General features: G+C 36.4%; 2 protein-coding genes across 5 annotated transcripts; one reads left to right on the forward strand and one right to left on the reverse strand.

Annotated features, from left to right (window-relative positions):
* Window positions 1-1,253: 1,253 nt before the first annotated feature.
* Window positions 1,254-99,881, forward strand: LOC135073176 (LIM domain only protein 3). 4 transcript variants are annotated; one of them, XM_063967247.1, is made up of 8 exons: window positions 1,254-1,470; window positions 43,458-43,514; window positions 65,825-65,875; window positions 84,621-84,779; window positions 86,153-86,325; window positions 87,027-87,152; window positions 95,848-95,998; window positions 97,968-99,881. In XM_063967247.1, exons 3-8 carry the CDS (start codon window positions 65,852-65,854, stop codon window positions 98,103-98,105), a joined length of 771 nt encoding a protein of 256 aa, XP_063823317.1. In that variant the 5' UTR covers window positions 1,254-1,470; window positions 43,458-43,514; window positions 65,825-65,851; the 3' UTR covers window positions 98,106-99,881. The 4 variants fall into 4 exon arrangements, with proteins under 4 accessions (XP_063823317.1, XP_063823316.1, XP_063823318.1 ...); XM_063967246.1 differs by lacking the exon at window positions 43,458-43,514; XM_063967248.1 differs by lacking the exons at window positions 43,458-43,514; window positions 65,825-65,875.
* A 9,046-nt stretch (window positions 99,882-108,927) lies between these two features.
* LOC135073573 (uncharacterized) lies at window positions 108,928-111,228 on the reverse strand. Its single transcript, XM_063967742.1, has 6 exons — window positions 111,126-111,228; window positions 110,980-111,050; window positions 110,362-110,592; window positions 110,015-110,185; window positions 109,737-109,904; window positions 108,928-109,631 (listed from the first exon to the last, which is right to left on the reverse strand). The coding sequence occupies exons 1-6, from the start codon at window positions 111,157-111,159 to the stop codon at window positions 108,963-108,965; spliced, it is 1,344 nt and encodes a 447-aa protein (XP_063823812.1). The 5' UTR covers window positions 111,160-111,228; the 3' UTR covers window positions 108,928-108,962.
* Window positions 111,229-144,179: the final 32,951 nt, after the last annotated feature.

A 144,179-nucleotide genomic window follows, 5' to 3' on the forward strand; every position in this document is an offset into this window, starting at 1 on the left:
TTTATGTATAATATTTGGGCAATAATTATTTATGGTGGATATTTTTTGCTAAGACCTACATTCTTTTTTTATTTTATTTAGCAATTATGCAATTATACAAAAAATTGCCGTTACAAACAAGACAATTTTTACTACACTTGCTCCAGTCAATAAGTTATTAAAATTAAAAAATAACTAGAGAAAGTAATTAAAAATCGGATCAAATGACCGGGGAGCACAAAAAGTGCAGGTATTATTCGCTATGACAATGGGCCTCCTTTATATTGCCTTCCAGTTATCCATCTTTTCTTATGCAGTGCTCTATTGAATCAATTACGAGCATGAAAGGGTTTCCATAAAGCAAGATTCATTGCCGCCGCCATAATAGTTTTTAATTAATTTTAAAGGGTTGTCTGCTAGGGTACTTGATGAGAGGATATTATATTACGAAAATATTTTTTGAGATACACATTTTTCATACGAAATAATTTTTTGAGATACATATTTTTAATAGGAATAATTGGAGTATTACAGTTGATTACAATGATACGTCCTCGTGGGAGAGTCTTTATGTTTTATAAGTAACGCACATCTTACTGTTGAATCACCGAAGAAAAACCGAATGAGTACCTAATTGATATTAGTGATCTTATTTTTGCATTGGTTTGTCTTTTTGATAAGCAACAAATTGTGATGAGGAGCTCGATATCATAAAATAAATTATGCCACTTATAATAAATCTTTATATACAGTCTTTTTAAAACCTGTGTAACTCTTGAATTAATTCCCCGTCGCATTTCTATAGTAACCATTGTATTTCTTTTAGCCCTCACGTGAGCGTCGGCAATGCGATGAATGAATCGCTAACTGGTTTATCAATGATGGATGGCCCATTGTCCACGATGCATTTTTAATTGCACAATATGGAGTAAAAGCATGAAATTTTATTTGAAATTAAATCACAAACGCTCAAATAAAACACTGAAAAAATACCAACCAATCGCTAAAACTAATACGAACAAAAAACATTAATAGTCGAAAATCACCCGTCCGATCGTAATTTGATTCAGTATCGTTTTTATTTAGGCCTAAATGCAATAGCGCACAGAATCTGCCCACTTACAGAGTTAAGCGTCGGTCCAGCCGCCAAAGGGCGTAAGTTGGGCGCCGATTTGTGCGAAAAGCTCCGCAATGGGCGAGCTTTCGTACAGGAAAAGGAGAGCGCACTCCGCCTCGCCGTAGCGGCGTCTCGCTCGCCACTCGCTTCAGAGCGCTCGCAGCGGACGCACGTCGCCGTGTCGCTGGCCGCCGCTCCCGCACGCGTTCGCGAAAAACTTTTCAGTGTTGTGAATACAGACGGACGATATAAAATGAACATTTTAATTTCCGTGTGCTGTGAATTTTCGGTGTAACAGACTGATCGGGCATAAGTGTGCTGAAGAGGCTAATTACCAGTTGCTAAGCTAATTGGCGAGCCGGCGTTTCATGAAGGTGAGCCGACTTTTATTTCCGTTCGGCAATCCCTCTAATTGCGTCAATTAGTGTAATGCGGCGACAGCTTTGAAGAGTCCGCTTAATGATCTCCGCAGCGACTCTTCGCAAACTATTGAAACTCCGCGCGGGTTTAGTTTTTAAAATAATTGGTTCGTTAGTTTTTTTCAATACATGCATGTCCCTTTCATATCGGAACCAATATTTTAGAATAAAAGTGTCGCGTTTAATGAACTGTTATTTCAGAGGAGAGCTGAATATTTTTCGCAGCCTGAAAAAGTTTTTCCGAACATTTGTATGTCACTGAATGGGCCTTGAAATAAATAATGGCCAAACATTCTTAAACAAAAGTGTTTTATGTGTTGTTACTAATAAAATACGATCAAATAATTTTAATTCGAGATAGAAAAGATTTAAAAAAGTTTTGAAAAGCTGCAACAAAAAATACGCACTCTGGAAAGTTCAAACTCTATACTCATTCGAAACTAACTGCCACTTTAAATGGAACAAATATTTTATTTTGTTAACAAGAACGGGTATTTTATTTACATCATCACTTAATTAAATCGCACTTTTATAAAGCAAGTGAATTTAACTGTAAAAATATTAATTAATTACAAATATAATAATTAAATTGCCTGTAAATGTTATTTAAACTAATATTAAAGACATTGTTTTATTGTGGCAATAGTACATTTTCAGTAATATTAATATGTATATTCAGTAATATTAATATTATAATAATATTTTCAGTCTAGCGAAGTAAAATGACTACATCTGAACTAAAAATATATCTGGTGGTTTTCCCTAATAATCTTATACCTCTTATCAATACTGTAAAATTAGTATAACGTCTATAAAAGATAACCCTGCAACTGCTGTCACAATAAAACATAAGTTGGCCAGCATCGGATTTGTATCTTTCTCAAGAAGGATTATAAGCTTACTTATTATTTTACTGACAATAGTCATCGATGACGTTGATAACCCTGCCACTGCTGTTGACACAGCTGTGCGGCTAAAAAACCGTAACTATAGTTAGCCGGCGACATAGTTTGTCCCAAAAGCCAATTAGAATCCCGTATCCGGCTTGTTTATTCTCTAATTAGCGAGTGGCTCATTAGACCCCACTACACGGGAGCTGCAGCAATGCTTCATTCGCTTTAATTATAAACACAGTTTCTTCTGTACTTATAATTACTGGGCACAATTAATGGACAACATTTTATTGTTTATCTCAAGGCGTAATGAGTGTTTATGCGGATTAACGCTCATGGTCCAATTATACTCGTTTTGGGCGATAACATTATTGATGGCTTCGTTATAATTGATGTTTACCTTGATTTTATACGTTGATTGATTTTATGTTATTTATTACAGTTTTTCAACTAGTCAGATTTTTTTGATGGAGATATTTTTGTGATTTATACTAAAAATTGTGCTGAATAAAAATAAAATAAACGTTTTCAATAATTAATGCGCCGAAGCTTAACAAAGATAATTAATTGAATGGGAAACTTATTGATTAATCTCACACATTGGTCAAAGGGCATGAGTGGCATAATAATATACTAACTGAGTCATGCTACCGGTAATTATGTCCTTATATTGCCTACAATCCGCACGCCATTGTGGATAAGAAATATTCAATTCGCTGCAAAATAGTTTTTACGTAACATTATTTAAGTAACAATTTACTTGAAAAAAGCTTGAAACTATATCTGGAATGTACTATAATACCTTTTATTCGGTTTTAATCCGAAATTCATTGTTCGATCTGGCATTGCGCTCAAATTCCATTTGGGTGTGTGTGTAACACGTATTTTGGTATAAGCCCATACAAAGCCGGTGCATTTCCATTAGGTAATTAACTTCGCTTAATTAATAAACAGGCTATAATAATGAGAATGTTATGATAAATTAATCAGGGCTGATTGCCCACCGGCGACGCACTTCTAAATATGTGTGTATAACGGATGTGATTCAACTTACAATCAAGCAGATGCATTAGCTACAAATATTATTATTGTATGTGAAATATGACTAAGCAGTCTAGTTATATTAGTATGTCTTTAATTTCCTCTCGTGTTTTGTTATACACATTTTTTGTCAAACTTTACCTACTTAGGCGTAAGTGACAGTGTAACATTAAAAATATATAGGAGTACATCTTTAAAAATATTTGTGCTACAATTTTAATTAATTAACCTCTAATCTGATAACATAAAACGATTATTTCAGTTCATTAAGTAAACTAAATGATTATGTTTGCTGATATCTACCTGTAGGGTAAAATCCCTTTGGGGCTAAAATCATTTATTAGACAGCAAAGAAACAAAAAATAAACTTTGTTTTAATAACTGTGACATGATATTAATAACTACGTCTAATGGACATTTTTAAAAACTAACTAAATTAAAAAAAGTATTTTGAACAACCTGATTATTTAGACACTTAAATTTTTGTAGTAAAGACCCCAGTGCATGGGTAACAAAAAAAAAACAGTTAAAACACCATAATAATTGATGACGCCTTGTATTCATCATTGGTAAAAATTATGTCAGTAGTAAATGACAAATAATGTGTTGCGTGTAGCAAGAAGTAGCGAAGGGTTGGGGCTTTACCCCAATTAGAGATTAAAAGACAGGTGCAATTGCGACTTCAAAAAACTTCTCCAAAAAATTAAATATATTACTTATTTTATTTTATTTTTTATATATTATATATTTTATATACAGTGTGTCCGGGCTTGTAGTGATCAAACTTTAATGGCGTAATCTATAGACAATTTTATCGATGAAAATACTTCAAATTTGGGGCTTGACCCATTTGTCGCAAAATTACGAGGATTTAAGTTTTTAATTTTTAGTTTTCACCTCTTCCTTCAAAAACAAGTGAAAACGTGGGTAACTTAACATTAATAAGCGAATATTTGATATCATGCGATAGTCAATAAAATTATCTATTAGTAGAAGTAGAAAACGGACACAAGTTTCATACATTTTATGGAAGTAAGAATGGATTGAATTAGAAAAAGACATGATTTTTTTCACTTCTTTTTCAGTTATTTTCCAACACAAGAAAAACCAGCTCGTTAAGGTATGTTTTATTTGCATTTTATTATTAGTATTTGAGCTATTCTACAAAACGAATGTAAATTTATTAGTCTACGTCTATTAGTTTTGACGTAATTGTTGAACAAAGATACCCCTTCCCAGCCGGTTCCATAGCGCGTCGGAATAGGTTGTGTGATTCTTTCAGGCAGTGCATTTTCGCATGTTAGCAGCGCTATGGAACCGGCTGGGAAGGGGTATCTTTGTTCAACAATTACATCGAAACTAATAGACGTAGACTAATAAATTTACATTCGTTTTGTAGAATAGCTCAAATACTAATAATACAATGCAAATAAAACATACTTTAACGACCTGGTTTTTCTTGGGTTGGAAAATAACTGAAAAAGAAGTGAAAAAAATCATGTCTTTTTCTAATTCAATCCATTCTTACTTCCATAAAATGTATGAAACTTGTGTCCGTTTTCTACTTCTACTTATAGACAATTTTATTGACTATCGCATGATATCAAATATTCGCTTATTAATGTTAAGTTACCCACGTTTTCACTTGTTTTTGAAGGAAGAGGTGAAAACTAAAAATTAAAAACTTAAATCCTCGTAATTTTGCGACAAATGGGTCAAGCCCCAAATTTGAAGTATTTTCATCGATAAAATTGTCCATAGATTACGCCATTAAAGTTTGATCACTACAAGCCCGGACACACTGTATATAGATTATGTTTTGACTTTTATTAAGACACAAGCTATCAGCAATCATCATTTCAGCCACACAGGACGTCCACTCCTGAACATAGGCCTCTCCCAATGATTTCCATATCGCCCGGTTGGTAGCGGCCTATATCCAACGCCTTCCTGCTACTTTTATGAGGTCGTCGGTCCACGTTATGGGTGGACGTCCCACGCTGCGTTTTCCGGCACTTGGCCTCCACTCCAGAACCTTGCTGCCCCATCGGCCGTCACTTCTGCGTACTATGTGCCCTATTCATTGGGCTATGTCAGCGACTTTAGTTCGTTTACGGATCTCCTCGTTTCTATTTGCTGTCAGCAAACGTTACTTTAATCAAAATTACCCGTTAATTAGTACCTATACGCAGTCATAATTGTTCTATCTGACCCCTTGAGCAGTTGCGGGTTCTATAAAGGTTCAAGACACGCGGGTCACACTAACGCTAATTGGCGAAGTACAAGTTGCTCAACGCAATCGATTCGATTTAGGGTTATCTGTGAGTCATCGCACATGCCTAATAAGATTTAAAAATAATTTATCTGATAGAAAATCGTCTTGTCATGTGAAATTTATATTTAAATTATACTACCAAGTTATTATCAAGTTGAAGGAAAATCCTTGCTGTTATACTTTGAGATAGAAAGTGTTAAGAGCAACTCAACTCTAAAAACTTAATCTCATCGTAACTCAAACGCTTAACTCTAAACTCAATTTTAATAAAATAAGAATCATTTGATTGGGATTGGGGATTTATATACATACAGGGTGGAATTTTGTAATGCCACCTGGAGGGAAAGTACTCTTAATATTGTAGATAGAAAATTTTTCTCAAAGAAAACATTCCTTTATTTTTGAAAAGAAAAAGAAATGCATTCAAAGATTTCCAAAAATTTGCTTGCTACACCCGGGAATTGAACCAACTAAAATCTGTTAAAAATTACACCCTATATTTTTATTGCATCGATCGTTAGGGTTAAGTATAAGGATGAAATCTCTCTAACAAACTTGATAAATCAAATGAAAGGAAAACCATGAAATCTTAAATTATTTTAACTATGTTACAGAAAATTGTATGGTATGGTAGTGAATTTTCGAAAAATGTTCGAAAATCTTTGAATGCAGTTCTCTTTCTTTTGAAAATTAAGGAATGTTTACTTTGAGTAAAATTTTCTATCTACAGTATTAAGAGTACTTTCCCTCCAGGTGGCATTACAAAATTCCACCCTGTATAAATATAATATTTGCTTAATTTTTTTCAGAGGCCCATAAAAATATAAGTACCCAGATTGAAATAGAAACTACAAACTAAAGACACATTTTAAGAGCGAATTGAAAATAGTGACACGGATATGCACCATTTTTTGTAATCGACAATTTAATTTTAGCACAGTTTATTACAGGGCTATAACTCCAAAATCGCCACTCCGATACAACTTGTATGGAACCTTTAGCAGTATTTAGCACTTAACAGCAATTACACAGCTAGGCCCTCGTGACTCTTTTACGACCCCGTGGCTTGTCGGGTTGTCATTACGTACGTCGTGGCTACGGGTCGGGCGTACAAATTACGGGTCAATTAGGCAAGCCTACTTTCGTGAGGCACTCTTAGTCTAGACTTGGTAAGGGTTAGATGCAGCTTTGTTTCGTTACAACGTGCATTCGGCCTTTCTGGCGTGTACTAAAGTCCTAAGGTCGGTTATTTGAAATAAATTGTATTACTGAAAGAAACCAAAATAATGTTAAAGCTTTGAATTAATTACAAATTCGGGTCGAACTAAATTCAAACAAAAACAATTGAGAATCGAAATTAGATAATGAAGATTCTTAGCGGCCAGATACATACAGACACAGATGCCTGTAGGTAAAAAAAAATCAATAGATACAAATAGGAGAAGCCATAATAGGAATGAAAAAAGATTTACGATTTACAAAAATAAATGAATATTTTATCAGTAAAGGGTTTGTTAGCAAAGAATTAACTTACATCAAAATGTATTAATTAATCTGAAAGAGCAAGCAGCAATTGAAACTCTACTTAAACCTAAATAGGAAAAACAAAAACTTACATTATTTATACGAAAATATACTTTTAAAAAGTAGCTGTAGTAAAAATGCGTAGTGCAGTGGCAGTGATAAATTAAAATGTGCCGAAAAAACAATTAAAATGACATGTGAACTGCAGGTTGTTAGAGCTCGCTAATTGGCCGCCTGCAGTCTTCGGCCGTAGACAAATTAGAGGCAGGGTGCGTCAAACTGTGCTGACTATTTTGTATAATATTCTTAGTTATTCTAGTTTTTCAGCAAATACATAGACTTTTAAAAAGTGCTTTACACGTCCCAGTAATACTTTAACCCTATCACTTACCACTGCTGAGAAGTAGTGCAAGAAACTCAGTATAAACTACTGGTTAATATTTTGCGTCTTTCTTTTCTACTACGCTCAAGTAGGTGAAGTAGTATCGATTTTATTATGATCTCAAATATAAATTTCACAAAAAATCTGTCTAAAAGACTTGTCGACGAAGAAATATTTTTATTGATAAAAATATTGCGCCGAAACTCAATCATATAAGACGAAAATCAATCAATGTAGAGCGGAACCTTAAAAACACGGATTTCAGTTATTGAAACGGCTTAATTTGCAAATTCAATTTGGTTCCAATATCGTTCCTGTCAGTGGAATTTGTTAAATATCGCCGAATGTAGGGAATATCGTCGCGGTTTGATTTCTATTCATTGGCCCGCGGCTCTATCTGTTGCATTGTTAAAAATGCATTTGATGAATATTCGAAACGTGTTGATACGAACCGTTTTTGTCCCTCGACTCTTTGGTTAACAATCCAAAAGTGGAGACTTCATTTGATTGCTATAAACTGCTTTAAACTGAACAGCAAAAGCGCTCTTGCGGTAATTCCAAAATTTTGAGTGAAACTTATATAAAAACTAGATATCTAATTATTTTTAACAAGATCTTCAGTTTCAATTTATTAAATCAAAAAATTTTTTTTGGATTCCTGCTGCGGCTATTTCATTAATCAAACGTGTTTGGAAAAACACACGATTGTAATTACAATTTTAATGAATTAGGCAAAATATGTGGCAACCCTGTAGGCCTGCTGTAATTAGGTTGTTGTGGGGCTTGCGTTTTTAGCGCGGACGCTTCCTCTCGCCGTTTTTTTAAATAGGGCTGTGTCTTTCGTCTGTTTTTATATGAACTAAATAAGTCGCCTTCCTTATTAAGATTCTTTGCGCATTTTTTAAAAATACTTAATATAATGGGGTAATGTGATGTCCTAAATATTACGTTACACCATTGTCACTATTTACTTCGTTAAAATGTTAAAAACAGATGTTGAGCGAATCGAATAGGTACTCTTTTTTCAGCCATAGTCGCATCAGTTTACACCATAATGGAGGACCGCTAATCGTATTTTATTACAGTCCGTAACAGATAAAGTTAATGACTTTAAAATTAATGGGTTTTGTTTAATTTTTTTTTCTTTTTTTCTATATTAAAAGAAGGTTCGGAAGTACGAGAGGTAACTCTTTATGTTCTTCTCGATTGACTAAAATTATGCAACTTTGTCGGCTAAAAGTATGCTCGTATGTATCTCACTATATGTATATCGAAATTACTAAATCTAATCAATAACGAATGTCACACCGTCTAGAGACAGTAGCTGTTTAGGAACAGTCGACACCACACAATACAAAGTATATTTATTGCAAAACAGCACCTATTTTAATCCCATAAGATTCTACAATCCTAACTAGATGTACCGAAGTCCGTACAATGCGCTTATTCGTGTGATTTCGTTCAATGAAACTGCAACAAATCGGACCCCCGACGACAGGATATGGGCTTTGATTGCTCTATTATACATTCATTGACGCTTCTGAAGTCCAATTCCTTTGTACTTCAATTCACTTCTATTTTACTTCTGCTCAATTGATCTCGTTAAGTTTTATTGTGCATTATTGAGTGTCAGCGAAAAAACTAACCATTTATATTTACACATCGACTAATTTTGATGATTTTTCGGTTAGTAATGGACAAGAGAAAGGGATATTAATTTTTTGTTTTGATTGTGTCTAAAATTAAAGTAAATTAGGTACATTTTGTGTTCAGTATCATCAGTGCTAAGAATTTATGAAACTTCATGTGCGCTTTTCAAGAAATAATCGCAGAACGCTTGAAAAACTTTTAGACCGACTAAGATAAACTGGGTGAAGTAATGGGAATAAGCTAGTCCTAAATTAAACTGGATTTTTATACAAGCTATAAAATTACATACGTAATGTTTACCTAATTTTTAAGGTAAGATTGTTCATTAACTGGTAAATTAATCTCGATAAGATGGACAAGTAGAGATACAATTTTTATTAGTTTTCTATAAAGAAAGTTAACAAGACTCACATATAATTGAAATTACGGTAAAAACGATTTATTTTCGGAAAATTGCGTTTTTTTTTTGTAATCATATAAATAACACAGCATTATTTCATCAAAACAACTAATTTCTTGAACTTGAATGCAGGTAGCATTAGGCCTGGTCCAACAGTGGGTGGTTGATTGTTTTTGCTTGGGGATTCTACCATCAATCATCATTAAGCTCTGCAGTTCCGAAACATTTTTTAGATATCAAGTAAATTTATGAGTTTATTGTATCGTTATAATAACTATTTCTTTACTGTACTTTCTCCAATTAGTAAATAAATGAAATATGGATTTCACCTCACAAAGGTTCGCTAATAGTGGGTGGTTGTTAAGACAATTGACTTTATAAGTATTTGAGGCTAATTAGCATTTCTAATTAGCGTTATCGTTGACAAGGAGAGTATGTCAATAGTAATTAGAAAGCCACATTGACCTTATTGTCCTTAGGGCGCGTGAGATAACCCCGCGTGGCGCGATGTGACGCGCGTTGACGCAGTGCGCGTACGCAACGCTTTGTGGGGGACCTATTGATACTGAAGAATAACTGATAGACTCGATTCATTATTAGCTTGTTTGTTGTACATATATGTGGACTTGCTTTTGTGGCTTAACCGAAATTCAGTTTGTCATAAAAATACTGATTTAGTTAATTAAAATTCGTTCAGTAGTTTTGCGTGTAAGCTGTTATTTTTTGTAGGCTCATGGATTTTTTTTTTATAATTAGAGAAAATTTTCTTCGTTAATTGTGTAGGCGAGGTACGAAAAGCGAATTCAGTCGTAAAGTACCTACGTGATGTCAACAATTAATAATGCCTAACCCACTTTACAGTATTTCCATAATTAAACTATTTGAATTCTTTAAGACCTAAGCAACAAGCAAAACTAAATAAAATTACCTAGTAAATGCCCCGCAAAACTGTAACTGAACAATATTCTGTATCGATCTCGCCTAATTGGAGCCGTACATTGGCGCTTGATGCAAATACCCTGTTATTAGGCAGGTTAATCAAAGAGTTATCGTTCTAATTATCCCCGTTTCGGTACAGTACGTGTGCCTATGGCTCGAACACCACTAATTAAGAAATTCCTCCTTCATTTGCTCAATTAGATTTATACACGTCAAGTACCTAAATTCATGTTTGTACAATTAGCTGCTTTTCGGTGTCATGTTCGTAATTCGTAATTATGGTCGGATGTAATGAACGGTTTAAAATAACTCGAGCAGTTCGCATGAAATAGAGTGATCTAATTACTTCGGAGAAGAATTTCATCCTATACATAGAGCCGGTTATTGCAAAGACAAAACTGCTAAGCCTTACTAAGTCAGCGACACGATTCTTTGGTTCAGATTGCCTACATGTCATCTTTGCTTAATTGGCTTTGAACCAAGGTTAGGTTGCTAATAAGACTAAAAACTCACATGAATGGCATAGTAGGTATAATAATGAGTATTTAACGGCGAAAGACTGCTGTCTGTTCGTTCGTAGTCACACAGAAACACATCTAGCCCCCTCAAGTCTATGGTACGCGTACCTACCAGACTACAACTCTACATTTGCTGATTCCTATCCCATTGGAAAAATTGAAGCGTGATAAGCACGAAAAAATATATTGATATCACGAAGGTTCATATTATAAAAAAAAAAAATTATTTAAAAACTATTGACGCACATGCTAATTAAAAAAAAAGTTAAATAAGGCTTTGTTTGTCCCAAACAGTTTCTTAAACGATCCAGTACAAACAAGATCTCAGTACAACAATAGCTTCGAGTTCGGTTGGCCAGATAGGAAGTGGCGACCCTGCCCGGGTTATCAGTTCTCAAGAACCAGCCAATTGACGTCAAGTGTGAGACGCGTTGTTGTGGGAGAGGCCACGTGCTCTTTCATCAGATGTGCCAAAATATTGTCAAAACACCGCTGGATACGCCCACGGGTCAAAAGTTCTCAGATAAAAATATTTTTGACAAGTTATTACTGATCTGTAATTTATTGGATTTGATGTTTGATCCCATACGTCTTATAGTTTCAGGACAATCAGGACAATTAAGTATTTTTTTAAAATTTTGGTTGGGTTGGTGGTAATTGGGTTAGGTACGAGTACCTCATGATTACTACCATGATTGGTAGATGCGATCTATGATGCCATCTATGATAGCAAACAAAGTCTATTTAGTGCCTTGTGATTGTATGAATTCAGGAATACCTACTGACAGGCAGGAGATTTATTCCATATGGCTGTGTGCATTATAGAACGAAGCAAAACTACATACAATGGCGAATTAGAGTATGATGTTAATTAAGTTTATTCAAATACAATTTTTATTTTGGATTCGATAGAATACGAAAATAAAGTTCAATAAGTGGAACGAATACCATGTCACATTGTTCAGCAGACAAAAGTATTCCACTGAAAAATTCCATCGATATATTCGTTGTGTAACTGGATTCCACAGTCTTTTGATATTTCGATGGTGGAAATATAAATTACTGTAAGGGACAAAACACGACTTTTCAGGAGAGCCAAAAAACGATTTTTTTTTTCTTTATACCTCAATATCTTTTTATGTGATGTTACGATTTAAATAGTTTCTATGGCAAAGTTTCTTAGAATTTTCTGTTCTTTCATAATATAAACGCCAAATTTTCGAAAAATGGGTAGTTTAATAGATAGCATGTCCCTTACATTAAAAAAACGAGCTTGACTGTACCTTACAATGTTGAAATTTCACAGTATGGAATGTCATGTATGTTGTAAGGTACATTTAAGAATAAACACGACAGTAATATTATTGTAACTTGACAATTTTTACATTGAAACCTGATGTAATTAGAGGTTGCATTCGAGTATTCATTAACAAAACGAAGAGAAGAGATAGAAACAAGACAACTTAGTGTTCACAAATGCAGTTGGAGGCATCAAATACACATCACCAACAAAACATTTAGTCACTGATGATGCCTACGTCTGCATTTGTGAACAAGTTGTCTTGTTTCTATCTTTTTCTGTTCATTTTAACGCAGTTAGGTTTTTTTTTTCAATCATCGTTCGTTCGTTAGCCCAATGACGTCCACTGCTGGACAAAGGTCTTCCCCCAAGGATTTCCACAACAACCGGTCCTGCGCCGCCCGCATCCAGGCACCTCCTACAACCTTCACCAGATCGTCGGTCGACCTAGTGGGGGTCTGCAGCACATTACGTCTTCCAGCTCGTGGTCGCCACTCAAGAATTTTTCTGCCCCAGCGGCAATCAGCTTTGCAAGCTACGAGCTCCATCCACTGACACTTGATTTTAGCGATTCTGCGGACTATGTCAGTCACTTTGGTTCTCCTGCGGATCACGTCATTTCTGGTTCAATCACTACGAGCATAGCACGCTCCATCGCCTTTGACCTTGAGTCTTCTTATGAGGCCCACAGTAAGCGACCACGTCTCAGATCCATAAGTTATCAAAGACTTTTGTCTTGAGACAGTGCGATATTTCAGACGTGAGAATATCGCGAAGCTTCCTGAACGTTGCCAGCCGAGTTGGATTCGACGATTGACCTCTTCCTCGAAGTTAGACCTACCTAAGGCTGGTTTTAGTGTCACGCAGACCGTCAGTGCGGATCGCTCCGCACAGCCAATCTGTATGAACTGATAGGGAGCGAGCGATTCCTGCGGACCGCATTACTCTAAAACGCTTCCTCGAAGTTTACAGATCGGCTGTGTGAAGTGGATCCGCACTGGACGGTCCGCGTGACACTATAACCAGCCTAACTGGACTGTTTGTACTAGGTATATATGAGTGTCAACAACTGCCGAGTGTAGAGTATCCAACCTTTAGAGGAGTGGGTGCAACACGGACATTTGACATGATTTTGTCTTGTCCATGTTTCATTTTAAGACCCCCTTGTTGAGAGGCTCGACTGAGGCCATTGTGCATTGTGCCTAGATCTTCCACGGTCTCAGCTATGGCTATGATATCGTTTGCGAATCGAAGGTGGGTTATTTACTCACCGTTGATATTTATGCCGAATCCGTTCCAGTCCAGAAACAGTTTCGGAGTTTTCAGTTCCCCCTGTCTGCTGCTGCAACTGGTTTAGAGTCTTGATCCTGGAGACGGAACGACATTGTGGCGTTTTCGTACAAGCCTTTCAACATTTCGATGTATCGATATAGGTAGTCAATTTGACACCGTTGGAGAAACTGTAGTAGGTACTGCCCAGGTCTCGATCGAAGCTTTCTCATAGTCCACAAACGCCAGGCAAAGTGACTGACTATACTCCTCGGTCTTCTGTATAATCTGCCGTGGCGTATGTATGTGGTGTACTAAAGCGATTGAGAGATTGAGAGACTGGAAGTCATCGAGCTTACGAGCGAGACGATTCGTAATGACTCTCGAAAACAGCTTGTAGACATGGCTCAGAAGTGAGATGGGTCTATAATTCTTCAACAAGGTTTTGTCGCCTTTTTTGAAGAAGAGTGTCACCACACTTCTGTGCCATACCGTAGGCGTTTTTCCTTCGAGGATGACGGAATTGAACAGCTTCTGAAGAGCCTTCAGCCCCTCGGTCAAAAACCCAACTGCGTAAAAATGAACAGAAAAAAGATAGAAACAAGACAACTTAGTGTTCATAAGTGTAGTAGGAGTGGGAGGCATTAAATGCATATCACCACCAAAAAAAGTACTTGATATCCTATATGCATATTAACGTAAGGGCCTAATTATGATAAATCAAAAAGTTTAAAATGAAGTAAGGTTCAATGAGTTCAAAAGTTAAAACCAACAGTTTAGGGTAAGGGCTGAATTGTATTATTAAAAGGAATTTACGTCCTTTAAATCATTTGTTTCCCCAAAAGTCGTATTCAGACGACTAAAAATGTTTAAGGTAAGGGACATTTTTTTAAAGATATCAACATTTCAAGTATACCAATCGATAGAGCCGAAAATTCTGAATGCGTTGGTATATATAACTCATTTTGGCCAAAATGTCCCTTACATTAATTGATACTTCCACCATCGATTTATTTGATATTATTTTTATTAAAAAATACAGTGTAAGTTTATTTTGGATAATTATCGAGACAAAAGTCTGTTATTCACTCAAACACATAATACATTTCGAAAATTTTCCACGTCTATAAAATATAATCAATAGTGTTAAAATAATACGTCTCGCATAGGCACTTAAAGGCGCAAAAGTCCCTCTATCTTATTAAGACAATTAAAGCATTTAGTATGAACTCATTAGTAGAAGTACACTTCAGCCCACAGTCAGGTTATGACCTTAATACTTAAGAAAATATCTTCTGAAAATATTTAAAATTATACATAGTAAAAGCAGCATTTTGGCGCTCCTTGAGAGGCTTATATCCAGAACTTGGTTGTTATGTGATGATAATGTAAAAAAATAGCAAAAGTAAACATTATTAGGGCGTATGACAGCGATGAAGCAAACATGATTTCTATTCTTTCATTCCTAGATCTGATATCACTTACTTAGTAGGTAATTGTACTATTTACAAAATTGTGTACATGATCTAAGTCTACGTGCATTAATTAAGCACTCCGATAGGCGCTAATTAGTGACACAAATTATCACCAATTTATACTTAACGAACTTGATAAACTTTTGAGCCCATAAAAGTTTGATACAATATTAAGCATCTACGTAAATATTATTATTATAACATCTTATTATAATTGTTATTTGTTTTGATATATTATCATCGGCTCGTTAATTATTACGATAATCGTTTAACAGAAGGTACCTATTTGCGTAACTTTGACGTCATAATGAAACAGAGACCAACGCGTCCTCATAAGGAACTTATGAGCAAGACAAAGTGTCACCTAAGTTTTTGATAAATATCCACCCATGTAAGTATCTGATGATAGCCTGAAATAGGTAAGTAGATAATTATGTCAAAATACTAAACCTATAAAAAATGCAAAAAAGAAAACGATAAACACACAAAAGCATCGTACAACGCGTGTATGCAACATTAACATTGTAAACGATGGTTTTTAGGTCACCGTTAATTATCTAGTTAATTACAAATTAATTGCTTCACTAATTCATTAATTATTAATCGTAATCGTCGGTGCATTAGCGGGCATTACGCGAATGAACATAATTAATTTTTGCATCCTCATATTAACATTTTAATAACACCGGAATCATTGTTTCATGAAAAATCACAAAGTCCATTTGCCAATCAATATTATACTTCAACTTTCAAGTGCTCGCTTTCCCGTTTGATTTAATTTTGAAGAGGATAAATGAAAAAAGTTGGGGTTTATTGGGTCATTTTAAAGGATCATGTCGACTTCAGGTATTATTGATGGCGCAATGACAAACATGGTGATATTTTCTTAAAATCTACAATAGGCACCAGCTCTCACAATGCAATCTATAGTTTAACAGATATATTTTATTATAAGAAATGTTTTTCATAATTTATGTTGTGAGAGAAATAAATTGTATTATTTATGTATTATTTATTTATAACCGTACGCCGAAATAAAAAGTTAATGCGCGGACTAATACAGAAAACGATAACATAAAACAAGACATTTGGTAATTTAACGACAATTTATAAATAAGCGAGGAATTTGTGTAACCAAAAGTACGGGCGGGTCGCTCATTTATAGCCCATTCCGATTTTTAGTACTTATAAAGTATAGTCCAAAAGTTTGTTACGGTGCGGTGCGTCGGCAGATTTTATGCAAATTATGCCAAGTTAACATTAAGTGAGGGACAAACTGTTCATGTTTTACTATTTTACTTTCGGGCCCCTTCGAATAGGCTTTGATGAAAAAATTTATAGGATCGATTTTTAAACTTTTTAGCGGCTTTTGTTTTTTGAAGCTTCGCTTATGAAAATTTCGCGCTTGTTCACTCAAAATCACTTTATTTGTTACCAAAAGCACAAAAAGTGTATATATAATGTCAAAACATATACATAGACAAGAATAATTTGTATTCATTCGCTATATTAATATAAGTACCTACCTAGGCTAGGCATGAATTGATGAACTAGGTACAGTCGCGGAATGAAAAGGTTCGTCACCTTAGTGTCGGTTTTCGCTTGCACTAGATATTGTAAGAGTCAAACTTGCCAACATAACCGTGCAAGAAACAGTGCTGCTAACATTTAAATAAATATGACGTTTGCTAACGAATAAGGTTTTGCTTGTTTATTTTTCTATCCCATCAGTGCAATGTTACAAAATGTAGTTTTTTTTTAATAGAAATAATAATGGCAGTTTCAACCAACAAGAAGGTTTAAGTTTATCAATCATAATAATCTCCTTGACAAGATAAATCGTCAAACAACTTTGATCTGAATAATTTTGAACTTTACTGACGAACAGCTAAAGATTATTTTCTCTAACTCGAGATTATTCAGTAACATAGTTTCAAAAGGTAATATGTGCTCGCGATTCGTTGAAGGAATCAATTTGAAAACTGACGAACCTTTTCATTCCGCGACTGTACAAAATAAAAATCTTTCAGTCACTTTGTCTCTACGTCTAATCTATGGCACTATGTTCGCAGAATTGACATCCATTATGGCTTTACAGTCCTCTGGATATACGGAGCGGTTTCAAAGGTATTTTAACTGGCCAGTTACCGTGACCTGCTATGTTAAGACGAATTAGTCCTATTTGGCCAGTTATCGTATGGGCGGAGAGGGACAGGAGAGGCCAGGGTACGCTGGCGGCAATCGTAGTGAAGACATAAGTGGGCAATTAGGCCGTTTTGTTTGACGGCCCAGAGCGGGACAGTTTAGCCTTTTTCAAATAAATGACGGTGTGCCGTATTGGCTAATTGACTGTGTGTATAACGTGCTGTACAAACAAATATATTACTTTTTGTAGTAAAGTGCATTTTTATATGATCGCAGTTGTACTGCTGGAAATGGGGTTGGTAAAATAAATGGTTTGGTAGAGTCGACATCTTTCCCGTTAAGGTTCTCAAAATCGCTTAATTTAATTAATAGATAATAAACTTTAATTGTAATTTTCAATGCCTTAGGCCTGCTTCCATACATTAAAAAATATTAAAGCAATAATTAGTCAAATTATTTTTATACCATTAAAATGACCTTTTAACACATTATTTCAGTACTTTAAAACCAATTTACAATAATATATTAATTTAAATCAAATATACAAATCAACATAAGAAGCAAATTAGTGCACTCAATCAACAATGCAACATGATTGGAATCGGAGTCAACAATCGGAATAGCTGAATGGCCGTCAAAAGGGGGCGAATCAATAAGGAAATTAACAATGAGTTCGTTGCACCTAGGGTTACCATCTGGAAATTTGAAACGTCCCGAGCGAAGGTCAGATGTTTCAGAGAAAGTCCCGACATAATAGCAAAAACAATTAACGAGCATTCGATTTTCAAAGATAGGTTTGCGTTGTCTTTTGTTTTCTTAAGGCGAAGAGATTGTTCAGACGACGCGTTTTTCTATCCACATGTAGGTAGTCGTGCGTTTTCAAAACGCTCGAACGGCTAAATGCGCGATTGCATGTGGCAAAAATGTATTAACCGTAGTATCTCACAATCACGCGAATGGAAACGCGGGAGTAAAAATGCGTTATTTGAACACGGTCAAAATGCAAGCCCGATGTTCAAACTCCAGATTGACCGTCACAATCCGGCATATTTCCGGAACCCGCCCGGATGGTAGCCCTAGCCTCACCGGCTCATAGAAATCCCTCATTTCCTCCGGTCCGGAGTACCTCGGGCTGCAAACACACGTAATGAGAGTGACCAGCCACGGCAATTTGCGCGGGCAGTGGGCCGCAATGCTTCGAACAACTTGCCTGTATTAGCTGCCATTTTCAGTTCCAGATTAGGCCTTTATTTAGTCACTTGGATGAATGCAGCTGTGCATTGAACGTTTAAATTTTCCTCACTTCTTTTCACCTGGACTACCTCACCTATTGACTTGTGTAAAACATTTGCATGCTGGTTCATATCTGGCGAATGTGTCCTGCTCCATTTCATTATGTAACATCTAATGTACCACATTCTGCAAATAAATAATTTGAATTTGAATTTGGAACATTTGGGTCTCTGTTTGACCTCAATCTTGTCGGAAGGTAGCGATGGTGAGAAAGATGGAGCAGGGCAAGTTATCCTAAGTGCAGGACGACAGACGTTGGGTGTGACAGAATAATTTCCTTGGCTGATCTTTTAGGTAGGGTTTCAGTTATGAAGAACAGCCAACATTGTAGAATTGAAACTCTCACACGCTTAGTATAGTTCCCATACCAAATTAATTGAGATCTCAGAATTAATTATTGCAGTGCATTTTACCGGACAAATATTTACCAGGAACGCCTACAGTTTCATAAATGCCAATAATTTCGTGAGCAATAAACGAAATGAGTTTCAGTGAAACGTATGCCGTTATTAGGTTCTCTTGTATCGCAAACACGATAGGTACTAACAAAGTGCTGAGCGTTTATTAGTGCTTATTTGTGTGGTCAGCAGGAATCGGATTTGAGGCATTATCGATTCCGCTAAATTGAAAGCCGATACGAGTCGACGGCTGTTGATGACGCGATCTGTTAGTGTTGTGCCTCTACATACTCGTAGCGTCTTTGGCGTATTGCTTGTCAGTAGGGTAAATGCTTAGAAGACATGTATTCCTTCTAATCAGTTCGACATCTACAATAATCGATTTCTTGGTGATCGATTTAAAAATACTAGTACAATTTATATATTGCCAGTTACCTCACTGTTAACGCCATCTATCGGCGCATCAGCGCACATAATACGTCTGAAGTTGTATACGAGCAAGGAGCCTGGAGGGGAGCGCGGGGGCGGCCCGCGTCAACTTCACTCGATTACCAGCAAGAAAACACGTACGAACAACGGTTGTAAATTAATCTGAAAAGTAATCAAAATACACGAATTATTTCTTCAATCAGCGTTATTCATTCAATTAAACGTCGAAACATTGGTCCTACGAGTCGGACGGAGCCTTGGACTCAAGATATTGCACGGAAGTCGTTGCCCGGCGCGTATCCTGAAACTGAAGCCAAAGACGAGGAACCAGGCCAAGACACATCAATCGGATCAACGGTCAGGTGTTATCCTTCCTTTTCACGTCCCATCCTAATCGATTAGTGCTGAAACAGTGTTATTTTTCAAAATTCCAGCCGTTTGTGGTGTTCGTGACAACTGCAACGTCACAGCCTACTGTGCGCCGTAAGCGAGGTGATCCTGCAAAAAACCGTACGTACTCTTTGCTTTCTAATTTCTTCCCATAATGAGCGATGAGGAATATATTTCTGCAAATTCTAAGCTTAGAATTCCTAAAACATCTTCTAGGGAGGGTAGTCGGTCAGCCTCCAAAGAACGTTCTACTTCTTTAAAAACATCCGTTACAGACCTAAAAAGGCAAAGAGGAGTACTCAAAGCTCGATTAACGTCATTCGATAAATATACTTCAAAATTACAAAATATCGATTTGACAAAGCCTCAATTAATTGAATTAAAATTAAGAATTTCTCAATTGGAGTCTGTATTTGATGAATTTAATGCATTACAAAGTAAAATAGAGGAAATCTCTGATGAAAATGATCTTGTAAGTCTTATTGAATATCGAGAAAGTTTTGAGGAACAGTATTACGGATGTATTTCTCTTGCTAAATCGATTTTGGAAGACAATAGTGATGATATTGTTACGAATAGCGGTAATTTATGCAAAAAAGGTCAGTCGATGCAAATTAAATTACCTGATATTAAATTACCCACCTTTGACGGTTCTTATGACAACTGGCTAGAATTCAAAAATTCCTATTGTACTATGATTCATTGCCGTACCGATTTAGATGCGATTCAAAAGTTCCATTATTTGCGGTCATCGCTTAGCGGTAGTGCACTTCAGGTCATAGGCGCATTGGAATTAACAGATGCAAATTATGTTCATGCGTGGGAACTATTAGTCAATAGATTCCAAAACGATCGTCTTTTGATACACAACCATGTAAAGTCGTTGTTTTCTTTGCCAAATATGAATAGGGAATCACCTTTACTTATTAGAAAACTAATTGACACTATTTTGCGTAATCTACGTGCCCTAGAATCATTAGGAGAACCCACCAAGTCATGGGACACTCTGATTATGTATTTAATCGTATGTAAACTCGATTCATCCACTGAACGTGAGTGGGAGAATCACAAGGGCGCGTTAATTACAAATAGTTCTAACCGTAAGTTGAAACTGGACGATTTGCTGACCTTTCTCAAGAACCGAGCTGATTTATTAGAAATGATAAACGTGAATAATAATAATAATAGCAATTCTAATAACAGCAACTTTAATAAATTCAATAACAGTAATAAACAGTCTCAAAATGTGAAATCTCCAGCAGTGCAAGCACATAGTTATAGTTATGTGGCTGCGAAATCGGAAAACAATAAATCAGCTAAACGTAATCGTGTTTGTGTATTATGTCGTGGGAATCACGCGTTATTCATATGTAGTATGTTTTTAAATTTGTCTATTGAGGATCGACATAAATTAGTCAATGATAACAACCTTTGTCCCAATTGTTTACGTCCAGGTCACTTGATTAAAGACTGTTTTTTCGGCCCTTGTCAGCAATGTAAACAAAAACATAACAGCTTACTACATAAAGATTCCCTCAACTGTGTTAGCACGTCATCACATAATGCATCCAGTACGTCACATTTAAAATCAACTGTATTGCATTCATCATTCAATGATCAAACACAAAATACACCTCTGCCGGTGTTGACGCGACCAGTTCTATTATCTACAGCGCTCATCGAGGTACTGGACGATAATAATAAGCGACACACGGCACGAGCGCTCCTAGATAACGGGAGCCAACATTGTTTCGTTTCGGAAACATTTTGTAAACGAATTAAGTATACGAAGTTTTTACAGTCCACTGTTCGAATATCAGGTGTGGGACAATCGGTGTCACACTCTAATAAATTATGCGATTTGATTATTCACTCAAAGTTAAACGATTTTTCTACGAGCGTTCAATGTTTTGTTTTACCGCGTATCACGTCATTCTTACCGCCCGTGAGTATCGATGTTGAGACTATACGAATTCCAAACAACATCGAGCTCGCTGATCCTACTTATTATCTACCTTCGGAAGTCGATTTATTAATAGGTGCGGACTTATTTTGGGAAATTTTAAACGATAATAAAATACGATTAAAAAGTGGTCCGTACCTTCAAGATACGAAATTGGGCTGGTTGATTTCCGGGCCAATTTATACGAATAAAATGCGTTGTAAACAAAACATTCAATGCAATTTTACACAAACTATCGATTTACAATTACGTCAATTTTGGGAATTGGAGGATAGTGGCCCTCGCGAAAATATACTTACCTGTGATGAACGTAAATGCGAGGAAATATTTAAAAATACGACAAAACGGGAAATAGATGGTAGGTTTTCAGTTCGTATACCTCTAAAGGAGTCAGCTGATTTGTTGGGTGACTCATATTCGGTTGCCTATAAACGATTTCTCTCGTTAGAACGGAAGTTAGAACGTATGCCTCAATATAAACGTATGTATGTGGATTTTATACGAGAATATAGGGATTTAGGTCACATGACAAAAATAAACGAGTACAGTGATCCACACTATTTTTTACCGCATCACGGCGTATTTCGCGAGAGTAGTACTACTACTAAATTAAGGGTAGTATTTGACGCCAGCTGCGCCACTACCTCTGATAAATCCTTAAACGATTTACAGTTTATCGGACCTAGGCTTCAAAACGATATTTTCTCGATTTTATTACGCTTTAGGCAATATTATTGGGTAGCAAGCGCGGACGTCGAGAAGATGTTTCGACAGACGCTCATTCATGAAGACCAGCGTAATTTACAGCTTATACTTTGGAGAGAAAGCCCTTCGGATCCGATAGACGTGTATAGGTTAAATACCGTGACGTATGGCACTGCGTCAGCGCCGTACCTTAGTATGCGATGCCTACAACAGGTAGCACAGGAATGCGACGATGAAAAAATATCGCGCATTATCAAAGAGGACTTTTACGTTGATGATCTAATTACAGGATGCGATGATCCTGCTGAATTAATAAATATTTGCGAAAAAATATCACAAATTTTAAGGCAATATTGCTATCCATTACGTAAATGGACATTTAACTGTGACGTAACCTCGACAAACTCGTCAAAAGAGTTGGCAATAGGCGAGCATACACAAACAAAAACACTCGGTTTAGGATGGCATAATAAAAATGACCTGCTTCATTTTACGTCCGAGTTAGGTAAGAACTGCGATAACACTCAATTAACTAAACGAAAGATGTTGTCAATCATTTCTCAAATTTATGACCCTTTAGGTCTCCTAGGCCCTGTTGTCATAATTTCTAAGATCATTTTACAAAAGCTGTGGCTATGTAAAATCGACTGGGATGACCTAGTACCGAGTGACGTCACAGAAAAATTCCATAAATTCATAGATTCGATTCAAAAACATTTACACGACATTAAAATTCCACGATGTGTTAGGGCAGCTCACACTCATCGTACGGAACTACATATTTTTTCAGACGCATCACAAGATGCATACGGCGCTTGTGCATATATTCGTACAATAGATGAGAATTCAGTAGTCTCGCTTAATCTACTATGTGCAAAAAGTAAGGTTGCTCCCTTGAAAACGATCAGTATCCCAAAATTAGAACTTTGTGGTGCTTTAATTGGTGCGAGATTGTACAAAAAGATTGTTGAGTCACTTAGATTAAAATTCGATTCTGTTTGCTTTTGGACGGACTCAACAATCGTGATGGGGTGGTTACGTATGTCCCCACATTTATTAAAAACTTTTGTACAAAATCGAATAACAGAGGTAAACGAGTTGACAGGCGATTCACTGTGGTTGCATATAGACGGCGATAAAAACCCAGCCGATCTAGTGTCAAGGGGCCTTTACATCGATGCACTAAAGAACAATAACCTGTGGTGGCACGGGCCTACCTTTTTACATTGTGCAGACTGGTCAAGGGATACTCAAGCGATACCTATCCGTGAAGATCTACCAGAGTTAAAACTTAAAATAGTTAGTGCAGTTTGTACAAATGCAGATAGCTTATTCGACTTCAAAAGGTTTTCACAGTTTAATAGATTGAAGCGGTCTGGAGCGTACCTACTGAGGTTCATTCACAATACACGCAATAAGCAGGCGCGGCGCACCGGTCCCTTATCAGTCGCCGAGTTACACGATGCAGAAATTGTTGTGACACGCTGCGCGCAAGCCCAGATGTTTCCGACTGTATACAACAACTTATTAAACGAAATACCACTAACAAAATGTAAAGAAGCGAATGGTATTTTAAGTTTAAATGTATTTCTTGACGATAATAAATTAATTCGTGTGGGAGGTAGGTTATGCGATTCGTCCAGGTTTAATTATGATAAACGGCATCCTGCATTGTTGTGTAGCAAACATCATTTTACCGGTCTTTTATTTAAATACTATCATAAACATTTATTACACGCTGGACCCCAGCACCTATTGTGCACTATACGCGAAAGCTGGTGGCCGCTTTCTGGTAGGAATCTCGCTAGAAAAATAGTGCATGAATGCGTAAGGTGTTCACGCCTGAAAGGTAAAACTTTAACTCCAATAATGGGTAATTTACCTAAAGAACGTTTAGAGGCAGGTTTTCCTTTCATGTACACTGGCGTAGATTACGCGGGACCAGTTTTCATATTGAACCGCAAAGGTCGGGGGTCAAAATTAATAAAGGCATACATTTGTTTATTTGTTTGTTTTACAACTAGATGCATTCATTTAGAATTAGTAAGTGGCTTATCCACTAATGATTATATTTTAGCGTTAAAGAGATTTATTTCAAGACGCGGAAAACCCGCAGAAATACACTCTGACAACGGAAAAAATTTCGTTGGAGCAGAAAAAGAGTTTCCATTATTAATTCAAGATAATATCGATAAAATTATAGATTTTACTGCCAACGATGGCATAAAATTTAAACATATTCCAGTATACGCTGCTCATTTTGGGGGACTTTGGGAGGCAGGAGTTCGATCATGCAAGCATCATCTTAGACGTATAGTAGGCAATGCTCACCTAACATATGAGGAATTTAGCACTGTTTTAGTACTAATTGAAGCCATCCTGAATTCCCGTCCTCTATCAGCTATGTCTACAGATCCTTCCGACCTCTTACCCTTAACTCCTGCCCACTTTCTCATCGGCCGACCGTTGACCGCTCCAGCCTGTGAAGACATCACCGAGGTGCCGAGCAGTCGCCTGGCACGCTACGACCGAGTCGAGCAACTACGGCAACATTTCTGGAGGCGCTGGTCGACAGAATACGTGGCAGAGCTTCAACTAAGAACAAAATGGAAAACGCAGAAGGACGACATAAAACTAGATAGTCTCGTCCTCATCAAAGATGATCATCAATCGCCTCTCAAGTGGTGCCTGGGGAGAATCATACGCGTCTTCCCTGGCAGAGACGGAGTTTCACGAGTCGCTGACATTCGCACCGCGACGGGGACAGTACAGCGGGCCTTTTCAAAGATCTGCCCACTACCACTGCCCACTGCAGCTGAAATGTCGACGCCTGCGATCTCGTCGACGCCTGCGACCTCGTCGAGACCTGCGGCATCATCGGGGAGCCCTTCGATGACACACGCATGAAGATTCGATCATCATCATTTTGGAAGCTTGGAGCTTCCAAGGCCGGCGGCATGTTAACGCCATCTATCGGCGCATCAGCGCACATAATACGTCTGAAGTTGTATACGAGCAAGGAGCCTGGAGGGGAGCGCGGGGGCGGCCCGCGTCAACTTCACTCGATTACCAGCAAGAAAACACGTACGAACAACGGTTGTAAATTAATCTGAAAAGTAATCAAAATACACGAATTATTTCTTCAATCAGCGTTATTCATTCAATTAAACGTCGAAACACTCACTATCTTCACAATCATCCCATGTTAAGTACATACGTGACATTAAAGAATAAAATCTATTTTGAAAATATGCTTAGTGCCTGCGTAACCTATTGTAACGATGATCGTAGACGTGCCTTTGTTCATTTAGCGTGTATTAATAGAGCAACTAAGTTTTCTCGGACATGGTTAACTGAATAGGTGACCTAATTTGATATACAATATCAGTCAAATCACTGGTCCTGAATAAATGGCATTAAGGCCGGGTAGCAGAGAAAATGGCGAAAATGAGGTTTTCATTTTTCATTTTTGAGGTACTAAACAGTAAAATTAAAGGCTAAGATTTTTATTGGGCATAGTTGAGGATATTTTCTAGGGCTATTAACGGATGGAAACACGATTTGATGAAGTTGACTCGATAGAATATATTCCCAAAGTTACCTCTATTCGTTTTCTATTTATGGTTTTATTTTCAAAATAAGCGATTTGAGATTCTAAATCTTTTACTAAACTAAAGTTCAGAAATAACTTGAGGGCTTTTAACGGATGAAATTTTTATACTGCGTCTTATTTAGTTACTATGTTAAAAAATGTGGAAAAAATCGTCCATGACGGCTTGGACAATCTCAATCAGTCGCGCGGTGGCGCTTACGGAGGACGGACGCGTGTCAGTTTTATGGCCGTGACAGTTCGCGATTTGTCAATATTTTTGACAATGATGACTTTGATGAGTCACAGTATAATAATATCAGTGTTACTGGAGAAAGCTTAAATTTTTGATAATTAAGATTATCAATTTTGTCTACCTATTGTTTAAATCGTTCGCATCCTTTTAAACGAAGACTCTACTCATGATACATAGTACATTCCTCAAATATGAGACAAAACCAATGAGTTAAAATTACATTTTAATAGTACCTACATACAATCGTCTTATACTCTTTAGAAGAGTACACTGACACAAATAAATAATAAAAAATACTGTCTAAGGTCTGTAGCTAAAGGTCTAAGCTGTAAGATAGAAGAATCTTCTAGCCAAAAAGATGGCAGATGCAGCAGATGTTAACGGATTTAAAACTGGAATTCATATGACTCCTTGTAGACTTGAGTCTCTAGAGCGTCCCTTCCTCCACCATGCGTAAGAATGTTTCAAAAATACTGTCTAAGGTCTGTAGCTAAAGGTCTAAGCTGCAAGATGGAAGAATCTTCTACCCAAAAAGATGGCAGATGCAGCAGATGTCAACGGATCTAAAACTGGAGTTCATATGACTCCTTGTAGACTTGAGTGTCTAGAGCGTCCCTTCCTCCACCATGCGTAAGAATTTTCAAAAAAATACTGTCTAAGGTCTGTAGCTAAAGGTCTACGCTGCAAGATGGAAGAATCTTCTACCCAAAAAGATGGCAGGTGCAGCAGATGTCAAAGGATTTAAAACTGGAGTTGATGTGACTCCTTGTAGACTTGAGTGTCTAGAGCGTCCCTTCCTATACCATGCGTAAGAATTTTCACAAAAATACTGTCTAAGGTCTGTAGCTAAAGGTCTAAGCCGTAAGATAGAAGAATCTTATAGCCAAAAACATGGCAGATGCAGCAGATAACAACGGATTTAAAACTGGAGTTCATGTGTATCCTTGTAGTTTTGAGTCTCTAGAGCAGTGGTTCTTAACCTTTAAGTCATGAGGGACCATTTTACCAAATTTCTGTCTTGTCAGGGACCACCTCATAATCGGTCAAAACCAGTTTGACTGCAAAAATCAGTTAAAAGTGGTTTTGACCAAGTGCACATCGTGGACCACTTGGAATGCCTCCAGGGACCACCAGTGGTCCACGGACCACCGGTTAAGAACCACTGCTCTAGAGCGTCCCTTCCTCCACCATGCGTAAGAATGTTTTAAAAATACTGTCTAAGGTCTGTAGCTAAAGGTCTAAGCTGCAAGATAAAATAATCTTCTAGCCAATAACTTTAAAACTATACTTTGAACGAATTTTGCTATTAGTGGACAAATTTCTGCTCACGATGGACTAATTATCTGTTATAATCTCGACTCTCTAAAGCACAACATTTATAAAAATTTTGCTGCGGTAATGCACTCCAGGTAACAGTGTGTGATGCTCATTGCTCATAGTGATTTTCGATACAGAGCCCCGTACATACGTTATACATAAATTATGGAAAGAAAATACCCAGACCAATACAAACAAATATGTATGCAATTTTAGTATGATATTTTTATTTATTAGTAAACAAAAAGACTGAACAAAATTGATGCGTGTACTGATTAATGTAATTAACCACATGCAAAGCTTTGTGAATTGCAACAACTATAATTTATCCAAGCTCTAAATAATCGCTACTACGAGTAACTGATCATAAAATGTTTTTCCAATCGCTCAAGCTCCCGAGGATCTACCGATAGGTCGGGTGACGTAATCTTGAAATTCTTTTAGCCGGCGCGGAACTTCCGGAAGGTCGGGTGACGCCACGCCTCTTTGAACCGTGTTTACTTTGGCAGTTATATTCTATACTAGCTTTCCGCCCGCGGCTTCGCCCGCGTGGAATTTTGTCTGTCACAGAAAAACTTTATCGCGCGCGTCCCTGTTTCAAAAACCGGGATAAAAACTATCCTATGTTCTTTCCCGGGACTCAAACTATCTCTATGCCAAATTTCATCAAAATCGGTTGCGAGGTTTAAGCGGGAAAGCGTAACAGACAGACAGACAGACAGAGTTACTTTCGCATTTATAATATTAGTTGGGATAGTTGGGATTTATTCGATTCTAAAATATATTCCCAAAAATTTTGAAAGTTGTTTTAATTTGTATCACTTGGATATGATTTGTATTAGAAAGTGCTGTGAGTGTGACGCTTGAACGGAAGAAAGTCAACCTAACATAACCAACTGCGTATTTCTAAACTGCGTATTTCTAAACTGCGTATTTCTATACTGTGTAGCCGCGAGAGTTCTTTGGCGCGCTGTCTTCGGCGAAGTATTGCGCGCGCAGATTTTGACAGCGCGAAATACCTACTTTAGCAGAAATACCAAGCCTTAATTAAAGAGAGCTGACAACCAACTGCGATGAACATAATTGGATATTTGGCATAGGCTTATGTGCTTGAATGTGATCGTGATTCTACGAATAATCGCTGTTTTTTGGAGTTCCATCAGCGCCGCGCTCTCTCTGAAATTAAAAATGCCCAAATAAAAAAAATAAAAATAAATAAAACCATCATGTAGATAAAAACTGACACTTATTTTCTATACAATATTACTCGACTTGGGTACATACGAGTAATATGCATGTCTATTATCCTATGATTTTAACTAATTAAGTACTATTTTTTTTTAATTTAGCTACTATCTAAAAGATTTAAATTCTACTGAAAATTGAATTGAAATGAGAAACAACCCACTTATCTGTTCTGAGATATATTTGATAGGACTTCTTGATTGAAGATCTAGCAGAGAAATTCCGAGAAACTGCATATAATAGCGCTTTATTGCTGGCCGTACCTTAGGGTGCAATCATACCTATGGAAAGGATGCTGAAAAGCATTGTTACTAGGCCGAATTATTTGAGTAATTTTAATGAATTGAATTTGATTTGTCTCCTTTCATCAATTCATTTAATAATAAACTTATTTAATAAACCAGACTTGACTTACTTATGATCCTATGTCCCCTAGATGGGGCAGAGGGCGTCCACAACAGTCCTCCACCTCGTTCGGTCTTGAGCGTCTCGCTTGATCTCGCTCCAGGTCTTGCCGATCTTCTTCGCCTCGTCAGTAATAAACCAGACCCTTATTTAAATAAAATTCTGATACTATTGTAAAAAAATATTATGAACATATGTCAAATACTTTTACTTATCTACTCAAAAATATTTTTAGCTCACAAACTTGGTAGTTGCTTTTTATTAATTCCTAATTGTATTTTACTATCTTAAAACCCAGCGAGATGGTGATTTCTGTTAATAAATTGTTTTATAGAAACCTGCATACCTACCTTTTCTTGCATCATTAATAGATGTCCCTATCTAAACAATGTCTCACCATTCCCAAAGCTGTACAAAACGGAGCCGAAATATACTCAACATCAAATAAACCGCACCTTCCGCGACGCGAACTTTAACGATTTTCTTCTGACACAATCATTGTGCCCCAACAATATTGGTGTTATTTGAAAGCCCAATAAATATCCTTAAAGAAAAACACATTTAATTTCTTAATAAATGATTAACATATACCATAAATGTGACTTGAAAAAATACCTCACTTTGGGCCCACCTATGGGATCAATTAGTCCAATTTTTATGGTTATAAAACCAAATAATTATCTCACGTGTCCTCTTTAACAGATGGATAGCGATTAATCCCAACTTAACAGTTTTATAGCCATAAAAGTTGGCTCTAGCGTAACTACCTATTTTTTGAAGAAGTGACTCTGGATCCTTCTAAAGACACATTTTTGGGGTAAAAACCTTTCCTTAAATGAAATGAAGGTTAGAACTAGGCTTTTAAATGGTACCAATATTGGTGGGAAGTGGGGAAGCATACGTTTTAAAATGCTTGTCGCGGGAGGTGCGATTTATTTGATGTCGAGTGTATTATCAGTCGGTCCATGTTTGTCAACCTGGTTCTTCAAACAGACTGGACCGGCCAATTACTGAGCTACGCTGAGCGTATCGCTCCTCCGCTCCTCTAATTATTACAGATATTAATTAGCAAGCCACTAATTGATCTACATTTCGAAGCTAAGACCTTTTGTTGCGCCCGCACACTCCGACTTTAAGCCCTAAGTCTAATATTGCTCATATTAATTAGCTCTACGCTAATTGGTCTACGTTTGAAGATGCTTTTGTTATTGTTTCTTCGTATATTCTGGTACGAGGAAAATGAACTTTATTAGAATTAATTGTTGGCTTGTTAGCGTAAGTACTGGTTTATTTGAATATAATAATGTATTATTTTGTTCTGTTTGTGAATGCATGTTTTGATTTTATAAATTCTGTATTACTTATTTTAGATCAGCATTCTTAGCTTCACGAGCATGCTCTTTGTACAGGATTTACAAAACGTATTACTTATACATATTTTTGTTTTTGATTTTATTACCAACTAAACACGGACACGGACAAGTGAAGCTAAATAAATGTTTTGTTCAATTGAAAGTTTAAAACTAAAATGAATTTTTGATAATTTCCAGTTACCTGTTGACCCTTTTCAGAGTAATATTGCAATTAATTAAATTTTCTGTTTCTCAGAAATTGTAGATCCAAATAAGTACTCGTATACTTTGTATCTCTTTGGCCGTAATTATTTTGTGTTAATTCTTGGTTTTTCTTTAAATAAATTCTGAACTTGCATCTTTCAATAAATGAATTTCCATAGGTAGATTCTTGGTATTCAGTTTGTGGTGGCTTTCAGTATGGGTTCGCAATTATATCACGTACTTTAGCGGCTTTGATGATTGCGACTAGTGTATTGAAATACAACCAATAACAAGCTTGATTCTGCCTGAATCAAGTTCTGTGATACGGTCATATTATACAAGCATTAGACTCATATTACGAAGCTTGATTCAATCATACACATAGAGCTAGGACTTTAATTGGTTGAATTTGAACTAAAGATTTTGTCTTTGAATTGGCTATCAATTGCCAATCATAAGTCAAAATCTTTGGTTCAAATTCAAATTCTTTATTAGTATGTAGGTAGGCTCTTTTCAGCGGTTAAGTAAACGTCCCAGTACCTATAGCTTGCTCTAATATCAAAATCGGATAACATATCAGCTGGTGCTGAGACGAAGTGAGGGATGTGAAGGTTCAAATATGAATGGTTTCGCTTAATCTTATGATTGAGACGTAGTTGATCATTGGCGACAATAGTAGCGAGTCTACTCCGCACATTAGCCGGTGTATTAACGCCGCGACAAATCTCGCAACACGATTTATTAATTTCCTGGGAATTCAGTGAACCGATAAATGATTTAGATTAGTACATCCACTGTTAAAACGAATTTCATTTTAAAATTAAGCGAGAAGTTGAGCTTTATGGTTTTTAGTGCAAAATCTGCAATTACAGAGAATTATGGGTCTAAATCCCAGTTCTATGGAAATAATATCAAAATCAAAAAAAAAATCAAAAATCAAAAAATATTTATTCAGTTTAGACCACAAGTGGCACTTATGAACGTCAATAGAAAATAATAAAAAAAGAAAAGGTAGCCCTTATGGGGCACTTTACATGTCTCCTTATCTTTTGGGCCCTACCAGCGCTTCGAGACAAACATATGGCAAGTGCTGAGAAGAAACGCCGGAACAAACTCAGTCACCACTTATTGCCAGGAATTATCTAACGGTAAGAATAGTCAAATTTAAGTACATCAAATATGTGCAGACTGAACTGACCACGCATCCTTGTCATCAATATAGTCTCGAACCTTGTAGTACCCTTTGGACATAAGGGTATTTTTTATATGTATCTTAAATTTGTTTATTGGCAATTCGACAAGGTTGTGTGGTATTTTGTTAAATATGGTAATACATTTCCCCAAGAATGAATTACCTATCTTATGCAACCTAAATGATGGAACAGCAAGTTTATTCTTATGTCTTGTGTTAAATGAGTGGACGTCACTTTTCTTAGTAAATAAATGTATATGTTTACGGACATACATAATGTTATCAAATATGTATTGCGAAGCCACAGTCAATATATTGATTTCTTTAAAAACTTCTCTAAGCGAGTCACGTGGTTTAAGACCGTATATTGCCCGAACAGCTCTTTTCTGTAAAATGAAAATTGATTCTATGTCTGCTGCTGAGCCCCACAGTAAAAGACCATAAGACATAATACTATGAAAATAACTAAAATATACAAGCCTTGCCGTTTCAACATCAGTCAAGTTTCTGATCTTTCTCACCGCAAAGGCAGCTGAACTAAGTCTTCCCGCCAAGGCAGCAATATGGGGGCCCCATTGTAATTTACAGTCTAGGGTAATACCTAGAAAGACAGTAGAGTTTATCAGTTCAATGCGTTCATTATTTACTGTAATATTAGTATTAACTTGTTTGACATTAGGCATAGTGAATTTTAAACATTTAGTTTTTTTTGCGTTTAATAGCAAATTATTAGTTGTAAACCAGTCTAATACTTTGGAAAGAGCATTATTCACGTCGTCAAATATTTCCTGACGCCTGTCAGTTTTAAAAATTAAAGAAGTGTCATCAGCAAATAATACTATCTCACAAAGGTCCTTTGAATAAAAAGGTAGATCATTTATATAAATCAGAAAGAGCAATGGTCCCAGTATTGAGCCTTGGGGCACTCCCATTTTTAGGGGGGCGCCCGAAGAGTTAGTTCCGTGAATATTTACTTTTTGTAATCTGTCTGAGAGGTAAGAGTGTAATAGGCTTAAGGCCTTGCCTGATACGCCATAATGTTCTAGCTTAAATAACAGAGTTTGATGATCAACACAGTCAAACGCCTTCGATAAGTCACAAAATACACCAATAGCATCCTTTTTCTCCTGCCAAGCATCGAAAATGTGTTTGATAAGAGCAACCCCTGCATCGGTCGTACTTTTCCCTTTTGTGAACCCATATTGTTTTTCATGAAACAGTTTATTTAAGTTAAAATGAGACAGTAGTTGATTGAAAATAATTTTTTCAAATATTTTACTGAGCGCAGGTAGTATCGATATAGGTCTAAAGTTGGATGGGTCACTTTTGTCTCCTGCTTTAAATAATGGTATGATTTTACTATGTTTCATCAGGGTAGGGAACTGACCTTCGTTAATACATTCATTAAAGATATGAGCTAAATGGGGAGCTATAAGAGGAATGATGGGTTTTATTATGTCTGTTGATATGCCCCATATATCCTCTGTCTTTTTTATATTTAGTTCTTTGAAAGTTTTTATAATAACTATGGGGTCTATTTGTCTAAATTTTAATGGGCTATTGCAAACATCAACACAACCCTCGAGAAGAGACATTGCCTGATATGAAGATGAATTAAGACTGCTTGTTGTTATGATTGGTACATTTGAGAAGTAACCTTCGAATGCGTTTGCTACCTTATCATTGCATTTAATATACTTATTATCAATTTTTAATGCGAATGTGTCATCCCGAGATATAATTCTACAAGTTTCTTTATTAATACAATTCCAAGTAGCTTTAATTTTGTTGCCAGAGTTTTTAATTTTGTCACGTATGTAAATAGATTTTGCCATGGTACAAACTTGTTTAAAAACTTTTGAGTATTTTTTTACATATTCTATAAAGTCCGGGTCGCTACTATAGGCTTTTCTACCATATAATTCAAACATTTTTTTCCTACTAATATAAATACCTACTGTAGCCCAGTCACTGAATTTAGTTTTATTGTTTTTAATAATAATTGTTTTCTTAGGAAAAGTTTTATTGAACTCATTTTTAATTAATTCAAATAATTGCTCATATAAAATATTTATACTACAGTTAAAATTATGCAAAAGTGGGACCTTATTAGATATTTGAGATTTAAATTTGTCTTTCTGGGATGCAGTGACTGGTCTATATTCTATTTCCTTGCTCGATGGCACAAAATGGTGTTGAAATGACACTATTTGACCGCAATGATCAGAATTAACAAAATTTATTATTGATTTCTCTAGCACTAAGCAGTTACAGAATATATTGTCTAAGCAAGTAGCTGATGTTGGAGTCACCCTAGTTGGTTCAGAGAAAAGATTTAACAAGTTAAAAGATTTGAATAAATTTAAAAACCGTATTGAAAGAGAGGAATCTTCTATTATATTAATATTAAAGTCTCCACATACAACTACTTTCTTTGAACTATTACACACTCTTCTAAGTACCTCTTCCATTGTGGTTTCAAATAATTCATAGTTACTAGATGGGGGTCTATATACACATACAATAACATAGTCGTCCAGTTCTGCACATGACAGCTCAATAGTTCGCTCGACAGAGAGAGATACAATATCTTTACGCTCTTTACATTTTAATTTATCATTGATTAATATTAGTGACCCTCCACGAATAGCTAACTCTCTAGTGAATGAACTAATAAGCTTATAATTATTAATGCTCAGCATTAGTTCATATTGCCTGAGCCAATGTTCCGTTAAACATAAGACATGAATATTCAATTCTTGGATAAATAACTCAATTTCCAAGTCTTTGCCGGAGAAGCCTTGTACATTTTGATGCACTAAATTAAAACCGTTAAATTTCTTTGTACCCGAATTTTGTATGCCAGAGTTATCCTCTATTGTCTTACGATGTAATTTAAATTATGATTTGGAACAGATTCCAAGGGTCGAACATCCATGTTCTGCTCAATAAAAGCAGTTTGGCTAGCCAAATTAATGGCTAAATATTTAATAAAATATGATAGCGAATTCGCTATTCGTCTTTTACAATATTTATTTAGATAATTATATTTATCTATTGTCAATAAACATTTATTTTTTAAATAATTGTTAATGTCAATTACATGGAATTTGCATTGATTATATGTCAGTGTATTCAATGTCAAATTCAATTTATATCTTAAATTATTTTCCTCCTGTGGCAAGCTTCTACTGTAGGGGAATGTGAACAAAATTATTTTATCTACATTAAGTAAACATAAGCTATCAAAAATATTTAGTAGGTCTTTTTTGCCTACATTGCCCCTATTTCCTATTAAAATTACTAATGTGGTATTTATTGAGAACGAATAATTTGTTATTTTTCTCATAATTTGTAAATAGGAAGCACCCGGTAAACAATGGTTGATTACACTTTGTCCCAAGTAACTATTAATAAGTTGGCCCATATTTTTGCCTAACTCATCACTGAACATTACTATGTTGGTTTTTTCAATATTTTTAGTTGGGGAGCCGCTGGTAAATGTGTGTGATATCCTAGGACAGTAGTCTTTGTTTAGGGTGTTTAGAGTAGGTGGTGACTCACAACCAGACTGAAAACTATCTGTACAAGATTCATCCAATAGGATAGAATTTTGACAGTTGCAATTAGATATAAATTTTTTCAAAGCCTGGAAATGTTCATCACACTCTTTTTTTTGTACATTGATACCGTTCAGACATTGTGTTCAAAGATTTCTTAAGATTACATAATTTATATTCTAGGTTTTCGACATCATGTTCATATTTCAGTACACTATTCTCTAACATTGTGGAACATATGTCAAGCTCATTCTTTAGACGCTGTCTCTCATTTATATAGTTTACTTTGTTGTATAAGCATTTTTGTTTTTTAATCAACTTATTTGTTTTTTTAATATAATTACTAATTTTTACATACTTTTTAAATTTATTTTTACTGCATCTGACAATCTTACCACATACAGGAGTATTGTTTAAAGTATTATCACAAGTTAGGTCTATGGTAATTAATTGTTTGTCAGATGCAGTTTGGGTCAGGCTGGGCGCACTACCGACTAACTCGTCAAACATGATTTGGGTTTTGGTGGCTGTGCAGGCTTCTCTTTCAGCTTCCATTAATTCGATATGGCTGTGAGCATCATAAAGGTCTTGTTTCATGATGGTCATACGTCTGAGGTTGTGTACGTACTCTTCATTGCACTCACCAAACCCGTCAATGATTAATTGTAGCCTATTCCGTTCCTCTACAATTGTCTCATAGTTGGTGTGCAGCTCAGCCATCTCTTTCTTTAAATGCTTGTTTTTATCCCAAACATCCATCAGCTCCCTCTCATTGTCCTCTCTTTCCCTATTTAATTGCTCAATCAAGTCTTTGGCTGCCTTCAAATCTCTCAAAGCCAGTTGGAGTTGGGACTCCTCCCGGCGAGCAAAGGCTTTACGTGTAAGCATTGTTTCTTTTGGTAAATAATAAAGTATTAAAATGTAAATGCCAAAGGATCAATTGATCAATAATTAGAGGTTGACAAAAATGTAGGTAAATATAACCTCTTACGCGGGTGACTGTATAAGGTCACAATAATAGTATTTCGTTTCTAAAATATGCACTACTGTTGTAAATATAAAACAAATAGGTACCTGTTTCGAAAGATAGAACAATGTTAACAAAATCCAACGTAATATTTTCGTAATTGCACTGTCAAATCGGTCCTAAGTATTTGCACAATTTGCACCATAAACACAATGCAATACACAGATTTAAACGTTATTTCACTTATAATTACATAAAACAGTAACAGTGATGAGTTTAGAGACCTTTTATGATATTAAATTAAATAAAAATCAGTAAATAAATTGGGACAAGTTCAAATCAGCTGTTAGCGGTAGTGTTAATGTTGTCAATACCAAGGGCTTCAGTTAAATTATTAGACTTTTTTATACTTTCAAATGATGCAATACACACTTCGCTTTTCAATAATAACTGTTATTCCAATAGTGATTAGAGCTATTATAGACCAATGACAACATAATGCGTGCATAATAAAAATGTGAATCAACCATAATAGCATTCGTATTCGTATTTCTTAGAAACTGGAATCACAATCGAAATTCCCGATATTAACAGCACTGGTTTAGTTGAACGTAGAATGCATAATGGGCGGAAAAATGTCAGCCGTCGCTAGGGCTGGCGCAAGCGTTGTTATGGTTATAGTCGTCCGACGGAGGAAGTAAAAATAGGCTTTTAATTTCAAAATCCGGATGCAGTGGCGGCTGTTTATTGGATTATCGACGCATCGGCCACCGTTGAATTGTATTACGGTGATGTGTAAACAAGCTAAAAGCTAGCTTAAAAGCTTACCGTTTCTGAAGGCTAACTGACAGTGACAGTCTAGCCATGGGCGTACCTTGCTTCTGAGCTGGACAGGTTTTAGTCTGGTCTGGTCCAGGGGATAAGATATTTTTAGGCAGGATCTGGGTCTTTTGAGCTTAGACCTAAGGATGAGATATAAGGTAGGTATGTAGGGAGTACTATTTCAAGGGGTTAGGGCAGCTGCCCCCCCATACACGTATGGTGACAGCCCTGTAAGTGTATTATAGCGGGCGGGCTGAGCCGCGCACTGACGAATGGCCGCGGCGACAAATTGGAAACGCCGCCAAATGGCGCGGGACCTCCGCTGCCGTATTTGCTACGAATAGTGCTTGAAAATATTCAAGTACTCACGCAATTGTAGCAACATGAACGCTATGTGGAATCTACCTTACGAAAAATTAATCTTATGCCATCCAAATGTTCATAATATAAATTGATAAAACATGGTAGTTTCAGAATGAGAGGACATTGTTTCGTGCCATTTTCATGTCATGCTATGCAGTCACTAATACATCATATTAAAGTATTCTCTACATATTTATTGCTTCCGGAGGAAAGCTTATAACAAAACATGCTTGTTTTATTAAATAGTTACAGCTATCAAATCAAATGCTTTAATTTAAATGTTCTTCATAACTTAAGTGCCGTTTCATAATACAAATCTTAAACAGAAACAACTGTCACCATGCACTTTAGCACGTTTACCCAACCCCAAACACCCCAACAAAAAGCCTGCAATTTCCCCATGAACAGAGAAAAAGGGAAAAACATCATAGGGGTGTTGGTCCCTCACAAATAGTTAGATTATATAAATAAGGCTGCCGTAATAGTTTACGCGATACCGATCTGAGGCCGGACCGCGTCTCAAATTGAGTTGGGTTTACTAAGATTTTCACGACGCTCACGCAATTCCAACCGAATTGTACGAATGTGTATGTAAAATATGAGATTTGCGCTTATTCCTGCTTGAATTACTTGAAATAGAACATGTTTAAGCAATAAATACCTACGTACAAAGGCTACATATGCGAGTTAAGCTTCAATGTTAACCGAATTTTCATCGAACCTACCTATTTGTTTTAATTTTTACAACGCTTGCACTTGAATGAGACTCGCATGAAAGATGGTGGTTTGTACTCGTATATTTGACTATTTAAAAATAACTTGACAAGTAAACATGATCAGCTCATTCATCGTGTATGGTGACACACGTAAGTAAACCATGATTTGTCGCCACAGATAGACGCTACTTTTTCTGTGCGTTAAAAATAAATCAAAATTTTAGACTTATAACTAGTGATGTATGATGTTATTGTCACATGATCATCACATATCACAGTGATGAGTAAACCGTGATTTGTGGCCACAGTGCCTAGATTAGCGTGCACGGTGTAACGTTACTCGACGCTCGATACGTTACAAATTGATCCGTCGACACTCGACGCGTTCGCCGAGCGGAACGTATCGCCAACAGGTTGTGTTTCAATCCACTGTTTGGACCACAGAAATTGATACTTGGAACGTAAACGCGTCACTTGATATTTGAGTGATTCGAAGAAGTTAAAAATTACGCTGAAATTAAACGGAATTTTATTTAAACGCAGATTATTGGAAACGTTGCAGTTATTAATCAGCTTAAATCAGCTTTATTGTATGTTTTCATTTAATTTGAAATCGAAAAGTTTCGTAGTCAAAAGCAAATCATATTTGAGGATGTACCTAAAACAGTAGTTCCTCGCTAACAATGTAAGCTATCTCGCAAAAACTCGCCTCCGAAAATAAGAAATGCAATCTTCTAGTAGAATCAGACAAATAGGGTATCTGCAGTGACCAATTCAAATTGTAGGAACGGCCCGGCTACAGCGGGGGATGGAATCCAATCAAGGAAACTAGTTCCACTGATGCCTATCACTAAAGTTTCACATTCAAAGATTTGTTTCTCGAGATTAAATCAAAGGCGAATTACAGTAGCGGCGAAAAAGAAATATGGTGAGTCCGGCCGCACGAGGGCGGGGTGTCCTGAAATTGCTTTTCAATCCCTCGGACTTTGGACTTGTAAAGAAGTTATTACCTTCCAAGGAGATAGCGGCGGGTCCGCCGATACGGATATATGTCTTTTTCATATGTAATATTCCTTTTTCGCGTTTTATTAATGGAAAATGTTTCGTGGGACAGTGCGGGTGGCTCTCGCCTCGATATTAAAAAGCCGCTTCTACTTACTGCGGCTTCTTTTATGAGATTGTCGTAAAGTGGTTTACGTTGCGTGGGTTAGGATGTTTGTCTGCTTAGTGTTTGAGTTACGACACTATTTTATTGGATTTTTGTTGTTATTCAATTGATATTTGTAACTGAATTATTGTGGCCGTGTAGAAGTACTTATAACATTTTATTGTGCGTCACTTACAAAGGAATTTCATTTTTTTTTTCTTTTTTGTGCCATTACCTAAATTCTTATTAACTCAATACTTGGAAGTATTTAATAACAAAAATACGAGTTAGTTGATTCAGGACAAAGACACTTAAGTTAGTTTCAGATAGTTTTACCCATCAATCAAATATATTGACTTGGCCATCGCATGAAAACACGTGTAAATTAAATTATTTAGTGCGATGGCCAAGTCAATAATTTATGTAAAACGTTAAAGATTTCCTGGCCTGGACTTGGTATTACATGGATCTCACAACTTTTTACCGTAGAACAACTGAGTTGCGAGACTTGGTTTTTTTGACAAGTATTGTTTTTGATGGGATCTCATTTCTTTTTGTATTTTGTAGACAGCAGTTATGTATCTAGAAAACTGGACCGAAATTGAAAAATTTTACTCGACTTGGCGGTTGCACTACCGTGCCCCCAAATATCATTTCTTTTTGTATTTTGTAGACAGCAGTTATGTATCTAGAAAACTGGACCGAAATTGAAAAATTTTACTCGACTTGGCGGTTGCACTACCGTGCCCCCAAATATTTTAGTTTTTCCTTGATTCATACACCAAACACTACTTATATTCCAAATTTGAAGCTTCTAGGTCTGCTAGAAATGCCTTAGAGTTTTGATGATCGGTGAGTCAGTGAGTCAGTGAGTCAGTCAGTGAGTGACAAAATTAAGTAACTTTGACCCGTTATAATTCTTAAACTACTGGTTCAAATTGAATGAAATTTTAAATATACCGTGTCTTTACAATGCCTGCATAGCTAATGAAAATTCAGCCTTCTAGTTTTATCCACAACGAAGTTACAGGCGGTCGAAAATGGCCTGAATTGCTTCGAGAAAAGGATGGTACGGCCGTGCCGCTTTTTTGCTCGACTTGGTGGGGGCACTGCCGTGCCCCCAGATTATAAGTATCTAAGTAAGTGGGAATCAATCAGGGTATTTCAACACCATCACTCTTCACGTCACTTGTCAAAACCCACATTTTATTCTGCATCACAATAGTCCCGTGTTCGACTTAACAGCCACAACAAGTCATTGTGTTCACAAAAGAAGTATTATTGAATAATCAAAAAAGGTTATATTAGCCCACACATTTCCAATCATACTGTACAGTTAGCAGCACAAGTAGCTCTAATTTATTCCTTATGCCGATGATCTTAAACGTGAAATCAGATATTGCTGTCCGTATCCACTGTTCAATACTCGTTTGATAATGTTGCCCGCTCTAATTAAGTCCACTACACCGATGTTTGGAATTAATTAGTGTATTGTTTAATTGGCATCTCTTGTTATCTGTTTGTTTCGATTATTTATTCATTAGTGGTAGGTATTTGTGAAAGCTTCTGGGATGACTAATTGTTATATCGTGACTTCAGGACCTTAATTAGGGCTATTTGATTATTTTTTGTTCTTTTATTATTTTTAATAGTCTCTCTCAGTGATTTACTTATAATTAAACGGTGAGTTTTATTAAAACGATTAACTGGAATACACATTAATTGAGGCACATTAAATAAGTTTTCCATACTATTTATTTACTGTATTTACGTATGATCAAGAAACAAACAGTATGCGAAACGGTAATATGTGCCTTACGTCCTGTAAATGAAAAACAGGTACGTCCATTAAAATTAGTGCTACATCAATTTGCCCGTTCTTCTATTAATTCCCTCATATACCACAATCACTATAATTGCCTTCGATTTTAATGTGACACGGAACATCACTAGCGCCTATGCGGATTGATTACACCTGTCCATCACTATTAATAGAATATTGTTCGTGATTCAAATTGAATTAGACCACCATTGTCGAATTACCCACGTATGTTTCGTACAGACTATTGATTTTGAATATTTAGTAGCCAATTTGGTCTGTGTTGGTATTGTGATTTTCAAATGAAGATATTATGCGGGCTTCGTTATGATTAGTTGTTATGGAACAAATGTGATTTGGCAAAGTCAGTATGAGAACTACACTCGGCATCAAATAAATCGCACCTCCCGCGACAAGCACTTATCAAACGTATGCATCCCCACTTCCCACCAACATTTTGGTACCATTTGAAAGCCTAGTTCTAAACTTCATTTCATTAAAGGAAAGGTTTTTACCCCAAACATGTGTCTTTACAAGGATCCAGAATCACTTCTTCAAAAAATAGGTAGTTACGCTATAGCCATTTTTTATGACTATAAAACTGTTAAGTTGGGATTAATCGCTATCCATCTGTTAAAGAGGATACGTGAGATCTTTATTTGGTTTTATAACCATAAAAATTGGTCTAATTGATCCCAGAGGTGAGCCCAAAGTGAGGTCTATTTTCAAGTCACATTTATGGTATGTGTTAATCATTTATTTAGAAATGAAATGTATTTTTCTTTAAGGATATTTATTGGGCTTTCAAATAACACCAATATTGTTAGGGTACCATGATTGTGTCAGAAGAAAATCTTTAAAGCTCGCGTCGCGGAAGGTGCGGTTTATTTGATGTTGAGTGTATACTCGTAAGTACCAAAGTATACTGAGAGAGTGAGAGCATTATTCATTCAGTAAGCCAACTGAAAAAAAAATGGAAAAAGGTAGTGCATTTTAATTTTTCACACAGTTATACAGTTATTATCAAAACAGCAAAGAATTCATCGAATGGCACTTACAAAATAAACTTGTCTGAATTAATTACCGTGAAAAATATTCGTGTGACTTTCCGCGCGGGACCGGTTAGCGCGAGTGGTTGGCGTAGACCGGGTGACATGGAACAAAAATGTGACTCTTTGATTTAGATAACATTTTGGAGTTGTCTATTAATGAAGAGCTTGATCAATGGTTTTTCATTGCTGGTAGAGTCAGTGTTCAAAATCCATGTAAAAATGGCCACCAATTGATTGTGTAGCTTTTTATATCATTTGAATTTAAAGTATTAAACCAGTTTTTGATCGCGGTTTCACCCTCGTTCCATTGCGGTCTGTTACAAAAGTCTTTATATTAGTATGGAATAAGGACATGGTTAAAGCATTTAGATCTGACAATTGAGAAATCAGACATAATTAAAATTGGAACTAAGAATTAACCACACATGAGTGTGCAAGAAGTAAATATTATGTAGTAGACGACTGTTCAACGAATAAATGATTCATTTGATTATTTAGACGAGACACAATAAAATTGGTCTCCGGCCTCCGGCCTATAAGCCCTGTCCACAGTTTTTCCGAGCAATTGCTCACGAATATGTTCAATGATGGCCTAATATTTGTTTAGATTGTTCACCGCAGCTGGCCGGTAGACTGTTTGTGCAGCTGGTTGTTTGTTTGCGTTGCACTTAATTGAGAGCTTGTTAAAGTATGGTGAATTAAGCATTAATTTCGTTTTTGTGTCAGTACCAGAGTGCAGTTAAAAAAGAACACATACGTCTACGAAATAAGACTAAAAATTATAGCAACAGGTATTTTTTTAAGATATGACAATATACCTATGTAGGTAAATGTTGCAATGGACCATGCAGCCTTACACCTTTTTGTGAAGAATTTAAGTAGGTTTTTTTGCAAAATGTCTTGAGCTATAATGGCGAGAAATTAAATTTTATTTCTTTCTTTTTCAGGTACAACATCACATCACACTACGCTAACTGTACTTTCAAGAAACATTTTTAGAAAACGTAAGACATTTTTTAAATTCAAAACATTGAAAACAAGATTTCTCAAAGGTGCTAAGTTAGAGTTGTAGGGATGACTTAGCAGTGCCTGTAATACCCAGGGTCCTATCCAGGTAATTAGGTAATCCACTTAGTCTGCTAGGCGGGCCCTTTGTGTTACACGATCCGTTGACTGATTCTCTCGTAGAGCTAATTACTTACTGAAAAAACCAGCCAAGTGCAGTCAAGTCTAGCAAGACATTTATAATTTTTGAGAGTGAAGTCCATATTTCTTGTTACCAAACCAAATTTTCCGAAGGCTGCTACCAACCGGCCATTGTGAAAATCATTGGGCATCCCCTAATGTTCAGCAGTGGACGTCCTATGGCTAAAATGATTATTATGATGATGAAACTACATTTTTGTGTCTTTCAAGTTATTGACTTTCAAGACTTATGTGATGTAGTAATTTCTAAGAAAAGTGCCTGTGATAGACTCACACACAAATGATCATGTGTATCTGTTCAAAACTTTACCTAAATGACCCTATTTATGGTACAAAGGCACTTTTTTAAGTAATTCTTATTTTCAACAACTTTTTATGTAAGTAAGTACAAGTTATTAGAGAATAATTGAACATAATGTGAACAATATAGGTACATGGAAATTGATAATTAAAGGATTACCCAGTAGAATTAATATACGATTCCAGTTATTTATTCATTTTACTGCTTAGAACATTTTGATGAAACCAGTTCGTTCTCATTACCTATCAAAAACATCAATTATCCTGTTTTCGCCTCCGAGATTTATTTTACCGTGTAGTACCCCTGTACGACAAGCCAATCCGCACACAATATTCAGCGTAGTAGTAGTAAAAAACAAAAGAGCGGGCAACCCCACCCCTACCACGCTGTGGGCTCGGTGTCCGAGCGGTCTCATTCCTTTGTGCGCACGCGCAACGACCGCACGCAGTATAAGAAAAATGCTTAAGTGACGTCACCAGGACGTTTTTACCGACAAAAAACGTAATTATTTTAAGTTGTGCAGTGTAGTGACGAGAATTAGACCCAACACAAGGTTGATTGTAACAATTATTTTGTGCAAGTGCTCGTACATTTTTATTATAAGCGTTGTGACACGACGCGTAACTTTGACCCATTTTTAGCTCCAAGTTAACGCGCGATGTTAACCAGTAGCCATTCTTTTGCTCCGAGGTAATGCGAGATGTTACCCAGTAGCCATTTTTTTCTCCGAGGTAATGCGAGATGTTACCCAGTAGCCATTTTTTTCTCCGAGGTAATGCGAGATGTTACCCAGTAGCCATTTTCTGCTCTAGCGAGTTAATACGAGATATTAACCAGCAACCACTTTATATTCGGTCATTTTTGCGGGTCATTTTTTAACCAGTAGCGTTAATACGAGATATTAACCAGCAGCCACTTTATGTTCGGTTATTTTTTAACCAGTAGCCGTTTTTTGCTCTAGCGAGTAAAAACGAGATATTAACTACCGAGATAGCCAGGTATTGTAATATTATTCACTTTTACGAGTTAAGTATCTTCTTTTCGGCCATTTTTAAAAGCCGTAAAAACAGAACACAATGAGCTCATACAGAAAAATGTTGCGTTTGTACGAAACTACCCACATTAAGAGCTTGCCTTCTTGGCCTTACACCTTATGAACCATCAACCGTCTTGGAGCATGATGACCCGGCGCCGCGGACGCACTCGCCCCAGTCGAGCCTCCGCCTGCTTTTATAACGACCGATGACCCTACACATTGTTCAATGCTACAAAGGGTAACTGAATAATTTTGTTGTTTCGTATTTTTATACATTACACCAATCGATATTGGTCTAAATACAAAGGCTAGTATGAAAGAAATAAGTATCAGATCAAAATTCAAAGTGCATTTATGTAGATTCATTACTTGCTATTATAAGGTCAGAATAAAAGATCCTAAATAAACCTTAGGCCGGTTTGTTGACCGAACCGAGTCGAAGTGGAAATAAATGCCTACTTTATATATGAAGTATGACAATATGTCGTCATATTAACTGACATTGTGATTGTGAGTACTTATCAGTCTCACATTTTTTTGTTGGAAACTTACAAAGATCTTTCTACATTACCGGTCGGTCGACCAATTACATCGACGGTCGACAACTATAACTCATTATAATCCTCTAAAACGGGAAAAGAGGTATTTATTTGATATGACAACTAATCCAAGCTGCTCCACTGAATATATAATTTAAGCTTTAGCCGTTCGCATAACTGTGTGAATCGAGGCTTTATACAGAGGCCGTACCGACAAGCTACGCCCTGCTGTATGGTATGATGGGCTAAGACCTATCACCCGCCCGCGGCGCAACCACGCCGCCTTCCACAAGCGCAGGCGCCGTTATTTACGCCGCAGCGCCGCGCCGCCGCCGCCGCATGCCCAGCGCTGCCAGCGCAACGCGGGAAGCGCCATTAAAGACCGACCAGAACACCAAGGTAACCCGCGTCCCTAGAAGACGCGCCATCTATGTACGTACAGGTATGTGCTGGCCGCTTAAAATATTGTTATTTTAAATGCAATGTACCTAATATCCGGTTACAGAATTTATTGTACCGAGATACCTATTCGATTCCCGATTCGAACCCAGATGAATTTTTTCATAATCATCATAACCATGCGAGTAAACATAATTAATTATACATAACATATAATTATACACGACGGCGCAGAGACGTTGATATTAAGAATATTCTTAATCGCATCCGTCGACACGAGTACATTCTGAGATTACCCACTTGTTAAAAAAAAAAAAATGTTCCTAGATGGTGGACTTAGATAGCGTCTTAAGATGCTAAACAAAGTTTATGTGGTTTAAGCACTTCAAAAGGGATGATATTTTAACCGCAATTAAACTTTTAACAAAAGATTCATTTATGGTTTAAAGAAACTTATTAATATATGTTTATTACATAAACACGATAGCCACTGAAAAGCAAATAGAATTATGGTCTTATTTTAACGGATGTTTGTTTTGTATCTGAACAAACAGGCAACCTTTTTGTTTGTCTCTTTGCGGCCTTTCTTTAGCCCTGATATTTTTACAAAGTTTATTTTTTTTTATTCATGACGTCTCACCAGCTTGTATCTATAAATAATAGATACAATCTAAGAGCTTCCTTAAACTGTATCGGTATCGGTACTATCGGGGACTCGGACGCCTTGACACCTTAAGGGCCTAAATTGTTTGCACACACACGCTCGATTAAGCTACGCCCCCATTCATTCATGTTTCGGGTCTAAGCAGCGTCGGCGCACCACTGTAGATGTTTGCCCTAGCAAACCAAGCTCTATGTAAAGCGTTTAGGATTGAGTATTGCTTAGCTTACCCGCATCCGTAGCGCTCGTTTGGCAACGTCGCATTTTAGTAAATTTGAAACCCAATAAAGAATCGCTACAAAATATTATATGGGGCTTCGTGCAAAAATTGAACTATCGATTGCCCGCTCGGGTCACATAATTGTTATCGCACATTCCGAGGTAACTGTGCAATTTCCTGAGAAAAAAGTAGCCCTTTCTATAATTATTGTTGATATTAAGATTGTAAATCTCATGATATTAGTTTAGCTAGTTAAGGCGAAAAATGCAAAATCATACAGTCACTTTCGAATTTTACTTGTTTAATAGGTATTTAATTTATTCGGAACTTATAATTTATAAACTATAAGTTATTGAATTATTTAGGAAATAGTTAAGGAATATTTGTGGCTTAAAAACAATTATTATAAGATCTGGCTACATAATAACTTTCTTAAATCCTTGAATGTAAATAAAAACCTATAATAGGTTTCTATTTATTTTTAATACATTAGCAACTTTTGTTTTTCGTTTAAAAGAAACACTTATCTACGTTATTACAATTTAATACAAATATTGTAACTAGGTAGCAATGATCCAGGTAATTGGTTATTATAAATATTATACTTAATATTAAGTTAGTTTTATTTCAAATTAATTTTTTTATTGCACATTAAGTGTCTTTACACAAGGTTTTAAATCAATAAAAATTAAACTTCAAACTAAATAATACTTAAACAGTTAACAATGTATAGATAGATAAGTTTGTAATTAAATATAAGAATTAAGAATTATTTTGAGAGGCCATGATTCAGTAATCGCGCGGAGGTCAATAAAAAGGCAATCAAACAGTCCAATTACTAGCACGGGTCAACACAAAACAAAATCAATCGGTTAGGGATCACAAAACTTCACAAAAAACAAAGGAGAGAATATGTCGACAGTTCGCCAAAGCAAAAAGCAGACAGACCTCGTATAAAAATACAATATTAAAAAAATACATATTATCTATTTGTTTGTAACCAAATTCTATTATTAAAATTCTAAAGCTGAGTTGCACCATCTTACTTTAACTTTGACAAACGTCAAAAATCTGTTAAACTCCATACAAAAAGCACCGGTTACCGTTATAGCTACGGTCAAAGTTAGGTGGTGCAACTCAGCCTAAAACTAAGAAAGATTGAAGAAAAAGAAACATTTCGTTTTAAACCTTAACCGTATGACAATAAAGTGCACAATGGTATTTCGTATTGCAACCTAAGCCCTGATTGTCTCTTATTGGTCGTAGTAAAAATATAGTAAAATGCGTAACCAATTAGAGACGGGGTGAGCACGTGACCGGAGCGATGCGCTTACGCTAAAATTTCTACAAAGTGGTCAGGCGGAAGAGTCCCCGATAGTACATAAGATGACGTCATTTTTTTCTTGTATTGGAAAAACATTATTATGTAGGTTTGTACCTACTAATCAATGTATGATTAATGCTAATAATACTATTGATAGTCTTACAAAGTAAGGCTTCATCATCATTATTATTATTTATTTACTAAAAAAAAAAAAAAAGTTTAACTCCATGTACTGTTTTACAATTGGTTCGTATAAATTATTTATGTATAACGTTAGAATTCTCATAAGAAGAGATGCGACATCATGAAATACATTGAATCATTTCTTATCTTGCTAAATCTTTTAGACAAGCAAAGTATCTTATTATGCGTTAAAGCGATAATAACTATGCCTTTATAAATATAACACAATAATAATTACATTGTAATCAATGTAATAGAAAATTATTGACGCATCAAAAAAGAAATCGGGCCGCTTGTAATAACAACCGGACTAGCGGACTTTGGTCAGTCAAAGAACGAATCAACCACATAAAATAAACTATGTATTATGTAGGTACCTACCAGTACTACCACTACTTGTAACCTTTAGTTTAGATTAAGGACATTTTTTAATAATACCAAAAAATAACGCGATATTATTTTACGAATCGATAACGCTGCCACAAACTCATAATAATGAATGAGTCTTTCTTCCCTTTCTATGAAGTATACATTGAGAATTAGTATTTTGTTATTTTTTCTTAGCATGATTATAAAAATTCAATCATCACAGTCATAATACTGAAGCTGACTGAATCAATGTGTCTGAATAAAGACACGGAGTAGGAGCTTGGTTTAATATTGTCTCAGAAAATGTTAGACGCTTTGGTTTCAGTACATGACATAAACCTATTTTTTGTTTCTTGAACTTTGTTTGATATTTAGTCATAATTCATATTTTATCGTAGAGATTTCTACACGATTAACATGAATTAATTCCAATTAATTCGCCTTAGAATGGCGACCATTTTTTTTAGACGTTAATACGTTTTTTCACGAAAAAATAAATAAATAAAAAATAATAAAAATAGAATGCTGGGGCAACAGGTACATCAGTAGTACCATATTGCCCATTTAAGCTTACCTTTCCTTGGCAGCGAGTTTTGTATTTGGCAGTCGTGGATCAAACAAAACGTACCAGACTCCGCTATACACTCCGCAAATAATAAATAAATATCCTTCCTTCGACATTTTACACTACGCTCCTAGTCCCAAACTGAGCAAAGCTATGGGTCCTAGACAACGGATATAAACATACTTAAATACCGTTTTTATATACATAAGTACATAATTATACATAGTAACACCTAGACCCATCACAGAAATTAAAATGTATCAATTCAATTTCTGCCCGGCCGGGGATCGAACCCGGGACCTCTCGGCATAGTAGTCCGTTTCGAAACCACTACACCAAATGACTGACAAATAAATATTTTTACAATGCTCAATTACATCATTGTACCTACCTTACTCTATTTTCTTAGCATATTCTAAAGTCGGGTGCATCCTATAATAACATTAAATAACCACCGCTTAGCAATATCGTTAGTGAAATCATATAATTTATTGAAATATATAATTATTTAAATAAATATAATAATTTATAGGTCAGGTTTCAAGAATCAAAAAATTGCTATTAAAAGGTGCTATTAAATAGAAACCAAACTTTTTCCTCGCAACAGTGTTACTTGGAATCCAAATTAATACTGTTTTGGAATACTGGTCAAACTGTATCCAAATAAATTAATAAGTTTTAATTAACCACATTATTTATTTATTTAATTAAAATGCAAGTGAGCTTATATTTTACAACAATCAGCTGTTAGCCTTGCAGTCACTGTGATCGATTCGGTGTTAACCACTACCGTCGTCAAGCTCAGTTCTGAGATGAAACTGGATAAATATAGGAAAGTAGTGTCGACACGAGGGTGTACGGCCCACACAGCACGCGACACGCGGCAGTATTGCCTGCGGTTTGCGCCGCTGTCAACGTTGACACAATTAGCCAGTGTGCTGGATAGACAGGATGCTCTGTCAACTGTCTTGGCAACTTTTTACAATCAGTAGTCGTACTTAACAGTTAATAGAAGTACAAATAAATGTATATAATAATACTCTATAATGAACAAAATCTTGTTGAGACCGTGATACTTGTTATTGTTATGAATAAGTGATGCAATACGATTATAATACAAAAATATTGCTTTATTATGTATTTAGTACATTGACATTTACTCTCTTAACCATTTAACATGGACATTGATCCATGCTCTAAACATCTACACGGTAAAATAAATCTCGGAGGCGAAAACAGGATAATTATATGATCAAACGAACTTACCAAGTGAAGTTCGATCTGAATTATCCTGTTTTCGCCGAAGAGATTTAAGGTCCCTCCCAACCCGAAGATTTCTATATCTTCTTCCCTGGAGGTAAACGTCAATGTCATCTCTTCTCTAAATATAATGAGACCGCTCGGACACCGAGCCCACAGCGTGGTAGGGGTGGGGTTGCCCGCTCTTTTGTTTTTTACTACTACTACGCTGAATATTGTGTGCGGATTGGCTTGTCGTACAGGGGTACTACACGGTAAAATAAATCTCTTCGGCGAAAACAGGATAATTCAGATCGAACTTCACTTGGTAAGTTCGTTTGATCATATAATTTTAATTACAATGTAAGAGAAAATCAATACCTTTTCAGTCCAATTGGATAATTAATAAATTATTAGTAATTGCAATTGGTATTTAATTAATCAGCGAACGGAACTAATTATTAATTAGGTACATGAGTCTATGATATCGATAACAAAATGTAATAAACACTCGTTGTTGCTTTTGACGTATTGAATTATGTGCTTTTTGATTTAATTAAATTCATACCAATTATTTAACTATTGGAAGCTAGTGAATCGTGGCGATCAATGTTGCAATGAAACGAAATTGTTATTTGTTTAAGTATTAATTTTAAAATTTATTTGTAGATAGTCATTATTTATTTTTAATGAGTACTTTTTTCATTGTAGAATAGAAATAAACTAAAAGCAAAGACATTTTATACATAAATAATTACCTATGTTTTCTTAGGAGTAAGTATGCACATTAATTCTTTAGAGACAGGTATCTTGGTTTGGTGCCTATTATGATATACATAACCGTATAGTAACATATCAAAATCAAAATCAAAATCAAAATCAAAAAATATTTATTCAGTTTAGACCACAAGTGGCACTTATGAACGTCAATAGAAAATAATAAAAAAAGAAAAGGTAGCCCTTATGGGGCACTTTACATGTCTCCTTATCTTTTGGGCCCTACCAGCGCTTCGAGACAAACATATGGCAAGTGCTGAGAAGAAACGCCGGAACAAACTCAGTCACCACTTATTGCCAGGAATTATCTAACGGTAAGAATAGTCAAATTTAAGTACATCAAATATGTGCAGACTGAACTGACCACGCATCCTTGTCATCAATATAGTCTCGAACCTTGTAGTACCCTTTGGACATAAGGGTATTTTTTATATGTATCTTAAATTTGTTTATTGGCAATTCGACAAGGTTGTGTGGTATTTTGTTAAATATGGTAATACATTTCCCCAAGAATGAATTACCTATCTTATGCAACCTAAATGATGGAACAGCAAGTTTATTCTTATGTCTCGTGTTAAATGAGTGGACGTCACTTTTCTTAGTAAATAAATGTATATGTTTACGGACATACATAATGTTATCAAATATGTATTGCGAAGCCACAGTCAATATATTGATTTCTTTAAAAACTTCTCTAAGCGAGTCACGTGGTTTAAGACCGTATATTGCCCGAACAGCTCTTTTCTGTAAAATGAAAATTGATTCTATGTCTGCTGCTGAGCCCCACAGTAAAAGACCATAAGACATAATACTATGAAAATAACTAAAATATACAAGCCTTGCTGTTTCAACATCAGTCAAGTTTCTGATCTTTCTCACCGCAAAGGCAGCTGAACTAAGTCTTCCCGCCAAGGCAGCAATATGGGGGCCCCATTGTAATTTACAATCTAGGGTAATACCTAGAAAGACAGTAGAGTTTATCAGTTCAATGCGTTCATTATTTACTGTAATATTAGTATTAACTTGTTTGACATTAGGCATAGTGAATTTTAAACATTTAGTTTTTTTTGCGTTTAATAGCAAATTATTAGTTGTAAACCAGTCTAATACTTTGGAAAGAGCATTATTCACGTCGTCAAATATTTCCTGACGCCTGTCAGTTTTAAAAATTAAAGAAGTGTCATCAGCAAATAATACTATCTCACAAAGGTCCTTTGAATAAAAAGGTAGATCATTTATATAAATCAGAAAGAGCAATGGTCCCAGTATTGAGCCTTGGGGCACTCCCATTTTTAGGGGGGCGCCCGAAGAGTTAGTTCCGTGAATATTTACTTTTTGTAATCTGTCTGAGAGGTAAGAGTGTAATAGGCTTAAGGCCTTGCCTGATACGCCATAATGTTCTAGCTTAAATAACAGAGTTTGATGATCAACACAGTCAAACGCCTTCGATAAGTCACAAAATACACCAATAGCATCCTTTTTCTCCTGCCAAGCATCGAAAATGTGTTTGATAAGAGCAACCCCTGCATCGGTCGTACTTTTCCCTTTTGTGAACCCATATTGTTTTTCATGAAACAGTTTATTTAAGTTAAAATGAGACAGTAGTTGATTGAAAATAATTTTTTCAAATATTTTACTGAGCGCAGGTAGTATCGATATAGGTCTAAAGTTGGATGGGTCACTTTTGTCTCCTGCTTTAAATAATGGTATGATTTTACTATGTTTCATCAGGGTAGGGAACTGACCTTCGTTAATACATTCATTAAAGATATGAGCTAAATGGGGAGCTATAAGAGGAATGATGGGTTTTATTATGTCTGTTGATATGCCCCATATATCCTCTGTCTTTTTTATATTTAGTTCTTTGAAAGTTTTTATAATAACTATGGGTTCTATTTGTCTAAATTTTAATGGGCTATTGCAAACATCAACACAACCCTCGAGAAGAGACATTGCCTGATATGAACATGAATTAAGACTGCTTGTTGTTATGATTGGTACATTTGAGAAGTAACCTTCGAATGCGTTTGCTACCTTATCATTGCATTTAATATACTTATTATCAATTTTTAATGCGAATGTGTCATCCCGAGATATAATTCTACAAGTTTCTTTATTAATACAATTCCAAGTAGCTTTAATTTTGTTGCCAGAGTTTTTAATTTTGTCACGTATGTAAATAGATTTTGCCATGGTACAAACTTGTTTAAAAACTTTTGAGTATTTTTTTACATATTCTATAAAGTCCGGGTCGCTACTATAGGCTTTTCTACCATATAATTCAAACATTTTTTTCCTACTAATATAAATACCTACTGTAGCCCAGTCACTGAATTTAGTTTTATTGTTTTTAATAATAATTGTTTTCTTAGGAAAAGTTTTATTGAACTCATTTTTAATTAATTCAAATAATTGCTCATATAAAATATTTATACTACAGTTAAAATAATGCAAAAGTGGGACCTTATTAGATATTTGAGATTTAAATTTGTCTTTCTGGGATGCAGTGACTGGTCTATATTCTATTTCCTTGCTCGATGGCACAAAATGGTGTTGAAATGACACTATTTGACCGCAATCATTCATTGTCCTCTCTTTCCCTATTTAATTGCTCAATCAAGTCTTTGGCTGCCTTCAAATCTCTCAAAGCCAGTTGGAGTTGGGACTCCTCCCGGCGAGCAAAGGCTTTACGTGTAAGCATTGTTTCTTTTGGTAAATAATAAAGTATTAAAATGTAAATGCCAAAGGATCAATTGATCAATAATTGGAGGTTGACAAAAATGTAGGTAAATATAACCTCTTACGCGGGTGACAGTATAAGGTCACAATAATAGTATTTCGTTTCTAAAATATGCACTACTGTTGTAAATATAAAACAAATAGGTACCTGTTTCGAAAGATAGAACAATGTTAACAAAATCCAACGTAATATTTTCGTAATTGCACTGTCAAATCGGTCCTAAGTATTTGCACAATTTGCACCGTAAACACAATGCAATACACAGATTTAAACGTTATTTCACTTATAATTACATAAAACAGTAACAGTGATGAGTTTAGAGACCTTTTATGATATTAAATTAAATAAAAATCAGTAAATAAATTGGGACAAGTTCAAATCAGCTGTTAGCGGTAGTGTTGCCACAGGAAAAAAAAAAGTCAGTATCATTATTAATAAATCACATAATACCATTTTCGAGAGTTTACCAAAAATATAAAATCATTAATACGTTATAATAAATAGTACACAATACATAATTAATTAAACAGGCTTCTGTTCATCGAATACAACTAATAAATTGCTGTGTACCAAATAAAATTAAACAATGCCGCTCACAATATACAGTGAAAAAACTAATTAAATACTTAGCGTTCTATAACTTAAGCTCGATATTAACTCATTAGAGATTCGTATCGATTAACTCTACACTAACTCTAGATCTTAAACAGTCTCTTGTTCATCGAATATAACTAGTAATTGCTGTGTACCAAATACAATATGCATAAAAAAACCGTGAAAAACTAAGTAAATACTTAGTCGCATTCTATAACTTGAGTTAGATATTAACTCCATTAGATACTCGTATTGATTGATTCGATTCTAGCCCTAGATCTTAAACAGTCTCGAATATAACTAATGATTGCTGTGTACCAATTAAAATAAAACAATTGCATAATATACCTAGAAAAAACTAAAATAGCTGTACAGTCAGCGGCAAATAGTTCCTGACACCCAAAGTAGCCAAAAAGATCGCAACATCATTCGCAAAAAATCAATGTTATTTCGAATAAGATTGTGTTGTGAACTTTTTGCCCACTTTGAATCTCATGAACTATTTGAACGGGTAGTAACTTGAGCTGGATTAACTCATTAGACACTTGTATCGATTGACTCGATTCCATCTCTAGGTCTTACATAACTGCCGAACACTAGTCTCTACTGCGGCCAGCAATCAATAAGCATCAGTTGGGCGGCAACAAACGATCGCATTACAGTGCGATTAGCCGCCGTAATGCATGTTATGCACTCAATTAATCAGTGACGCGGATGCGGACAGGGGTGTGCGATAATACACCCTTGGACCTCTGTATTGGAGTGGTTTTAGGTTGTCTTATGAGCAGCTACCAAGTTGTAAACCTCTGTATCGATATGGGAGGTTTGAATTGTCACAAAAATGTTCATATTATTCTGGCGTTCTAGTGGACGCTTCTGTGTCTTAAAATAATTAAATAAATGAGCAATATTTGAGATGTTAAAGGAAACATAATTATGGTCACTTAAGCACAGTCAGTAACCGGTGCTTTCCAGGATTTTTTTCATTACAAATTTAAATTCAAATATTTAATGCACAATTATGGGTAAATAGAGCGACCAGCTGATGAAATACTTTCAACGATAAAGCAAAATTTAGTTATTTTAATGTAAATCAGTTACAAACACCTGGAAAATTTTAAATCAACTGCTAAATCCATAAGTAAAAATCCACATATCAAACACATGCACAGGCTGTTTAATCAGATGCTAACTAAACAGGACACGTCCAATCATGCCCAAATTAGTAGTAGCAGACTAAACTCATTGGAGATTAGGCCGATGCGATTCGTTTAATTTAACATGTTTAGTGGGCTCGTGCTACGCCGTTAATCAGCGAAATAATACGCTATTTCAGCATTGTTGATTAATTAGTTGCGACAATATTAGATTGTTTAATAATTTTGGACATTATTTGAATTAGAAGCTTATACAAGTTTAGGCACAGTAAAGAGATGTTTAACGTAATGTTACAGGACATCTAAGACTGGGTTGTATAATTAATTTTACGTCAAAAGTCTGTCAAACTTCATACAAAAATCACTGGTTTTGGTTACAGTTACGGTTTAAATAAGATGGTGTAACTCACCTTAAAGTCGTATAAAACTCTATGCTGGGTTGCACCATGTCACTTTAACTGACATACGTCAAAAGTCTGTCAAATTCCATACAAAAATCACCGGTTTTGGTTACAGTTACGCTTAAAATAAGATGGTGCATCTCAGCCTTCAAGTCGTCTAGATATATCGAAAGATGTAGGTAAAGCTAATAAAGGTTTTGTATTCTAGTCGGAGTGTTATATTACTACGTACTTAGTTTAATTATTACGGTTAAATATTTGCAACACGTTGAGTACCTATCTGTGGCCAGAATACATTCGATACGTTCTATTTTAGAGTACTTACTGCGTTACATTATTGCGGTTTTACGGTTGGAAAATTGATAATATGATCGAACAGGCTCATCAATTTACCATTATTAATTAATTATACATATCAACGAGTAATACAATATTACACTGGTCATGGGTTTGTTTAGCGGGCACAGTAGTTACCTAATTGGAAAATTATTTTCTTACAAAATCCACATTCAGTTGATCTGGTTGATGATTTGATTATTCTAGTTCAGGTACATGTAACTATTAATACCTTTATTCATAATTATGTAAAAAATACTATATTACTCCTAACATCATGCAATAAAGGTATCTTTTCGTTGCAAAATCGCATCTAACCCAACTACATACGCTGCCAGTTCTTAGCATAACATGTCCATAAGTCGTAAAAATCGTAAATCATAACGTTCAATCTTTACAAATCCACAAATTGGCGTTTTAATTAACTCGCACAACTCACAACATCTCAAGACATGACCTCATTGTTTTCCTGAGTCAGCGCTGTATTACAGCGGTTAGCTGCACCAATAATACGGCCTATTAATTGGCTTGACGTGTTCAGTACTTACCTAATTAATGTCGAAGGACAATACTCTTGTTGTTGGTGCCACTAACTGCCACTGATTGGGTTACCTGCAAACAATGAGGCCTAATGCATGCGTAATTTAATTAGATGTCGAAGAGGCAAATACCTGAATAGTTGTTGCAGCTGCGGTAATCCAGTTTTTGTTTAGGTTTTGCTTTGTTTGAGCTTAATGGTTTTATTACAAATATACTCGTAGGTAGAGCCGTTAAAATTAGCGCTTCAATTAAGCTATATCTGTTTCAATAGAAAAAGAGGTAGAGTTTCTACTTTCTACTTTTTTTTAATAACTTGAATAAATCTAATTGTCCAAGGTGGGAATCAAACCCACCTTTTGCTTGCCGTTTTTTTTATGTTATGTGTATGTTCTAGTTTTTTTCTTTAAAACATAAAGCTACCTAAAGTCCATTTGTCAAAATTGGATGCTGTAAAGTCACAAGAGTGCCGTACGAAATAAAACATCATTACGTGCACAATGCACGCTCTCCCAAATTGATCTGCAGCATTACAATGGCAAATTAATATTATTACGAGTACAATATGCCTTCGATAAGTCAGCTCCGACCGTCGAAATCCGAGGGACGAGGGGAGCAATTTACCAGCAATTTTAATAATAAGTCCCTGGTATTTCTATTATATCTGGGCGGCGATCAGGTGGGCCGCTAGGGGTTTAATAACTCGCGATTAGCCTATTGGAATCGCTGTGAATGTTTGCTATTTTTTCGATATTGCCCCAACACACGTTTGAGTAGAAAATTTAATTTCATCTCATGTGGAATGTGAAGACGCGACAGTAGATGAAGTTCGCAGATTCCACAACGTAATTGGTAAAATTGTGTGTTTGTTGTCATGTTAGCATTATAAGCGTAAACGAGACTAGACTAAGGCTCAGTTGCACCACCTAACTTTGACCGTAACTATAACGATAACCGATGTTTTTTGTATGGAGTTAGACAGATTTTTGACGTTTGTCAAAGTTAAAGTAAGATGGTGCAATCCACCCTTAGGGTACATTTACGGGGTAAAGACCAGGTACATAATTACAGGATAGGTCACTTGGCTCACATTGAAACACAGCGATTCAATAACGAGTGAGCGGATTGAACAGTTTTTGTTAAAGCTTATTTCTGTGGAAAAATAATGTAGTTGACAAGAAGAAGCAACCAGTTGTCAAGCTAATGTACTCGTATTTATACGTAGTAGTATTTTAGTCTAGTTAATAGAGCTACAATAATGTAAATAAATTCAGTACCATAAAATGTAGAGCATCAACATGTAAAAATAAACTAACTTGTTGTTGTAGTTGATAGTCTTACTTTACCGTTATCCTACGACAAATTAACTAGCGTAACTTGTCTAATTTCCAATAAGACTCCAGAAGCCGTAATATTCATTACATACGAGTAACCCAGCTAAAGTGGAAATAGTTTATCGCAATAGATAGTAGGTTATGCCGAGAGAATTTTAATTAAAAATGATAACGTGTAATGTGCAGTGTGTAGACCCCTTCGGAGCAGGGGCGATTTTTAATTATTAAAATTTCTACGCCGACGGCGGGTTCGCCGATATTACTTTGATATGGGGCCGCGAGATATTGCTGCCTATTACGTGCGCATATCGCTTTGATTTGCTTGTTCGCGATATTGAGTGTGCGTGCAACTTAATCCTTTTTGTCAGCGGGCATCTGACTGTTATTGGAAATAAGAGTAAAACTTTACTCAGACGGTCTGTCTTTTCGTTTCGTACATGTGATGCAATTTTATTAAAGAATAATGATAACTAGTCGCTGCTTGCGTGAATTTTGATTCAGGGGACGTTATTTATGAAGTTTTACAAATCGTTTATGATGACTGTATAAACCACAAGTACCATACCATTCAGGTAAATGTATAAAGACGCGGTCAAATTCGACCAGACCATTATAAATTTTCCTTCCACATACAGAATTTTAGATGACATTCATGTAACTTCGTTACCTTCAATATCGTTTGACGATAGGCAAATAACAAAAACTCACTGTGTACACGTCCGATTTATGAAAAATTCCAAACTCTAAACTACGATGTCCCCACTTATTGCTATCCCGCGAGATCCGGGCGATCTACTTGACATTTCATTGCGCATTTTTATTTCGCCGACAGCCCTGCGTCCGTACTAGCGAAATGAAAATAATAACGGAATGTTTTAATTTCCCTGCGAGTGACGGGTCACGTGCCCCTCCCAAGAGGGGGTGCAACTGTCATCATCACTGCCGTGGACAATTAGCCTGCTCATGAGATTAAACAAGCTGTATTTATTGTTTTTTTTTTTGCAAACAGCATTTGGCCCGGACTATTCAAAGCGGCCAGTAGCGCGTGCGCGTATGACAGTTATGAATATGACAGCCATGAGAAGAAAACGGAGATATGTAGTTACACAGTTTTTATGTCAGAGGTTGAACGTGTTTGTAACTTTGCGATCGTCTTTTGTTTGTTTTTACTTTAGCTAATGTAAGGGAGAGTCCGGTAATTTGGACCAGTTTTTTTCAATCCCATTTTACACATAGTTTTCTTTTGTTTTTGCTAATGTTCATAGTATATAATTAAAGAGAAATTATTCAACTTACTATTTCATATGTATTAATCAACATAATTGTTGTATATTTAGCACAATTCCACAAAATACGAGTTCAGAGCTTCGGTCCAATTTAGCCAACCGGTTCGATAATTTGTACCACAGGGTGACTAAATTGGATTTCTATAAATTTCAAGCCTATAAAAAAAACTATGGCAAAATATTATACGATACATTCTTAACAAATTAGGAAACGAAAAGGAACAGTAGTTAATAACATAGACAATCGGTATTGTTTTACACGTTATCACGAGTTTGAGTAAAAGTTTTGTAATTCCAATTATTGTAACGCACACCTGTACCTAATCTACTTTGCCAGTCTTTTGCTTTCATTTATTGTTAGTCAAACATAACTACGCTATTATAACTTCAAAATATGATTTACTAAAAAAAAATTCAAAATCCTTTGGTAAAGTTCCATACAACTTGATGTGGTACAATTTAGCCGACTAGGTGATAGTGATTTAAAAAAATCGGTAAAAAATATAGCTTATAAATACCGAAAAATGTTTCAAATAATTGTAATCCACACTAATTTACGCTTCTAAATAATATATTAGAAACACCCTGTGATTAAATTTAACAAAATTACAAACTAAACATGCATTGTCAAAACTTACTTGAAAACAATGAAAAAATACTTTTCAAAATAAAACACACATGTTCGTTGTCACGGCAAAAACCACATGGCCGATATTAATTGAATTTAGTTGTGTATCGCTGAGTGTATCAATTAGAGACATTCAATAAATACTTTCCGAAATATGAGGGTGGTACAATTTACCCGGCGGTACAATATACCGAACTCTCCCCTATGAAGGTGCAGAATTTATTGATTGATAATTACTACCGAGTCTAAAAATGAACCAGATATTGATTTCTTCGAAGGGAAAGTGTGTCATAGACACTTGAACTGTACAATAGAGTTTCGTGGCAAACGGAATTGCAGTAACAGAAATCAATAGAGATCTAAAAATAAACTCTACATATCTATAAACGTGGGAGCGCAAGTTATGGCGATAGGAACGGGCTACCACTCCATCATTCACTCATAAATATTGTAAATGGTTGTAGTGTTTGTTTACATGTAGGTGGAAAAACAGCCCTTTTATAAAACATGCTTGTACGTCTATTAAAGGTTGGAAAACATTGAGGCATTTAGCAGTTTTAACATATTGCAGCGCTATTTTGCACCAAAAATGTATGATGTGCGGTCAACTGTACATTATAGGCTTTAATTCGCACTATATTCCCTAGACTATATTCGTATGCGTTTCAATTAGAATAACGTGATCGCGGATAAGCTATGGAGTGCGCACGAGCGGAAAATTAAACGATTGTGTAAGTGTTACTACGAGTGGCAACCCTAACTTTGTATGGATTAGACGGCACTAGAATTGGATTTGGGATTGATGTGTGATTTGTAATTGAAACTTGTACATTGACTTCATTGTGTGGGTTGAGTGACTTTTGGGATTATAACGTGATGGATTGAAATGCAACTTATTAATAAAGTGTTAATTATTTAAGGGTTAGTTAGAAAGGATTATAGTTTTCACATTGTTTTGTGTATGACCTGTGTTAGGCCTGTTGAATCGAGCTTTATTTTCGAGCTTCTATATTCTTGTAATAACCGAGACTATAAAAATGGAAACCTTTAGAGATTTTGTTTTCGTTACTCAATTTCACGAAGAGTAAACATCTTATGTAGAAATAATACCTTATGAAGTTTTAAAATTATTTTAAAGAAGACAATAATGAACTTAAATAATTACAAGCAAAAAAAAATAAAACTTAATAATATGTCACCCAGTGTGCCCCAGTCGCAAGGGCCAAAAGTCTCTTACAATAGACGGTTTGCAATCCGGTCCAATTAAAATTAATTAGCTTCGGAACACACCGTAGACCGAAGCAACAAATCAACGAGATACAACCTCGGATAGCAGCCTGGATAAGGACTATGGAACCAGATTCTAAATCCAGCAAATAAAATCTTACACACTTCTAATAAGGTCGCAAATCAATCGTATTCTTGCCGTTCTCTAAGACGAAGTTATTATTTCTAGATTGGTGCAGATGCACTTTTACTATGAATTTTATTAATGGCTCTATTTTTAAATTTGTCGATAGAATGAGTTGGTTTTCTAGCTAGAAACTATCTTACTTAGCTATGAAAAACTAGGCTACTAAAGATAGAAGATAACTTTTACTCACTGCTAACAAAATTGGTAACAGCGATTAGAAATTTTTAGTTTCTTTTTTAGCCGACATACTATAGGTGTACATCATCAGACTTTTGTCAAAATCGTATTTATTACGACAGATAACATCATTGTTTTTAGTTGGATCTGCCGAAATAACAAAATAATTTAAAACACCTTTTTAAAAAAGAATTTAATTTGAGTATTAACGTACATTAAAAACATGCCACACAGATAGCAAAGGCTGCGCATTGGTAGAGAATGGAGCGTTTTAATTGCGCCTCCAGTTAATTGACAGCTCACGCTCCGCGGTGACAAAATATTCATACAAACCGTCTAATGACTAGTTTCTGTGTATTGGGAACCGTATAAAATGGAGGCTATTTTAGATGTCAATTTATCACCGCCGCGGGGAGGAGCCGCTGTTAATCACGACCGGGCGATTGCCAAAATAACTTCTTGTACTCTAGTCAGAGATGATTTATGTCACACGTTCCCCAGGCACGTCCTTCTGGTCACTTGCTTGGGCGGTCTCCATGTTGGCCTTAAGTTCGAATTCACAGAACCGCTCCGTACTGTCTGTCACTTTAATTGAACCTTGTTTATTTGTCAGAACCCATTTATCTATTTCCACACGTACAGTTAATTGGTGCCATCTTCGACAAGTCTAGGATGCTCGTTACATCAAATCATTTATCGTTGTCACTTCTAAAAGTTTGCACCTCTGCGTTCGCGTATTTGTGCGTATTTATTAAAATATCTGACTGCAAAACGTCCAATTAAGTGCATGAAATTACACTACGTATTTTGCAGGGAATATGATGAGATATTTTTAATGGCCGAAAAGAGGCTTGGAAATCTGGATCGTTTTCGGAATAAGTTCCGCGGTTGCCGTCGCCATCTGCGAAATTGGAATGCCTTGTATTTATTTTGAAGCTGGCAAAATAGAGCATCGATTTAGCGTCTTGTCCTGCTATAAATATCGCGTGTCCTAGCAGCTATTTGGGTTTGGGACAATGTTGACAAAGTTCACTCTCTTAATGCCGAGGACAAATGCCGCGCTCTGCAGGTTATGGACTCGTGAATGTCGCTTTGTAATGTTAATTGGTCTGTTCCCATACATTTTAACCTACTTATAAGCTCTATATTTAGTTCCGCATTGATTTTATTGAAATGTGCAATATGACAGATTTGACCTGAGATAAAACTGTCTTAAAAAGTAAACGGTAACATTTAAGAAGACTGATAACGTTATTACCATATTGCTATGCAAAAAGAGCGATAAAGTGTATTTATTTAACATAATGAAGTCTGCGCAAAGGTCATCATAACAGCGGGCCATAATGAACTCCTCAGGTGTTGTTACGTATAAAAATCCCAGCAATTCAATTAGTGGGAAAGCAGGGAGGGCGCGGAGGGCGGGGCCTAATAAACATAATATAAATAATCTGCGGCGATAAATCTGCAGCGCTTTATGGCAGGAGTGGGTTGTCACTCCGTCTAATTAGCACTAGTGCTGCTGGGAGCGAGCGGGAATAAAGCGCTGTAGCGCTGCATGCACTCGGCTACCTGAATCTGGGATGTATCTTTTGGGTAAATGATAGCGTCTTTGTTAAACCAAGTTTGTCTTCCAGTCTAGTAGTTCTGTTAGATTAGGATTTGCAGTACTAATTTTGTTGAATCCATTTTCAAGATAATATACATCTACACAGTTATTATGTATGCTATTACTGGCATTGTTTTATTTTTGGAGGAATTTGAGTATACTTGAATGAAAGTCCTTAAAAGTGGACTCCATTAATTAGCGTTCTCAAATAATTCTACCTAATTAAGTTGATAAGTTTTATTTCATTGGTTTTCTAATTTGCCTTAATTTATAAAATGCATTTTAATGCTTGATGCACTTCTATGACAACTCTAAATGGTAAACCATCAATGTGCCAGGTGATAAAATAATTTAAAGATCCAAACCGTAAAGCGCTGAAGCGGCTGCGCGCCAGCCAACTCGTCAAAGCACTCTTCATCAGGCTTAGTTAATTATGAGGACATATCAGCTTTATTATAATTACTCATTTTAATGTCGCTGCGCCTAGCATTGCCTACAATGTTGCCGTAATGAATGTACCCATTACGGTATGGGGATTCTTTCATTTTCCTGCGCTGTAGATAATAGTCTGGATATAGGAACTGTGTTTATAAAGTCTAATAATAATACTAGGGTTGTTACATCCCACGGTTAAGGAAAAAGGTGACATTTATGTGCCAAAAAAATAAAGTTCTGTAGTGTACTGTGTATAAAAATCTATTTCTATTTCTTAACTTGTAGGTTGATGTCAATAGCTTTGGTTCTAGTATGTTTTGAAAAGAGTTAGAGAGATTTAACTCTACTTTAAGGCTGAGTTGCATCACCTAACTTTAACAGTAACTATAACGATAACCGGTGTGTTTTGTATGGAGTTTGTCAGATTTCTGACGTTTGTTAAAGTCGAAGTAAGATGGTGCACCCAGCCTTAGTAGAGCATATGATTGTGTTTTGTTTCGCCACAGATGGTGCACCGAAAAAATGATATAAACTTTTAAAAAGTTGACAAATAAAGCAATTCGAGCGCTCGTAATTGCTCGTGTGCAGGTGTGACCGGGCTCGCCGAATCCGCCAAAGCCGGTATCACTTCACGCACCATTACCTCCATAATTTAATTAGTTTTGAGTGATCATTTCGTTAATAGAGGCGATATTTGGCGAGCTCTCGTTCGCTCGCGGCTTTGTCAATTTTAATTAAGCCCGATAGGTGGACCGAAATGTTGGAATTCTTCGTTAATTAGTCCGGCTCGAGATTTCTAATAATTTAATTAATGTAGGGTGTTAATAAGCCCGCTCATGGTATTCCCGTACCGTGGCGTTCGCACATACCGAGCGGTGCCGAGACACTGTATAATTTGATGTGGTGCCGTTATGCGAGTATAATGACAACTTTATTATAACACGTTTCCTTATTATCCATGGCGGAATGGGTTTCAGACTTCAATTTGCCGATTCTGATAACTGTTATTATTATGTATAAATCTCATTAAAAGGTCTAGTCGCAAAAACATTTTTTGTGGACAAAGCTATTATTACGGATTTAATCTTAATTGATCCTTCTTAAGATTTATTTTGGGAAGTAAAGAGATAAACAATTTTGGAAATAAATAATTAATCCGTTAATCTCCTGAGAATTTAGCTACCTAATTAAAATTGTTTACGTATTTGCGATGAGCCCACTTCAGTAAAACTTTTCGTTGTTTGCGACATAAACCCATGTAAAATAGTTTTGTAAATAAAGTAATTATGTAATGATGAGCATGATTAATGCTATTCATTAATATTAACCTATGCGGTAACTGCATGGTGGAATGTCGGGTGATTATGTCATCATATATTTTTTATAACAGAAATCGGCCTGATCGTCACTTACCATCAGGTGAGATACAGGCCAAGAGCTTCCTCGTTGTGGATAAAAAAAAAAGAAAAAAAATATGACTAAGTAGACTGACACATAAATCACAATACCGTGTACCCATCGCCTCATTCAAATCAAGTGTCCAAAGATTATTATTGAATGCAAATTGTCCTATGCAAATTGCCCTAAACAGAGGATATTATGTCATTTATTTTTATATTACAAATGCGATATTCCATTCAAACCACCGCACAATAATCGCCGGTATTATGATCGAAGACCTTTTCCTTAGTCGCAAATGACACACAATTGTCGAGGGCCCTTTAACAGAATGTCAAGTGAATTGCAGTTTGTAGTATTGTCTTCGTGAATATTTTACACGACTCCAAGGCGGGGGAAATGTGTCCATAGCAAGCGGTTCAATACAAAACAGTTTATGTCAATTGTTGCAGGTAATTCAACGGTTCCAGACGATAGCAATGACAAGTGATACTAATATGCAGGTAACTTGATTGACATAATAACTTTTATTTGTACTGTCCTTTGTGTTTAGTTTTAAGAATCGTTTATTCCAAAGTTTTTAGTTAGTTACTTTAGCTTTGCTGGCGTATTTCGATAAATAAAGAGTGTTAGGTAGATAAAGATAATTTATCATCTTCTTTTATAATAACTAAGCTCAGTGTTTCTTTATAATTATGCATATTTCAAAATAATACCTATCAGTAATTTTAGAGGTGATCGCTCAAAAAATACCTCCCAAACATACCTCTTTTGGGAGGTTTATTTCTGCCAATATCGAGTGGTTTCTTAAATACATATAACTAACTTAAACGTGGAAACCGAGTCACTGAAAAAGGTGCATACCTACGTATCTGTCAGTTAAGTCTAAATAACTTTATTATCCGCGGTGAAATCTGTCGAAAGTATCGAAGTACGAGCGAAGTTCCTTACTCGGAGTAAATTGAGACGATAGACGCCTTCGCGCTGCAAAGGAAGCTCGGTACGGCGAACAATAATACTTGCTTATATTTGAGCTTATTAGGATAATACACCCACATTACTTACACAGTACTTAATATAAAAATAACTTTTTCCCATAGGTAGGTATCTGTTTACAATACAGCATCTAAGGTACCTATTTCATGAAAACTGGAACTACATCTTTTCACGGCTTGCTTTGGATACAATGACAATTAGTGCTTTATCCGATTAAGTATTTTAAGTTCTAAATAACTTGAAATAATCGAATGAAGGTTCGGTTTAGAGGAATTCGACTTTTTCAAGTTATTCAAAATAGTTTGAGATGCGACTCTTAACGCTAGATTTGCATCAATGGTGTTTTAAGTGCTATTTATGCAAGTTTGCCAGATAAAAGTCTAAACAACTTTATCCGCGGTGAATCTTATAAAACTTCCTAACTCTCAGTAAAGCAAGTAACCCGATAGATACTCAAGATAACCCTTCGTCTCAAAGGAAGCTCAGGAAGCTCGGCAAACAGCGGGTAATAAAACGCGCCAATATTTGAGCTTCCCGCCGGATCGCCCACAAATTAAGCCTTAAAACAATAAGTTTAACGCTTCCTGTTGGATAAATGTTAACCTTGACATTGAGAATTTAGGGTGTTCTTTGTATAGTACAAAAAGGTACGAGTACTTAAAGAAAATGTTCTCATTAAAGTACAGTCAATAGCACTTCAGACTCTACATTTTGTTCAAAATCGCAACTAATATAACTGATTAAGATTAGTTTCTTAGTCTTGATTTGCAGTCGTCTGAACATTGAATGTACAGTGTGTATTATAATTTTTTACAACATTGCTGTTAAAGTTCTTCTCCAGTGATCGTTTTTTTTAACCAGAGCGCTCCTCAACCCTTTTGATCCATCATTTCATACAGGCAGTTTGATGAGATAGTAATGTAGGTGCATTTCCTACACGTGTCTCTAATGATAAAATTTAAACTAAGTACAAGTACGTACTTAACTTGATACGCAATTTGAATACGAAAACAAACTAATTAGTAACATGATAAACTTCAAAACATTCCCAACTTGCCCTAACATTTTATTAAAATCACAGCGAGAAACGCCGACGCGAAATAATATCGCAACGTAGAAAATATAAATACGACTAACGTTCGTTCGCAATTTTCTGAGAATTAATTAGACAGAAGTACTAACGAAGGTGAGCAGTTGAGCACTCGACTGAGCTATTAGTATCGAATTGCATTATTATGGAGCACGCAAGCACTCGAGGCTGAGCTGTACGGGCTGTACCGTACCTATTATAATGCAGCCTGATATTTGATATAAACATAACATAACACAATCCAGCTTCAGGCTGTACCAGTAACGTCTGACGTCACAGGGAATCATTTTAATAACGTCACTTGATAGTGTTACGTCTTGGGTTGAAACGCCTCTGTATACATTCAACCCTGATAATGAAATGATTGTACAATACAGATGACGCTACGATAGCCGAACGGTGAAGGGGTTGGACTGGCCGACTCGTGATCCGGGGAACGCGGGTTTGATCCCCGCCGCCGCTCGACTATTGTGGTGAGCTCACTCGTGATACAAGCATTTTAGCTTAGTACGAAGAGCTAACGGGACTATTAGTTATTTGTTATTACACAAATGAATCTTTTAAAAAAATACGACAAACCATATTCGAAGATATTATGAAAAATGGATTCAGAAAGGTACTAAAAGCAAAGTCCAATTCTTCCGTTTATTAAATTCTTTTAAAGATTAAAGCGTTCTGTTAGGTTTATTTTTTAAATAAACAGATATTATTACATTCCAAACTCCATAATTTATTTTCTTTCTAAAAATAAAAGGCTTCGTCGTCAGAGCTTTAGAGGTCTTAAATAAAATTGAGCTTAAATGCTCATTATAAAAGCTGTAAACATTAATCTTTTATTATTGCTTGATTTAAATCTAATTAAAGGTCTGTAAGGTTGCATATTAAATGAAAGCCGTCGACAGCGAGGTTTACAATTGAAAATGTGTAATACGGTCATCAGCGGCAATTAAGGGCAATTACGAATTTCTCACACAAGGTGCTCCTCACGACGGGAGGTCTGTGAGGGCAAGCCATGAAGCGGGGAAGAAATGAGATAAGATATTTGTAATTAAAGTTTTTATTTTTTGTGTAGTTTTGTCGTCTTTTATTATTTTCATTCATGCATACGTATCAATATTCTTAGATAATGTTTTTTCAGTTTGAATTTTGCGTTCTGGGTCAATATACAAAGTTTCGAATTATAAACCACCTTTGCAAAGAGGAAAACTTACTTTATACTAAACATGTACATTATTATAATTAGAATACCATTTGGACTTTTCATTTACGAGCATTTTATCTTTAACCCTTCAAGCCCTGGGAATCGAGACATAATATCAAATTGACGTGGTCTTATGCTACCGCTTGGTTTTATGGGTTATTAACTATCAATCATAAAAATAGTTGTATTTTTCCTATTTATAAACCTCTAACACACTACTACAAGAAGCCTTCACATAAAGTGGGCTCTTCAAAAGTTACGGGCAATTGAAAACGTGTAATACGGCCATCATTCGGTGGTTTGGCGCAATTACACATTTTCCAGTCAATCCCTACTTTACCCGCAACGGGAAAGGTCACCGATGCATTTAGAGGGTTGTGTGGAACTAATGTCAGCTTTGTTCTGAAAATAATAAGCATTATTTTCGTCTGAACATTAGTGGCGATTGATTTATTAATTGATTAGTACTACTTACACTCAAAATCATACCGATTGTTCTTTGTATATTTATAACGAATAAATTCAAAAACTGTTGGACCGATTTCAAAAATTATATCACCATTAGAATGCTACATTATTCCCGACGCTATATGAGTAGTAGATTGAAATTAGTCGCCGCGGGAAAGTTATTCAGTTAATTTTATGCATATTTTCATAGCACTGGCAGCTATCGCACCTGGCGCATTATGTGCGGGTATAAATATATAATTTCACGTGTCACCGTGAACTGTTGGCGATGTGCGGCCATTACACGCGTTTAATAAGTAATAATTTAAGTTGCACAATGTTAATGACGGACCCGCCGACGGATTTATTCGCGTTTGTTATTATGCGATTAGTCGCGCCCGTCGTCGTCGCTGCAAATTGCAATGTACCACATCCAGGTGATAGCAGCCAGCTTAACTTGGCCATACGCTAAAAGTCTCCAGCGTAGATATTGGAAATTGCAACGCACCACATCCAGGTTAAACCAGCCAGCTTAACTTGGCCACACGCTAGATGCCTCTAGTGTATCTAGATTTCTTCGAGTTTTCACGAGAACACGAAGAGACGAGAACGTTTCACGAGAACGTTAAAAACAACAATAAATTAGGTACTTATCTCGTTTATATCCGTTGTCCCCATAGTAGTACCCATAGTACAAGCTTTGCTTAGTTTGGGACTAGAAACGCAGTGTAAAATGTCCAAGGATATTTATTATTTTACTGTTTGTTAAAAAATAGAGGCGAAGTTGCGGCGAATACTCGTACTTTATTGTTGTGTTCAGTATTTAAAAATGCGTTTAACACCAAAAACTATTGTTCAAAATAGTTTGTTCGTCCTAATCCAGTGCGGGGCGTACCGAAAATGGTGGAAATTGAAAATAAACATTGGTTCCCGCCCGGCACGCACTGGCCAAATTGACAATACAACCAATTTGCGCGCCGCACCGACCACCTTTGTATGGGAATTGAAAAATAATATTACTCTTTTTTCCTACCACTGCACGTGTACAATCTCGAAAATAAACTATGATTCCTCGATTCTCATTTAGATTTTTAGACGCGATCCAATTTTAGACTTTCTGTAAACAGGGTGACTTAATAAAATATAGATACTTCCTCTTGGTAACTATATACAGGTAACCAAAAACAGTAAAAAATAGCAAAAAATAGATAAACTAACCTGTTGTAGTAATAATGTGTCAAAATGTTAAATACAATAATTTTTGTGTCAGACTGTGCACTGCCTTCCTGTTAAAAGTTTACGTTGCATTTTTTAAGTTGCCAAGCTTGGTATTTTAGTACGTGTAACATAAGTGCTTTGAAAAGAGCCTATTTGTTACCAAGGAATTTGCAGGTACATAGCTGTACACTGTAAGTGTGGTATCTACTATTGATGTCAGTTGAAAAGCAACAGCATTTAATTTCAAAATAATTAATTCCTCAGGAAAACCCCAGATAAAGGTATTAATTTAACATAAAATAATAACGTAATGCACACATGTAGATACGTAGCATTTATATTTAGGATTTTCAGAAGACAGCATAAAATTAAACGAACAGGAAATCGGCAAGTTACTTTAATTAGCAGGATACGTCGTTCTTCATAATTAAATTGATTGATAAAGTGTGTAGATACTCGTATTATGTTAAATAAATACATACTAACGGAAAGTATTAATTGCTATTTGTATCCTACAATGTAAATTAGGACATTAATTAGTTACAAAAAATATTAATACACTTATTTTTTACATTACAGTAAAGTCAATAGTACGGAAAGGTTGCGAGTGCGACAGTGTGCGAGCTCTATTTCATGTATTTTTAGATATTTTTGAATTTACATTAAAAACAGCATAAATCCGTATGCGAATTGCATTCGAACGCTTCAAAAATAGGCCTTCTGTAGAGCTTTAATATTAATGTTAAAATCTTTACTACCCAGTAGGTACGCATTAACGTAAAGAGTGATTATGATATCAATTAAATGGAAATTGGTCATTAACGAGCACCGCCGGGGGCGCAGCTAGTGATAGTGCTCATTAGCGAGGGTGTTATCATATCAGGCAGGAAGCCGCGATACTCCGAACACCCGTTCATTCATTCAGTTTTTGTAAGGAGAGCGTTTTGTAAACACGCGCCCCGCGCCCGCGCCGTAGCGATCCCAAATCTCTAATTAATCGCGTTGTTTTGTTTTCTAAGTAACCGAGAATAAAGCTAATTAAAATATTTTCGACCATTATGTGACTCCGAATTCGCAGTGGATTGAAGTTATTTCGGTAAGAATATTTTAATTGTGTTGGTACGGTAAATAGTAATTGATGTCAGTGTACGCCCACATGTTTGAATCACATAAATATTATTTTACGGAATATTTTTTAGTTCCTCGTGAAAAAATACGGTAAGGCCTAATTATTTTCATGGTTGGTAATCCAATGCTTAGACATTTTGAACGACAAGAATTTTAAAATACCTGAAGGGAAATTAGTTCATACTACGAGTAATTAGTCAAAAGTTCAACAGAAAGGAAGTGCTTATAATAAATCAAGCAATTACAAATTTTGTTTTCATATTTCTACACACAAATATTTTTTTTATATCTCCGACATTTGATTGACATCTAATAAGTAAAAATGTCGGTAAACATCAAAAACAATTAGCAGTAATTAAAAAATATTGTTATTATAAACATCATGTAAAATAAGACAGTTTGAAATCGAGGAAATGTACATAAATTAATGTAAGAAATCGGATAAACCTACTTCGTTATTAAATAACAAGATAATGACGAATCGATCATCTGCGTATTTAAATAAATAGCATAAATACAACATTAATCTGTCAAGATATGTAATCTAAATGTTAATCAGTAGAAAACTTGGTTGTGTGGTCTTAATTTCAGAGGGCCTCTGGCTAATAAAAACACTTTAATTGTTTAATGAGATTACGTGTTATCTAAACAAGCCGCTTCTGTGTGGCCGTTGCTCTAAAACTATACACAATTCTTCATTTAAATTAAGATTAATTAATTAAATTAAGAATTAACTAACACCTTTCACGAAATCGGGCACATCAAACAGGCCGGGCCCATTAAAAGTTATCGACCATTAAAAATTAACAAGTTTTAAAACTTAATTTGTGTAATAGCTTATTATGGCCTCCTGTAATATTAACACGTGGAATAATTTAATAAAGCAGACTAGATTAGTTCGTAAAGCAAGCGTAATTAATTTGCCTACGTTCGCTTAGTTGGAGTTTTTAATAAACCTAATTGTCGGATTTAATTACGCAGATAGAGTGTGCATTACTCAAGTAAAAACAACATTTGCTTTGAATAGTCCATTGCTGGAGCTACCCAATTAGAAGGCACCGAGTTATTTTAGGGAATTCAAATTAATTTATTTTCAAAGCGTTGTTTGTTAGCTCAAGTACTATTTTATCACACAGGAAACCAAATTCCTGGTTAGGTTTTGTTTGTAAGTTTAATTATTCTATTTTTAAGCGCATAACTATAACTCGACATGTGGATATTTCACGTCGATACTAATTTAATTCAAACATAAACTATTTACTTTACTGCTACTTAATGTAGCAGGTAGTCGTCAGCTAATCAAGTAGATAAATATACGATCAAGACAATCAAGATGTTCACGAGATTAGGTGTTAGTGAATTAGTTAATTCTGAATGTGTACGTAAATAAGTAAATTGCTTTTTTCATTCAAATATTTCTCTCCTCTAGACTCTACCTTCAAAAATTATCATGCGCAACTATGTTTCAGGAACGGTTATAACATACAAACATTTCCCCCGTTACAATATAGAGCAATAACTTTCCTAATATCATTACATGGTCAATTCGTAATGAAGTCACTTCCCATTAATCACCAATAAATTGGCCCGAGGAAGTTTCACGTGGATCGATCATTAAATAGGCCTAAATTATAATGAAATGTAATGGACGCCGATGGCTGTAAATGAATGAATGTTGAATTGAATGACTCCCCACAAATAAAAGCAATATTCTTATAGCCGCCCCATGGCAAACGTAATTTAATTAATGGTTCGCATAACTCTGATTAAACTATTTTGGTCGGCAGTGAACAATGCGATCGGAGCGAACGTCTTCGAACTCATTTTGAGATCATTCGGCGGAATTGTGCAGCAGAAAGGTGGAGACAATTAAAACAAAAATGTCTAATGAAGAGTTATAAGTAACTATACTCGCATGTAGAGGTTCTCTGTATGTTTTCATCACGTTACATAATTTGTAAATGTAGCTTACTAACTGTACAAGAAACTGATTGATTGGATACATAAGCTTAAAATGATATTACTCACGATTTTAGTTTTAGCTCAGTACAATGAGCTTTCTTTGAAAACTTTATGTTATGTAAAAAATTCTTCAGACTTGTTGTAAAATTGTACCTATTTTCTACAAAATTGTATAACAGGTATGTGACAGTGTGAATTTCCGTGACATTCGTAAACTAACAACATTTTTATGTGAAAGTTCATAATGAATTTCAAAACTCACTCAACTTAATACCGCTTCGCGCTTAACCACTACCGCTCCGCCGATTCTAATAATACGAACACTTCACAGATTGTCTAATACCACAGATAGAAACAATCCCACGAGTGGTAATAAATAAAACATGACCGATACCTCCGATAGCTCGAGCCTAATGTAATAAATGTTTAATAGAAATTAGGTAAAAGTGGCACTCCCAAGGCGGGGAACCCCGGGCGGCGAGCTAGCGGGGGCTGCACAACGTCACAATTGACATACGGCGGGCGCGAATCATTTGTTTAATGGATGAAAAAGATATTGTTTTGGAAATTGAGATAGCATTTATTATTTGGTCCTAAAGAAGTCTCTGTGAGTTATTAGAGGTGATTACGTCACTTGATTTTTGATGAATTAACCTTCTAATTATCCCTTTTGTTCATAAAAATTTAACGTTATTGGTGTGGAACACCGTTATCTAATAAATTCTATGCCACGTAAGTCAAATGTTAATTTCAATGAATAGACTAAACAGTATTTTAATTAAATTATAAGCGTGTAAAATTTTGCGAATAAGGCCGTACCTATATATTTAAAGCTATAGTCGTAATCTCAGACAAAATTTACTATCCTAATGCAGTAACAATAAAATACATCCACGTAAATTAAATTCACACTACTGGAAATAGCATATAAACGTAAGCTAGTAAGCAGTTAATTTAAATTCAGTTATTTACTGTCGCCCCAATCTTAGTATACCGTTCATAATCTTGCGTCTCATAAAAATTAACGACAGACGTTTCGATAAATTGAACAGTGTAATAGAGATATCACAAAAAGTTCCACTTAATTATATCTCGGCTAGCGTCCGGCACACTCGTCCTAGAACAATTTCACTCGATTACATCTGCCAGAAAAACTCGTTCCTCAATAGATTTACACCTCGATTGAATTTTAATCGAGTCAACGAGCGAGTGCACTCCAATAACGGGCTAAGTTAATTATAAAAGGCAATTGATTTAAAAGGAGCGGTGTCGCGGCCGCAGTATGAGTAACAGAAAAAGTTTTCAATTTCACTAAAAGGGACTGGTTTGTGTCTCACAAGTCTCGGCTGGTTATCGGCGTGTAATGTATGAAGTTGCTCGCCCCGGCTTTATTTTATAACTCACTTCACGTAATAGGCCCTGGCTAATTCACTTTTGCCCCTCGTCGTGGGATCCGTTTGCTAATTTCGTTGTGTTCTAATAATAACATCATCCACATTTTCATAATTGTTTTTATTCGGTTTCGTTTTTATGATCATCAATTATAATATTATTATTATGATTTATGATCATTCACTAATGTTATTGTTTTAAAATTTCTTCTTTTAACATTTGATACGATGAGATAAGTAGGTACTAAAACAAATGAAAACAAACTGATGCTCAAATTTCCATATCAGCATGTCTCGTTATATGATCCGATGACTGGTGTGCCTGCTCATAGCACCATGCATTGACTGCGCAGAACATACTGATATGGTTATAAATCCACCCATAAACATGCTTCATAAATTATCACGACAACGATTTGGAACATTTTACAACTGCTATCAAAGAATCTTTACGATCAATAGGGATGTGACTGCATCGCGACTCATAATTAATACGAGACGTTTGTTTTATAATGTAATAAAACATCAGCACAAACGCTATAGGTAACGAGTAACGATGTAACGTTACTGCGCATAACGCTAACACGCATTATATCTTTTAGTAATCATAAAACGCTCTCGATTTTATTACTTCTCGATACAAAGTAGACGTAACTGGTTATGTATCTACCCGCTAATAGAATTAAACATTTAATTTGATGCCGTATCTTGGTCAAAGCAATTAGGAGACAACTTTTAATGAATGTCAATGAATTTCTAAGTAATTACTGCGCTACTACTTTGCTAGTTTTAATTAAATGTCCCATTAGACCGGAAAATATAGAATGGTCTCGGTTATTAACTTCTCATTCAAAACGGAGTGGCCGATTGGAAAGCAATAACATGTAAAGTTACGAGAGCGAGCTGGAAGTTATAAAAGGAGAGTCCAAATTGAGTCGGACATCTCAAACAGATAAAGCTGTATCCGCCCGTTATAAAGCAAACTTTATAGTTTTGTTTTTGGCAGTTTTGACACTGCTTCTATCTACTTATTTGTTCCTTGAGCTGCGTCTAACCGAGGAACTCTTAACTTCCCCGACGCGCATTCCACCTGAGAGTCACTTACTTTGGACGGCGGACTTTGTTTATTATCCGCCACTGCACTCCGTTATTCTATTGTAGGTGGTCAGTTTATTGGCAGTTTTCTCATACGTTTCCTGATAATAAAATTATATTGGATTTGGAAATTCTGGAACAAAAATAAAAGTTTGAGAATTTCTCATATTTGAGGTTGATAGAGGTGTAGAGCGAACGTCACTATGTTTTTATTGGGAAATAATTTTGAATAGCCAATAGACAATGTTTTAGACAACGACGCCGTCCCCTATTCAAATCAGATTTCGATATCAAACGATTATTGCCGACGAAGATGACCTCAATTGTTCTTCCAACAATCAACCGCTTGATTTGAGGTGCCATAAACGTTCTCAGTAGCATTTTACGCGACGGTTCCTCCAGATAAGGCCGGGAGCGCATTGTGCCTCCTTCAGGACGCTCAGACAGGGACACCTGAAAACAATATACACGAAATTGCCACAATAATCGGCCGTGGTGATCAGTGGAACGACTGTCAGACAATGGGGCAGATTACGCGATAGGGGCTTAACTGAACAGCAGCTAACTCGATTACGCGGCCATCCGTGATTGTGTTTCAGCCTATTAATGTTTGAATTTCGTTATATTATTGCGGCGAGTTGGTGCTGGGAGTAATCCAATATGGGTCGGTATTAACGAAATTTTCACGTGCGCCGAGAACGAATGGCGTTCAGAGGCTTACCTGTCGAATATAGTGTACGCTATATTCAACACAATATTAATTTAATTATTATAATGCATTTTTTTTATATTTTTTGTTGATATTAATTAAAAGTTCAGTAGGTAGCTGCTACTAATTCTACTTAAACTAATTTAACAATATCAGTATAAATTTACCGCGGAGGATTATTTCATCTACATCTAATTAGTGTAATGTCCAATTAATTTGGTTATGAGTACGCATTATCTAGGTGCATTATCAGTTAATCACAATTAAATCTGCACTTTAAATGTTAATGCTCTAAATTGGCTAGTGTTAGTTAATGATGCAACTTTTAAGTAATAATTTTAGTATTTTAATATCAATATGTATGAAAAGAAAGTAAAAAATATAGTGTATTTCAGAATAGCGTTTTTTCTAGATCTAATCTAGATAATGCTCCGGCATCTCTTATCGGCAAGACGGATTTTTTCCATATGATTATAACAATTAAAATTTAAACCTAAATATTAAATCACTATGATTCAATATCAAATTTTTTACATGCGAGTATAATCTTTAGGTTAATCAAAATATATTTTTGGAGGATGTATTTCTTTATGAGTTAAGTGATACGTAAGTAAGTTGAAACTATGTATTAGTCTACTACTTGTCTGTAAAGTATACTATGCCTTTGAGCCAGGGTTGTTTTTATTGAAGTTTCAACACATGTTTCAATTCGTCCGATGTGCGTCAGACACCTGACTCGTGGGAAGAATGCTCGCGGGGTGGCTCTCCCCAAGGGCACGGCTAAGGATTGGCAAACGAAAAGTGAAAATCCACTTGAAAAATCTACGTATTTGGTCTTTTGGTTTTTTATTTGGTTGATGATAAGTGAACCTTGCTTTAATACAATTTTTGTAATAATTAGTACATAAAATCATAACTTGAATAAGTGGACGCTGCCTCAAATGGGAATTAAAAATTATTTAGACACAAGTTTAGTCTTAAATGCAATTTTAACTAATGATATAATTACTCTTTAGTGCCACAAAGTTATGCGCTACGAAAAAAAGCTTTGTTATTTCGTTATTTTAGTACAGAAATTATCATATAAATGAGTCCTTAAAAACGATTGTATACAATTGGTGGAGTTGAAGGAGTTAACAATGCCATGAAACTGGAAAAAATCTTAACAAAACAACTATGCGGTGACAACCCTGAGACGACACGAGGGTGCGATGCAAAGCCGCGCCGCACCGAGCCCGCGACCATCGCTAGATTAAAGAACAACTTAAAGGAAAGCAATCTGCTAAATAAGTGCCTCTCACTGAATCGCAGGCACGGGTACTCTACTTACGCCTCATAATAAAATTAAATTGACTAAAAGCGTTCATAACTGATTACACATTTTAAAAACTATAGTATTCATTAATATGAACGTCGTTTAATTTCAAGTTTAATTATTTGAAAGTAACCATTCTAAATAACATTTTTCATTAAAAACATTCGCAAAATACAATAAAATAGCACTAATTAAGTAATTTTTCAATTGAAAATTAAGATGTTAAACATTTTTTTTAAATATTAGTGTATTGTGTTTGTAAAGCACCATTCAATGATCACAGTGGTGTACAAAATAATAAACCTATCAGTCGCGCGAATTTCCGCAGATGTAGAGTCAAGCTTTTGCCTTGGAGCTTCCCGTCCCGATTTTGTTTGTGTATTTTTAATTATGATTTTAGTTTTTAATATTTCACACTAAGGCTGGGTTGCACCATCTTACTTTAACTTTGACAAACGTCAAAAATCTGTCAAACTCCATACAAAAAACACCGGTTATCGTTATAGTTACGGTCAAAGTTGAGTGGTGCAACTCAGCCTAATTGTTTGTTTTTTTAATTAAATTAAATTTTATAAAATTTTTATTAAATGAAAGTTGAAAAAACTCACGTAGAGCAGTATTCAGCGCGATTACAGTGGTGTGAATTATTTAGCCTCTCTTCTCGTTACTTTCCGCGTTTCCGCAGGTGTGGCGATCATTGTCCCGCGCCGTCCCGTCCCGCGCGTCCCGTCCCGCGCATTCTTTAATCTCGCTGATGAATTATGATTAGCGGAGTGCACTCAATCCTATTAGTGTTGTCTGCTCTAAGCGTTACGAAGATTTGCTTCGTTATGATGGAGTTGCCCGGATAATTAGTCAGCTTTATTAGTCAAATGGGATTGCTTTGCTTATATTCTGCGCTGGTTATTATCGGAATCTTTTAATGCACTGCGCGGTTTTAGTGCCAGTTTAAAAAAGCACGTATTAATCCCTTCACACCGCATTACGAGTTAATTATAAAGTTCTATGTTTGAAACGTGGTAGAGTTGAAGTGAAATAAGGTTAATTGAATTTAGTAAAAAGTTAATCGAATTAGCTAACACGGGAACCTTGAGCTCTCGATATTGTTTATTTTTTTGTTTTTGCGTTGCGTTTAATTATAAAGCGGTCGTGAATAGCAAAAAATTGGCTCGCGCTGTAATTAGTGTAAAAAAGAATGTTCCAGACTGCACTAAACCGTATTTGGCCATCTCCATTCCCAAACTAGTGTACCGCCGGGAATTATTCGTACAACTAATTTACCTTAATAAACTTACCTCAACCGAAATGCATTCGGAACGTGCATTAAAATTTTCCGACTGTCCGACAAAAACCTTTATGGGCGTACAGCCACGTAATAGCTCGCCGCGGGACCACAAACTCCGATTACCCAAACACAGAGCACCCGAAACAGCGTTGTGAAATTTTAACGTGTAATTGATTATGAAGTTGGTCTTAATGGGCGAAAATAGTTTCTAATTTGGGCGCTGGCAGCACTGAATTGTCCTCGGTCTGGATGGATTAATCGTTAATGCTTCGATGGCGATTCCCGCGTGAGTTCCTTACGTCGTCTGCAAGTGCATCTTGATTGATATTAATTCGGTTTGTCGTCCTTAGCTCTTAGGAAATAATTTAAGACTCAGTTATCAGCTGTAATACAGTTCCATTTATACAAGGAACTGATTCGAACATAATCTTGATTGAAAATTATTATGCTAGTGTTATAAAGTTCACGTAAGTTCTATTCCAGCTACATAAAATCGTGTGTCCCTTGATATAAGTAGAAGGTATCCATCTTTCCAAAAATTTTACAGGATTTTCAATACTGAAATACTTTTTTATGTTTCTAACTTTTTTCTTATAAGAATAGACAAAGTTATTATTAGAATAGGAAAGACTTACTTACATCGTAATGTATCTACTAGAAGAATATCTCGGTGCCAGAATTTATGTCTAAATCATATTTTTACGAAATGACCTCAAGTAAGAGTTAAAATCGCAGCCAAATACAGTAAAATGAGCGGCAAAAAGTAAAAGAGCCCGGAGTCAATAGTACGGCACCGCACGTTCGCACTTTTAGCGCGACTTTTTTTCTAAATGGCCGCCCTTGCGGCCGCGGCTCGGTCACGAGCGGAGCGAATAATGGTCAGTCGACCGGTCAGGATTAGAGAACAAAGAATTGGACTGTTCATTTGTAGTAAACGTTTCCGGTGATTTGTTGATAGCGGAACGATTCCCGTTTCTCGATTAAATAGAAGACTTGGAAGCTCTAAATGTTTTACTGCAAATTATTCAATTAATAGGTTGACTTATCAAACAAGAGGACTTTAAAGTTGATGGTCACTCTCATAGCTTAGAAAAAAAGAAAAATCTTAATTTTTTACAATGAGATTTTGTGATTCACTGAAAAAGCTCGTAAATCAATAAATTTGACTCGGAGTTAATTCGTATCGATTTATCATGAAACAAGGTTTTAAGAAATTGGTAATTTTTGTCAATAAGAGACATAACAAGCTTTTTATCTCGGGAAATACCTCTGTGAAAAGTTTCTGAACAAAACCTAAATCCGCTCTCACTCACACCTCACTCGCAACGAACCTTCGTGAATAATTACCGATCGGTGACAGCGACACGCCACGCCACTCGGCAAACAGCCGTGGCCAATGCAGCCGAGATTAGACGCCGAGCAAAAAAGATCACGCCTCCCATTAACGTTGACCTCAGATCATAGAAAGAGAATAGATATGAAGTCGCGCGTAACTACAACGAGAACCAGTGTCCCCACATTTCCCCCACCACAGCTCCCACACACACATTCAACTGTGTAAAAACAAAGCGACTGAGAGTCTACGACAACATGTGCAACCGGCTTAAAAGTGCTGTGATTGGCCAGAAGGCGTGCCTTATGGCCAATCAATGGCCGCGTGACGTAACGCACACTTTGAAAAAAGCAATTAGAGAGAAGAAAGATAAAATGGAGTCGATAAGATATCGATACTTTAAATCCTGGGGGCAAGGCTCGAAATTGGTTTAAAAAATGCTTGTATGAAAACCTTTTTATTATTATACGTTATTATTATGTTCTTTAACGATTTTTGCATAAAGGAGTCAGTTCCATTTTGTATGGACGAAAAACTCAGAATCAATTATTGGGATAAATGAAGTTACCTTATATTAATTTACCCCAACCAAAGCTCAATGTCGTTATCGATGGAGTATAGAAGTTATAGACTGACAAAGTTTGTATGAAAAGTCATGGGTTAAGTAGGTACTTGCGATTTTTACCAGTATTTACAATATTGGTAATATATTATTATTTACTTTAATAATAATAACAGGATCACTGTAATTATTATTAACTACTATCGCGCATTAACTTTTTAATTATGGCGAAATTCGTACCGCCTATGTTTATCAAAAATAATGCCTATATTAGGCTTTCAACTAGCTCTTATAGTAATTACATAGTTGACAGTTACTAATCCCTTCTACTATTGTTATTGTTTTTGTAAAAACTTAAAAATCGCAAGCAACTCATGATTTTTTCATTCAAAATTAGAAAATAGATAAAAATAATTTACTTCTATTTATCGATAATAGGAAACCGTATTAGAACACGAGCCCTGCACTATGTTACGACCGGTACATGCGGCCGTACTGTGTATTTTCACGCTTCAGTGGATATCGGAAGAAATAAAATACATTGCGCAGTAGTTACGCATGACATAAAGTGGTTGCTCACTAAATCGTCAATGTACAACGTGTTTGAATTTTTATCACCACTAATTTCGATATCGCAGTAAATGTCACGGCACTGAATTCGTTCGTAAAAATGTTTAGTTTTTTTTATTTATAAGCAAAATACCAATGGATTTGCAATACTTACATGTGGTAAATGACTTCATTGTTCCTGTAGTTCTTCGTTTCACTTATGTTATTGCACGTTACGACGCATTATCCAACAATATCGGAGAACATTTCCTCAGTACGACTGAATCGCGACTAACCTGGCGTCGCGGGCGATGTTCGTTTCTGGGCATATCGCGGAGACACGCGCCACGCCCCCGTTTCACATCTATTCCCTTCTATGATCTGAGACGTTGACTTTCCAAATGTCAATACGCACGAATTAGGCCTCGACAGACGGACCAAATAAAACTATGCGACAGTCATTTCGTCTGTTATTCGGCGGTAAGAGGATTACTTTGACACGTTGGAATATAAAGACTGCGTTAGCAGCACTCATTCATGGTTAGCGTATTTTTCTTGAAAGGTAAAATGACTTTTCCTCTATATTTCGGAACTATACTAATTTTAAATTAAACGCTATTAAAAATATACTATTTTCAGCATGCGCTTGAACATTTACAGCGTTACATCATTTTCGTTATGTTTTAAAAATCATTTTTTTAAACCTAACAAACAGGCTGATTTGCACCACCTTATTTTAACCATAACAATAACAGGTGCTTTTTGTATGGAGTTTGACAGATTTTTGACGTGCAACTCAGCCTTACACAACCTAAAACTTAAACAATGTAGTTGAATGGGCAATACTTATTACAAATTTAATAAACGTGTTTGAATAAAAATAGCATAGGGAATGCGTCAAATTAGTGGTTTCACTAGCCAAAGCCGGAGCGAGAATAAATTGGTCAATTATAATTATACCGAAACGGCACACTTACGTTCTGTGTTCAATTAGACACGAGTATGTGCACTAATTAAATGCCCCAAATGTTTGCAGGCTCTGGAATGGCTGATATTCAAATAGTTACCTACTATTTCCAATTGTGTTTCGTATGAAATATAATTACACAAAGGTTGGCTCGGCTATGATTTATTATCACTCATTAAAGTATTATTACCGCTAATTAGCAGTTGGGTGCACGCGTCGCAGTGAAATATGAGCTCCGGTGTGTATGCACTTTGTTTTTGTAGAGCGAAAAATAAGCGCCGGTTTAACTCTTTCGCCCTTCGCTATATTTACTCCCTGGAACTAATTACAACATTAATTGATTGTTGCCAATTAGGCTTTGCTTTGAGTGCTATTAAATAAATAAATAATTAAATTTTTTTGCTCTTAACAAGTCAAGAGCTCGATTTAAAATAAAATAAACAGTGTTGATGAGGATATGAATTGTAGAACTGTAATAATTTTATATTGAAAATGCTAAGACTTATTTGGCAACCTTTACTTTTCATAGTGATTGAAACTATGAAAGACGTAAATTGAGTAGATCATCATTTGAGTTAAGTAACTAGCTTTTTAATAAACTCTTTCATTATGATAGAGACTTGCGTAAACTTGAACATTATTTGTAACCTCTTTAGGCCTGTTTAACCGTAAGATTATCCTTGGGTTTAAACCCGAGTGCATTTGATTACATCCGCTGTAAACAAACAGTGGCACGGTTCCGTGAAGTGCATGGTTCCGTCCAATATCCGCCGCCATTATTCTGACTCACGCTCAAAACACACAAAAATCAAACCGAGCATTCGTCACGCGGCGAACAATGGCGATCATTGTTCTAACTAGTCATAAAACTTTCTATTCTACAGATTAGGATTGGTTTAAAAGTGTCACAAATGGGAAACTTTTAGCTATTAGTTAATATAGAAGATTATTTTCATACTTCTATTGAGAAATTGTAGTTATCACGTTTCATATTAAAACACCTAAGCTTTATTTGGTTATGTTAAGATTTATGACTTCCCTTCATAAACCATTCCTATTGCGTATACCGACCTTACTAAATTACTTAATTATGTTTGTTGATTATAAGGTTACTTCAACTAAACATGGTAACATAAAAAAGTTGTTAAACTAAAGTGACTTGTTTGATAAAATGATAGGCGTGCAGAGGGCGCCTCGATTGCTGAAATTAATTGAAAATGTTCGCATTTAAAATATTAATTAACCGTGACGACAGCGCTCCGTGCTTGACTTTATTGCTTACTGTCGTTTTTTCAGCGACACGATCTCAATTACAAACTTTTTTCTTTGCATTCGATATTTAAGGCACATAATTTGCTATAGTTCGGAAAGCGACTCGTGTTTCACGTTCTCATTAATCGGTTGAGTAGTTGTGCTAATTTTTTCGAGTAATATTACAGCCGATAAATTTCATGGTACTGGATTTTATGCCGTAACATAATACGGCCTATGAATTGTCGCAGTGTTCCCGGTCGGTTGCTGTAACTTATGGATATTTTGCTGATTGGTCTTGCCACATTAAAGAATGTTTTTCGTTGCGTATTGGCCAATGATCTTGCTAATTGGATTAAAGTAGTCCATGGCTAAGTTATACTTAGTATTGAAAAGGTTATGCTTGACTGAGTACACTGTAGGTTTTACTGGCTACTGTAGATCCTTTTTTTCCTTTCAACATGTTCATTTTTAGGATGTAAGCGCGCTCTCTCAGCCGTGTGGCCTCAGAGTAAAATAGGATCCTCCACACTCTTCCTGCACGACTAAATATAAAGGTGACTAAGGCATATTCGAAAATTAGGCCTCACAAACACGTCTAGCCAGCGTGAGGAGTATAGGCCAACTTCTTTATTTTCCTCTAGTACCCACTTAAATAAGAAAGGATCTTGCTCCTGTAAATCTTGGATATTGATGATGAGATTAATTCCTCGGAACATATTAATTCAAATATCTTTCCTTTGTTACAGTGCGAGAGGCGAACGCCGCAGCAAGGAAGCGGCGGTAGCCCCGGGCTAGGCTCACACATGCTGGCCATGGACGTGACGAAGGAGGCGCGCGCGTCGCCGCTACCGGCGTCTGCGCAGCAGCCAGCTTCGGCTTCTGGACAGCAGCCCCCGCAGCCTCAGGTAAACGACTAAACAGGTTTCTGTCTCACAACTCACAATACTATAGCCAAGTAGTTAGCTATTTAATATGCAAAGAGTCCTAGGTTTCTCTCGCACATGCTGGCCATGGACGTGACTAAGGATTCGCGCGCGTCGCCGCTACCGGCGTCCGCGCAGCAGCCCCCGCAGCCTCAGGTGAGACACTAATAGAAAAAAACTAAATGGGTTTCTGTCTCATAACAATATAGCCAAGTAGTAGGCTATTGAATAGGCAAAAAGACCTAGGTCTCTCTCGCACATGCTGGCCATGGACGTGACGAAGGAGGTGCGCTTCGCCGCTACCGGCGTCCGCGCAGCACCAGCTTCGGCTTCTGGACAGCAGCCACCGCAGCCTCAGGTGAGACACTAATAGAAAAAAAACTAAATGGGTTTCTGTCTCATGACACTAGAGCCAAATAGTAGGCTATTGAATAGGCAAAGAGACCTAGGTCTCTCTCGCACATGCTGGCCATGGACGTGACGAAGGAGCTCGCCTCGACTTCGGGACAGCAGCTCCCGCAGCCTCAGGTGAGACACTAATAGAAAAAAACTAAATGGGTTTCTGTCTCACAACACTATAGCCAAGTAGTAGGCTATTGAATAGGCCAAGAGACCTAGGTCTCTCTCGAACATGCTAGCCATGGAAGTGACGAAGGAGGCGCGCGCGTCGCCGCTACCGGCGTCTGCGCAGCAGCCAGCTTCGGCTTCTGGACAGCAGCCCCAGCAGCCTCAGGTAAACGACTAAACAGGTTTCTGTCTCACAACTCACAATACTATAGCCAAGTAGTTAGCTATTGAATAGGCAAAGAGACCTAGGCCGCTCTCGAACATGCTAGCCATGGACGTGACGAAGGAGGCACGCGCGTCGCCGCTATCAGCGTCTGCGCAGCATCTAGCTTCGGCTTCAGGGCAGCAGCCCCCGCAGCCTCAGATGAGGCACTAATAATCTAGCAACAGCAGACAATATTAAACGACCTCTAAGAGACCTCCTGGTCTTGTTCCTGGTGTCATAGGTAATCTAAGAGACGTATTTGTCTCGCTCCTGGTGTCATCATACAAGTAGTTACTAGGCTGTTAGAAGTACCGAAAGACCTCCAGTGCTGGACAAAGGCAAAGCCCAAGGATTTCCACAACGACCGATCCTCATAATATTATGTTAACACAAATCACGTTAAGTTATCTTATACCGTACGTTCAGAGTACATCAGAGATGGTACCACTCCTCTCACTGATAAGAGGCGACTAAGGGACACATATGCGAAGGATTCCTCAATCAAATTCTCTTTTTGTCTCTGGTAAATTTAAGATAGGTAGATACATTTTGATCACTCTTTAACTCTTCCATTGTCCTGCAGATCTGCGCCGGCTGCAGCAAGGTGATCACCGAGCGGTACCTCCTGAAGGCATTGGACCAGCTCTGGCACGAGGACTGCCTCAAATGCGGCTGCTGCGACTGCCGGCTTGGGGAGGTCGGGCACACCCTGTACACCCGCGCCAACCTGATCCTGTGCAAGCGGGACTATCTACGGTTAGTGTGCTTTTTTACATTTTTTTATTGTTATTCCTTTATTCATCTTACTTTCTTATTTTTAATTTTTTCTTTTTACAATGTAATTATTATCAAAAAAATAAAAATACATTATAAAAACAAAAATCTTAAAAATAGTTAACCCGCTGGCAGCGGAGCAGGGCCCATTTATTGTTATTATTATTATCTAGTTGGTTTTTGTCAACACTCTTTATTATCCCAAAGTAGGTAGAGTTAATGTTAAAAGTTAGACTGAGACGTGTCATGTGTAAAAGCCCTATTTATAGGCAACTTACTAAGAACTAATTAATGTTAATATGATCCTTTTTATGAATTTATAACGCAAGCTTTCAGTTTTCAAAAGCTCTAAAAGAAATTTCCAGGTTCGTTTGAAGATTCATTCAATTTGTAACAACAATGTTTTGCATAAAAAGTAGCTTAGATTTTCGCTAGTAAATTATAATATTTGCTACCCAGAATTTGAATACTGGACGTGTCGCTCTATAACAGCACTGATTTAGTACACCGACAATACCGACATACAGTAAAGTTATAAAGTTGAAATTACTTATTTACTTCTTTTGTTTGGGACTGTAGAGATATTTAAACCTTACGAAACCTGCTCTAGTAAACTTAACCTTTTCAGGATTACACTTTTTGTCACTTGAAATGGAAATTTTCTTCAATGCCGTTGTTTTTAGGTTGTTCGGCAACACCGGCTACTGCGCGGCCTGCAACAAGGTGATCCCCGCGTTCGAGATGGTGATGCGTGCGCGCAGCAACGTCTACCATCTGGAGTGCTTTGCGTGCCAGCAGTGCAACCATCGGTGAGTGATGAGTCTTACTCTTATGTCCATTTTCATTATCCGATTGCCTAAAATAGTGAAAGAAGCGGTATCACTCCATTCTTTCAAATTATAATTAAAAAAGCGGTTGATCGAGCAGGCGTTCTATAAAATTGACGAACTGTTTGGAATTTAATTATTATTGACACTGTTACTACGTAGTAGGTACTTATTATTATTCTGTGCTGTTTCCCACAATTTATTTTGACATTTAATTGACAATAATTCTATTTGTATTATTAATTTATTTGGACACTAGCGGCCGCCCGCGACTTCGTACGCGTGGATCCCGTTTTACCCCCTTCATCTATCTTACGCGGTTTAGATTTTTTCATACAAATGTTTTTTCCCGCTAACTCCCGTTCCCGTTGGAATTTCGCAATATCCTGTTGTAACTAAGCTTTAAGTTTACTAAGGGACCTGCATGCCAAATTTCAAGCGTCTAACTTAAGCGGTTTAGATTTTTCATACAAAAGGATTTTCCCGGTAATTCCTGTTCCTGTGGGAATTTCGGGAATTCCTTTCTAAGTGCACCTCTACGGTACCTAAGCTACGTCCCTTATAAATTTCAAGTGCCTACGTTTAGCCGTTTAGGCTGTGCGTGGGTATGTCAGTGAGTCAGTCATACAAAAGGAATTTCCCGCTAATTCCAGTTCCCGTGGGAATTTTGCAATATCCTGTTGTAACTAAGCTTTAAGTTTACTAAGGTACCTGCATGCCAAATTTTAAGCGTCTAACTTACACGGTTTAGATTTTTTCACACAAATGTTTTTTCCCGCTAACTCCCGTTCCCGTGAGAATTTTGCAATATCCTGTTGTAACTAAGCTTTAAATTTACTAAGGTACCTGCATGCCAAATTTTAAGCGTCTATCTTACGTGGCTTAGATTTTTTCATACAAATGTTTTTTCTCGCTAATTCCCGTTCCCGTAAGAATTTTACAATACCCTGTTATAACTAAGCTTTAAGTTTACTAAGGTACCTGCTTGCCAAATTTCAAGCGTCTAACTTAAGCGGTTTAGATTTTTCATACAAAAGGATTTTCCCGCTAATGCCCGTTCCCGTGGGAATTCCTAAGTATCCTATAACCTGCCCAGGAGTATGAAGAATAATTGTACCAAGTTTCGTTAAAATCCGTCGAGTAGTTTTTGTTTCTATAAGGAACATACAGGCAGACAGACAGACAGACAGACAAAAATTTTACTGATTGCATTTTTGGCATCAGTATCGATCACTAATCACCCCCTGATAGTTATTTTGAAAATATATTTCATGTACAGAATTGACCTCTCTACAGATTTATTATAAGTATAGAATAGATGATGTGTATCCCATCAAAAACAATACTTGTCAAAAAAACCAAGTCTCGCAACTCAGTTGTTCTACGGTAAAAAGTTGTGAGATCCATGTAATACCAAGTCCAGGCCAGGAAATCTTTAACGTTTTACATAAATTATTGACTTGGCCATCGCACTAAATAATTTAATTTACACGTGTTTTCATGCGATGGCCAAGTCAATATATTTATGTAAAACGTTAAAGATTTCCTGGCCTGGACTTGGTATTACATGGATCTCACAACTTTTTACCGTAGAACAACTGAGTTGCGAGACTTGGTTTTTTTGACAAGTATTGTTTTTGATGGGATCTCATTTCTTTTTGTATTTTGTAGACAGCAGTTACGTATCTAGAAAACTGGACCGAAATTGAAAAATTTTACTCGACTTGGCGGTTGCACTACCGTGCCCCCAAATCTCATTTCTTTTTATATTTTGTAGACAGCAGTTATGTATCTAGAAAACTGGACCGAAATTGAAAAATTTTACTCGACTTGGCGGTTGCACTACCGTGCCCCCAAATATTTTAGTTTTTCCTTGATTCATACACCAAACACTACTTATATTCCAAATTTGAAGCTTCTAGGTCTGCTAGAAGTGCCTTAGAGTTTTGATGATCGGTGAGTCAGTGAGTCAGTGAGTCAGTCAGTGAGTGACAAAATTAAGTAACTTTGACCCGTTATAATTCTTAAACTACTGGTTCAAATTGAATGAAATTTTAAATATACCGTGTCTTTACAATGCCTGCATAGCTAATGAAAATTCAGCCTTCTAGTTTTATCCACAACGAAGTTACAGGCGGTCGAAAATGGCCTGAATTGCTTCGAGAAAAGGATGGTACGGCCGTGCCGCTTTTTTGCTCGACTTGGTGGGGGCACTGCCGTGCCCCCAGATTTCTTTCTTATTAATACTGCAATAAATTGTTTATTATTAATAAGAAAATATATTGAAAATTTGACATGTAATGAACATTATGAATAAATTTCTTATTCTTATTCTTATTCATCATCATTCCCTAATTTTTAAGTGACCCCTATGGTAAAACATAACAGGAATTTTGTTTTCTAAGTGGTCACTTAATAATTTGGGATTGATGGTGAAAACGGGCATTATATAGTCACATAATCATTTTTTTATTTGATTTCAATTCAGTTTCACACAGAATGACTAGGCTTATCAGTCTTCCCATGGATATCGTCTGACCAAAGTGCAATAAATTAAATAAATAAATAAATCTTTATTAATTTCTTCACAAGTAAGTATTCAATTACATGTACATAACAATATAACGCATTTTTAAACAATATTACTTATTGTGAAGACTGATGCTTGATATGGGTTGAGATAACCTGTAATACAAGACACCAGGTCTCCACCTCTTAAACCGAAAATAACGCAATAGAAAGAATGGTTCTAAACTAAAATAACATGGCAATGCAAGAATTAATATAGGTTTTTTTTCTTACTAATTATGTTGAAAAAAAAACATAACAAATTTAAACGTGTGGTGTGTGGTGAGTGAGAGTTGTGTGGTGGGTGGTGTGAGGTGTAAGGTGTAACGTGTGTGATAGTGTGGGAGTGTAGAAGTTTCTTGCTTTGTTCGTATTCTTATAGAGTAACATAAGTTACTTAAATTGGAGAGAGTCGTCCTCCTGCAGTGGATACTAAATGACCTGATGATGATGACACTAGATTTTAGTCACCGCATCTGTGGAGGTGCCTAGTTAGGCAAAGAAAAAACATTTTTTATTTGATGCTATTGTTGTACGCTCAAAACTGAGGGAGTGCTAGTTGTGTATAAACAATAATGACGATTACTTTACTAGAAAAGTTGTGTAGGTATTATAAGTTGACATTAATGTTTGTAGGATATAGGTAAGTGAGAGGTAATCTCTGAAATGTTGATCAAATTCTGATTCATTTCCACGCTACTTTAGCAAGACTCATTCCGGAAATACGCAATTCACGAGAAATACGCAGTAATATTTACGTACTAAACCTTAAAAAGGCCTGATAAATCGATATAGGTGTAGACTTATTTAATCAGTAGATGTAATTCTGATAGTTATCTAATGTTAATCATTGATGACATTTAATTTAGGAAGTCATCATTGTGTAACATTTTGGCGTACATACTCGTACATCTTATCTAATCCATTGAATTGTGAGTCACAGCAACTAGCAACATAGTATATTTTAGTTCTCAATGAATCATTCATAAATCAATTCATTCAGCTTTGGCCCGATGTATATTTGTGGTTCTATTGTTATGTGAACAGTAGCAGTGTTATGGCAGCGAATTAAAATATTAATCTAATTTTGTGACATCATTTATAACAGTTTCTTATGAATAATGAAGTCATTTTGGTATTTTTAACGCATCAACTCATTCATTTTCCTTTAATGTAGTCGATGCATTAAATACCATAGATAGAGTATTTTATATTCTAACGATTCTGAAGAATCATGTGGCAAAAGTAAGAACTAATAACCCAGTATTGATAGTAGCACCACAGGTAGCAGCACCCTCCTGTAAATATCATAATTATACAGGGTGTCCCTTTCTTGTTCGATGCGTCTTAGACTCAGCTACCTCCAGTGTCAATGTGACGTGCAAATTTTGGGACACCCTGTATGGTTGTTAGACGAGCCAAAAATTGGAATCTATCAATGTCATAGCTGGGACGGTTCAGTGTTGTACGAGTATACTGTGTCTGAACTGTTTTGATATATGTGAAGTAATAAAATCCTGTATGCGAGGATTTAATCTCGACATTATTTTCACCAGTAATCTCATACGTCAAACGTGGTTGCGCCTCTGGAAACGAAACCGGGCCCGCGTATATTGAATACAATCCAACAGGGGACTCTATCCGAAAGAGCAAGACACAACATACAAAATTCACCAAATGAAAAAAGGACAGACGATTCGTGTAGCAAGAATTTGTATTGTTTATTCATCTCACGGACGACAAACAAAGAGTGCGATTAAATTTTCCGCTACATAATAAAGGCACACGTAAGGAAGAAAGGTATTAGAATTTAAAATGCTCTTAGCAGTTCAGATTAAGGTTTATACCCTTTTTGCTTTAACTTCACGCGCGATAAATTTTTGATTAGGTCATGAATCATTTTGATTGTTTAACTTGGATGAATTTAGACTTATCGATAGCTAATTTGGTTAAAAAGATAATGTTAAATAACTGGTAAAAAGACAAAGGGTTACCTGGAAGAGAATGCCATATGGTGTGAGGTTCGCTTTCACCGTAATACATATAAGTTACTTCAATATTGTGTGCAATGAAGTTTTAAATAAAAGCACACGAAGGCTTGACTATGTATTTGGTATAATTTCCTATTTTGCAACAATTATTACGATATCTAAAAAGTAAAATCGATAAAAAGTCCACTATACATATTAAAATGTGAAACTATAGTTTACGAATATTTTTAGTCACTTTTTTATTCAATCTTCTTTTATTGAACTTAAAAAATCTGCCTTTCTTTATTTATTTCTTTATCTTCGTTTAATCAGGTCCGTACAATATAAAACGTCCGGACCAGTCCCCGTTTCCATAATTTTGGAACGGATTGATTACTATTTTATTCAATCCAATTGTAGAGTGCAGGGCAATTGTCACCGAATCACACGTGCGGCCTTATTCTGTAGAATCGGAAATGTCGGACTCGGCAGGTGTGACACAAAAGTGAATTTTCGCTGTAAGAATCATTTTTGTTTATTTCATTGTCAGGATCTTGTTCCTGAAATTTGGGTTGTATGGATTAAAAATTGAATGAATTAAACATTTTATATAGCAGCACATATCAAAAAGGATTGGTATTAGATTAGTTGATGATCATAAAACCAATTAGCTGCTTCGTAATATCAATAATGATCAAGAAAGTAAACGACGCTAATTTATAGCTCTATCATGTAGAAAACTGTGTTAATTGATTGTCATTTGATATAATATGATTTTTCATTTGTCTAAAAAACTCTAACTTCCATTTTTAGTGCATTTCGTGAATTGATGTCGCTCTAATCATCACTTATCATCAGGTGAGATGCAGGCCAAGAGCTTCTCCGTTTTCTCTACCAAGTTCGTAGCAATCTCCTTCCATAAACGGTTGATTTTTTTTGACCTACATGCTGTTATTATAAGTTGCAATAAAGGTGATCATCAGTCAAGGCGTTCGTTCAGAATAGGCCGGTTCCCACGCGAGGACAATCTTCCAACCTGCGTCCGCTTAAATAATAAAGAGGCGCGAAGATTGGCGCGCGCCGGATGGTTTATACACCAGGCGAAAGGTCCTGGCCCGCGACGCTCAATTATATATTCATTCGACGACCCCTCCGATCCAGATTCAACTGTTGAGTAAACGCTTTAGACACTGCTTCTCTTGTTACAGCAATTGTTTGAATATCTGATAAGGGTGGCTCTATTTCTAGTGGTTTGGAGATTTCAGTTCTGATAACTTGAGGTGACCTAGATAGGCAGGAAATGGTTTCGATTATCAAGTGAAGGTTAAATGTTTGTCTGTCAGCTTCAGATTTCATGAATGTGAGAACGGAATCGCAACGAATCGTGTGCTTTGCAACAACAAGGGTTACAAATCTAGTGACTCCATGAGTCAGTTCGCAAATATGGTTCAGTCAGATGGAATTTTATCAAAGCCTGCTATGTCCCAAGATAGTTATTTAAATTCGTTTGTCACAGCTGACAAACCTACACCTAGCTGTTTACACCTCAGTGAAGAGAGGTCTTTAATTATAATGTGGTGTACATAGAGAGAAAAAGACGTTCGTTGGGACAAAGTACGAGTTAGGTACTTCACAAGTAGGTATAGGTATCTACTTACATCGTATATATTTATCCTTTTTAACAATTGACATCAGCAATCGCACGCAGTATTTGTCCAACACACTCGTGACGGCTAAATACCGCGCAGTTCAACTATTAAATATCACGTACAAATCAATTTCCATGCCGCCAGAAATCTGAATCCAATTTGCAGGCTGTCCGATGGTGGCGGCGAGCAGATATCACGGGCGAATATCGCTAAACGGCTAAATAATTTAGTGGCAATCTGTGGCGCCCGCGGCTTCCGCGCCGACCCGCTGTGGCCCTACCGAGAGCCGCAGCTGAGGGAGAAAAGACAGACCATTTGTCATAGCTCATAGAGAAAGGACAGCCGTTTGAAGAGTTGGTGACGTATTGTGCTTTGTATCATCTTTAGGGGCAGATTTTTTAGAGCTTTTACGCTACTAGGGTTCTAACATCGCTCAAGGCTCAAGTTATAATGGTAACGAAAATCGTCCCCTTTGATAAGAGGCAAAACGGTAAAAAACTATCTATTACTACTTACTGCCATACCTACTAGCTTAAGTTGTAAGTACCTTCATAATTAACAAAACTTAGCTTTCGTAAAATGATTGCATAGTATGCTATTCGAATCCCAATTCTACTAGTAGAATGATATAATAATATTATCTAAAAAATCGTTCATCTAGACGCAAATTGTATAGAATAAGTAAAATGAAGAAACTGTTCTCACTGAGCTGTGCGTGTGCCGTCAGACGTGCGTCGCGCTGCGCCACCAGCGGAAAATTTGACGCACACGATATTTCTCAGCCGAGCCACGCTCATAACTTTGTTGTGCATGGAAATGTGGAGATCGATGTGGAAATGCCACTCGGAACGCTAGGAATTAATGAAATCACTCCGACTGGAGCTAACTGTCCCCTAGCTGCGAGACTAGAGCTGAGCTTTGTGACATTGGAGATGACTGATTTGAGGAAACGTAGAAAAAGAACTTAAATTAGGTACGTTTGATAAATCGTGTGTGGTGCTATTAAAGTTTTGATTTACTAATAGTTATAATATGTAAATTGTTAAAAGGCTTTGACTTGTCAAGTTTTAAAGCGGTAGGTTTTGATGTTATCATCGCACTGACATAGATTCAATAGAAAGGTTTGTTTGTATAATTCGTCACAAATTTTTAACGTTAAAGGAGCTGGAACTTTGTGTGTTAAAACACGTAAATAGCAATGAAAAGATAACACGTCTATCTACACAAAAGTATAGACGTTAATGATTGTGAAATCTCGAAAAGCTTGCATCTAAACGCTATTGTCTCAACGCGGAGGGGCAGTCAATAGACACGTAAACCGTCAAACTCGGCGACGCTATCGCGCGAAACAATAGCCATCCTCACAAAGCTTTACTTGCGCAGTCATTAAAATTTCGTTCTACATCTTTTCCATTACGCGGTTGCAGACAAAAAATAGCAAAATAAAAAGGACAACTCCCAAAAAACAAAAGTCGGGAACGGAGAGAACAGGAAATAAAGTTAATTAAGAGCGGCGAAATCGACTGAGTTGCGGTGGAAATTGGCCCCTTAAAAAAGAGACATTTGTAGCAGAGCTATTGCGCTTAATTTTTGTGACAAGTGAAACAAAAGAGTTGGCAGGGTGGCCGAAGCTAGGGGCGGAAGACGGGGGCTGGGGGAGATAAGGTCGCCTTATCACGGCGGGCGGCCACTGGCGACTATGCCGGCGAGTCGAAGGCGATACCTTTTGTTTTGCCACATTGAGGGATGCGCGCTCGCGTGACGTTATCGCGCCTCCTGGCTCACGCTGACCTTTCAACTCGCGATAGTAAATTTTACTTTTCAGACATTTCACTGGTTTCCTCGCCCGATTAAATCGCACCGTCGCAGATTATCAATACGGCTTGCTCACTGTAGACAGCGCACGTAAATGGGGTATAGTAATTTGATTAACGCAGAGCCGGCCTCGATGGTATAATGCGCGTGGGTTGTTAGTGCTAGTCATGAGTTCCATGAAGAATCGTTAATTGGATCTTTCTGGATCCAGCCCACTCTGTAACTGAATCAGACTTGTGCATCGGGTGTAATAGGATATTGCGTTGTCTGCATGGCCATTTAGAATTCTGTTACAATGGCGTATGAGTGACCCAATTAGCTAGAAATATGACGCATGAAATGCATTGTTATAAATATGAATTCAATATGGAGCTTACGTTAGTAATTAGGTTGGTTTTATCGCAACATTTCTATTCTTATTAGCCCACTCATTTCCCTCTTTAGTATTTCTCCATGTCAGTTTTAATTAAATATTATGGTGGATAGATGATTATGCTATGCAACAAGATACTTACTTATTAAGTTAGTTATCTTTTAAGATTGAATTCTAGTTCGGTCAAATCTAATTTCGGGCTTGTCTGTTGTTGTACTTGTAACATTATTATAATTTATGTAAGAATGGTATGTTTATTTAACCCACTTGTATGCCTCCTATAACTGGCCTAATTGTTGCAGATTCTGCGTCGGCGACCGTTTCTACCTGTGCGAGAACAAGATCCTCTGCGAGTACGACTATGAGGAGCGCCTCGTGTTCGCCAACATGGCCTACAACCCGCCTCCGCTATCGCATCTCAAGCGGCAGACCACGCACCTCCCTCCTCCACCGGTGTGTATTATTCCTAACTTGCCTTAATCCAGCCTAGGAAACTAGTTCTACTTGAGAACAAGATTCGACTACGAGGAGCGCCTCGAGTTGGCAAACATGACCTAGATCCGTAAGGCTCGCATCTGAAGCGGTAGACCATCCTTCTCCACCGCGCGCACCGGTGTGTATTATTCCTAATTTGTCTTAATCCTAGCTAAGGATAACCTGGGAAACTAGTTCTATCTGTGCGAGAATAAGGTCTAAGGTTCTTCTGCGAGTACGACTACGAGGAGCGCCTCGTGTTCGCCAACATGGCCTACAACCCGCCTCCGCTATCGCTTCTCAAGCGGCAGACCACGCACCTTCCTCCTCCACCGGTGTGTATTATTCCTAACTTGCCTTAATCCAGCCTAGGAAACTAGTTCTACTTGAGAACAAGATTCGACTACGAGGAGCGCCTCGAGTTGGCAAACATGACCTAGATCCGTAAGGCTCGCATCTGAAGCGGTAGACCATCCTTCTCCACCGCGCGCACCGGTGTGTATTATTCCTAATTTGTCTTAATCCTAGCTAAGGATAACCTGGGAAACTAGTTCTATCTGTACGAGAATAAGGTCTAAGGTTCTTCTGCGAGTACGACTACGAGGAGCGCCTCGTGTTCGCCAACATGGCCTACAACCCGCCTCCGCTATCGCTTCTCAAGCGGCAGACCACGCACCTTCCTCCTCCACCGGTATGTACTCGTATTCCCAACTTGCCTTAATTCAGCCTAGGAAACTAGTTCTACTTGAGCCACAACAAGATTATCTGCGAGTACGACTATTAGGAGCGCCTCGAGTTAGCAAACATGGCCTAGATACGTAAGGCTCGCATCTGAAGCGGTAGACCATCCTTCTCCACTGGTGTGTATTATTCCTAACTTGTCTTGATCCAGACTATGGATAACCTAAGAAACTATAGTTTCACCTGTGCGGGAGTAAGTTTCTCTACGAGTACGACTACGAGGAGCGCCTCATTTTCGCCAACATGGCCTTCCCTTATTTATTGACGTTAGTTACTAATTAAATTGTTCCGGATGTCATCCTTTTCGCAAAAATAAGAGACAGATAAACAATTCTCTAGAAATCCTCTGATTCAGATTTCATCGAATAACTAATTAGTCAGAAACAGGGATGTTATGGACATCCGTAACCGTAACCGAACTTTCAGATATCCGAAATTATGTAGGCAGTTTAATTTTTTTTTGTATAGCATTATACATGTAAAGGCATAACAGCCGAGGGTTACCTACGTGAGTGCGACAAACGTTGTAATGCCATCTAGTATCAAATTTTTTTTATTACTTTTTATTCGATGTGAAGTATGCGGCCATGAATGAACCGTGTTGGACAACTATTGCAAATTGCATTCTAAAGCACAGATATCCGTAACCGTAACCTAAACTTTCGGATATTCGAAATAAAGAAATATCCGTTACCGTAACCGGAACCGGTATATTATTATTCCTATATCCGTAACCATATCCATAACCGAAACTACATATCCATAACATCCCTAGTCAGAAAGCAATATGTATTAGGTACTTCTTAGAAGTTTAGCCCAAGGCCCCGTTTGAATATTGAAGCTTTATTTATCGCTACTTATTAGTTTTTCCCAATCGTTTGTTGTTCGATTCTGGAAATTCACAAACAAAAAGCTGGAGTATTTACAAATATCAGAGGTTACCTGGAATACAGTGGATTCCATTGAAAGAGTTGTGCAATAGTATTTACTGGAATTCACGTAATTAAGCCATGTCCTATCTATACCTATGTATATTCGATAAATAAGAAAAACCGATAGACGAAGATTTTATTGACGACCGGATTAAAAAAGCGGGAGATCGTTCTTTGTTGCGTGCCTAATAAACAGCCATAAAGCTGAATGATGAGACTGTTAAGAATAATGTTTCAAGGGATCATTGTATGCTGACAGAAACTTTCTTCCACAGACAAGCAGCGCGATGGGCGGCATGATCAACGGCTCGGGCCGCGCCGGCGACCTCAACAACAACATGTCAGGCGCTTCTCCCGCGCCCTTCGCCGCCCCCCCGCACCTCAAGCCCCTGGGTCTTTCTGCGTCCAGCTGATCTGACTATCGCGCCTGAGACGCGGCCCACCCGTACGCTAAGTACCAAAACTAAGCGTGCGCGTGGTAACTAACCGAAAACGCCATCTAGTGACGCGAACGGTCAGAAACAGACATTACGGAGACAAAGTGCTTCTGTGTAGAATAATTGCGAATGCCAAACTGTAGTTAGTTCACATTTATTATACCTACGTGGCATATCCACACTTTTGATCCAACCCTCGAGAATGTAATTAGGAAAATGTACCGTCAGCAATGAAACTAGCTTCGTGATTGTTCAAAATGCGCAAATCTAGTTCCATTACGGACCTACGTTTAGTTGTAAAATCTCATACCTTGATCTCAGAACAGGCAATTTGCTGTATAGTGTAAGAGCGATGTGCGAAGAATGGTGTTTAAAATTAAATTTCTGGTTGATGGTGTTAAGCTGGGAACACGCGCAGTGTTTTGGAAGCTGCTGAAATGGAATGTGGTCGAGAAACTGTTAAAGAAATCGAGTCAACTAGATAATGTATTTCTATGTTGTAGCATTTTTGGGCTTACATTTCTTGTGTGTCCTAAGTTTTACCGCAATCAAGGCAAGCGCGGGTTATAAGACTGCCTGATTTATTACTTTCACGAGCGATGAAATATATCCTAGTATGTAATAATAAATGTTATGTGTAAATATTATTAAGACATTCACTATTATTATCGATGTAATGTATTATAGTACAAGCATTCTTTTTAATATTTAGGACTTCTTGACACATAAAATTCGTTTTTTTTTTAAATTTAGATTTATTGTATGATTTTTATGTTGTACAAATATTTATGTGGACTACATAATGTTGTTTATTTATACCTTTTTTAATTAGAAGTCAAATTACTTATGGATTCCTAATAGTACTTATTTATCCAATTTAATCCTAAATTGATTTAACAAACTTGGATATTATAATTATACTCCATGTGTTTTTTACATTATAATTATTTTTAAACTTTTGGCTAAGCCGTTTCGAAGAAATGATATTTATTTCATACTTAAAACTCATTTGTTATTTCGTTTTGTATCTATATTGTATATTAATTGTTAAGTTTACTATAAACATTGTTATAATGTTTGTATTATTTATGTAAATAAAACTCTCACTTTAAGTAGAATATTGTATCTAATAAATATTCAATTAAATAGCGAAATGTGGATAAGTGTTTATATTCAAATAGTTCAAATTAAACTTGTATTTTTATTTCTAGTCAGTATTTTATCAAGTTGATCTACCATTTCTACTATACTGGCAAGTTTCTGTGCGACGGATTCTTAGAACTGTCATTTAAGGTTGAAACGTCAAAGTACTGACTCGAAATGAAAATTCTAATTTTCTTTAGCGATATTTGAAGGCATCCGTGTATTGTCTATTGATTTTCTATTTTTCTGCATTTATAGGTACAGTTGTCAACATGACCTTGTCGTTTAATCATGTATGTTAAATCTGAACTGTTATAATAATATGTGTATTAGAAAGGGAGTGAGCATATTGAAGATTGACCAGTATTTTCATCTGGATTAAGGACGATTATTGGGTAAAGCGATATTGGTGTATATTACAGTACATTTAACTATAATAATGATGTTACAGTGTGTCCTCTCCCTTAGATGTGTAAACTGTAATGAAACTCAGTGTCGGCTGTATCTTGGCATTCCTGTTAGCATGAAGACCACTCATTATGTCAGGTTCTCTTTTAACCAATGATAACAACCAAAGATGTAGTACATTAAAGCCTTGTTCAAAACTTATGAAGATTTTTATTTCAATATCCCATGTCTAATCTAAAACTAAATCTAAGCATAATAATTTCATAATTAGTATGAACCAAGACGGAAAAATGCGTTTTTATTTCAGAAACCTAAGAGGAAGTTAACGAACAGGGGTGTACAAAGTTCACAATATTTTTTGGACTAAATTAAATTAAAAAGCAAATATTAATTATAATATTATAAAGCAAATCACTGTAAAATAAAGCACTGCAAGATTATCAACAGAAAATATATCTTTTTTAATTAATTTTGAAGCTTAAAACTCTAAATTAAGTAAATAATTGAATTTTGTAGCAGGGTTGAACATTGGAAAGAAAAAAATAATTATAAATCTTTTGACCTTTTTGTTCCAGGAAAAACTAGTGATCTAATGAGTCCAGGGTTATAACTGAATGATTGTTACGTTATTGCCACCCTATTCAGTTATAAATCACATTTTATATGCGATAAAGTACCTATCTTAGTATCCGATTACAACAAAATGTGACAATAAAATAGTCAATGAAAGAAAAACCGCTATCATGTTTGGAGGTGAACGGAAATTTGAAAAGGTCCTCGTTGTGAGAGCACCATTATGGAGACCAGAAAGGTCGTATCGGGCATAAAATGTCGACCGCGAACACACTGATAGCACCTCAGGAGTTCACCTTGCGCCGCTCTGTGGTACCGTCGGCAGGTGAAGTCTGATAAAATTCACTTTTATTTACTATCTACAATCTGATACACCAAATATCTTTTTATTGATGGTAATTGATGGGAAAGATACTTTTATCTTTTTACCGTTTTCATTAAATTTACACTTATTTTTATTGAATTTTCTTTTTAATACCTTCTATATATATTGGTGTGTGCGTATTTGAAACACTAGTTACGCTAATGTCGAGTATTTAAAGAGTTCAAATTAGCTCACGTGATAGCTGGGAAAACTTTTAACTAAACGCCTTGTATAGTTCCACTAATGGTAAAAAGCAGTGCTCCAGTATAATTAACCTCATAGTTTCATACATAGTCGTTAATACGTTTACTTACAAGACTCATATACGACTATGCGCTACTTATTGGATTCTCACGGATCTTAATGTATGAAAGTCCACATTTGGTTTTCCCATCGGTCGTAACTTATTTTACGAGCGATTCAGGAATGAAATCGATTGTACTGTCTGCATTGTAAACCCTCACATTCACAACAACTGTTTAAGTATTTTAAAAGTTAAACACCAGTTATTAACTATTTAATTTTAATTATTATTTTACTTATTACATTAATTTTATTAAATAACATTAATTTTAACTGGTTTTCCAAAATAAATAAATAAATATTTATAAAGAAGTAGGTCAACATTAATCGCAGTCTTCTGTCTTCTACCACCATCTTTCATTGTTATCAAAGCCATGTTTAATTTCGTCAGTACATCTGCCATCACTACAACTAAAGGTTAAAGATAGAGCAACAATACTCGACACAAAACTGGAACCCGACCTTTGATATCAGCTGTCACAATATTGACATTTGACACCACTTTCTATGCTGACGCTCCGGACGTGCACAGAGGAGAAAAATCACCCCAATTTCCCACCACGGCCTCATTGTCGCGCAACTGATAGAACTGTTATCGAGGCCATCTTTAATTTCGTCTGCAAACACAGTCACAATAACAACGATTTGTGGAAATACTCAAGTGATCGTTTTCTTTCGATTTTCGCGGTTTTTGTGTATGTAATTGCAAGTAAACAAGGAATTATAAAGTTACGGTTTTGCTCATAAGTCAGTAGGTAATACCTTCCATCAAGGTGCTTTCAGGGTCGTGCGATTCTTAGAAGAGAGTTACATACAGGTATTTCTCAATCAGTGCTTTTTTAAATCTGTGGTTTGATTTGATAAACTACTGTCTACCCTACACAAACCCCCGAAGGATATTTTGTTGACAAAAGTTAGTGCCGTTAGTGGTCATTATCATGTGGTAGAAATGAAGATCCATTTTCATTGCGGACGTAAGCTAAGAAGGTTATAAGAGAGGAGCACAACAAAGATTGCTTTAACATCCAGTCAACTGCCAGCTATCTTCTTGATGACATCGGTCCATCGAGCAAGGGGTAAGTACATAGATTTATAATGTCTATTTTTAAACTATTCTATTAAAACATAGATTAATATACAATTTAGCTGTTTATGAACAGAAATTTCCCAGTGAAAGTAAGTGACAAAATTTTCTGTAAGTCTGAAGGTAGGTAAGCAAGCCTAATTACCTATACATATAAGAAATCGTAACCTATTTAAGAACCCTTATAAAGCTACATTTCTGTAAATAAATCGATGTTATAACTGCTGTATGACTTATGAGTAAACAACAGTTTATTGAACCGGTATTCAAATAGCATCAAAATAAAGGTGTGAGAGTCGCGCGAACAAACTTCACAGCCGGTCTCCTCAAGCGAGAACTACACAATGAGACGCGTGAAAAATGGCGGGCGACCGACGCGACGGGCCACAAATCAAAACTGGCAACCGTTCGGCAAAAAATGAAAATAAAAAAGAAAACAGCGTAGGAAGCCGGCGCACACCACTGATGGCTTCTTGCAATAATTTCCGTTTTCAATGAACGCGTTTTTCTTTTTCTTATCACCGCACGAACTAGGATGGTTGGGAATAAATTGAAATACAAAATTGATTGTTGACTTTTCCCGGGCGCTTTATTACTGTCACAAATAGGAAAGAGATTGAAAATTGCCTACAGACTCTGTCGGCGGATTTGATGATCGGTTATTCTCAGATAAGTTTTTTGTTGTGTGCACGATCGATTTCCTTTTTTATTATGAACAGAACCAATAGTAAAATTGCTCGATTGAGCTTCATGAGAAATTCAAATTACGTGTTTAAGATTTCGGTACAACCTTATACATATAAAGCTTTCCGTCCAGTTCCTATCTACAACTAAGCTTTCTGTTTGCCTTGAATTTAAATAGTCGAAATGCTGAAATCATGTAAGCCATTGTATGGAGAGCGGGGTTTTCTAACACAAGTTTCTACTTTTACATAAAAGAAAACCTCAAGCGAAATTTTGCAAAAATTACAAAATTTGATAGTACCGAATAAAATTGTATTTGTTAGAAAACTTAGATAATGGAATCTACATCTAGATGTGATATGCATTTTCCTAGGTATTACTACATTTAGAATTAATTGTTATTGAAATCCCAAAATATTCCTGAAAAAAAAATCAAAAACAAAAAACGGTGCCCTCTTTTAAAGCTATTTTAATAAATAGGCAAGCTATTATTTTTATGATCAACTCCCTGTTTACACTCCTTAATGCCCGGTCAGGATGAGTTAACGACAGTTGTCAGTTCTTCTATCCTCCGGCGGGGGATCCATCCAGGAAAATGACTCCTACACCCCGACCACTATTTCGAGAGCCCTGAAAAAACCCTCCTCCAACACAACCCTACAAGTTTGCTAACACGCGTCAAAACAATAAAGACCTATTTACACTGGCCACCAACACCCACGAGCCACGTATTTTTATTCGAGTTTTAATTATTAAAAGTTTTATGAACTGCTTATTTCTTTTTATGAGATTGTTGAATTAATTCCTTTTGTTTGTTAACTCTAATGACTGCAATTGCTTAAGGCAAAGTTAATTAGTAGAAAGGATATAAACAAGAGTTCTTACGGATTTCTAAATGAAGACACTGTTTGTTTTTAATTGGAAAGTAGGATTCATGAAAAGTAAACGCATCTGGGAAAACGATGTTTGTTTTTTCAACTTACATTTTTTTATTTCATTAACCTTATTGGGGATCCTTTATGTCTAGGTGAGTATTTCATTAAACCAAAGTAAATAGTCCAAAGAATATCTACTAAGATAACATTGTTAATAATTTGTAGTCCTACATACAAAAGTAAAGTCTCACGTATTAAGAACCCCTATATTTGTAGGTACACTAGTGGCCGCCCGGGACTTCACACGCGTGGATCCATTTAAACCCTTTAGGGGTTGAGTTTTGCAAAATCCCGTCTTAGTGAGCACCTACTTTCTAAAAGGAACCCCTATGCAACATTTGAGACTCCTCGCACTTGTAGATTCTGAGATTTCGTGATGAGTGAGTCAGTTAGTGACCTTTCGCTTTTACATAGATAGATTTTATGTAGGCATTCTATAAATCTCCCAAATATTTGGGTACTTTACCTGATATTCTTCCATTTTATAAGTTGCATGGTTTAACTCAATAGCAAGCAAACCGTTCACGGCGCTTGCCGCTGAGCAGCCACCAGGCGTATTTCATTTTGTTCGGACAACTTACTCCTTCTTACACCTCAAATAAATTCAAATGCAGCCTCTTTATATTCATTTCAATCGAGCGGGTATTCAAGAATCGCCGTTATCACGTCTCAAGAATATCATAAAACATTTTAAAGTTCCCAAAGAGATATTGGCATGGAATTCTCATTCCTGGATCCGCTGTAAGTAAATTTAACTTTCAGGGATGCGCTAATTTTCTAAAGTTTGAATATCGACCACCTGATGTTATCGATACTTACTAAGTTTCTCTTAAAATTTTCTCTTGGAAGATTATTACTCTACTTACTATCAATTACAAACTTACATTTTGATCTATAATTATTTTATGAATGAGTCTTAAAATTATATCTATCAATACTTTTATGTGCGAGCTTTGATGTTAACAATATTCGAACACCATGTACTTATCGTAATTATTTGGTTGTCATTGGTGCAAATCTTCAACAAAATGTCTGATTTGTAGACGACTGTACTATGAATAGTAGTACTTATTTATCAATAGAAAGTACCTATTCACAGCATTCATAACATGTGTTGATTATTGACTTATCGATAACTCCAGAGAGCGATTGCTGGACACCACTATTTTAAAATATGCATAACAGTTTTCCGATGCGCTCCCTATTCGGAATTTAAACACATCGAGTCGTATTAAGATACATTCCGATTCAGTGCACTTTGAGTTTCGGGAAGAAACCCCACTTCGCTTTTAAGATAATATCGGCGATAGATATTATTGGCATAAAGGTTAAATTAATTAAAATACCTTAACTGTAAACGTCCATTCATTTCTTTCATCAATTCTTTCTTTCATCCTATTTATTAATTCTTTTTACGCTACTAGTCCTACATTAGAGTTTTCATGAGATTAAATAAAACAAATGGTGATCAGAAAGTTTTTAGTACGCTTATCATGAAAATAATAAAATTATACATTAGATAAGTAATTCTTACATTTTACAGATTTCAATCTTTTTTGTTATTTTTATTTTATCAAGCCACACTCGTTTTATATTAGATCTGAAATTATACCAACATTAAAGTTTTTTTTGAGGATGTTCTGAGGGCGAACTATTCTTAAAACTTGTCGACTATTTCTCTGCATTTTGCCGCCCAGCATACTCAAATCTTGACGCCGAAGGTTCTTAAAACTTTTTGATATTTTAAGCGCGTCGATACGAAATCGTCGACAGCCGAAGCGAACACCGGAGGTGTTCAAAGTTGGCAACTTGCAAATTTGCTTAAGTATTTACCAGGACTTTTGTATGGCTTAGTTTATAAGCTTCATGTTATGGGTTGCTGAAGTTTTCATGCATCGTTTTTAGTTGTTTTATTGTTTTCATTATGGTAACTTGATTTATTTTTTTCTAATTTAATTTGAAGCGTTTATAGTCCAATTAAGACTCATTATTAGTTCTAGTTGAAAGTTAAATAAGTATCTAAATTATGTAACTTTTAACTAATCAGAGATTGTACGTTAATATTAGCTAGTATGGTTACTTTAAAATAAACATTATAATTAGAAAAAGCAATGCTCTAACTCAATGGCTGATAATAATTCGTCCATGCATCGTATGATTCAAGCAAGAGAACCATCAGACCAAGGAGTCGTCAAATTAGAACTTTAATATAATTATATTCTCTTATTTATACGAGTACTAAGTACTAACTTAAAACAATATTATGTACTTGATTGGAGATTAAGTTGAAACTAATTTGCCTACAAAGGCTGCCTGAACAAAATTACAGTATTATGATAAGCCCGGCCGCGCCTCCACTAATTTATAAATCTTCATATTAATTCAATGCATAAATTAAACACATTCCCCAAGATTAAAACTTTGCTACAAATTACTGGTCCGTAGACTTCCAAGTTAAGTGTACTTAACCGCGACTTGTGAAAATGTAAATTGTCCCGTCCCGTAGCGCGGGTGAAAATTTAAATTGTTACGTGTAGGGTTACCACACGTCTGGATAATGCCAAACATAGGTAGCTCATTGAATAATTGTCTGATCAAATACAACATGTAAGGGTGTAAGCTTACCTTTATGATATTTAGCAGTTTATTTACTGGACATTAACTGTGCTAGACTTTTACCTCCATCAAAGATCAGTCAGCATAAATCGTCAGACTAAACCATAGACTAAACAGTAGATTGGAGTAGGACTGTAGTATTATTATATTTAGAGTACCAAAGACAAGATTTTCTGCATTTCATTTTAAGAAATACTTATTTTGATTGATCGAATAATTGTCTACATAATTAGCTCTTTATTAATCTTAGCAGTTAGACAATCTAAGTACTTCTTACATATTCGCGCCCGATTGTATAACTATTGTGACTCTCCTATGTGGGCAGTAAAAGGGTTAAGTTTTATAAGCCTGGCAACCCTAACTTCGTCCTGTACCGTGCTGCGGCGGCCGGGGATTACCCGCCGTCACCCGATATGCTAATTGTGGTCCTACCAGCGCCGCGAATTTGTAACAGATATTATAATAGCTCTCGATAGGTAGCAGTCATAGTCCTGGCTCACTAGTAACATTACACCTGAGACTGAAGTTTATAATCTATGCTGTATTTAAAATTAAATACTAATTTACAAGTTCGAACCAATACAATCTGTCAATATTATAGAAAAAAGTTTTTACAATTTCAAATTCGAGAATGATTCTTGGAATGTCTCTTGACGTGTGTTGTTAACGATTCTGACAGTTTTTCTTGAGATCATCAGTCCATCGAGAAGTTGCTTATTCACAGCGAGAGAGCCCTATTCAAAGGTAATCTGACTGACACACTATTTGTAAAGCTGCACCTACCTTGAACAAGTCACGATAAAAATAGTCCCTCCCTCACCAGTTTTCAGAGGAAAACTATCCTCTTCACTATTTATATTTACCACAGTATTTACTTCATAAAACCCAGATCTGGCCAACATTCTTAATACCTACCATTTTTTCTTACTAACAATGCACCATCTTCACTAAACTTAAATTCCCACCGAAAGTACCCTAAGTAGCGGCGTGTACAAATATTCGCTCAATACGGTCTGGAAACTTGTTAATGCTATTAGAGCAGCGGAGGCGTTAAGCCTGCAACCTTACTTAATTGTACTTATTCGCGAAACTTTGCCATACTCACTCCGTCTTGTGTGCATCAGATGTTGCTTAAGTAAAACAGTGATTTTAAAAGACGCTTAGACTAGGCGCAGACCACCGATTTTTAGTTGGCCGGTAGTTGGGCCTGATTTTATTTTGTATGAAGAATCGGCCAAATCAAATCAGTGCAATGTGCGCACTTCCATACATGCCCATACTGATCAACTGCCCAATAAACTATCGACCGACAAAAATCGATGGTCTGCGCCTAGGCTAAAAATTGATTACTATTTTTCGATACATGCGTGCCTACACGTGCGAGTTTTAGCGGAGGGGCTGTCAGGCCCAAAGATCTCTACTCCAAAATAGATTCTAAAAGGTCTCTAGATTCCTAAGTGAATCAGGGGGTTAGTAACAGATTCCACTAAGGCTGAGTTGCACTAGCTAACTTTAACAGTAACTCTAACGATAACCCGTGTTTTTTGTTGTATGGATTTTGGCAGACTTGACGTTTGTCAAAGCTAAAATAAGATGGTGCAACCCAGCCTGTGTTATATCATATGTTATAGCCTGACCAGGAACATAAAAACCCTGGCATAGAGGCGCGTCAATTGCATTTGATAGTGCAACACTGAGTACAGTCGTACCTGTGTTAAATTAATAGGCTAACTTTATGTATCAGGATTCTGGATTACGGGCTAATTTGATATTTTCATAAATTAACGAAAAAATATTATTATAGGTAACCTGGTTTAAATAAATTAAATGAAACCATCAATCGAGTTAGTAGGATTTATTTTATTATTCGTCAATAATCAAATTCAGAACTTGAATATTCAACTGCAATGTCTGCTCATGAACGCTTCAAACTCGGTACTTCTTTCCCAATTCCATAAAATTCAACACTTAGAAAGTGACAAAAAACTTTAAAATAGGTAGTTGAAACAAACCACAGCTAATTTTCATAGTGGACTGTACTATACGATAAACATGTCAGTCAATTTGACAACCTTTGTCGGAAACATTATTCAATAAAAATATTGTCCGAACCCTTAGTATTTCTCTTCGACAAATACTTTAACACATTGTGAACCACTTTTCTTTCACGACTATAAAAATATTTTAGCAATTTAATTCACAAAATCAATTGCGCACATTTAAAATAAAGTTTGTTTACACTTTGACAGCAATAGACTGACATGCAAGGTGACATGTCAATAAAGTTTTCAGTTACTGTTGCCATTAAAAGAAATTAGTACCATTAGTTTTCCGCAACATGGCGAGGGTTTTTATGTTCCTGTGGGTCTAGACAAAGTGCAAATTATAATCGCAAACCAGTCGAAAAGTGGTCGAAAAGCCCCTTTTTTGTATGGAGTTTTGACGGATTCGATTTTCGATTCGATCAAAAAGTGCGTTTTGTCTAGGGGGGCTGGTCAGGCTATAGGTAACTTATCTACTGGCAAAGTTGCACCACCTAACTTTAACGGTAATTATAACGATAACCGGTGTTTTTGCGTGGAGTTCGACCGATTTTTGTCTTGTCGTTTATTAAAGTTAAAGTAGGATGGTGCAACTCAGCCTTAATCATTACCTATCTATGAATTGGAACAAATTAAACCATTACTATTCTTTCAAACAACTGTTTATTTTCAAATAAAAAATTACATCAAGCTAGCCAAAATGAACAGACTAAATACACTTTGGAATAAGCACAAGTTTCTCTCAGCAGCGCCGCTCCGCTTCGCTTTTACCTTTACGTCCTGGCGCTGAGCTTCCACGCTGGTCTTTCTTTCAATTTTATTTTCTTCCTCTTCAAAACCTTTCATACGTTCTGGATATTTCTCTTTAGGCCATGAGACCTCCTCTGTTTCTTCGCTCGTAGTCGACGTTGAAGGTTCACTAGTAGTAGTCGTCGTTGTTGTTGTGACTATAGTAGTAGTAGCTGTGGTAGTAGTAGTATCTACCGTTATTCTCTTTAGAGTCGCAGCTGTCAGTGTAGGCGACTGTGTAGAAACTTCATCATCGTAAGTGTTCTCTGAAGAAGTATGAACAGGGATTGTTATTTCTTCGGTCACCGTCGTTACTTCTGCCGAGACTAAGTTCATTACAGCTGGGGTCGTTGGCTCGTCTACGATTGGGTCGTCTTTGTTGATGAGCATGCACATGTTTCCACAGTTCTCTTCGTTGCATTTGTCTTCGATGCCGCACGTGATGAAATTGTCTCGAGTGGACAGCAGTTGGTAGAGATGTGGTTGCTTGCAGTTATTTTCGATGTACGTCTGGATTCCTGCAACTTCGTTCTCGCAAACCAGAGGGCCCCCGCTGTTTCCCTGTAGATAGAAAAATAAAAGAAATTGAGCATAAATTACTAGTGACAAAAATTTAAATAATAACTTTGGTAACTTAAATCGAATTGTGGATTTTTTTTAACTTACTTGGCAAAACTCAGGATCGTAAACTGCATTTTTGTTTTCATCGCTATCATTGGCGCACAGCATGGTTGCCTCAGAGAAGTGCTGGCCACAGTTTTCGATGGAGGCTGGTAGTGGGTCAACGTAGAGTTGCATTAGAAGCTTCTCTTCAGTGGAGTTGCTATATCTTTTCTGGAAAGAAATACAAATTATGTTTCCAATGAAATCAATATGTGATAATGACCGCCAATAAAATCCCAATCAGTGAAAGTGACAATACTAAAGTACTAAAATACACTTACAGCAAACACTAAGATAAAGCAGGTGCTGCTGACATCGACAGGCTTCGAGCGTATGGTGGCGATGGCCACGGCGGTGGTCACATTGAAAGGCAACAATGTCTTCAGCAGGCTGATGTCGTCTTGCCACCACTGTGTCGCGCTGTGGTTGTGTGGTCGAACGATTTGTATCACCTAGAAGACATAAAAACTTAAAACATTTTTGTAATTTTAATCTTATTTCCACTTTACCTTTACCAAACTACTTAGCCCAGCATACACACAATATAAAACGCACAAAGTTAATTATATTTGCAACAAAAAGTGACAAAATTGAAAATACAATAAACTAATCAATATCTTAAACTAACCTCTCTCTCTTGCTCATCTTCGTCTTCATTCAAAGTGAAGTTAGCGTCAATGGACACTGTGCCAAGCCTCGCCATCAAAGTCTTGCGGGGGAAGCCGAGTGGGACCCCGTTTACCACCATGGACCCCACGGTCGATGAGACCAGCCATTCTGGCTTGACTAACACGGCCCCGCGGAGGAACCGCTCGCCTGTTGCTTCTACCACGTTCTCGTCAGGATAGTATAGGAAGGCCTAGGACAATAAACAAACGTCTTATTAGCTTATTTATCCTAAATTAATTTATGAAAATAAAAGGAACTTTAACTCTAATAGATCAAAGACTGATAAGTAGCATTAGTACTACTCAAGCGTGCGTATGGTGGTTACATAGGCTAAAATAACTTTGAATCACAGAAACAAAGTTAGTTTGTCGACTACAAACTTCACGAAATATCTGCTTTTCTCGTTCACTCGCAATCGACTAAATATTTTTAACATAGTACCTATGAGCAGTTCAGGACAGTCTTGTCAGCTATAGATGTAAGAAATCTGTCAATGATCTTTCAATGAGGGGAATCCCCAAGCTTCACACACAGATACAGAACTTCTCGTGCACATTATGACGATACGTAGACTTACCATGAAGGGATAAACGCCCCTCTTGATATCATGTTCACCTTCCGACAATGCACCGTCACTCAATAGTAAAACTGAAATACAATGATAGACTCAGAAATATTTTGATAATGCGCAAATTAAATTATTTTTATTAAATTGTAACTTACCAAAACACAATGCTAAAAGAAGTCTACTTTTCATATTTTCAAGAAAACAACAATAAAATAATTAGAAAATTATCTGAGTGACGTGCCAGTTTACTATCTCTTCTGTCAGGCTAAATTTCAAAAGAAGAATGTCTTAAAAATTTCTTCATATAAACCACATTTTTAAAAGGAGGTGGATGCATAATCGTGCTAACTCTTTGGCAGAAAAAATAAGGAAAGAAGTGCCATCACTCTTTACCTCTCGTAAAAGGTGAATTAGTCGAGTCACGTCCCTTTATTTTTCTCCGCTATCTCTGACAAAGTTGCACTGGTTCGGGCTAAACGCATTAATCAGAATCGCATCCAAGCCGAGACGTATTATCCTCAATAAAGCGAAAAGAATGACTTCGCGAATTTTAAACGCGTGTTCCGCCGATAACGACAGGGATAAATCCGGGAAACACCTAATTATTCATGTAAGGGGATCAGAGTTTGTGATAATACGCCCGGAGCGCCGACTTTTGAAAATATGCGAAGTGTATAAAAGTCGTTTATTTTAAATACGGACGGGAACACGATTTGGGCGGGCGGCTGGCCACGAGACTTGCGTCTTTGCTGTTTAAAATCAGATGAATGAATAATATATGGAGTGGACTAAATTTTCTTTCGGTTCGAAGTATTTTGTTGATATAGCGAAGCTAGTGATAAAATATAGTTCAGTTAGTCATCTAGTATTTAAAATAGATCCAATTGTACAGTAAAATGGGTGCAGTAAAGCAGCCAAACATACTTCTTTTTCTCATATCTCAAAACGGAACTTGATACAATGTTGTTCTACATTGTCTTCTTCATCTCTGATTAGGTGCCTTAAAGCCACAGGCCTTAGGTTGCAGCCGCATAATGATTACTATGTAACATTTACGATTAGTGTTCAGCACCTCTCGAAAGAACACTAACGTCGTGATAGCCCACAAATGAGAGGAGAGATTGTATCCAAACCGCTGATGCGGCGACCTCAGAACGACTTGCTCAGACAGCTAACCCGGCCAGTTTAATAAGACCCTTCTATTACTCCGCGAACTCCAAAAAGACGTACAAAGGTTGGGGTGCCAAAGATCCACAAGCTCTGGCCTTAACATAACGACTCGAATGAACGAGCTACGTGTTTTGGCGGCTTCCCGCAATTGCTTTATACTTCCTATGAGTAGCCTCTACAGCACCAGATACTCGATTAAAAGTGGAAATTTTTAAGCTTTCGCCTACTTTTTTACATCCATTTTATGAGTTTATTATGGACGGGCCATTGAGCCTTTTATGGCTATCGGTTACGGCGCCCGATTTTATGTTTTGTCAGACAATATAGAGTGACACTGGCTAGGTCGTTGGAAAACAATCAAACGGTATTCATAGGGATATAAAACGCCAGTAGTTAATTTTATGCAGTGCGTAAACAAATGTACAACAGTTCGTATTATTTATAGGAAAACTTTCATAAATGTAAAGCCAACGCTAACAATAAAATGCTGATTTATTTTTACAATATCATTCGTTTCTTCTCGTTATTTTAAACACAAAGAATTAAATATCACATAAAAAGTATTCTATTCTCAAAAACACGAGTTAACCTGTAAATGCTGCATCAACGAGGTTTGCAGGCTCGTAGCGGGCGGGCCGTAGCAAGTTAACCCGCCAGTGCCCCCGGGGCCTATCGCGCCGGAATGGTAATGGGGCAGCTATGCCATTCAAATTTTATTTTATCGCGCACCTAATATGAACATTGGCTGCTCAGCGCCCGGCCTTTAGATACCGCTGCGGAACTCAGCTGGAATTAGCGAGTTGTAATGTCTGATAGCTTTGTTTTGGTTAGTTTTAGATTCTATTCAGTTATTTTATGGGTTTTATGGTTGTAGCAGTAGTAGTAATTAAAGACTACAGATTTTGATAAGTATGTTTATGTTTAAGTCTATTCTTACACCTTGTAATTTCAAGAACACGTTAATTAAATATTTTAAATATTATGGTATCTACTAATGTTTAGACTATCTTATTTTTTGTAATGTAAAAACACAATAATTATATACAAATATCAAAGAATATCTTATCAGTTTAAACGGGTATTGTAAAATACGTAATTTTCTACAAAGTCCTACACTTTCAAGCTTCTCCTGGGCCGCGTCAGTGATATGAATATTAAACGTCCAAAGTATTATAAGATTTACGGCGATTTGAAAGTTGGACTGCGCACTTAAATGAATGTTTAACATTATCTGAGTTTTAGGGAGCTCTTAAACAACTCGCAAAGAAACTTTAATAGAGAGAGAGTCTCGGGCGATTAATTCCGAGACGTGGAAGGTGGACGGGAATTCTTAATAAGAAGGGGTACGCTCAATCAGATTGCTATTGCAGTTGGATTTAACCTACGACGCTATAGATATGTATGGGTACTTACGACCCCTTTGTTTAAGAAAATTACGCCTATAATTTATATCAAATAACATTTGAGGGTTAACTAATAATGTCTTTTCAAGGTATAGAACAACAGTAACGTCTGAGAATAAATACTTACGTAATTTAGATTGCGTGTTTATTGTAATCATGGATTGACTAATAAAAATGTTTCAAGAAATATTTTGTGACCTTCACTTAATTAGTCCCTGAAAGTCCGATAAATATTTTTGAATGTGTTTTTTTTTTATGCTAGACAAGGCAGTTATTTGACCGCAATCGCACTTGGTGCTAAGTGAGATGCAGTCTAGGATGGTACATATCTGCCCTGTAAGTGTCTATTCACTTTCGCCTTGTAACTTATGTTAGTGACATGCACTGGAGAACTTCCGAGCAAGTTATACGCCCGTATTCACAAACATTACTATGAGGTCTCACAGTGCGCGTGGACGCACAGGGTGACACACGAATTAATCACAGAGCTCTATTCAACGCTGTGCGTTCCATTTGCTGCGTCACTTAAAAGCAAGTATCGTTTGTGAATACGGGCGTTAGTTTCATTTATTTATAATATTAGTATAGATGTCTAAGTACCTACCTACTTCGTATCTACAAATCTTGAAATCTTAGGCATTTAATTCGGTCAAGAGATGTAAATTAAAACCTTATAATTAACCCCTCCAATACATGCAGTGCCATAATTTTGAGTAAGAGGTTTTGGTCGACTGAATTTTCACGTGTCCGAAGCAGTATAAGAGTAGGCGCACACCGTTGATTTTTAGTTGGCCGATAGTTGTGCCCGATTTCAAATTGTATGAAGAATCGGCCAAATCGAATCGGTAATGTGCGCACTCCCATGTACATGCCCATACTGATCAACTGCCCGACTAAACTATCGGCCGACGAAAAATCAACGGTGTGCGCCTACTCTAAAGGTGTAAAGTTAACAAGTCCCCGAACTGATTGGCGCGCCGGACGCGTCGAATCGTCATTTCGCGCTGGCCTCCCATTGTGATGCACTTTATTGAATTTGATTTACTTACGTGCCAATTTTTGGAGGCTTCGGTTTTTATTTACTGACCTCGACGCCGTTGTAAACTTAATTGAATCCGCTAACAAAAGGCATCGAATGAAAAGAGCGTCCAGTGGTGTGCAATGCAGATTATAATAGGGTTTTCCGAATTTGCATCAGGCTTTCAGTACTGGATATTCGATATTCGCACGGTGGTTGAACTATTGTTTTTTTTTTTTTTTTTTTTTTTTTTTTTATGTGATAGGAGGCAAACGAGCAAACGGATCACCTGATGGTAAGTGATTACCGTCGCCCATAGACACCCGCAGACCCAGGGGCGTTACAGGTGCGTTGCCGGCCTTTAAGGTAAAGATACGCTCTCCTCTTGAAAGCTTGTTTTTATAACAATGCCAACGGTAAATGAATCCGATTTACTATTGGCTGAACCATATCCGATTTCACAATAATAATTGATTTATTTTGAGGTATTAGTATTACTACACTACTCATAGGAATTTAGATCTTGTTATTAATTTAGAATTACTAACACGGGTCCTTCTACATAGCCATAGTCTGGATACATAGACTTTAACAATAAGTGCGATTGCAGTCAAATACCTGCCTTGTTATGCATAGAAAAATTTTTTACTAAAGACTAATTTAATTCTTTAGGCTTTACTCAAATTGTAATATCAAAACTGTGTTAGCTTTCCCTCAAATTTGAGTAATAAAAGCGAATTATACTGAGAAAGAGCGTAATCTTAGTTAATTATCTGAAATTCAGTCGTATTTAACGTCGTTTCTAAACGAGTTTTCACAATTGGAGCGGAGTCAAAAGGGCCTTCTAAAGGAATCGCAAACACAATTAGAGGCAAGTTGTTGTTTGTCGAAATTGTCAGGGAAAGAGTGTTCGTGACACGTCGCACCGCATACAGCCGGTAGTAACTGATCACCGGGAAGATCGCATAGGTGGTCAGTGAAGTCTAAACTAAATCAAATGACACACCATTGACTAATTGTTACTCTTGTAGTACATTCTTCAAGTAAATCAAGCAACTGATGCTTCTCGGTTTTACCTACTAATAGAGTAGACTCTCAGATCATAGAAGTCTAGATGACAAGAAGTAGCAAAAAAGTTTAGTGAGATAATTTTACAAAAATCGGAATAAGTAGGTAGGTAGGTCGAGCAAGTATAATAAGCTAAATATTAATTAGATATTGCGTTTTTAATTTTTGTACCTCAGGAGTTAATTATTTTTAGCGAGGCACATATTGTCAGATGGCAGTTTGGTTTATTTTTTCTCATTTTTAAAAATGATCCTAATATCAGATTATCCTAAAAATTAATAAAAAGATATTTATTGGTACATGCAATAAAAAAAGAATATTTCTGTTTCTAAACAGAACCTAACCTAAAATATTTTCTTTAAAAAACCAATCTCAAAGTTCAGTTACGCGGCATGCGAGCGTATTTGCGGCCGCTAAGCTCGTTATTATGATTGTGCCCTATAGAGAGATACAGAATCAAATCAGCCGGAACAATGCCGCAATTAAAGAGGGGGACGTCTTGAGACCGGTCGCATTGGCGGGCTGAAATTGTTTTAAAAAAAAATGAAAGTAACAAAACTGAGAATTTTCCTAGGAAAGAAAAAAAATGTAAGAAGATTGTGTTTTTTATTTTTTATGATATCAAAAATATTATATTAATTTTGTTTGTCGCTTTCTAAAAAGTTAACAAAATAGGTATTAATTTTTTTTATCAAAACGTTTCAGAAGTTTTCATGACACTAATTCAAAGCTTTTCGGCCACCAGAAGGCATGGGGCCTTGAAAAAGGAGAAATTAAAAAAAAACTCGATATCAAAAACAATGTACAATCGGAAAATCCCGAAAACAAAGCTAAGCAAACTAGAAATTGTTTCTGTGAGTAATTTTTCATCCCATTTTATTTACAAACCCTAAAGGACATTTCACCCTTCCGCGATACATAATTGATGGATTCTTGCAATTGTACGAAATTCGTAAATCTCACCAACTCCAAGTCGTCGTTCTATGCAAATCCTCGGTGAATAGTCTGTTTACTTCTTCGCTTTTGTTTCACCGTAACGAGCAGAAAAAGGGCCCATTCAGAGCATCCGAACCTAATTACCTCCCCCACAAAGAGGGTTTTTAATTAACGATATTATGTCAAATAACTCGCTTGAACCGTCTTGTTCTCGCGGATTGAGTTGCGAATGTTTGTTTTATTGAATTTTAATAATTTTGAAAGACTTTGAGTTGGTAAAAACGATTAAATATAGACTGAATTGTGAAACGAATTGTGAAGTTGGGGAACGCTTAGATGTTCGTTTGTTATTATTTTCTAATGTTTCTGAGTAAGTTTTATTTATTCATTGTTTACGTTATTAATTCGTAAGAAGACAGGTAATTAGCACGTTTTGTTTCTTAATTAATTATTGAATGAACAAACAATACCCACCTGAGATAGTATGCTTTCTTCAGAATCGACTAATTAGTGGTTAATGAAATCGCAGACTTTAAATGAAATAAGGTTTTTTTAGGTTCTAAGCTTAGGTTCTAAGTGATCAAATACAATTTTAAGCTATTATGGGTCGATTTTTAATCGTGAGGTAACTTCAGGTCACTTCAGGAATCTGCAGAATAACTTTTCGTTTATTACAGAATCTAAATATCTAGCCATACTGTGACGTTTGGCCTAAACTTCTACCTAAATGTCCACTTTAATGAGAGCCACCTAATCATTTAGAGCCTAATTAAAACCCTACACAACAACCAACCAGTAATCACCGATAACGCCCGGCTAATAGGAAGATCGTATTAGTTCGGAGTGAAGGGTAGGCTAATTGCGTTAATCCAATTAATAGTAGCCAATTGCAGTGACTAATGCATTGTTAGCAATGACAGATCGCACGCGCTGACGGTGACGCGACGCTAGCGCTCTGACGGACGCATCCATCAAATATGCGCAGCCTGAACAGAAAAGCCAATTAAGTTTAGGGTGACAAACAAAAGTGCTATGTACTTTTGAAGCCTCTTATAAAAACAAAAAAAAACTTTTTTAAAGAAAAACCCATTCGCGGAAAATGACTTTATTTACAGTCTGGTACTGCAGTTTGTACAAATTATTTTAAATGATTTTTTTCATATCTACGAGCAAGTACCTACCTAGGATAGTTAACGCACTCAATCCAATAATATATTTACTTGCCATCCTATCGCCTTATTACGCAGCATATCTCCTCTCTCAGTGGTGGGGCACTGTAATTATTATTCCTGTACCAATAGCCAGGAGCTTAGGTATATGCCGATGATATAGAAAAAACTAATAAGTATTGTACCTAATTAGAAATAACGTAGCTATAATTGTCCAAAGGCTGAAAAGTCATTGTCCATCCAGACAATCCAGTTAAGCAGTTGCAAATCAAAAAGCTGTGCAACAATAGCCGGACCGACAAGTCTGCTATCTAAACTCCCCGCGTCCGTTCCTAATTCCTGCAGATGGGTGTAGAGCATTCCGGGATTAGCTACATTTGAATGCGGGGCCGACGCGTCTCCGCACTAATTGAGTTAATATTTGGTTATCGGGCCCGCGCACTCGGCCCCGAGACTAATCCGCGCAAATTAATGACACGAATTTATCATTATTAATGCCTAAATGATCCCGCACCTGGTTTTATGGTACGATGGGGTTATGACGGCTAGCAATGTGCGGTTGCAATCTGAAGGATATGGATTACAGAATACCACCTATACGTTTCATTTTAAGGGCATCTATCTCATGATTTACTTATGTTATAACACTAGCTGTGCCCGCGACTTCGTACGCGTGAAAACCCGTTTTCGCAACATTTTTCATTGTTGCTCTGCACCTATTACTCGTAGCGTGATGTTGTTGTAGCCTATAGCCTTCCTCGATAAATGGGCTATCTAACACTGAAATAATTTTTAAAATCGGACCAGTAGTTCCGGAGATAAGCGCGTTCAAGTAAACAAACAAACAAACAAACAAACAAACTCTTCAGCTTTATAATATTAGTATAGATTTATTAGAAATGCGAGACAACTGGTTTTCAAGAAAATTTTAATCATTTACTAATTTCAATTGATGCCAACTATGCAATTTATCAAGCATCATCTTGCCCCAACGTAAGAGTGGTTATTTTTAAAATCAATGTTAACTACCAAGTAATGTCGTATTGATTTCAGCCGCCTATTAACCATTCACGCGACGGCATACATTCGCAACGTTCAGAAGTGGGCAGTTAATTAAATAAAAACCATTTGCACTCCGGTATAATGCACGCGCAACACTGATGGCGTGATTGGGACCCGTATTTCCTGACGGTTAATACTATAAATACGTACCCACACAATCTTAAGGGCACGGCCTCATGGAAACGTTGAATTCTTGTTGTTTTATTTAAAATTATAATTGATAATTGGACTGTTTTAAAAGTATTATTAGCTTACGCTAGTGTTAGCTCAACAACTCTGTAGGTATGATGAGTAAACAAATTTATACCTATACATTTTTCAATAACAGATTATACTGCTGAAAACTCTTGTATGCTCAATATCCTAAAAACAATGAAACCCTATTGTCGTGAAAACCCATTAGTCATTACACAAACAAGTTCTGCGAATTTAAAATTGCATTGTTAAGAAAAAGAAAACTAAACCCTGTGTTTGCAGATGTGTGTTTATCAGGCGAGCGCTCGCAGCCGGTCAATTGGACCGGCCATTCGTTTCGACAGTTTTACGGCAACGCCGCGCCGTTTATTCGCGCGTTCCGCCCGTGTAATGCCTTTATGACAGTTTTTTATGGGGGCACTAGTTCATATTTTGGCAGGGTTAAGGGATTAAAAGATTGAGATTAATGAAAACGAATAAACTGGTCGCGAACGATCCAGTTTTATTGGCAAGTTAGCTGCAATACTGGTGCTAGGTTTTTAGCTATAAAAGTTCCAAACACACGGAATATTACGACAAGATTTTGTTGGTTTAGAAAATAGACAAATACCACAAATTGTGCAAATACTCTCATAATAACTTGAGCTGTCTTGTTTTAAAAACAAAAAGTATTGTCCACAAGTTCAAAATGCACCATAGTATCTTAGCTAATCAAAACGCGACATTCGAGTAGTGTGTTTAGACAGATAACTCGTTTGGTGCATGGGATAAGACCGCTATGCATGGCAAACAGCCGGTAACGAGCGATCAATGCGCAATCACGGCGCTAATCACCGATCGACGTCCGTCACAAGTGACGCACGCGGAGTTCGTGACGCAATGTGACGCTCATGACGCGTTTAATTAATCCGTGCGGTCAATGTGACCAAAGCGCGCGAGGGTTAACTTTGAAGATATGAATCCCATGTTTCAGTTGTTGTGTAAAAGTGGCATTTCAATTACTGTTAAGTTAAAATATACCTTCTTGGTTTTGAAATAACAGTTTTTTTAAAAGAATAATTAATAAGTATTTTGTTGTGCACAAGGTTTAGCTGCGTAAACTTAGTTATAGAAACGCTGTTTTTTGGTAGTATAATAATAACATACTATTTTATTTACACTATTTCTAGGCAATTTTTTCGCGAAGCTCAGACAGCAAGCATTATGTTTACTTATTCCGCAGCGAAAAAGGGTTATTTTTCAGTTATCTATCCCACCGGCGAGCCGTCACAGCAATTATTTAGGCGCACGTCAGTGGGCAGCAGGACTATTCCTAAACGCTGCTTACGTCGTTTCAGGTCAATCTGTCACAGTCGCTCATACTAGCATCACCCTTTGCGTGAGAGGGATGGCAACATTCGAAACTTCGGATTACGTTTTCGGAGTAACCCGGTGATTAACGGCAAAACTCGCCGGTCCGACACTGATCCGGCGCGGCGACGGGACGGCGAGAATATCTGGCCCTGCAATTTAAAACCAAATTGACATTGGCTGTAAAATATCCAGTTATTCAAAGGTGGAAGGAATATACGCGATCTGACGTGAGCCTGTTAAAATTTACTGGGGCTCTGTGTTGGTGGTACGGTAATTAAAGACTCAGATATCTTGCGTATTTTTTAGGTATTTATCTATGTAGGATTGTAGGTATATAAGTTACAGAAGGAGCATAATGTAGCGCTAACTTAAGATCGTCTGAAATATCTAATAAGTATGATCGATAAAGTTAGAGAGAGGTTTTTTTTAAGAACACTTCTGCAGGCTAATTCAAATGCATATGTCGATCGTTATATGAATATAAACGTTTGTTTGATTGTAAAAGTTTCTCGGAAGAATGGAAAAACATTAGTGTGATGGTAGTACTAATATAATGTCCTACTAAAAGATTAGCTCTTCCTCTACACGGTCATCCAAAAATATTTTGCTATATTAATTTATTACATATTTTACATATTATTAAATAAATATCCCAATCCCAACTATCCCAACTAATATTATAAATGCGAAAGTAACTCTGTCTGTCTGTCTGTCTGTCTGTCTGTTACGCTTTCCCGCTTAAACCTCGCAACCGATTTTGATGAAATTTGGCATAGAGATAGTTTGAGTCCCGGGAAAGAACATAGGATAGTTTTTATCCCGGTTTTTGAAACAGGGACGCGCGCGATAAAGTTTTTCTGTGACAGACAAAATTCCACGCGGGCGAAGCCGCGGGCGGAAAGCTAGTAATATTATATTTATGAGCAAAAGCATACAATTACAGTTCATTTCGAGAAAGGGATTATTCTCTAGTTGTATATCTCGCGCCGGCAGTGCTACGCGTCGGTGACCATTATTGTATTGTTATTGTGTGTGCATTTAATGAGCTTTAAATGAACTGTTTTATGTTGTTATAATTTTTTAACGTTTTATCAGTAAAAATACATAGACACTGATATGACGAATAATTAAGTAAATAAATAAGAAAATAACATTATTTGACTCATAATAGCAACGCAAAAACTTAGGCTGGGTTGCACCATCTTACTTTAACTTGACAAACGTCAAAAATCTGACAAAATCCATACAAAAACCCGGTTATCGATAAAGTTACGGTCAAAGTTAGGTGGTGCAACTCAACCTTAATGTAGCTCCGCAACGTTACACGCGCACCTAATAACCAAGCAATGCCTAATTTCAATTCCAAATCGGCTAAGCGCGTATTGGCAAAATCCACCAACGTAGACCCCGCATAACGCGGTCCTGCATCGGTTATCGGGATCGCGGGCGAACTGTGACGTCATTATGCACGCCGCGCTACTCACGCTGATTTGTCACCTGTCTAAACACAAATGGTTACCAATAACACTTTAGTTACTGTTTGGAAACTGACACGTTTTATTATTTGTGATTCGTGGGAAATACGTCGTGGCTCGGGGCTGTCAGAGTAGCAGATTCAATTTTGCTCAAGACGTCGCCTATTCCGAAAATACTTGATCCAAACACTTAACTTGACGTCACATAGTGTGAAGTTACGTGCTTTGGTCCTGCATAGACTGCAAAAACCTTCAGCCTCTCCTCATCAAGAAAATACTACTAACCTACTGCGTGATTTATCCTCATCTATCAGCGATCGCGGGTTAACTGTAGGTCAATCAAAACGTGACGTCATCATACAATATTTGATCTGATTATATGGTAAGATCACAAGGCTGGTAGATTTTAAACTTAAACTTTTAAATGAATTCTCATTTTTTTGAAAATTTGAATTCTCCATGTATTAATTAGATTTCCTTATAAATTCACTGATCTCTGAAGCCTTTTTAATGAAAAACTGAATTTCATGCAGGAGAAACCACTGACAAAAGCTAGTCTTCAATATTTCAAAAGTTTAACCATACCATATCACCAAACACGAAACCAGCGAGATCAATACATCCCGCATAACTCCATCCTGCATCTGTTATCAGCGATCACGGGCTAATTGTGCGTTAAGCAGCCGCTAATCACGGCGCGTGACGTCATTATGCATGGCCTACTTGATCGGGTATCACCTGTCTAAACACCGATGGAGCGAAGTTAGTGGTTGGCTGTCTATTGGATTTTGGATAGGCGGTTTTTCAGTGCTCCCAGTGCGGTAGGTGATTTCAATTTGGGCTTTTAGATTTATTTTAGATCTATTTTAGATTAAATTGCTTTATTATTCTCCACTCTCTCTTTACTACAGCTGAAAAAATTGATGAAAAGCAGATGGTACGGTAGGCTATGACTATTGGCTAGTGCCAACATGTTGTTTAGATTTATACCTACTTAGCACACAACACTGTTGCTGCATGAAAAATTATGAAGTCTTCATCTACAAAGTAGGTACGTATTTAGTTTCTATAGTCTATTAGTCAAATATAAAATACTTATATTTATTTGGTGAGTAATTGAGCCCTTAAAACTTACATTTTTGCCAATTAGTCGTATGGCTGAGTTGCACCATCTTACTTTAACTTTAACAAACGTCAGAAATCTGTCAAATTCCATACAAAAACACCAGTTAATGTTACTAGTTACGGTCAAAGTACTCGTAAGTTGGTGCAACTCAGCCTAAGCATTTAACTATTTTGTTCGAGCGTCATTGTTAACACCACGTTACCAATCCATGACATAATAGTCCAGTCTATATAAAGCATTATAGATGGAAATCCGTGGAACACAATTTCTGACTTCGGGACTTTATTTAGACCAGTTAGGAGGTGAACATAGCAAAAGACCCCGCCCTTAGCCCTTGAGCCGGCGGGGAGAGGGGGGGGAGGGGGGTTTAAAGGTACCTCTTTTCGGTTTTTGCTTAATCCTCGGAAACTATGCGTCCTAGTGACATGACTACTATGAACCAAAAAAAGCTTATTCAATTTGCTACAGGTGAGATAGTCAAGTTTTTCTATATCTTGTATAGTTTTCGCGGCATCTGCTCTCTTCTTTCTTCTTCTTCTTTTCAGCCAAATGACGTCCACTGCTGGACAAAGGCCTCCCCCAAGGTTTTCCACAATGAACGGTCCTGCGCTGCCCGCATCCAGGCTCTTCCCGCGACCTTTACCAGATCGTCGGTCCACCTAGTAGGAGGCCTGCCCACCGGCATCTGCTCTAGAAGGTCTGTAATATTGTTTTACATGTTCCCATCAGGAGAAAATCGACTAAATCAACATTGAGCAAACATTCTAGACATGACTTGACTATCTCACCTGTAGCAAATTGAATAAGCTTTTTTTGGTACATAGTAGTCATGTCACTAGAACGCCTAATTTCCGAGGATTAAGCAAAAAAACGAAAAGTGGTACATTTAAACCCCTCTCTCCCCGCCGGCTCAAGGGCTAAGGGTGGGGACTTTTGCTATGTTCACCTCCTAACTAGTCTAAATAAAGTCCCGAGGTCAGAAATTGTGTTCCATGGATTTCTCTCTACAACGTCGCGGCGTCGTTAAAGCATTCATTGACTGGACTATAAATATTTAAAAAATAATGAACTTAATTATTAATTTGATTTGTCATTTGAGGCTTTCATGTAATGAAATGAACATCAGATACGTAGTTAGCGTAAAGCAGGACGGGTAAATCAATCAATCAGCGCTCATTAGCTTAATCGCTGTGACGGTAATGGACGCCGTTACATGCATTGCTGCTCGCTTGCCGTGACAGCGCCATCTAGTATTATGGGCATGTTTAATTACCATCAAACAATATCGCGCTTCAAGTTTCAGCAGATAGGACGCGGCCATAGGGTGTTAGCTAATTCGTTACTGTGAAGAAAACTGTTGTTATTCTTGTGTGATTATACAATCATGATAATTGATAGTAATTAAACAGTAAAAGTGCTTTTTAAAAGCCTATTTTAAAAAATATATGAGTTTTATGAGTTTGTTTTAGTTTTCATTATCATGATCATTCTAGGGGGCATTTAGAGTGTCTTAAGTATGACGGAAAACTTTAACACAGTAGGATTTTAGTGCCTCTCTTCAATCACACTTTTTTTCTTCAACCGAAATGAAAATTCTTTTGATGAAACACTGTAGTATCCCACGGTAGGTAGGAGGCCGTTACATGCTTCTTACTGCTCATTGCATGGCCATGTTTAATTTCTATGTATCAAATAATATCGCGTTTCAGCAGATAGGGCGCGATAGGTAATCGTTACTACTGGCAAAAAATACTCTTTAATGTATGTAATATGGCTACTTAAACGGCCATTATAAGGCCCATTCAAACGTTTTGAATTTTTGGTTTTAACCATAGGTACTCTTCCTTTTCTTAGAACCTCAAGAGCCGTAGTCTTCTGCAGTATCTACTAGTGAAAATGTCTTTCTTAGGGAACATCTTCCAGTTATCAGTTAGAAAAATTTAAAATTCTACTATTTTTTTTTTACGCACCATGTACTTTACTTAAATGTTTTATATGAATTTTAAAAACTGAAATACTGTTGCTCAGGAAAACAACTCCTTAAGAAGCGTTTTTCACTTTACTCATCTAAATATTTAATTAAGATTAATAAGCTCTACTGTCTTGGTATGTAATAATTAAGTAATCCCATCTCTCTTATTACGAAATTCCCACAAATCAGGTCGATTTAATTGACATTACGTCGGTCGAGTAGCCATTGATTTGCGCGTAACCAACTAATTAGGATTAACCGTCATAGAGGCTTGAGCGCTGATTAATCATCTGTGCAATTGCGGGATACTAAGGCTCGAATGTCTCAAGACCAAATTAACAGGCAGGCATTAGATAATTAAAATCAAGTGTAGATTAGGCACTTTAATTATGATAAGTTATTGAATCAGAATACAAGTTTGATGAGAATACGCTCTTCACAATGAGTTTACTCAAAATATGCTGCTAACCACACTGCTAACAAAAAGGGACTTGGTAACATACACTCGGCATCAAATAAATCGCACCTCCCGCGATAAGCACTTATCAAACGTATGCATCCCCACTTCCCACCAACATTGGTACCATTTGAAAGCCTAGTTTTAAACTTCATTTCATTAAAGGAAAGGTTTTTACCCCAAAAATGTGTCTTTACAAGGATCCAGAGTCACTTCTTCAAAAAATAGGTAGTTACGCTATAGCCATTTTTTATGACTATAAAACTGTTAAGTTGGGATTAATCGCTATTCATCTGTTAAAGAGGACACGTGAGATCTTTATTTGGTTTTTTAACCATAAAAATTGGTCTAATTGATCCCAGAGGTGAGCCCAAAGTGAGGTATATTTTCAAGTCACAGTTATTGTAAATGTTAATAATTTATTTAGAAATGAAATGTATTTTTCTTTAAGGATATTTATTGGGCTTTCAAATAACACCAATATTGTTGGGGTACCATGATTGTGTCAGAAGAAAATCTTTAAAGTTTGCGTCGCGGAAGGTGCGGTTTATTTGATGTTGAGTGTAGTTGAAGTGATACGACCTTATAAAGGCATATCGGATCAAACCGAATGTACCGAAAAATCTTTCAGCGTTTTTAAATATTCTGTTTACTTAACTTAACATTAAGTTTACAGGTAAATTTTAATTATTTAATATTATGTAAATTAGCTTAGAGTAAAATGTGCTAAAATTGTCTTTCAAAATAATTCCAGGTCCCAGCCAGGGTTTGTCGTCATTTTGGAAAATTCCAGCCGAAGCATCACCGTGATCTCACCTACATCAAAGGACAGGTCTCAATTGCCAGTCTTGCAAAGGGTTGGCATGCCGCTTTGGTACGCGACACCCGGTTGCAATGAGGTAAGTGCTTGTCTGGTTGTTTCCATTGTTGTTTGGTTAATTTTATAATCGAGTAGAATGATTTTCAGTGATGAAAGGAACGGGACTTAACTCACCACACTTATCCACTACCGCAACACCTGTGTAGCTAGGATCTACAGCCTGGCCTCGAACGAAACAAAACCAATTAAGGTTGAATAGTCCCGGAGAATAGCTAACTACTAAAATGTTAGTGGTTGTGGTGGTCTAAAAAAATTAAAGGGACAAAAAGTGCTAGGTAGTAAAAAAAGTTTTGGTAATTCGTAGTCCGATGTGCTTACTATTAATTTACTCCTGCAATACTCAATAGTTAGTATATTTTGAAGATAAAAATAAAAATATTGATGATCTTTGTCTCAATATTTGATAACTTCTAACCTTCGGTCCTTCATTCAGGCAACGACTTACCGTATTCCTCTGGCATTAGTTAAAGTATGCGAGATGCGCGTTATACTAACAATTTCTCAAAGAGATTCCTGCCATAGAGCAGCTTTGTGAAGCTTTGATAACTCTTCAAGATGGCTCAAATTTTTGCTTCGCAAATTCTGAATTAATTCGTAAATGATGATAAAACAACGCGTTGAGAATTAACATTTTCTTAACATTAGGTATTTAAAATTTTGTAAATGGTAAAGTAGAGACGATTAACCTTCAACCAGATTAAATTAAACAAATATAACATGAAGAAATAATTTAAAAAATACAAATCAAAATAATTTCTTAATCAAGTAATTTTCCTAAGTGGTTTTTAGCCTAGTCTTTAGTCTCAAACAATTCCTACAAAGAAACCTACATACAGTGTTCTTTCTTATGAATTGATTCCAGGTTTACTCGTATAGTGTTTTGATTTACTGATGATGCTGTGAACAGAAAAGGCAATGATAATATTCAGGAATAAAACTAATAAATAGTTATGTTTAAGAAGCAATATTAACACAGAATAATAATATTAAGTAGGTACTTAGGATTTCTTACACGGCATCATACCAATTAAAAAATATTAGGTCAAAAATCTAAATTGAAGAAAAAAACAAAAGTGTTGATGTGAGTTATTATGCCTATCATGTATCATGAATATTATTATAATGCTGCAAAAGTTTTTAAAAAGAGCCTGAGATGAGTAAAATAAAAATAAATTAAAATGTTATCAAAGCTAGACAAGTAAAATCGTTAGCTTTTATTAGTTTCCATCGACAGCTATTTGGGGAGAGAGTAAACTTGGATGGCAACAAATTACTTGATAAAGTGTCCTTAACGATACTTTGTAGACCACGCCCACCTGTCACGATTTTGCAGCAGATGAGGCGGATCAGCGGGGTGGGAGGGGTCTGCGGTGGGAGGGGGACACGCCCACCTGGAGACCACGCCCTCTCGCTGGTCTGTCAGTTGGCATCAGAGCCTCGGATGGAGTGATCCTCTCGACTGGAACTGTTAGGCTTCACATCTATCTGATCACTGTACATCTACCAAATATTATTCCAAACCAACAGAATTTTTGCTTTGAACACTTAACCATTGTCTTAGGTTCGAGTCCTATTAGGGTCAATTTAGTTTAATTATTAAATAGGGTCTAGAATGTTTGAATATGATATTAGGACATTTTTGGTAATATTATTAGCCTGAAATTATGTAACGCAAGTTTTTGTTTAGTAGAATAAAGGAGACTTAAAAACTAACCCAACTTTTCAACATTTGTATCATTTGACGAGATGAGTAAAATTTTTCATGATTTCTTGTTTCTCATACAAATAGGTAATAAGTATTCACTATGGTATTGTACAAAAAACAAGGCTTTCATGATAGAGAAACTTTTCGACAAGGCTAGAAGTCTTAATAATGTACGAATATTTGAAGTTAATTTTAATTTTAGTCCTGAAAAAACAATGTGTTTGGGTTTTTGTCTGTCCTACCAATACTGTATATGCAGTACTTTCTAGTTGAAATTTTTTTTCTACTTCTTCTTCTTGTCGTGTCGATAACAAACCTACACAGCGTCGGCGCAAATCTTCTAATAAATTATACAATAATATTTTTTGTACTAAAACAAACCTTTATTACACTGGTACTATTAACATAATTAAATATGCATATAATTTGGGATCCATTTCACTAAAATGTAGGCTCGACACCGCGATTTCGTTTCGCACTTGTAATTAATTTAATACGCTCGTCTGCGGTCAGCATGCTATGGCCGCGGGTGTAATTCGTGTTTTCATTTATTGACTGAATCGATTATTTTATTTATAACTGAAAGTATTACGGGAGAATGAGTAGGTTTAGGAAAATGTGATGGGAAAAAGGCATCGTTTTTGTTAAAGAAAAACACTGATTGATTTAATAATGCTAAGGCTACTGAAATGTGAGAAGTAAAAAACCTTGCATAATAATTATTCCCTATGATTTGAGCACATAATATTGAAAGTAAAGTGTTGTTCAATTTCAAATTGGGCAGCGAGTACATACATCGTCGTCTCACAGTTCTTAATACACAGGAAACACATAAAAGCTATGCTTACGCTTCTTCAGAATAAAGATGTAATATTTATTGATGAGTACTAGGTATACATATTTTATCGTGTACAATGGTTGTTGTTACCAAAGGGTTGAAAAAGGGCTATTATTATAAAATTGATGATTATAATATAAAAGATAAAAATGGCTCGCACCAATACTTAATGACTTTGTATATTTTAAACCCTTGAAAAGAGGCTGACAATAGTGACAGAGTTTCTTGCGCTGCTTCTTCTCAGCTCTGGCCCATTTATTGTCCCGAATCAGTGGTAGGTTAATGTTACTGATACGTGTAAAAGTGTTTTTAAAAGCCTATTTGCAAAAATAAATGAGTTTTATAAACACAATAATATTGGTCAGTCTCAATAATTGACCATTTTCAAATGTCCGTTTGCTGCGTCTTTCATTGAGTGTACATTTCTTGACTAAGAGCCGAGATTCTGAATGAAATTTTAAGCCCAGCAAAAACTACATTAGCATTTGTGTGTTTTATTTTAAGTCGCGGCTATCTCGGCAGTATTTCACCTCTAATCTGGTGATTAATTAAGACATCGCCCGAGGGCGCGCCGCCCGCGAGTTCATCATAATATTGTCTTAGATGGTTTATGTGGACTGGGGCGGATTAGGTTTACGTCAAAATTTAGTTAAAATTACATTTAATTTTCAAACAAACCAAACCAAATAATACAAAAATAATTATTCACATTAGTCAACACATTACACAATCTTAGTCCTATTTTAAATATGGACAGCCGGCTTAAAATAAATGAATACTGATTAAAAAGTAAAATATAATTAAATAACAAGATAGATAAAACACCATAATTTTCTAATAAAATATCATAATATTGACAAAAAAAGCAAATGAAAAATAAACTGTTAAGATAGCCCCTTAATACGCCCCTTGGTTGTGAAAAATTAGCAAAAGTAATTCATTAACTGCCCGCAAAGATTGTGCTGAGCCGACCACACAGCCAAGTAGAAAGCAGTCATGCCCAAACACGTTTTTATCAGTAGGCAAGGTACAGACCGCCCTATTTTTAATGAAAATGAAAGAAACAATTTCATTGTCATGAATCTTTAATTACATTTAAATATCTTGAAAAATTATACGAATAGCTACTTTGATTTAAAGTCGTAGGCTAATTTATAAAGTGAAATTGCTGTAATATTATCATAGAGCTTGTAATATTCTTTTGTTATCATCTTAATCTATCATTATTTTTTTAATATTGTGATTGAGAGGCATCTGTTTCTTAAGGAAGTCCACCATTTTACCTAAGTCTGTCGCCATAACAACAATGTTACCAGCATTGTTGTGTTCCGGCAGTTAGAGGTAAGATAGCCAGTTCCTCTGTGGTTGAGGATTCCGGGTGAAGCTCGCTTTCACCTTCGGCCTGATCATCACTTACCATCAGCTGAGATACAGGCCAAGAGCTTCCTCGTTGTGGATAAAAAAAAAAGTTTTTTGTGATGACTAAGTTTACGGTTCTCTTTTAGCTACGCGGCTCTCCGAAACCAAGTATTTTTTAATTCCGGCATTAGCATTGTCTCGCGTTGATTTATGTCCGCGGCACGTACACCGAGATAATGGGCCTTTTAACACCTTCATTAAAATGCACTTAATTGATGGGAAAATGTACTTTGAAACTTTTTTCCTTGAGTGCTTAATCATCGTGATTTATTCGGCTGAGTGTCTGTGTCTTAAATTAATACGCGAATTAATTAATATCGCATTAAATAAATTGCAATGTGATTTTAAAATACAAAATTACAACAATGAAATGTTTTACTCGATGCTACGCCGTAGCACTTCGTAGCATCGTAGTTAGATCGATCATCAATATAGATGTATTATTATTTCTTGTTTGTCGTTCATTGATTGTAATTTTTAATCATGGAAAATAAACTTATACAATCAAAGATTTGGGTAAAAGGTAACTATGTGCAGGCCTACTTTATTTTTTACTGACTTTCAAAAAAAGTATTGAGAATAAGAGTTGGGGAGAATTACGAGTACCTAAATTCTTTTGGCCCACAAACTTTTCTCAACCTCTAAATACTTCTAGTTCAATTTAGTGGTTCCCGATAGCTTCCCGCAATAAATCGGCGGCTGTGAGTGAATGGCTACGATATAAGGTCGGCCGGGACGCACCTCACTCACTGTTATCGCCCCGGGCCTATTATACGAGCACCTTACTCTTATCTCGGTAATAATAAGGTTTATGAGATGGTTTATTTTTGCTATCGCCAAATATTTGTTATACTCGTGAGAATATCAGTTAAACTTTAACCAACATTTTGTTATAATTATGAGAAATATGTAAAAATACAATTAGTTCTGTATGTTCTAATACGAGCTTGCAATAGCCACAACAATGTTTCATAAATAATTATGCTAAATACTTATTATGTGGAATGAATAAGCAAAGAAATGAACAGATATTCCAAATATTGATAGCGACACTTGTGGCAATACACATTATCTTTTAGTTAAATATATCAGTCTTACACCAGCTTTTTCTTTCCAAATTACAAAAAAGTATTATGCCACAATGCCTAAGCAATTAAATTAACTGACAACAGCAATAAGTCTCAGGTTTAGAAATCCTGCTTTAAATAATCATCCTCATTAATTATGTTCCAACAATAAAAAGAACAGTTCCAATTTTAATATCCGCTCGCCGGGTCAGGTATTGACAGGCCGTGCAATCACGATGATGAAAATGCTAATACAGCAACATTTAATTAGCAAACAGTGCCCTCATTATGAAATTAGCGCTGCACTTGCCCGTTATTTCTGTATTGGCAGTTCGTTCGATGCCTCCAGCACTATTCGGTGGGGTGTGGTGTATTTATTTAGGGGGATGAATGATAAAGTAGGCTTTCATATGAGCCACTTTTTATGTTTGGTTAACATAATTCATGGGCTTTAATGAACAGTTTCTGGATTTTTATGAGCACAGAAGTGGTAGAGTTGTTATATGACCGTATCTTCTAGCTAGAGTGAGACACTGTGTCCGTAACATTGAAAAAAAGAAAGGAAAGAAGTGAGTTGGAAAATTCATAACTGTGTGTTCTGTGTACTTTTGTAAATTTTGCTATCGCGATTGTAAATGCCTACCAACGGCGTCTAAATACATGACATTTATTTAATACAAATAAACTTTGAAAAAGGGTTTCTCATTACTATTTGATCATTATTCATGTTCACGGCTGTCTCTAATTATCGCTATTAGAATCTAATAATTTACGCATTAGTGACATCTTATCAGCATATTGCAGGATGCACACCAATTACGCTGACTGTTAATATCGCTAGTGATGACTACCATTGGATTGCAATTAATTAAGTCCTAATAACAGATATTATATCAGGTAAGAATGTTTTTGTACTTCATTGGTCATGAACAAAATTGCAATATTAAACAGCGTTGACTATTTCTACACGTCTCCTTTTAGCAAAGAGTTAAGTAACAGTTAAGTACAGTTAGGAATAATTAAGGCGGAGTTGCACCATCTTACTTTAACTTTGACAAACGTCAGAAATCAGTCAAACTCCAAACAAAAAACGCCGGTTATTGTTATAGTTACGGTTAAAGTAAGTTCAACTCAGCCTAAGTCTTGAAATTCAGAACATCTCCATGCTACAGTTCATAGTACACTAAAGTTAGCTATGCATGCTATGCATGCACGAAAAGTGGCTGCACATTTCCCGATGCACAAATACGTTATACGTCACATTCGTGAGCTAATTACGTCATTAATCTGCTCCTCATCCTCAATGGCGCTCCTGCATTTATTCCGCGATTTAATTGCCGCACTGAGGGCTTCAAGCATCAGCATACCGTTTAGCACATACGAGCTCTCCACAGAAACTGCACCCTAATTATCCTGCCTTCAAAGAGGGCCGCCAATTTGCAGAGCGCACTCGCAAAAACTCTAATTAAGGTAAATAATGTTAATAATTAAAATAACACTCGTACCTCTCAGCTCAAAGCGAGATTCCGAATAGCTGATGCGTGTAAAGACCACTTCAGTTTGTGAGATATTTTTTTCGTTTAACGTGTCTTCCTGTAGGGTTGCCGTTTTGACTGCGGAATATAACGTTTTCTTTATGAAGAGCGGTGCGGTGGGGGTTCTGAGTGTTCTAATTAACAGCGTCAGTGTGTGAGTTGATTAGGCGTCGTCTTTGCACTCTACATCTGTTACGTTTTCATCACTAATAATAGATACGTACCTATATTGGATTAAGGAGAACGGCTACCAAATTATTCTCTTCCAATTTCTGAAATAAGGATCTAAAAATTAATATTCATGCTTTTCTTATGAAATAAAGTTATTTAGAATTTTGATATCATGAGCATTAGGAGTACGTTTTCTGACATGCCATAGTAACAAGAGTTGGAGAATCTATACTTATAATAAATCTGTAGAGAGGTCAATTCTGTACATTAAGTATATTTTCAAAATAACTATCAGGGGGTGATTAGTGATCGATACTGATGCCAAAAATGCAATCAGTAAAATTTTTGTCTATCTGTCTGTCTGTCTGTATGTTCCTTATAGAAACAAAAACTACTGGACGGATTTTAACGAAACTTGGTACAATTATTCTTCATACTTCTGGACAGGTTATAGGATACTTAGGAATTCCCACGGGAATGGAAATTAGCGGAAAAATCGTTTTGTATGAAAAATCTGAACCGCTTAAGTTAGACGCTTGAAATTTGACATGCAGGTACCTTAGTAAACTTAAAGCTTAGTTACAACGGATATTGCAAAATTCCCACGGGAACGGGAGTTAGCGGGAAGAAACGTTTGTATGAAAAATCTAAACCGCTTAAGTTAGACGCTTGAAATTTGGCATGCAGGTACCTTAGTAAACTTAAAGCTTAGTTACAACAGGATATTGCAAAATTCCCACGGGAACGGGAGTTAGCGGGAAGAAACATTTGTATGAAAAATCTAAACCGCTTAAGTTAGACGCTTGAAATTTGGCATGCAGGTACCTTAGTAAACTTAAAGCTTAGTTACAACAGGATATTGCAAAATTCCCACGGGAACGGGAGTTAGCGGAAAAAAACATTTGTATGAAAAAATCTAAACCGCGTAAGATAGATGAAGGGGGTAAAACGGGATCCACGCGTACGAAGTCGCGGGCGGCCGCTAGTTATTAATAAAAATGTGGTGGTTGAGATGGCTTGAACCTAGTAACGAATACTACCTAACTAACTTAACCTACACTTAACTAACTTAATTTCAACTGTTCATAATTTATAGCATACACAAGGCAATAGACACTTACTTAATTACTGGCTTCTTATTAACTAGCTTCGTAGCAAAATGCAGTATACTCGTAATATTATGAACGAAGCTTTTTAGCAAGCGAGAAGCAAACTCGAAGTAAAGTCATTTAGTCAGAAATCACTTTACTAGCAATAATTAACTTTATTTACATTTCGCCGCCAGGCAAATGCTGTACCCCTTTTAAAGATTGGCACACACTAAGAGCACATTAAATTTAAAAAGTCGCTAGTACAAAAATGTATCACTAAATACATAGTTTAAATACAAACTATGATATGAAATGGATTACAGAAGAGAGAATGGGTGGCAGAAGGTGCTGAATCTGTTTGTATTTAATATCTTGTTACCACATACTAAGAAATAAATGTTTTCATTTGATTAGTTTCATACATGGGACTGTTTCAATAACATAAAAACAAAAATACGTTTTTTCTTTACTTTAAATAGAGTAGTACTCAGTACACCACAATCCCAGACAGTGGTTCCGTAGGAAGTGTAATTAAAACCATCCTTTACTGATTTATCGCGTCCACAATTTATTCCTTTATCTTATTCGGACCGCTAATATATCTTTATTCTGTGGAGCTCTCTGGATAAAATTATACTTTTGAATACAACATCCAACAGGGGTTGGATTGGGAAAGTCGTGTTTGTCATTCGAATTTAAACTCTACGACATTGAAAATAAAAGTGATGTGTTTAAGGTTTCTGCATACTTTCAGAAATGGTGTTTGGAAGAATTTACGTGCTTTTTCTTCGCTATTTGGGAAAGGCTTGGTTTTACTCTTTATTCTGATTTATCACGAAAACGGTCGTCCTTTATTGGAATTGAAAATTACCATTTTACGACTATGATAATTACTGATTGTAAAAGTGCAATAATATTCTATTGCAAATACCGATTTAACATTAAAGTTGAGTTGCACCACTTAACTTTGACCGTACAGTAACGACAACCGGTGTATTTTGTATGGAGTTTAAAAGATTTTTGACGTTTGTTAAAGTTAAAATAAGATGGTGCAACCCAGCCTAACTGTAACATCTGTAACATCGATTAAACATTTTGTATCTAATAAAAGGTTTCATCCATCCATCCTATCAGTTTTAGTCAATTGAGAATGAATGAAATGAATCTAAATCCTACTTAGGTTTAAAAATTAAAACGTCAAACTCAATCAAATTTGAGTATACCGTGCCTAAAAGCAATCGGATCCATTGCGAATCAGGCTTAAATCAAAAGCGCGATTTATTAAATTTTTCATAAGCTGGTCATGTCGGGGCTCGATAAGATTAATAATTCACAAGTTTACGGTGTTTAGCTCAGTTGCATGCGCTGCTTATCGTTAGATCTCGCCACAGGATAATTAAATAAGCATAACCCAAAACCGCTTAAATTACTATTTCGCAGCTTTTATGGATAAATAATAACGCAATTGTAAAATCAGTGATGGATTCTTATCAGTCTACGCGAGGTTCAGGATGCAGGTGTTAGTTATGGTCGAGCGAGGATGTCCTCCTCCTAAATACGCCTGTTCACCTGTGCCTTGAAGGTGATGGAGACGTTTTAGTTCGGGAACATTGTGACTTGCTTGCTATACTCCGTGTGCTGCGTTCCCGCTTGAATGTACATCTACGCTGGGATCAGATGTCAGTAATTATGGTGGAGTAAGATGCCAGTTTACTCGTGCCTTGAAGGCCATAGTGCTGTATCAATTGAGAAACACCTGGCAGTACTCCCGGTCCCGCGTGTAAATGTATCTACGCGGGGTTCAGATGTCATCACGATGCACGGTGGAGAATAATACCAGTTCGTTCTTGCCTTTAAAGGTCGCAGGAATTGTACTTTTAGTTCGGTAGATATAAGTACTAGCTGTTCTACCTACGCTGTGGTTCCGCGTGCAAATGCATCTACGCGCCGGCGGCACCATGTGACACCTAATATGCGTCGGGCACGCGACGCGGCGCAGCACTAATGGGCTGCAACCAGTTAGCGCCGTTAAAGCCCGATTCCCCGATAAAGTGCGCTGATGAAATCGTCATTATAACATTGACGGCTGATTGAAATTGCTACTCAATATTTTAACTGCATGCAATACGTCCACATTCAACTTTATCTAGGAGTCATTCATGTGACATTGTGTCTGATTAAACAATATTTTGCTGCTATTTGAACAATTGAAGCGTTCTCTCAGGTGCTCTTGGAATCTCTATCCTGCTCTACCTTGTATAATTTGCGCTATGAAACTAGTGATACCTTTATGAATCATAGATGGTTCCCGAAAAATCATCTACTTAGTCTAGTTAATTTGGTGTACGCGCTCTACATACTTGTACAAGTAGGAACCCACTAGCGCACTAATTGACATCATTATAAAAAGTTACTTCATTCTGTTTTCGTTTGTCATCCGTTCCAAAGCTAATTTGCATTCCCTCTAACCGAATTACAAATCGCATAAGTAGCAAACACACCTTTTGACTTTAGCAAAAAACGTAAAAACGTGCACGTGTTAATTAGTTTGGAACAAATGAAAAACTTGTTAGTACCGTGGCCGACAAACGGCCGGGGGCGACGGCTGGAGGGTGTAATGACGGCTCGTATGAGTGCCTGTTAAACACGAATACATTTATAACGCGTACATGTGTCAATGGAAGAATGGACAACATTTTTTACTGTGCACAACTGTGTAACTACTGCTAGTAAAACCATTACATTACTTTTTGACCTTTACCTAAAACTCCAGGATGATCTAGCATTTACTTGCTTTACTTCTCAATTTTCTAGATTCAGCTCCGTTACAGTTCAGTGTTATAGAATATAAGTATTTCCAATCTTCTGCATCATGCTTTTATCAAAACAATACCAGTAATCTTGTTTACTAATATTAGAGGTTTTGTCCACAAAGTCTCACCTTTTACTATATTATACAGAAGCTGACACTTTGGCCTTAGTAAGTACGTTGGGCACTTAACTTACATACCTACTTACCTTCAGAGTAGAGTTGAAACCTTAACATTTTATAATGTAAGTTCACAATATGGTATGGCTTATACTAAGCACTCGTTAAAATGCGCAAGGCATTCGATTTCAGGCCTGAAAACTCACGATGGTCAATTGCGGCGACAGTTCCAGTACAATGCCTCGTACTTATTGAGCACATATTTGCCCGACAACGGCCCATTAATCAATTTTTGCATTTTTAATTCGACCCTCATTATTTGCCCGTGAATTTCATTCTCACTGTTGTTCCACCATTTTAAATTTTAAAGCGACCACCCAAAACGCGTTTCCAAGTAATTTACAATTTATCACGCTCGCCGGCAAATGAGCAAATATTTTTCGTTTGTTAAGCCACTTGTAATTAATATAATATGGCAACATTCAAACTGCGGTTGACTATCCGATTTTATTATAATCAAATTTCCGTTTCGGTTTTGCAACAGTCTGAACTTTCAGTTTGTAACAGAATAACTGAGTATTCACGTTGGAAATACATGGGAGCAGTTTTAAAAATAAAGCCAGATTAGACAACAAATAATGTAACGTTTTTTTTAAATATTTGGTTGCCGTAGTCTAGGCAGAACAGATGAGCAACTAAACAAAAGAATAAATGCGTTTATATAACAAGTGAATGACGATGAATTCGAATCTTTTTCGCTCATTACGCACTATTATACTACTGTTTTACATCAATAAGGGTGAGCTGAAAAGATGACGTCATTAGCAACCGGTCCTTATTACCTTTTCAATCGATCAATAAACAACCTTTCATGGTTATATTAAAGCTGTTAACTACATACTTTTTAAAGTACTAGCATAAAACGTAACGCTGCAACATTTAATAAAACGCACCGGTACACGGGTCCACTCGGCTCGAGCACTATCGCGTCGCTTCAAGTGCCCTGAACAGAATTGCTGAAGCGTAAACTCGTCGCCACTTGAAATTTGATCTTCATGAAATTGTTAGGAGATCGATTTACTGGGAATTATTAATGGGAATATCGCTTTCAAAACAACTATTAAGAGCTTTGATTGATATTATTGATTAACAAATTACTCGATTTTTAACTAAGAACCTAATTTAAGTGTGGGTGAAGGTTGTAGCCTAAATGTGTATTATTTTTTTAGTTATTTATGATAGCCTAATATTGGATTGAGATATTTCTTAATTCCTTAATTTTTCTATCATCATTCAATTGTTTAAAGTCATAATTAACATGCGGGAAAAAAGGATGATGAAATTATAGACGAAAGTTTTCAGCGGAATAAAACCGCGCTACAAAATCCGACTGTCATAAAACGATGATACTTGTACGTCCGCGCGCGTTCGCGCACGAGTAAATATTAAACGATCGTGTAACCGTTTTTAGCTTTACATTTACGCGCGTAATTGATAAAGGGCGCCCGTGACATGCAGTATTTACGGGGTTTTAAAAGCCGGACCGTTTAAACCGGAATTAACCGGGCGTTTTTCGCGTGCCCTTTTCGAAATGCTATCTGCTTTTTAATAAATCAATTGAATATTAATAAAAATGCGCTGGTTTTCTGGTGTAATGGTGAGGCGTGAGATAGCCGTCGATGGGGGATGCTATAAATAATACAACTGCAGGTAAACAATTTACTTACAGAATGAACAGACAAAAATTAAATTAAAGATGTGATCTAGACGTCTTACATTGCTCATCTAGCTTACAACTCTCATATTACAACTATTTTATCTTTCAAGAATCACCGTCGAACAGTTGTTCTATCTGCATACGTTCATATACATATAGATCTTATGATGGATTAGACTGCAAATCAAGCTAAGACTTGTGCTAAGACAGTGGCATTAAAATGCCGTTCTTAAAAAGTGCAATCCTACTAATATTATAAATGCGAAAGTTTGGATGTCTGGATTTTTTTTTTTGAAAACTTTTCTCAGCTCATTCTTCTTATTACAATAAACGTGTCTAGTATGATTATGTTGGTGATTGTAATGTATGGGGAATATAAAATGGATCAAAAGCTAACGCACCTGAGTTTGCAGCCTTAGCAGTTTCGTAAGTAAAGGCAAGTTCGGCTAACGCTAAATACCTTAATAATCATGACAACTTGTTTCAACGTGGGCACAATGCTAACTAGTCCGTGGAAACTTTAATACCGAACCACAACTTTATAATGCATTCGCGCATTTTGATCTATTCAAAAGTGAGCGCTATTTCGATCGGGCTAAGGTCGTGTAACAATAAAGGGTCTGTATGTGTAACGTTGTTAACATACACAAACTTGGTATAACTTGAAACTGTCAAATTTGTTTAGCGGTGAGGGAGGCTCAAAGTTCGGGCAGCGCCTTCGGCGTATAACTAAGTGCTTACTCGCCTACAACTAAATTGTTACATTTGTGTTGTAAAATTAATGCAGCGATTTATGTACGGTGATTAAAGTTATGGTTCGTACGTCCCTGCTGTTATGGCTTTATTGACTATTTACTACATACCTATATCATGTTTGAATTTGTATTGTTTAGGGGACGTCACTATTTTAGTACGATAGTAAAATGTCTGAGAAAAGTGTTCTTTTTTATCTTCCATAAATGGAAATTAGCGTAGCTACATTTCAATGCATGTATATGTATACCCATTATTTTGTAAACAATCTTCTTCGTCAGGATGTGCTTATCAAGGTACCTACACTATTTTTAATCTGTAGCATCTTACCTGATTGGAATAGCAATTCTTTGCTCCAAAATGTATAATCTATACCTATTATGTAAGTATATGTAGTAGTATAAAGTCACCAAAGATGGTCCCCTCATTTCCTAACACAGCAACACCAATAACTTCAAAATTAAACAGCCAAGTGTTCAATTAACACAACACAAGCTTATCGTTTGTTTGCGGACTAGGAAACCTCTCAGAATTAGCAGAGTTGCTGAGCAGCAGGGTCGTGTTACACAATAGGCACTCCAACGGATTCGCTGGTCAAAGTTCAAGAGAAGCCCCGCAGGTGTGACCCGGCTAATTATAATACAAGAAAAGAACGTTATTCGAGACATGACGTTCGAATTTTGAAATATTTTTTTTTAAATCGCGTTCTTTTTTAGCCATGAAATAAGTAATTAAAACTCCGCGGTAAATCAAAACAGAAATGGTTGGCTTCTTGGAGACCGGGAGTTATTTTTAGCAGGCCTGTTCATCTCCGCGAGTTTACATCGAAAACAAAACACGCACGATATCCCACCTACAGGATGCTATTCGACAAGGCCTCACATACGAGCGAACATTGACTCACGCACGCGTATTCTTGTGTATGATGGAATAAAATAAAGAAAATGGTGTACTAAATACTGTGCAGTATTTAACTGCCTAAATAATAATAAAAACACAGAATGTACTTTTATAAGTTACCTCAAGACACTGAAAGGTAAATAAGTAGTTAATATTATTCATGATAATTCATTCTAAATCATGTATTTCCTCCGCCATTTTCCGCAGTTTGGCACCTCACGTCACATCATTTTACCGAAGTCAGCCCTATATAGATGACCCACGCTGAACTGTCCCACCAAACTCAATGACAGGGGGGCGCTACCATCGTTCAACTATATGGTTTCCAACATGGCAAAAATCGGAACCAGCGATCCGGTATAGACGGTGGCGCCCCGCTGTCAATGTCATGGACAGGACAGTTCAGTATTTTGGAACTATAGCTTCGGCGCAGTGCCGATCACTGACGTTTGTCAACAAAATGGTGCTTGACTCTTGAGACAGGCTAAATTACACCATATTGTTAATGACATTGAGCATACATTTTTTTAAATACCTTCGCAAAGTAAAACTTCTGTACGTAGTACTTATTATTATTCTGTGTTTTTAGGAGCAAAAATGTTTTATTTTTCTTAAACTTGGCTTTTATTTTTGTTTTTATCTACCTACTTCCGATTATAGAGTTTTGAAAACCTAGTCAGTAAAATAATAAACCTACACTTGTTATTAATTTATAAGTTCACCTGTCCAATAAGTATTTTAGTTTTTCGCTTTATAAGAAAAAAAAACTTTTCAACACTTCAAGCACAACTTTGCTACAAAAATAACTACTGGCTATTGCATAAGCTCATAAAGTTAAGCACCTATTTGAGCTAAAGTTACAAGTATGTTGCACCCTTTCGAACGGTTAGTACTACGTCGATGGTAACGACTTACGACCGTGCTTTTTTATCGCACCCTTTTTGTAAGAAAACCCATAAAATATTGTGAACATTTCGACACACCTGCTTCTTATAAAATTATGGGCCACTCGATTTCAGCTTATGTAGCTCCATATTGAGTTTTTTGAAACGAAAAGGTACACTTGTATTTGACTTACAAGTACTAAATAATCTTTCAACTGACTGCCCATAAAATATAAGTTTTTCAGCACAATTCAGTGGAACGATGATATAAGTAGGTACGCATTGATAGTTGTGGAAAAGTTTAAGTAGGGCTCAAGAGACAAGCCCGAGTAAGATTAGTCTGAGTCCAGCTGTAGTAGACTGAGCACCACTATTAATCTAAGATTATCATATTTGATTACCTAATGTAACAAAATTAATTACAAAATCAACCATTTTATTGTAGGTTGGTACTATTAATTGATGATCTCCGTTATTGATACTACAAATACTATTTAAAATGACCTAAAATTCCTTAACGCGAAAGAAATAATAGCGCTATAAGGGTGATTCCTCACTGCCATATTTCATGTGCAAGTTCGGCAGTTAGCCGCGTTATGGCGCTGTTAACACGTGCTCGCACTCTATATTGTTTCAGCTCGTCTAACTAAATCATGGGGAAAGTGTGAAGCGGGAAATTCTTGGCGATATGAAAATATATAAGTTTTACCTTTATTTCAACGTAAAAATAATAACTACACCTACAACAGACGAGAGAAGTATGTTTCTGAAGTATGTAATAATAAAATATATTTAAAATATCTGAAAGGTAAGGCAGTATTGAGATCAAAATATGTTCTCATGTTCACAAAGCTAATCACAATTTACTGCTGACAAAACCACGGAAAGTACAAATGACGTAGAAATATCCGAAAATCTCCAACGTAATGGCCAAAAATGAAAAAGAAGCACCAATATTTTCCGTTAAGCTCGGATGCGCGCCAAAACGTATTTACGCCGTCGCGAAAAAATAAAGTTGTCTATGGTTTATCAACTGCTTGCGCGCGACACATGGATAGATGGCGCACGTGTGTTTGGCGGGAAAATTGGTAATGAAGTTAATGGTTGCATCTTTTTACATTTTTTTTTTAAATATTAAGTAATTTAAATGATAATTCTTCTTAATTTTGCTCTCTTTAACTTAGTTTTATTATTGTTTTCTCGACTCCATTTGAATTGAGTTGGCTGAAAGTCAAAAATTATAGAATCTTTATGATTTATTCATTTATGTTATTTTGAGTTTAGACTAACGAACCGAATTGCGTTCCACAATAAAGACAAAGTAACGTAAATTGTATTACTGCAACCCTCTTCAAAGTTTCAGTGGACACTTTATAAACATGTAACAAAGAACTAAATTCTGATGTTAGTCACAAAGGAGGCATGTAGCGTCGGCTCTTGACAAAATTTTCATAGGAGAGGTAAAGCGTCGCCCTGGGCGACAGCGGGCCGCACTTGAGACCACTTTGTAGCATTAAACGGGCCAGGGACGGACTCGCCTGCCACTGGACGAGAAAGGGACTGAGAACGTTACTGTGAGTGTATTTTGATATGAACATTCTTGAACTAAAATTATCACATTGTGACCTACGGCTTGTTTAATTATATTATTTTGATGCTTATTGCTTCATTAAAAATATACGTTGTTTAGAAAATAACTTTTTAATTAATATTTTAAACTGAAACTCAACATTTTCCAATTCCATTTCATGTGATACGTTCATGTTTCAGGCTAACATAAATTAAAATTATTATTCTTTTTTTAAAACTTTAATGCCAATTCACCTATTGCATTAATTAAATTAATGGAAAGTGAGTGACTCTTATTAAATAATTGAGTATAAATGTAGGGCAAGATTGAAGAAAAAAGTAGAGTGATATAAAATTTTCCATCTACTTTTTGCTGCTGCCATCCGGTTACTGTACAAGTTCGAATTAGATATTTCAAACATGCACAGTAACGTCTTACGGCTGTTCCGTTCCGTCTCTTCTTTAAAGAAGTCTCAGTGAATAAGTGTAGTGGAGCGTGAGCGCTTGACAGTATCATATCTGGCGAGGCGAAGGGCGGGCCAAATGAAACTTTATTGGGCGGCTTTCATTTGTGACGGACCCTACTGCCTGACAAAGAAAAGTAGCCGGGATGTTTCTCGTGGATGTGTCCACTTTGTACTCGGGAACTTATTTTGGTGGTATTATGACTCATAGGCAGCTGATTTTATTATAACCAGAACATTTTTAGATAATTTTAGGAATTAATTAATTCAGTCATAGATGAAACAATCCCAGTTTTTCGTTCCTCTTCAACTATTGAGGCCTACTTTCCAAAATTTTCAACTAAAAATATTGTTACCTACATTTTGGATTTATTTGTATTGTAATAACGAAAGCTTTTAATGTAAGTATTCTAAAACTCTATAATTCTTACAAGTCACGGGCAAAAGCTTATAGGATTACCTATAAATTTAAATAAAAATGGACGATAACAACAAGAGTTGATCAAATTCTCTGATAGTGTGTTAGGTAGATAGGTACTATTGAAATATTATAATACAAATACCTATGTAAAATGTTCACTATTATTTTGCTCACTACTAGGCAACATATTTCATAAGTTTGTCATACACTTCAAAAATACCTCCAAAGCGCAATGCACGGGCGACTGCATTCACAGTAAGCGCGCGACTTTTGTCGTCCGGACTCCGGACGCCCGACTACTCCGGACACGCCGGCAATGTCGCGTACAATAGCGTCCGAGACATATTCCAACTTTGCAAGACATTCCCTTGACTTTGAAAGACTTTATGATGTGAATGTCGACGACGAACGAAAGTGGAAGAATTTGCAACTGTATCCATTTTGTAGATTTATTCAAACTTA

Source organism: Ostrinia nubilalis, chromosome 7 (assembly GCF_963855985.1).
Source record: "Ostrinia nubilalis chromosome 7, ilOstNubi1.1, whole genome shotgun sequence".
NCBI lineage: Eukaryota > Metazoa > Arthropoda > Insecta > Lepidoptera > Crambidae > Ostrinia > Ostrinia nubilalis.

Excerpts from the sequence above, each read along its gene's own strand:
- LOC135073176 (XM_063967246.1), top strand. Across the intron at positions 84,780-86,152 it reads AGCAGCCCCCGCAGCCTCAG|ATCTGCGCCGGCTGCAGCAA; the intron begins GTAAACGACTAA and ends ATTGTCCTGCAG. Across the intron at positions 87,153-95,847 it reads TGCCAGCAGTGCAACCATCG|ATTCTGCGTCGGCGACCGTT; the intron begins GTGAGTGATGAG and ends TAATTGTTGCAG.
- LOC135073573 (XM_063967742.1), bottom strand. The coding sequence starts at position 111,159 with ATGAAAAGTAGACTTCTTTTAGCATTGTGTTTTG. Across the intron at positions 111,051-111,125 it reads TCTTTTAGCATTGTGTTTTG|TTTTACTATTGAGTGACGGT; the intron begins GTAAGTTACAAT and ends ATTGTATTTCAG. Across the intron at positions 109,632-109,736 it reads ACGATCCTGAGTTTTGCCAA|GGAAACAGCGGGGGCCCTCT; the intron begins GTAAGTTAAAAA and ends TTCTATCTACAG.